This window comes from Scyliorhinus canicula, chromosome 18, assembly GCF_902713615.1.
Source record: "Scyliorhinus canicula chromosome 18, sScyCan1.1, whole genome shotgun sequence".
Lineage (NCBI taxonomy): Eukaryota > Metazoa > Chordata > Chondrichthyes > Carcharhiniformes > Scyliorhinidae > Scyliorhinus > Scyliorhinus canicula.
Window position 1 is genome coordinate 66,018,556 of NC_052163.1, and position 144,179 is coordinate 66,162,734.

The following is a 144,179-nucleotide window of genomic DNA, read 5'->3' on the forward strand; positions in this document are numbered from 1 at the left end:
TAGGAGGGACCTAATAGTGTGGAGCGCGTCTGGGAGGACTTCCTGCCACTGGGAGACTTGGAGCTTTCTAGACCGGAGGGTCAGTAGGACGGTCTTCCAGACCGTCGCGTTCTCCCTCTCCACCTGCCCGTTCCCCCTGGGGTTGTAGCTGGTAGTCCTGCTCGAGGCAATGCCCTTGTCGAGCAGGTACTGACGCAGCTCGTCGCTCATGAAGGACGAACCCTGGTTGCTGTGTACGTAGCTGGGGACACCAAACAGGGTGAAGATGCTATGCAGGGCCCTAATGACTGTGTGGGAGGTCATGTCGGGGCACGGGATAGCAAATGGGAAACGGGGAGAACTCATCTACGACGTTTAGAAAGTAAACGTTCTTGTTAGTTGAGGGGAGTGGCCCTTTGAAATCAATCGCGAGGCGTTCAAAGGGCCTAGAAGCCTTGACCAGGTGGGCCCTGTCTGGTCTATAGAAGTGCGGTTTGCACTCCGCACAGATCGGGCAGTCCTTGGTGATCGCTTTTACCTCCTCGTTGGAGAAAGGCAGGTTTCGGGCTCTGATGTAGTGGGTGAGCCGAGTGACCCCCGGGTGGCAGAGGTCGTTGTGGATGACTTTCAGTCGGTCAATCTGCGCGATGGCGCATGTTCCGCGGGATAGGACATCCGGAGGCTCTTAGAGCTACCCGGGTCGATACTTAATATCGTAATTATAGGTGGAGAGTTCGATCCTCCACCGAAGAATCTTATCATTTTTTATTTTGCCCCTTTGCGAGTTCTGAAACATAAAGGCAACCGATCGTTGGTCGGTGATGAGGGTGAACCTCCGACCTGCGAGGTAGTGCCTCCAGTAACGAATAGCCTCCACAATGGCTTGTGCTTCATTCTCGACTGAGGAGTGTCGGAATTCTGAAGCGGAGAGGGTACGGGAGAAAAATGCGACTGGTCTCCCTGCCTGATTTAGTATGGCTGCTAGAGCTACCTCTGAGGCGTCGCTCTCAACCTGGAATGGAGTGGATTCATCCACCGCCCGCATGGCCGCTTTGGCGATGTCCTCCTTGATGCCGTCGAAGGCCTGGCGCGCCTCAGCTGACAGGGGAAATCGTGTGGCCTTAAAGAGTGGGCGGGCTTTGTCCGCATATTGAGGAACCCACTGGGCGTAGTAGGAGAAGACGCCCAAGCACCGTTTGAGGGCCTTGGGGCAATGGGGGAGGGGGATTCTCAGAGGGGGCGCATACGGTCCGGGTCTGGGCCCAGGACTCCGTTTTCCACGACGTAGCTGAGGATGGCCAGTCTGTTTGTGCGGAAAACGCATTTCTCTTTGTTGTAGGTGATGTTTAATTTCTGTGCCGTCTGGAAAAAACAGAGGAGGTTGGCGTCGTGGTCCTGCTGGTCATAGCCGCAGATGGTGACATTGTCCAAGTACGGAAACGTGGCCCGCAGCCCGTACTGGTCCACCATTCTGTCCATTGCTCGTTGGAACACCGAATCCCCATTAGTGACGCCGAAGGGGACCCGGAGGAAATGGAAGAGGCGGCCATCGGCCTCGAATGCCTTGTAGTGGCGGTCCTCCGGGCGGATTGGGAGCTGGTGGTATGCAGACTTCAGATCCACCGTGGAAAAGAGCCGATACTGGGCGATCTGATTTACCACATCTGCAATCCTGGGGAGGGGATGTGCGTCGAGGAGCGTGAATCTATTTATGGTCTGACTATAGTCGACAACCATGCGGAATTTTCCCCCGGTTTTAACGACCACCACCTGAGCTCTCCAGGGACTATTGCTGGCCTCTATAATCCCCTCACTGAGAAGCCTTTGGACCTCTGATCAGATAAATACCCTATCCTGCAGGCTATACCGCATGCTACGAGTGGCTACAGTCCTTTGTGAGATTGGCGAAGAGAGGAGGGGGGGAGATTCGCAGCGTAGCAAGGCTGCAGATAGTGAGTGGGGGCAGGGGCCCTCCGAAGCTGAGGGCGAGGCTCTTAAGATTACATTGAAAATCTAGGCCTAATAAGAGTGGCGCGCAGAGTTCGGGCAAGACGTAGACGTCATGGTGGGGTACACGGTCATGGTGGGGTACACGGACATGGTGGGGTACACGGTCATGGTGGGGTACACGGTCATAGTGGGGTACACAGTCATGAAAATCACTTTTTGTCACAAGTAGGCTTCAAATGAAGTTACTGTGAAAAGCCCACATTCCGGCCCCTGTTTGGGGAGGCTGGTACGGGAATTGAACTGTGCTGCTGGCCTGCCTGGGTCTGCTTTAAAAGCCAGTTATTTAGCCCAGCTAAACCAGCCCACAGACATGGTGGGGAGTGTCGGCCCCTGAAAGCACATATTGGTAAATTGTGCTCAGTGAGAAAAAGGTAATGGATTTGAGTACAAAACAGAAACTTGGATCCAGGCAGATTATCCAGTAAAGAGGCATTTCAGAATTGAGGACTAAATTGTCCTCTCAAGTGGATGCATAAATTTAGAGTATCCAATTTTTTTTTCACTTAAGGGGCAATTTAGCATGGCCAATCCACCTACCCAGCACATCTTTGGGTTGTGGGGGTGAAACCCACTCAAGTACGGGAAGAGACACATTGATGAAGGTTGGGCAGTGGATGTGGTGTATATGGATTTCAGTAAGCCATTTGATAAGGTTTCTCATGGTAGGCTCATTCAGAAAGTCAGGGGCATGGGATACAGGGAAATCTGGCTGTCTGGATACAGAATTGGTTGGCCGAAGGAAGACAGCGAGTGGCAGTGGATCCAGCAGAGGGCAGCAGAGCGGAGCCGCTGATTGGCTGTTGCGGGGAAAATTTGCATCAGTGCATTGCGGTCACTGTATCCAGAAGGTGTACCTGAGCAAGATACCCACTGTGTTCAAGTGAAGGCAAGCATCTAGCAGAGCAGAGCTGCTGACTGGCTGTTGTGGGGAAAATTTGCATCAGTGCATTGCGGTCACTGTATCCAGAAGGTGTACCTGAGCAAAACACCCTCCGTGTTCAAGTGAAGGCAAGCATCCAGCAGAGGGAAGCAGAGCGGAGCCGCTGATTGTCTGTTGCGGGGAAAATTTGCATCAGTGCATTGCGGTCACTGTATCCGGAAGGTGGTTTGTGGAGGAGCTGTTGTCAAGTAACAGTTTGATATTATAGTTGGACTAAGTTAAGGTCAAGATTAAAATTGGCAGGAGATATCAGACCTGTGTTATGCTCCTCTTGCTAAATGTGGGAGCCCAGGGATGTGGCTAATGTCCCTGGCTCCTTCACATGCGGGAAGTGTGTACAGCTGCAGCTCTTGTTAGACCACATGACAGCTCTGGAGCTGCGGATGGACTCACTTTGGAGCATCCACGATGCTGAGGAGGTCGTGAATGGCACGTTTAGCGAATTGGTCACACCACAGATTAGGATTGCTGAGGGAGAAAGGGACTGGGTGACCAAAAGACAGAAAAAGCATGAAGGCAGTGCTGGTATCCACTGCGGTCATCTCCCTCCAAAACAGGTATACCGTTTTGGATACTGTTGGGGGAGATGGCTCACCAGGGGAAGGTAGCAGTAGCCAGGTTCATGGCACCGTGGCTGGCTCTGCTGTACACAAGGGCGGGAAAAAGAGTTGAAGGGCTATAGTCATAGGGGATTCAATTGTAAGGGGAGTAGATAGTCGGTTCTGTGGTCGAAAACGAGACTCCCGAATGGTATGTTGCCTCCCGGGTGCACGGGTCAGGGATGTCTCAGATCGGCTGCAGGATGTGGTCCTACAAGCAGAATTTAGGGAGTTAGGAGCCAAGTTAAAAAGTCGGACCTCAGAGGTAGTAATCTCAGGATTGCTACCAGTGCCACGTGGTTGTCAGAATAGGAATGAAATGATAGGCAGGATGAATGCGTGGCTTGAGAGATGGTGCAGGAGGGAGGGGTTCAGATTTTTGGGACATTGGGACCAGTTCTGGGGGAGATGGGACTACTACAAATTGGACAGTCTACACCTGGGCCGGACTGGAACCAATGTCCTTGGGGGTGTTTTTGCTAATGCTGTTGGGGAGGGTTTAAACTAATGTGGCAGGGGGATGGGAACCAAATGAGGAGGTTAGTGGACAGTAAGGAGGTAGTAACTAAAGCCTGTAAGGAACTAGATCATGAAGTCAGCGTCACTAAGGGGAAGAGTAGGCAGGGAGCAGATGATAAACACAAAGGGACTGATGGTCTGAGGTGCATTTGTTTTAATGCAAGAAGTGTAGTAGGTAAGGCAGATGAACTTAGGGCTTGGATTAGTACCTGGGAGTATGATGTTGTTGCTGTTACTGAGACTTGGTTGTGGGAAGGGCATGATTGGCAACTAAATATCCCAGGATATTGATGCTTCAGGCGGGATAGAGAGGGAGGTAAAAGGGGTGGAGGAGTTGCATTACTGGTCAGAGAGGATATCACAGCGTGCTGAAGGAGGTCACTATGGAGGACTCGAGCAGTGAGACGATATGGGCAGAGCTCAGAAATAGGAAGTGTGCAGTAACAAAGTTGGGGCTGTACTGCAGACCTCCCAACAGCTAGCGTGAGATAGAGGTACAAATATGTAAACAGATTATGGAAATATGTAGGAGCAACAGGTTGGTGGTGATAGGAGATTTTAATTTTCCCAACATTGACTGGGATACACTTAGTGTCAGAGGTCTAGATGGAGCAGAATTTGTAAGGAGCATCCAGGAGGGTTTTCTAGAGCAGTATGTAAATCGACCAACTCGGGAAGGGGCCATACTGGACCTGGTGTTGGGGAATGAGCCCGGCCAGGTGGTTGAAGTTTCAGTCGAGGATTACTTTGGGAATAGTGATCACAATTCCGTAAGTTTTAGAATACGCATGGACAAAGACGAGAGTGGTCCTAAAGGAAGAGTGCTAAATTGGGGGAAGGCCTACTATACCAAAATTGGGCAGGAGCTGGGGAATGTGGATTGGGAGCAGCTGTTTGAAGGTAAATCCACATTTGATATGTGGGAGGCTTTTAAAGAGAGGTTGATTGGAGTGCAGGACAGACATGTCCCTTTGAAAATGAGGGATAGAAATGGCAAGATTAGGGAACCGGGATGACAGGTGAAATTGTGAGACTGGCTAAGAGGAAAAAGGAAGCATGCATAAGGTCTAGGCGAATGAAGACAGACAAAGCTTTGGAAGAATATCGGGAATGTAGGGCCAATCGGAAATGAGGAACCCAAAAGATGTGCAGGATAGGTTGATTGGCCACACTAAATTGCCCCCAATTGGAAAAAATAATTGGGTATACTGAATTTATAAAAAAAAAAACAGGGGGATTGAGTTTAAGAGCCGCGAGGTTTTGCTGCAGCTATTTAGAGCCCTGCTTAGACCACACTTGGAATATTGTGCCCAGTTCTGGTCACCTCATTATCGGAAGGATGTGGATGCTTTGGAGAGGGTGCAGAGGAGATTTACCAGGATGCTGCCTGGACTGGAGGGCATGTCTTATGAAGAAAGGTTGAGGGAGCTAGGGCTTTTTTCATTGGAGAGAAGGAAGAGAGGTGACTTGATAGATGTCTACAAGGTGATGAGAGGCATGGATAGAGTGGATAGCCAGAGCTTTTTCCCCAGGGCGGAAATGGCTATCACGAGGGGACATAATTATAAGGTGATTGGAGAAAGGTCTCGGGGAGATGACAGAGGTTGGTTCTTTACGCGGGGTCGTGGGTGTGTGGAATGCACTGCCAGCAGAGGTGGTGAAGCCAGAGTCATTAGGGACATTTAAGTGACTCTTGGACAGGTACATGGACAGCAGTAAATTGAAGGGGAGTAGGGTAGGTTGATCTAAGATTAGGATAAGTGGTCGGCACAACATCGTGGGCTGAAGGGCCTGTACTGTGCTGTGTTCTATGTAGTTTCCCTACCACTGATGATAGACTCATTGACTTGTAATTACCTGTCTTTTCTCTGGTTCCCATCTTGAATAATGGTACCATATTAGCTGTCCCCTACCCTCTGGCAGCTCTCCTGTTGCTTCACAGGGCCAGGGTCCTGGGTTCGATTCCCGCTTGGTCACTGTGCGGAATCTGCACGTTCTCCCCATGTCTGTGTGGGTTTCCCCTGCGTGCTCCTGTTTCCTCCCCCAATTCCCGAAAGACATGCTTGTTAGATGAATTGGAGATTCTGAATTCTCCCTCTGTGGACCCGAACAAGAGTGTGGCGACTAGGGGATTTTCACAGCAACTTCATTGCAGTGTTAAGGTAAGCCTACTTGTGACAATAATAAAGATTATTATTATTTAGTCTGGAAATGATTTTTCATGTAACATGTTTGATGCAAAATCTGATTCATGATTCTCAATAGTTCTCAAAAGTCCAGCACCCTTCCTTCATTAAGGTAAAGGTTGGAAGATGAGATAGGTTAATGAGATTTCACAAAAGGTGATGGACCATTGAAACTGCGCTCCAAGGGCAGCATGGTGGCCTAGTGGTTAGCACAACCGCCTCACGGCGCTGAGGTCCCAGGTTCGATCCCGGCTCTGGGTCACTGTCCGTGTGGAGTTTGCACGTTCTCCCCGTGTCTGCGTGGGTTTCGCCCCCACAACCCAAAAATGTGCAGAGTAGGTGGATTGGCCACGCTAAATTGCCCCTTAATTGGAAAAAATAATTGGCTAATCTAAATTTAAAAAAAAAAAAGAAGAAAAAAAAAGAAACTGCGCTCCATATCGATAAGACCATGGAGAAGTTAAAAGCACAAGAAATAGTGGCTGGGGAAGATTACACTTCCTATTGAGCCTGGTACACCATTCGATATAATCATAGCTGCTGTTTGGTTTCAGTAACTTTCCTGTGTTTTCCATGACCTCCAATTCCCTGTGAGATCAAACGTCTGTCTGTCTCTGCATTGAATGTATTCAATAATGGAACACTCACAAGCTTTTGGAGTAGAGAATTGTGTAATGCTGAGTGAAGAGGTTTTTCAGTGGCTCAAGTCTGGGTCAAATGTGACAGCAAAGTTGAGAAGAGTCTGGATCAGATTCTGGTGGTTGGCTGGGAGAGGGATGGAGTCGATGGATGATGAACTGAATGTCAGGAGGACTAAAGAAATGACTTCAGTCTTCTGATACCTCATCATACAAAATGTGAAGATTTTATCATGAATTTTTCTGTCTAGAGGTAATTACATCTGTGGAAAATATGAAATGGCAAAATATGACAGAGCCACATAAGGAGATATTAGAAAAGGTGATGGAAAGCTTGGTCAAAGGGATGGGATTTAAGGACTGTCTTAAAAAAGTAATAGAGGTCTTTAAGTAGAAAGGCAGAGAGGTGGAAGGAGAGGATTCTAGATCTTAGGGTTCAGGCACAGTGGTTAGCACTGCCGCCTCACAGCACCAGGGACCTGGGTTCATTCCAGCCTCGGGTGACTGTGGAGTTTACACATTCTCCGTTTCTCTGTAGGTTTCCTCCGGGCGCTCCGGTTTCCCGCCAATTGTCCAAAGAATTGCAGGTTTGGTGGATAGGCCATGCGAAATTGCACCTTAGTCTCCAAAGATGTGTAGCTTAGGTGATGTTATGGTGGGGGGAATGGACCTAGCTAGGGTGCTTTCAGCGGGTTGGTACAGATTTGATGGGCCAAATGGCCTCCTTCTGCACTGTATGGATTATATGGCTGCTGAAGGCACAGCCAACAATTGTGCATCAATTAAAATTGAAGATGCTCAACAGGTCACAACTAGATGAGGACAAATATCTGAGGGGCTGTGGGACTTGAGGAGATTTCGGATATAGGGAGGGTTGAGGCTATAGAAGAAAGATGTGTTTTACTGTTCTAACTAAGAATTTACAATTACCTTTTACATCATCCATGATTTTGAAATACATGGCCTAGTCTATAATTCCAAATGTGGTTTCCATTGTGGCCACTCCATTGTGTTATTCACTTCTGAACTCTGCTCTTATTTACTTTGGTGAATAACCCCTTATTTGACTGGTCAGTCTTTCACGTGGTTTGGTATTATGCATAACCTAACCCGATTACCATCATATGACCTTTTGGTCACCTTTTTGCTTAACATCATATGATCCCTCACAAAAGCTCCATGTGAGGCACTCTAGTTCCTCTCAAATCATTCTATTACTACTTCTAAGTTTCATTCATTGATGTCTCAGCAATTTCCTCCTTCCCAGCAGTGCCCTCCACTTCTTATTACTCACCACTGTCCACTCATGGGGCTCATTCCACATTCATCATTTTTCTCCAGTGTTCATATGGTCAGTGCTTTGTTATAGGGCTGAATATAACTTCATCTCCTCCATGCTCTTCAAACAGACAAGGAAGATTTGTTTCTTCAAAGTCTTACGGCACAATTTATTCATGTGTCTAACAAGTTGAACCACTAACTTTTATGAGATTTTAAAATAAATTTAGAGTACCCAATTCATTTTCTTTCCAATTAAGGGACAATTTAGTGAGGCCAATCCCCCTATCCTGCACATCTTTGGGTTGTGGGGGTAAAACCCTCGCAAAAATGGAGAGACTGTGCAAACTCCACACGGAGAGTGACCCAGAGCCGGGATCGAACCTGGGACCGTGGCGCCGTGAGGCTGCAATGCTAACCACTGCACCACCGTGCTGCCCTAACATTTACTAGCTTATCGGTGCCGAGGTCCCAGGTTCAATCACGGCTCTGGGTCACTGTCCGTGTGGAGTTCACACATTCTCCCCGTGTTTGCATGGGTTTTAACATAGAACATTACAGCACAGAACAGGCCCTTCAGCCCTCTATGTTGTGCCGAGCTTTGTCCGAAACCAAGATCAAGCTATCCCCAGTCCATTCCACACCCTAACCACTCTGAGTAAAGAACCTACCTCGGACATCCCTCCTAAATCTCCCACCCCGAACCTTATAGTTATGCCCCCTTGTAACAGCTACATCCACCCGAGGAAATAGTCTCTGAACGTCCACTCTATCTATCCCCCTCGTCATCTTATAAACCTCTATTAAGTCGCCTCTCATCCTCCTCCGCTCCAAAGAGAAAAGCCCTAGCTCCCTCCACCTTTCCTCGTAAGACCTACCCTCCAATCCAGGCAGCATCCTGGTAAATCTCCTTTGCACCCTTTCCAATGCTTCCACATCCTTCCAATAAAGAGGCGACCAGAACTGCACACAATACTCCAAATGTGGTCTCACCAGGGTCCTGTACAGTTGCAGCATTGTTTTGCCCCCACAACCCAAAGATGTGCAGGGTAGATAGATTGGTCACACTAAATTGCCACTCAATTGGAAAAAATGAATTGGATACACTAAATTTATATTTTAAAAAAACTTTTATTCGCTTAATCATCATTCAACTTTCCTGATCTCATAAGTTTTTTCTAATCTCAGGTGGAACTCCCATTTACATCTCTTCCATTATTGCCTTCATGCTCAGTTTCAACATTCAACCTTCATTGTCGGGTATTGTGGCAATGTGCACAGCAGAGAATGACCAACTGGAGCAGGTACCACAGGTTTGCCATTGTTTATGGAAACAGACCCCACCATCATCACCATGATGAGCAAGAATCAAAGCAAATGGGAAAACAATTGTTATGCTCCTATTTGTGATTGAAGCTCTTCCCCAGAGAGCAGTGGAGGCAGGGTTATTGAATATTTCTATGGCAGAAATAGATTGTTGGCTAACAAGGCATGGTGGCACAGTGGTTAGCACTGCTGCCTCACATTACCAGGAACTTGGGTTCAATTCCAACCTTGGGTCAGTCTGTGTGGAGTTTGCACGTTCTCCCCGTGTCTGCGGGGTTTCCTCCGGGTACTCTGGTTTCCTCCCACAGTCCAAAGATGTGCAGGTTAGGTGGTAATCGGATATGATAAATCCTTTAGTGTCCAAAGGTTGTGTGGGGTTACGGGGATGGGGCCAGGGTGTGGGCCTAGGTATGGTGCCCTTTTAGAGAGGGTCGGTGCTGGCCCGATGGGCAGAATGACCTCCTTCAGAATTGTACGGATTCTATGATTAGAAGGGAGTCAAAGGATATCAGTGCGGGGGGCAGAAACATGGAGTTGAGGCCAATCAGATCAGCCATGATCTTATTCAATGCTGGAGCAGGGACGGGGGCTGAATGGTCTGATTCATATGGTTGCATGTTCAATATGGCAGGGAGAAAAATAGCCGAGCTGCCAGGTCCCAGTAAATCTTGGTCAAGTTATTGAAATACAAAACAAGCTCTACCAATAATTAATTGATTCTACTAAAGCATTCGGTAAAATCCAACACAATCAGCTCAATAAAATGCTGGAAGACATCACGTATGTTCCATACTTTGATCAGGTTTATTGATTTATTTATTTTTACATTTTCTTTTCATTAACTATTTTTTTCCCAATAAAGGGGTAATTTAGCGTGGCCAATCCACCTACCTTGCACATCTTTGGGTTGTTGGGGGTGAGGCCCACGCAGACACAGGGTGAATGTGCAAACTCCACACGGTCAATGACCCAGGCTCGGATCGAACCTGGGTTCTCAACGCCGTGGGCAGCAGTGCTAATCACTGTGCCCCCATGGCACCCCAGCAGCGGTCAGATTTGAGAACAAACTTGCTGATTGGCAAACAATCAGAAGAGGGGTTAGACAAGTCTCTCACCAGAGTATTTCTCCCTATACAGCGGCTGCATTCTTAGGAGGAACTGATGGGATAGATCGTAGAAAGGTAGGAAGGAGGAAGAGTCATTAACAACATCTGTGTAATGAACGCCAATTGGCTTTATTGGTTGGCCAATTGGAGTATGAGCTCCCTCAATGATAATTCATTGAGGGGGCCCATATAATCACATGTGTAGGCTTTGTGAGCCAGTCTTAAGTTGACTGGACTGCTAGCAGCACTGTTTGTAGCTGCTCCTGTAATATCGTTATTGTAAATAAATATTGGTGTGGTGACGGAACTCCTGCCTCCCGTGGATTACTACAGTGGCGACGAGGTAAACTACGAATTTTGCGGAGACCAGCTGCCGCACTCGGAGGGTAAGCCTTGCCATTTTAAAAATGCCGTTTTTTGGAAGGTTAGTGGCATTCGATCCGGCTATTGAGGACTGGTCCCAGTATGTGGAGAGAATGTGTTACTTCTTCCGGGCAAATGATATACTGACGGACGAAAGGAGATGGCTTATCCTGCTGTCGGCGTGCGGACCCTCAGCTTTTGCCATTATACGTAGTCTGACTTATCCCGGTGCGCCGGACACGAAAACTTTCCAAGAAGTAACGGAATTGGTGAAAGAGCACTACGACCCAAAACCACCCCTCATTTTGCGTAGGTACAGATTCTACACAGCGAAGCGGGAAGACAGGGAGTCAGTCACGAATTTCTTGACCCGCCTGGGAAGGCTGGCGGAAAAATGTGAGTTTGGCCCGACGCTAAATGAAATGCTTCGGGACCGGTTAGTGTGTGGTATAAACAACCTCACAATACAGAAACGCCTGTTGGCGGAAACAGAGCTAGACTGCAGGCAGGCGTTACAGCTCGCACTGTCCTTGAAAAGGCAGCAAGTGGGGCGCAGGAACTACAGGGCACGTCAATGGAGGTAGATACCTGTGAGAGGGACTACCACAACGGGTCCTGCTACCAGATAGCCGCTCTCAGGAAAAACCTGAGGAATAGAGGGAAAAAGGAAAACCCCAGAACTGCCCCCAAGTCGGCCAGGACTAACTGGAGACAGAGGGAAGTACCGGCTGAAGCTCCCCCATCAGAGAAGGACCGTTTCTGGCACCAGACAGAGTGGGGTAACAACGACAGAAACCCTAGAAGGAGGTGGCAAAAGAGGAATAGCAGGTGGGGACACAGGGAAGTACACAACCTAGACGCCCCATCCTCCTCCGAAGGGGAACAATTATATAATATTGCAACAAAGAAAGCAGAACCCATCAGGATTACCCCACGGGTGAACGGGCGGCCGACTATAATAGAAATAGACATGGGTGCGGCCGCATCAGTAATGGGAGTGGCAGCATTTAGAAAAATCAAAGATGGACTCCAGCCACTAACCCTAACAAAAACATTGATGAAACTTAAAACCTACACGGGGGAACCCCTGGAAGTTCTAGGCACGACTCATGTACCCGTGGAATATGAGAAACAATTGCTCAGATTACCGTTGACTATAGTAGAGGACTCCGGACCGAGCTTAATTGGACGGAACTAGCTGAAAGACCTAAAATTAGATTGGATGAAAATTTTCCAGAGTGGAAGCGGGCAGTTGAATGGAGTACTCCAAAAATACGCGGAGGTCTTCCAGGAAGGTTTGGGGGAAATCATAGGTGCCAAAGCAACTTTGCACGTGGACCCAGAAGCCCTTCCGAAATTTTGTAAGGCCAGGCCGGTACCTTTTGCGTTAAGGAAGAAAGTAGATGACGCATTCTCAGACCAGTACAGTTCTTGGAATGGGCAGCGCCGGTGGTACCAATTTTGAAGCCAGACGGCTCGATACGTCTCTGTGGAGATTTCAAACAGACAGTAAACAAATACGCACTGCTGGACAAATACCCAATCCCAAAAATAGACGACCTATATGCCAAATTGGCAGGTGGGCTTTTGTTCACGAAACTGGACATGAGCCACGCCTACCTGCAGTTAAAACTGGACAAAGGCTTCAAGAAGTTCGCTACGATCAACACCCTGAAGGGCCTTTTTTGTTATACTAGGCTACCTTTCGGAGTGTCATCAGCCTGCGCTATATTCCAGCGTACGATGGAAAATATTCTGCAGGGACTACCGCAGGTGGTGATTTATTTGGACGATGTCTTAATCACGGGTAGGACAAACAGGGAACACTTAAGGAACCTGGAGGAAGTGCTCAGGCGTTTCGCAAAGGCAGGCGTACGGCTAAAAAGGGAAAAATGTGTTTTTCTGGCCCCACAAGTGACGTACCTGGGATATAAAGTAGACTAGTCAGGCTTACATCCATTAGAAGACAGAATAAGGGCAATAAAAGAAGCCCCAGCTCCCACCACGATCCAGGAGTTACGATCATTTCTAGGGTTGGTAACCTATTATGGAAAATTTATTGAAAATAGGGCATCCATCCTTGAACCCCTCCACCAGCTACTAAAAAAGGGGCAAGAATGGAAATGATCCACCCGCCAAAACCGAGCATTTAGGGACATTAAGGAACAGCTGTCATCCGAAAATGTCCTAGAGCATTATGACCCAAGGAAGGAATTGGTGGTCACTTGTGATGCATCTCCTTACGGGGTAGGAGCCGTCTTAGCCCATAGAGGAAGGAATGGGGGAGAACGGCCAATAGCCTATGCTTCGAGGACCATGGCGATGGCTGAGAGGAAGTACGCCCAAATTGAGAAGGAAGGACTGGCGGTGATATTCGCAGTAAAAAAATTTCACCAGTATCTGTACGAGCAGAAATTCACCATAGTGACGGACCATAAGCCGTTATGAGGGTTATTAAAAGACGACAAAATACCCCCGATTGCATCAGCTAGAATCCAACGCTGGGCGTTGCTACTGGCGGCGTATAGATACGTTCTGGAGCACAGACCGGGAACGCGAGTAGCAAATGCAGATGCTTGAGCAGACTTCCCCTCCCGGACACTCCGCCGCAAATACCGAAAGTAGAGGAGACAGTAATGACTCTAGATTTTTTGGACACCCTACCAGTAGACGCACAACATATTCGGTTGTGGACGCAAAAAGACCCAGTTTTAGCCAAGATGAAGCATTTACTGCTAACAGGGGAACTGGAAAGACCAGTGGAGCCCCAAATGCACCCATACTGGAGCAGAAGGGACCAAATAACCGTAGAAGACGGTATCCTATTATGGGGAGCCCGGGTAATCGTCCCAGCTCAGGGCCGTCAGGCAATCTTAACTGAGTTACATCACGGACACCCAGGGGTGTCTAAAATGAAGATGCTAGCTCGAAGCTACGTTGGTGGCCAGGTTTGGACACAGACATAGCAGCCTTGGTACGTCGGTGCCAGGAGCCCAACAGGGGCAAAGAGTGTCACCAGCGGCGCCATTGCACCCGTGGGAATGGCCAGGCAGACCGTGGACCCGCCTGCATGTTGACCACGCTGGCCCTTTCATGGGCTCAATGTTTTTGGTGATAGTGGACGCCCACTCCAAATGGTTGGACGTCCACCGGGTAAACACGGCAAGCACAGCATCGACAATTGAAAAGCTCAGGGCCTCGTTTGCAACACATGGACTTCCGGAGGTACTGGTGTCGGATAACGGAACGGCATTCACAAGTGGGGAATTTGGAAAATTCCTGAAGGAAAACGGAGTCCGTCACATCAAAACGGCCCCTTACCATCCAGCGACTAACAGCCTGGCAGAGAGAGCGGTCCAGACACTTAAAGCGGGACTCAAGAAGCAGCCGGCAGCGTCAATAGACACAAAGCTCTCCCGCTGGCTGTTTGATTACAGGACCACACAGGGCATACCGCCAGGTGAACTCTTAATGGGAAGGCGTCTGCGAACGAGGCTGAGTCTCCTTTTCCCAAATTTAACGGGCAAAGTGGAGAAACAACAGGAGGCCCAAAGCAGGGGACATGATAATAGTCGGCAGCAGAGACAATTCCAGGTGGGGGCACCGGTTTGGGTCAAGAATTATGGGAATGGACCAACGTGGGTCAAAGGCACGGTAGAGTCCCAAACAGGGCCCATATCCTATGAGGTTTCAATAGGAGGCAAGGTGCTGAAGAAACACCTAGACCAAATAAGGGCAGCGGAACCACACCTGGAGGCAGGCGAAGCAGGACCGCCTCAAGCTGGGATAGCCCAGATGGAAAGGATACCCACACCTCAGCCCCGAGCAATTTCTCCAGACCCCGCCATCAGAGTCGGAGATGGACACGCTCGACGAGGCCGCCGCGACACCTCTCCCCAAGGAGGAGGAACAACTTCCAAGGAGGTCGTCAAGGAAAAGACGGGCACCTATAAGGTACACCCCGCCCACTTCAGAGAACGACCCGGCGGACGACACAGAGGTGACAGACCCAGACATGAGCAGGAAGAAGCTCAGAGGAATGCCAGCTGGCAGGAATTCCTTGGACCTTGGGGGGAGGGGTGTAATGAACTCCAATTGGCTTTATTGGTTGGCCAATTGGAGTATGAGCTCCCTCAATGATAGCTCATTGAGGGGGCCCATATAATCACGTGTATAGGCTTTGTGAGCCAGTCTTAAGTTGACTGGACTGCTAGCAGCACTGTTTGTAGCTGCTCCTGTAGTATCGTTATTGTAAATAAATATTGGTGTGGTGACGGAACGCCTGCCTCCCGTGGATTACTACAATCTGCTATGCCAACGACACTCTACGTATAGTAACAAATGAAGACAACTTGCAAAAATTAATCAATAGTCGTAAGGGAGTGCCAGATATGGTCTCACACTCAACTGGAAGCAAACGGACGCTATGGTAAAGATCAAGAGAAAGGACATTCCAGTACACAACATAAACGGAAGGAAGTTAAATAAAAAGCAACATTCTAACATCGGCTTGAATCTTAAAATGAGAATCCATGGAGGAGGCATTCATAGTATTACTGAAGCACATTCTTCAGAGCACATGGTTAAGGTATTTGACCTAACTGATCCATGCCAGAGTTTTGCTCCATGTGAGCCCCTTCCCACCTTACTTTGACTAACTCCATCAGCATATCCTTTTATTCCATTCTCCCTCATATACCCACCCAATTTCCCCTTAGATTCATCTGTACTATTCACCTAAATTACTCTGTGGTAGAAAGTTTCAAATTCTAGATTATGCAGACAGGGAGAGGCAAGGCTAAGCAGAGATTTGAATTACTATAAAATACACCTATATATTGGTTGATTGGGACAGCACTTGCATAAGCAAGTAAGAAGAGCAGAGTCAGTTTTGAGTGGGCACCCTGCACTCAAACCCAGGAAGATGTTTCATAATTACATAAGCAAATGGAAAATGAATGTAAAGTTAGTGAAAATTTTGCATCCATTAAGTGTCTCATAATGAAAGCGGAATGCACAGCTAGAACTGGAAAATGCTGGGGGTACACCATTGGGCAAATCCACAACTAAGAGCGGGCAGCAGGCTGATGTGTCAGACTCCCATCTCTAACATCAACACATTCCCTCTCTTTTCAGATGCTATTTTTCCATCAATTTCAGTTCATGGCTTCAGATTACCAACATCTTTGGGAGGGCAGCTCCAATGAAACAGTAACATAAATGTACATGGAAGCGTTCATCCAGTACTGTGACTCTGGGTTGCAGCATTGCTAAATTCCTTTGATATTGGTACTATATTGTATCTTTAATGTCTCACCCATAGGTCGGGCAAGGTAGATTGCAAAACTTCACTGCAGGGAATAACTACGTAGTTTCAGTTGCACACCCACATTTAATCAGTAAGGTATCGATATCACAGCTATCCACAAACTCCTTTTAGTGGTGTTAGTTCAGGGAGAAATGTTGGCCAGCTCTCCAATGGGGGAGCTTGCTAGCACTTCAATCAGTGCCATGGGACCTTTTACACCCATCTGAGGGGACAGACAGGACCTCGTTCAAAAGACAGTGCAGTGCTCCCTCAGTACTGTATTGAAATATCAGCCTGGACTTTATGCTGAAGTCTCTGGAGTGTGACTTGAACCCACACCTTCTGGAGCAGAGGTGAGTATGTTGCCGATTGAGGCAGGACTGACACATGCGGGGATATGTAGGCAGGGGTTCACACTGCAGATGTGAATTTCAGTAACAAGAAGGCAACATTCCTGTCAACATTCCTTCATTTAAAAAACTCCAAAGTGGGTGTGGTTCAAGAACAGCTCATGCAACACTTGGTATCGTGCCCCGTAATAGAAAGAAAACCACAGGACCCATCCCTAAAGTTGAGCAACTTTAAAAAGGAACTGCAACAAATATTTAGCAACCCTATCGATTTAACCTTTAAATCTTCAAAATGAGGCCAGCTCCAACATATGCAGGTTTTTAATAGCATGATTCATAGGATGTGGGTATCGCTGGTGAGACCAGCATTCATTGCCCATTTCTAATTGCCCCGGAAAAGACGAAAAAACAAAATAATGATGAGACTATTCCCAAGGACACCTGACTTTCATTTATATTGGGCAGCATGGTAGCATAGCGGTTAGCACTGTTGGTTGCTTCACAGCACCAGGATCCCAGGTTTGATTCCCGGCTTGGGTCACTGTGTGGAGTCTGCACATTCTCCCCGTGTCTGCATGCGGGTGCTCCGGTTTCCTCCCACAAGTGCCGAAAGACGTGCTGTTAGGTAATTTGGACATTCTAAATTCTCCCTCCGTGTCCCCGAACAGGCGATGAGGGGCTTTTCACAGTAACTTCATTGCAGTGTGAATGTAAGCCTACTTATGACAATAAAGATTATTATATATTTTGTCTTTCACAAGTCAACCCAAAGCACTTTACAGCCAAATGAACTTTTTTTTCAAAGTTTAGTCAGTGTTGTAATGTAGTAGCTCGCCACACCTTCTGAAGGACAACTCAGGATGGGCAATAAATGCTGACCTAACTGGCGACGCCCACTTCCCATAAATTAATAAAGAAACGTAAGCTCCTGCACAGAGCAATAAAATAATGACCAGAAAATATGCTTTTAGAGATATTTTCGGGATAAATTTGGGTCATAATACTGGGGAGAACTTAGATCATAGATTTTACAATGCAGAAGGAGGCCATTCGGTCCATCGAGTCTGCACAGGCCCAGGAAAGATCGCCTTATCTAAGACCACACCTCCATCTTATCCCCGTAACCCCATCTAACCTTTTTGGACTCTAACGGCAATTTAGCATGGCCAATCCACCTAACCTGCACGTCTTTGGACTGTGGGAGGAAACCGGAGCACCCGGAGGAAACCCACGCAGACATAGGGAGAAACGGCGAACGGCGATTCTCCGACCCGGATGGGCCGAGCGGCCTGTCGTTCGCGATGGCAGCAACCACACCTGGTCGCTGCCGTCGTGAAACAGGTGAGATATGCCCGTTTGGGGATGTGGGGGGGGGGGGGGGGGGGGAGTACAGGGGAAAGAGCACTACGACTGTGCTCGGGAGGGACAGGCCCGCGATCGGTGCCCACCGATCGTTGGGCCGGCGTCTCAATCGGTCGCACTATTTCCCCTCCGCCGCCGCCAAGATCAAGCCGCCACGTCTTGCAGGGCGGCTGAGGGGAAAGACGGCCACCGCGCTTGCACGGGTTCGAACTGTCAGCATCGTGACGTCAGCCGCGCATGCGCGGGTTGGAGTCGGCCAACCTGCGCCTGCGTGGCTGACGTCATTAGGCGTGCCGGCCGCGTCATTCTCGGCGCGACGCCCCCACGGCCGAGATTTATGGAGCGCCGCTCCTAGCCCCGCCGGGAGGGGAGAATAGGGGGCGAGGAGCGGCCTCCGAGGCCGTCGTGAAACTCGGCCGAGTTCACGACGGCCCTCCCGGTTTCCCGGGAGTGGAGAATTTTGCCCCGGAACTATGAAGCAACTGTGCTAACCACTGTGCTACCGTGTCGCCCACTAATAGCACTTGTTCTGGTATTTTTCGAATAGTGGCATGAGGTTCTTTATAACCAGCCCAGACAGCGATTGCCTGACAGATAAAGGCCAACATGGCGAGGGCAACAGTAGAGATTTTCATGTATTTAGTATGCTTCTAAAGCAGGATGAAACCTTTGTACTTCTGCCCTTACAGAACCTCGCATAAGACAACTAGCGCCACACACAACTGCCAGGCAATTTCCGTGTCCAACTTGATTTGACACCCCACCCACCATCTTCAACCCCTCCCACCACCGACGTGGCAGCCAGCAACGCCCACATTCCATGAACGGATAAAAAAAACTGGACTTTGATTATCGATAGGAACAAGCCCATCTGTACAATAGCAAACTATTAGCTTTACTTTGTGTATTATACAGGACTTCACTCAACAGAAGCAAAAAACATTTTAAAACAATATTCGGGTCCACAGGTCCAATTGGCTCAAATGCTGGCATTTATGCGATACATGAGCCACCTCCCATCAACATATTCTTTTATTCCTTTCTCCCTCGAGTGCTTGTTTTTAAGCTCCCTAAAATACACCCATGTCCTCCTGAATTCCCTATTTATTAGCGACTGTCACGTAATTCTGGACATTGGTGGACCAGATGAGTTTTTATGGCAATGGTTTCATGGTCACCATTAGACTTTGCCATGGTGGGATTTGAGCCCAGATCTTGCCCTGATCTCTGGATTACTAGTCCAATGACAATACCACTACGCTACTGCCTCCTAACATAGTGTAGAGGTATCATAATCAAAGACCCCTCCCACCCGGGTTATTCTCTCTTCCATCAGGCAGAAGATACAAAAGTCTGAGCACATGCACTAACAGATTCAAAAACAATTTCTTCCATGCTGTTACGACTCCTGAATAATCCTTTTATGGACTGAACTGATCTCTCTACACATCGTTTCTGTTATGTAGCACTACACTCTGTATGCTTCACCTGATGTTTATATCTATGTATTTATATTGTGCATTTATTGTGTCCTATATTTTTTCATGAATGGAACAATCTGCCTGGACTCTAAGTAAAACAATACTTTTCACTGTACCTCAGTATACGTGACAATAAAAACAAATCTAAAAACATCCTTGTGAATTGTTCCTTTTCAATCTGCCCCCTGCCTCTGTATATCTTTTTATAATTATGATTAAGAAAACTCCAGATTCTAAATAATCAAGACAATGGTAACTGGAGCTGGAAAAGGCTAAGCTGGCGGCATGTGGCACAGTGGTTAGCACTGGGACTGTGCCGCTGAGGACCCGGGTTCGAATCCCGGACCTGAGTCACTGTCCGTGTGTAGTTCACATTCTCCCCATGTCTGCGTGGGGTTCACCCCCACAACCCAAAGGTGTGCAGGTTAGGTGGATTGGCTATGCTAAATTGCCCCTTAATTGGAGAAAAAATAATTGGGTACTCTAAATTTAAAAAAAAAAGGAAAAGGCTAAGTTATTGGAGAGAGGTTGCATTCTACTGAACACAGTAAAAATTAAGGAGTGATTGAATTGAGGTTGTTAGGATGATTAAAGGATAAATAGAGAAAACTTATTTTCCCTGCGAGGGGAGTGCAGGACAAGGGGACATTCACTTAAAATTAGAGGTAAGAAGTTCAGGGGTGATGTCAGGAGGCACTTCCTCACACAAGGAGTGAAAATCTGGAACTTTCTTCCTGCCAAAATGCTGTTGTGGCTGGCGATCAACTGAAAATCTCAAAACTATGATGGATAGATTTTCACAAGGTAGGAACGTAAAGGTATTCCGAACCAAGTTGGATAGATGTAGTTGGGTACAATTACTTATAATCTAAATGAATGACAGAAATTGAATGGCTCCTCCTGTTATGTAGTTATTTCTACCCCTGTCATTGCAGGGAATGGTTTTCATTATTTTCCAAATGTCTGTCGAAACAATCAAAATAAACAGGTACAACAAGAAATTACAATTACACAGCTTCTTTAATGCTGTGAAACATCAACTTGCCAAGGTTCCTAAGGCAGCACCTTCCTAACCCATGACCACTACTACCTGGGAAAACAAGAACAGCAGATACATGGGAACACCATCACTTGAGGTTCTCCTCCAAGTCACTCACCACCCAGACGTGGAAATATATTGCCCTTCCTTCACTGTTGCTGGGTCAAAATCCTGGAACCTCTTCCTAACAGCACAGTGGGTGTACCTACATTTTGGGCAGCTCACCACCTCCACCTGAAGGGCAACTACGGATGGGCAATAAATGCTGGCCTAACCAGCGACGCTCATGTCCTGTAAATTAATGTAAAAGAAAATCCAAGGTGCTTCACAGGAGCGCAAGGTAGCACAGTAGTTTGAGGACCCGGGTTCGATGCTGGCCCCAGGTCACTGTCCGTGTGGAGTTTGCACATTCTCCCTGTTTCTGTATGGGTCTCACCCCAATCCAAAGATGTGCAACACCATCTAACAGCACGTTTTTCAGGACTTGTGGGGGGGGGGGGAAACCCGCGCAGATACAGGGAGAACGTGCAGACTCCACACAGGCAGTGACCCGAGCCAGGTATCGAATCTGGGTCCCTGGTGCTGTGAAGCAATAATGCTAATCACTGTGTTACCATGCAGCCCTGTGTAAGCCTACATGTGACAATAAAGATTATGTTCCAATTAAGGGGCAATTTGGCATGGTAATTTCACCAACCCTGCACATCTTTATGGGTAGTGGGGGTGAGACCCATGCACGCATGGAGAGAATGTGCAAACTCCACATGGACAGTGACCCGGGCTGGGATCGAACCCGGGTCCTCAGCGCCGTGAGGCAGCAGTGCTAATCACTGCGCCACTGTGCTGTGCCCCCAAATGCGCAAAACCTAACTTTGCCCAGTTCACCAACTATCTGCCATACATCCATTGGTTTTGGCTATGTTTTTGAGCCTGTGGATACCTGTGAAGGAAATCCATCTAACAAGAGCAGTGACTGAAGCACAATGTTCACTACAGGATAGTCTTTATTTCAGGGCCATTAAAACAAAAAATAAACTTTCCATTTTCATCCAATCATAAGAGTCTTCTGTCCAAGACCACGCACAAAACAACAAAGATGGCTCAATTTTCATCAACTTGAATCTTGGGAGATTTTAATTCCAGTTCATTCAGAGTGTGGGAGTTTTCGCAATGTAGTTCTGTAGAACGCTTAAAAATAAAAAGATCTTTACCTGTGGAATGTCTCCAGGTTGCACTGGTTTTAACGAAGACAACAGACTTCAAATAACGTGCTCTTTTAGCTTTAAATATATGGCAAGATCTTCAACTGTTGAGTCAGCGACGATAAAAGAGTTGAGGAGCTTTTGTATCAGTACACAGCAGACTGAACTGATTCTGGCATCAGACTTGTTTCCTGTGCTGTTTTCCAGCAGCAGTCACGGACCATTTAAAGAATCAGGCAGCTGGTGTTGAACTGGTGGATTTTAATTATAAACAAACTCTTCACTTCTGCAAATGTCTGTCTATAGGCAGCAGCAGCAAGAGAGAGGAGACAGGCACTTGTGGGGGTTGCAGGCTGGTGTGTGGCTGTGTGTCACGTTAGTTATAGAATTGCGGCAGGTGTACAATGTGTTGCTTCGGAGCTCTCCAGTGACCTTTCATCATAGGCCTTGCTTGAGAACACATGAAACTAGGATGGTTGGCTTCTGCCCAGGACCCCAAAAGGGATGAGGCTATTCGAACAGAAGTGTTCACCCTTCATACTTAGCAGGAGATCACCCCCGACTCCAGTTTGGCTGGTTCAAAACCAGGCAGTCGGCAACAAACTAACAAATAAGCTTGTGAAACAAAAATTAACCACATGGTCCTTGCAAAAAGGTCTACACCCTCAACATATAAAACAAGACTGTCTCAAAAACTAATGCTTAAACTCAAAGGAAGAAGGACTTGCCTTGCAATATATATTAAACAGTTCCCCTGAATGGACTTCTATCTGGATGATTTGTCACTTAATCACCTTTGTGGCATTTTTTTAAAAAAATCATAAAAGGTGAGGTTACACCAGTTTACAAAAATGCATCTTGAATTTATGATGCTCCTGCCAACAGCCAGAATCATAAGAGAAGCAAAATATTATCGACACTGCTTTATTGATTTCCTATTATTGGGTTTATATGAAGTAGAATTGCTTCTAACTGGCATAGTTCGCAAGGAAAAGCAAGCTGAAAGACCAATCTTATTTTTACATTTGAGGGTATATTCACGAGTTAATTTTACTTTCTCCAATTCTTGCGAGAGATTGAGCCTATCCTTTGACGGGTAAGTTTGTGAAGCACGGGCCAGTCAGTGCTGTAATTGGGAGGACTGGGTCGAATGGATAGCAAAATCATTGTAGAAATAAGTAAGGATCTTAAGGCTGGTGTCACTGTTCAGTTCAATCTGCTATGCACCCCAAGGTTTCTGATTATATTTGAAGCATTAAACTCCTTTCAGAAATGCAAGAGTAGGACATGGACTGTTACATTAGACAAATTGTTTTAATTCCTTCCAGATACTCCAAACATCAGCCACGGAAGCCAAAGAAACCTTTGATGTAACCAGTGAGGCCTCCTTTCCCTTTCTGTTCCACTTTTTCCTCCAAGTCTGGGAATGCTGCATGGTTCAGAGCCAAGTCAAAGAACAGAGGCTTACAGGGGATCGGCTGGAATTCTGGTGGGAACCGCACGAGATTGGCATGTTTAGTAACCAGAGAGGGGTCGATGCGGAACACGTCCAAACACTCCCGGAGAGGCTGCAAAAGAGGAGTCACAAAGTTGCAGCCATAGCTCCGATATACATAGACACAGTTTAACAGTGAACACTGAAGGTACCATTACAATGTACAAGTCGTGAGATCATGGTCCTAGTAGGTGGATTGCATACCAAACGTTACAAGAATGAGAGCCATCCAAAATCACATATAACTTTCCATAAAATTGTTCCAATTTATCTCCCTTTTTTGAAGGCAGTATCACATTCAGAGGTAAAGTTTCATAGTCTCCCATCAGTGGAAACAACTCAAGTGACTGCTCTTTGTGTACCAACCTGACCACGGGAAAAGCTCAACGCTGCTCTTGTTCTGTTCACACAGAAGTGAGTCGGGTGTTGGCTTACACTTTATTGCCCATATCCTGTTCAGGACAGTGAAGGCAATGACAAGTCACAAATGCCATCACCACTGACCACTAACTGTGATCTGCATGGCTCCACACACCAGATTTTACCCTCTCAAGGGTGTAATAAACCACATTACAGCAGTGTGCAACATCGCTGACAGAGGAACCTGGGAGAGTGAGAACCTTTATGTACCTCAAATTATGATCTGGATTGTAGTGCTTCTGACGGTGGCCAAAGCAGATTCAATATTATCAAAAAGGGAATTGAATAAACTCCTCAGAAGGAAACAATTGCAGGACAGTAGGGAAAGGATTGGTGTGTGGGGGAGAAGAGTAATCGAATAGATTTTTTTTCAAAGAGCTGGCAGTCACACATTTGGCCAAATGTGCCCCACCTCCCGCATGCTGCTTGATTCCAATGAATGTGATTGATGAACGGCAGCAAGAATATGGGAGGAGTGCAGGAAGAAGTGAAAGACATGCTCTCAACTTCAGCAAGGCTTTTGATAAGGTCCCACATGAGAGACTGATAGCCAAGAAAATTTGCAAATTGGATCCAGAATTGGCTGAGTGGCAGGAAGCAGCGGGTGATGGTCGAGGGGTATTTTTCTGACTGGAAGCCTGTGTTCAGTGGTGTCCTGTAGGGATCAGTGTTGGGCCTTTACTGTTTGTGGTTCATCATTTTGACTTCAATGTAGGAGTATGTTTGTGGATGAATGTGGTAAATAGTGAGGAGGATAGCCTTTGATTACAGGAGGATATGGACAGGCTGGTCATATGGGCTTATCGGTGGCAAATGGAATTCAATCCGGATAAGGGGCATCACGGTAGCATGGTGGTTAGCATAAATGCTTCACAGTTCCAGGGTCCCAGGTTCGATTCCCGGCTTGGGTTACTGTCTGTGCGGAGTCTGCACGTCCTCCCCGTGTGTGCGTGGGTTTCCTCTGGGTGCTCCGGTTTCCTCCCACAGTCCAAAGATGTGCGGGTTAGGTGGATTGGCTATGCTAAATTGCCCTTAGTGTCCTAAAAAATAAGGGGGGGGGGGTTACTGGTATGGGGTGGATACGCTGACTTGAGTAGGGTGATCATTGCTCGGCACAACATCAAGGGCCGAAGGGCCTGTTCTGTGCTGTACTGTTTTATAAGTGTGAGGTGATACACTTAGACAGAACAAGGCAAGGAAATACATGATAAAAGGCAGGGCCCTGGGAAGCATCAATAATCAGAGGGATCTTGGTATGCATGCAGTTTGATTAGTTTGGTGTTCAAGATCCCATTTAAAAGTATCAAATCTTACTGCGCATTAGCCCATTCAAACTTTCCAGTGAGTTTTATATCTCCTGGATTGGATTTACGCTCCTGTAAAAATGCAACATTCACATCCTGAATGCCACAAGATATTTTACGGAAGACCATAGAATCCATACAGCGCAGAAAGAGGCCACTTGACCCATTGGGTTTACATGGACCCTACCTTGCCCAATCCCTGTAACCCCACCTAATCTGCATATCTTTTGAAACTAAGGGGCAATTTAGCATGGCCAACCCATTTAACCTGCACATCTATGGACTGTGAGAGGAAACATGGGGAGAATGTGCAAACTCCACACAGACACTCACCCAAGGCCAGAATTGAACCGGGGTCCCTGGTGCTGTGAGGCAGCAACGCTAACCGCTGTGCCAGTGACAAACATAAGCACAAAATAAAACCAGCTCACTGAGACACTCAAAGCTAGAATAATAATTCAGGCCCATCTTCTGTTCAAAATTAAAACAAGGTTTGGTCCCCATAGGATGGAACGTTTCAAATAACCTTCTAAATAAAGTAAGAAATCTGACAACACCAGGTTAAAGTCCAACTGGTTTGTTTCGAACAACTAGCTTTCGGAGCACTGCTCCTTCCTCAGGTGACTCGAAACAAACCTGTTGAACTTTAACCTGGTATTATAAGACTTCTTACTGTGCTCACCCCAGTCCAACGCTGGCATCTCCACATCATGGCTCTAAATAAAGGTTAGGTGGCACACAGATTGACTCTCCATCATTCAAGTTAGTACTGGTATATTTCACTGCAACTGCTCTCTTGTTCATCCTGTATGTTCTTTAAGAACATAAGAACTAGGAGCAGGAGTAGGCCATCTGGCCCCTCGAGCCTGCTCCGCCATTCAATTAGATCATGGCTGATCTTTTGTGGACTCAGCTCCACTTTCCGGCCCGAACACCATAACCCTTAATCCCTTTATTCTTCAAAAAACTATCTATCTTTACCTTAAAAACATGTAATGAAGGAGCCTCAACTGCTTCACTGGGAAAGGAATTCCATAGATTCACAACCCTTTGGGTGAAGAAGTTCCTCCTAAACTCGGTCCTAAATCTACTTCCCCTTATTTTGAGGCTATGTCCCCTAGTTCTGCTGTCACCCGCCAGTGGAAACAACCTGCCCGCATCTATCCTATCTATTCCCTTCATAATTTTAAATGTTTCTATAAGATCCCCCCTCATCCTTCTAAATTCCAACAGTACAGTCCCCGTCTACTCAACCTCTCCTCATAATCCAACCCCTTCAGCTCTTGGATTAACCTAGTGAATCTCCTCTGCACACCCTTCAGCGCCAGTACGTCCTTTCTCAAGTAAGGAGACCAAAACTGAACACAATACTCCAGGTGTGGCCGCACTAACACCTTATACAATTGCAACATAACCTCCCTAGTCTTAAACTCCATCCCTCTAGCAATGAAGGACAAAATTCCATTTGCCTTCTTAATCACCTGTTGCACTTGTAAACCAACCTTCTGTGACTCATGCACTAGCACACCCAAGTCTCTCTGAATAGCGGCATGCTTTAATATTTTATCGTTTAAATAATAATTTAACAAACATCCTAAGATTTATGGAATCTGCTTCAACCACAAAATCCCAAATGATAGGCATTCCTCTCCAAAGACATTTCTCACTCACTCTCCCACAACCACCAACCTCCCACTATTCCCCTCTAATTCTTATGATTATCTTAAATCCTATGCCTCCCTCTCAACCAGTGAAAACAACTGCTCCCTCGCCAGCTCTTTTAATCTTGAAGATCTCACAACAGAAATCCTATGGGTAGTTGTTTAAAATTGACAGAAATGCTTGCCTGTGGCCATCACAACTTGATTGGTCTTAAGTTGGTGCCATCCTCTGACATTGTTAATTTTATTGAAATATGGCAGAGTATTATTTCTAACAATCACCTTACGTTTGAAGGCAGGAAGCAATTCCCTCGAACGAATGCTGCCATGTGTGACTGAGAATTCCTTACCTCGTTGTCTTTGACTTGAAGCTGTGACACCATCTCAGAGACGTCTTCAGTGTCTATGAAAAAAATGATTGAATACGATTAGGCAGTGACAATGTTTCCAATGTGCAAAAGGATAGTAAAAGTTACCTACCCCCTAAAAATACAGAGTGGCATTATTACTGCCAGTGAATCAGAGGAGTTACAGCACAGGAGACCATTCGGTCCTCATGTCTACGTTAGCCCGCTGAAGGTGTGATTCACTTTGTGCCACTCCTTGTCCTTTCCTCAGTCCTGAAAACGTTCCCATTTCACATAATGATACAATTGAAAGCCTCAGTTGACTCTGACACATTGAACTCTCAGGCAGCACATTCTAGATCCTAACCACTCGTCACCTTGTTTCTCCTTTTGCTAATTAGTTTAAACTTGCGCCGGCTGGCTCTCAATCATTCCACCAATGGGGATATCCCCATCTACTCTGTCCAAACTCCTCGTGATTTTGAACACCATAACAAAATCTGCTCCCAACCTTCTCTTCTCCAAGGGAAACTGTCACAACGTCCCAATCTTTCTAGGCAATTGAAGTTCCTCATCCCTGGAACCACTCTCATGAATCTTTTCTGCACTTGGGACACAATACTCCAGTTGGGGCCAAAGTAATGTTTTATACAGGTTCAAAATAACCTCTTAAAAATAAAGCAAGATACTGCAGATGCTGGAAATCGGTCTGAAATTAAAAATAAAGTGTTGGAAAAACTGAGCAAGTCTGTCAGCATCTGTGGAAAGAGAAGTTGAGTTAATATTTTGAGTCCAATGCAACTTCATTGTTTCCTGTCACTCAGCTAATTTCATATTCATGTCCTTTTATTCCATGAACTAAGTTTGTTCACAAATGCACTCCATAAAATATGCAAGGGGTCGTTCGCCAGCCATGCCATTTTAGGTGCTGACAGTAATAAAATAGCTATTACCCAACAATATAGAGAAGGGAAATAATGCCATTCTTGCCAATGCAAAGCAAATAACTCCATGACTGTCTCCAATATATACAGCATAAATAATTCTAACACACTATTACATAAAAACTGAAAAAACCTACTCCTTCAGAACACCACTGAAGTAACAAGATGCCTCAAAAGTAATTCACAGGAAGCAATTAATAACCAAAATTTGATACTAAGCCACACAAGAGGATATTAGGACAGATAATGAAAGACTTTGTGAAAAATAATTTGTAGAACTGTGTTAGAGGAAAGAAGGGAAGAAGAGTTTTAGGGAGGGAATTCCAGCGCTTGGGGCCGAGATACTGATGGCATGGCCACCAATGGTAAATTAAGAAAATTGTGGATGTGCAAGGGGCCAGGATTGGGAGAGTGCAGAAATCCCAGATGATTTTAGGACTAAAAGAGGTTACAGAGATAGGGAGGGGTTGAAAAACAATGAAAATCTTTAATTTGAGGCGATGTTGGACTGGGAGTCAACATAGATCAGCAAGCACATTTGATGCATGAACAGAACTTGATGAAAATTAGACCAGCAGCAGCAGTTTTAGATGAGATCATTGGAATACTTGTGTCTGGACGGAACACAAACAGGTAAACTGTGACAGGCGTGGTATCTGTAAATGTTATGGAGGTGGAAAAAGGCAATCTGGGTGACAGAGATCAGGGACAAAAGGACACCACAGTTGTAAACTGTCTGATTCAGCGACAGACAATGGCTCGGGGGAGGGATGGTATTGGTGGCTAGGAAATGAATTGAGCTGGGACCAAGGACCATTGGTCTTCCCAGTATTCAATTAGATGAAATTTCTATTCATTCAGCACTGGATGGCATAGAATTGAAAGGCTGGATGACGTAGAAGTGAGACAAGTAGAGGGATCAAGAGAGGTAGAGGAGAAGTAAAAAATCTTCATTCTCCAATGTGAATATTTCTGTTTTTAACTATAATGACCAAACAGCCATTCAGCCAGGTTAGTGCACTCACCTAGAATGGCAGCTGCCTGTACAGAGTATTTCTCAGCATTGACTCGGGCAGCTAGTTCCTTCACATCAGGGAGATCCTGCACAGAAGCAGCACACTGTTACTCCAATGTTTCTGTAATGTTCAGAGTTAAATCTGGACGTTTTATTGAATATTTTATGAACTGTTTTACACCAATTCGTGAAAATATCTTTAGGCCCGAAATTAAAAAGTCTAATTCGAAGGACAAGTTCTGGGTTCCTGACGAAGTCAGAGCCACTTAATCAAGCAGCAGGTTCAGAAAAGTGCATCACATGTCTAAACCCAACGTGATAAGTTATTCAGTTGTCTCTGACTAAACGGGCAATATTCATGTACAAGACTTGAGTGAACTTCAGGCGCCTATTCAATCATGGGAGACATCATAGAGGAGCCTGTTCCTATCTGCAAACACCTACACAGTCGACAAGTGATCACTAGATAGTCATCAGGAATAAAAAAAACTGGTTAATCTACCTGTCTCTTCCCAATCTCAGGCTTCGTGACAGACTGAAACTTCCCCAAACAGCTGTGTGCGAGCAGAAGTCAGTGAACTCAGATGCAGCAGGGACTGAACTCATGCCATCCTAATCGGAGGCATCTGGGGAGCACCACTCTGCACTTCCAAGCAATTTCTTGGCACTTTTATTTTATTCATTCATGGGTGTGCACATCCTGGCTTGGCCAAAATTTTTACCCATTTCTAATTGCACAGGAGCGATGGTGAGCCATCTTCTTGAACTGCTGCAGTCCACGTGGTGTACACCTGTAGTGTTGGTAGGAAGGGAGCTCCACAATTTTGACCCAGTGACAGTGAATGGATAGTGATATAATTCCAAGTCAGAACATTGTGGCTTCGAAGTGTGGTGGTGTTCCCATGCATTTGCTGCCCCTTGTCCTCGGTGGTAAAGGTCACTGGGTGGTAAGTACTGTTCAAGGAGCCTTGGTGAGTTGCTGCACTGCATCTTGTAGATGCCACAGACTGCTGCAAGTGCAAGTAACATTCGTGAGGGCAGCACGGTGGCGCAGTGGTTAGCATTGCTGCCTCGCGGCGCTGAGGACCCGGGTTCTATCCCAGCCCCGGGTCACTGTCCGTGAGGACAGTGAGGATGCGTGCTGGTGGTGGAGGGAGTGAATGTAGAAGGGGTGCCAATTAAGCGCGATGCTCTGTCCTAGATGATGTCAAGCTTCTCGAGTGTTGTTAGAGCTGCACTCATCCAGGCAAGTGGGAAGCATTCTATTACACTCCTAACTTGTTCCTTGATGTTGATGGACATGCTTTGGGGAGTCTGATGTTGAGTTACTTGCCACAGGATTCCTAGCCTCTGACCTGTTCTTGTAGCCACAGTACTTTTGTATGGCTAGTCCAGTTCAGCCACTAGTCAATGGTGTTACAGTGGAGGATTAGCAATGCCACTGAATGCCAAGGACGATGGCCAGGTTCTCTTTGGTTGGAGATGGTTATTCCCTGGCACTGGTGGTACAAATGTTTTGAAAAAAATAAATTTAGTGTACCCAATTCTTTTTTTTCCCAATTAAGGGGCAATTTTTAACGTGGCCAATCTACCTACCCTGCACATCTTTGGGCTAGTGGGGGGCGAGACCCACGCTGACACGGGGAGAATGTGCAAACGCCTCACGGACAGTGACCCGGGGCTGGGATAGAACCCGGGTCCTCAGCGCCGCGAGGCAGCAATGCTAACCACTGCGCCACCGTGCTGCCCTCACGAATGTTACTTGCACTTATCAGCCCAAGCCTGATGTTTCCCAGGTCTTGCTGCATATGGACATGGACTGCTTCATTGTCTGAGGAGTCACGAATAGTGAACAATGTGTAATCACCAGCGAACTGACTTTATGATAGAAGTAAGGTCAGTGATGAAACAGCTGAAAGTGGTTGGGTCTAGTCTACTATACTACTCTGAGGAACCCAACACTGAGGTCCTGCAGCTGAGGTGATTGGCCGCCATCAACCACTTTATGCTGAGTGAAAGTCACCGAAGTCCCAGAGAACCATAGGCTGCTCTCCCCTTTGAGATACAGCTGACTAGTGGTGATTTAACCCGAGGGTCACCACACCTTAGGCAAAATGCAAGGTTGAGAAGGCCATTAGCCATTACGGAATTTGAACCAGTCAATGTTGCCATCATTCCGCTTCACAATCATCTGTCCAGCCAACTGAGCTAACCAACACCCTATGTGCGAAGTATGTCTCCAACCAGTGGAGACCCCCTCAGCCATTGACTTCAGTTTTGCTCAGGCTGAATCACTGAATAAGATGCCTGCGTTGAATTTCCTTTACTGCTTCTCACTCTCAATATATTTAATAGTGAAACACAAGAAAAAAAAAGGAATTCTAAATATTGGAAACTGTTAACCAAAGGTTTTGTTTGGAATGGATATTAGCATTATCAATTAGTGGACAGCAGGAAGGGATTATTCAATTGAAGGAGAGTGTAAAGTAATAAATGACTAAACCAATTAAGGGTGATGCTAGATGGACCAAGTTTAGGAGGAATGCAAATGGGTAAGAACAAGGGAAAACTTTCATATCCTTAGGATTCACTAAAGTGATTCCCAACCAGTTACCGTTGAAGAATAATCATTATTGTTTTGCAGACAAATGCAACACTGATATGTGTCTATGGTCCCAGTAAAGTAAATGAGAGAGGACAGAAGTAGTGATTTGACGGATTAAGTGGCATTTTCCGAAAGATGACATCCTGCATGGAATTGGATCTGTGTTTGAAAATTCATGTGGTGCAGCAAATAAAACGGAGGGACAGGAAAAATATCAAGGGGCAGAGTATGAGCTGCTTGTCTGGTTTAGCCAGCTGATCACTCAGATGTGTTGAATCACTCAGTGGAAGGAGGGCACCATAGAATGGAATTATTTACTGTCCCTTCTGCCATTGTTTATAAACTGGAAACATTCAAATGACAAAATGTGGCATTTAAAATGCTGTACCTGTAAATGATTTGTAAATTTCGTGGTCTGTGTCTGTGCCTCAGAGGTGTATTTAAGGACCCGTTCATACAGGACCAGAGCTTCACTCCACTTTTTTACAAGTACATAGGACTGAGCAATGAAAAAGCACCTGGAAAAGAGAGGACACTAAGACCAATGCAGACACGACCCCTTTTCCACAACACACTGCACAGCTCTGAAGTACTAGAGCAAGCAAACAGTCAGGGACAAACCGCAGAGTCTATGGCTTCTGATCATCTCAAACGGCCTAAGTTTCTATCACACCAGTATCTGGGCAGTCACTTCAGTGAAAAAATGAATCTGAATTTATATAGCACCCTTCATGCCTTTCAAAGCTACACAATTAATTATTTTGAAGTGTGGTGACTTGTGCAGGCAAATGGGTCAGCCAATGAGCACAGCAAGATCCCACAGGCACCAATCAGATTGATGACCAGTTAATAAGCTGTTTTGGTAATATTAGTTGAGAGATGAACTTTGGCTAGGCCTCTACGAGAATTCTCCTGCCCCTTTTGCGAAATGGTACCACAGGATCTTCAACATAATGTGGCCATGGTTTAATGCTTCGTCCAAAAGTTGGCACAAAAAATGATGCAGCACTTTCTCGGTACTACAATATAGTATCATGCTGGGCTAGGTGCCAGTCCAGGAGTGGTCTAGAACTCTCAACCTGCAGACTTGCACGACCAGCTGAGCCAAGCAGATACCGGAAGGTTCTGGGTCTAGGATTACTATGATCGCAGTGCAAGCCGGCTGGACTGGCCAGAATTTCAGGTGAGGCTCAGTTCCACTGGCTGTTTCTCTTTCTGCTGTCTCCATATACTGTTGGAATTGAGGCATTCATCACCCTGGCAGAGAACAAACTACCAGAAGTTTCCCATTTCCTAAAGGCAACTTTAAAAATTCTTACTTTATTTTGAATTCATTGTGTTCTTCGGACCACCCTCCCTTGCCACTGGGAAATTCCTGGCCCTGTGTGACAGGTACCTGGGGAGTGCTGGAAATGGTGCAGATGCACATTTCCTCCACAGATGTGATCCCACTCAAGAGATCTGGGGTGAGGTTAGAGCTGCCATGAGATGGAAGCCCAATTCCACCCTCTTGCACAGTGGCAGACCAGAAGCTCAGGAACTTCAGGGCCATATTCATCTTTATTTGCTAATAACCTAGGGTGTTTATACTGTGGATGGGGTTTCCAAGAAATAATAATAATCTTTATTGGTGTCAAAAGGCTTACAATGAAGTTACTGTGAAAAGGGGCAGCACGCGCGTAGTGGTTAGCACTGGGACTGCGGCGCTGAGGACCTGGGTTCGAAACCTGGCTCTGGGTCACTGTCCGTGTGGAGTTTGCACATTCTCCCCATGCCTGCACAATCCAAAGATGTGCAGGCTAGGTAGATTGGCCACGCTAAATTGCCCTTTAATTGGGAAAAAAATAATAATTGGGTACTCTAAATTTATATATAAAAAAAGTTACTGTGAAAAGCCCCTAGTCGCCAGACTCCGGCCCCTGTTGGGGTATACTGAGGGAGAATTCAGAATGTCCAATTCACACAACAAGCATGTATTTCGGGACTTTATGGGAGGAAACCAGAGTACCCGGTGGAAACCCACGCAGACATGGGGAGAACCTGCAGACTCTGCACAGACAGTGACCAAGGCAGGAATCAAACCCAGGTTCCTGGCGCAGTGAAGCAACCGTGCTAACCACTATGCTAAGGGAGATATAGCACTTGCATCTGTTTGTTTAATTTAAATCCACCATTGCTCCAGGATACATTTTTAAGCATGATTTTTAATATATTCTATTTCCATTAATTTGAATTTGGGCTCAATATATCACAACGCATAGACAAGACTAAAGAGTTAACACGTGGCTACACTCTGGATTATATTCTACAGCCTGGTCTATAATGGATTCAATTACTTTCTAAAAATAAATTTAGCGTGCCCAATTTTATTTTTCCCAATTAAGGGGCAATTTAGCATGACCAATCCACCTAACCTGCACATCTTTGGATTGTGGGGGTGAGACCCACGCAGACACAGGGGGGGAATGTGCAACGGATTCAATTACCTCACCAAACAATGAGGCACATATGGACATCCACTGTCCATGGAACATGCCCCAAGAGGGGAACAAGGTGGTGGGGGAACCCGACCGAAAAAGAATTGAGGGAAAGATAAGCATTGGAGACTCTGTAACGGAGAAAACGATTGAGCTGTTTCAATGGACAGTACATTCAACTGAGGTGCATTGTCCAATGATGATTAGGCCCTGATGATTAGGTGCTCATTACCTGAACTGTGAAGAACACCTGAAACATTGACAATCTAAGTGGCCATGACCCATTGAATCTTAATCAACAGTAATGATTTAATCCGGTACATTCCATTGGATGTTCAAATATTCAAAATCCGAAATAAAATCAGAAAATGCTGGGATTATAATTAATGGTCCAAGTATGAACGTCACTCAAAATGTCATCAAGGCAGCATGGGGGTTGCACTGCTGCCTCACAGTGCCAGGGACCTGGGTTTATTTCTGACCTTGGGTCCACAAACTCTGTGGAGTTTGTACGTTTTCCCCATGTCTGCGTGGGTTTTCTCTGGTTTTCTCCCACAGTCCAAAGATGGGGCAGCACGGTAGCATGGTGGTTAGCATAAATGCTTCACAGCTCCAGGGTCCCAGGTTCGATTCCCGGCTGGGTCACTGTCTGTGCGGAGTCTGCACGTCCTCCCCGTGTGTGCGTGGGTTTCCTCCGGGTGCTCCGGTTTCCTCCCACAGTCCAAAGATGTGCGGGCTAGGTGGATTGGCCATGCTAAATTGCCCGTAGTGTGCTAAAAAGTAAGGTTAAGGGGAGGGGTTGTTGGGTTACGGGTATAGGGTGGATACGTGGGTTTGAGTAGGGTGATCATGGCTCGGCACAACATCGAGGGCCGAAGGGCCTGTTCTGTGCTGTACTGTTCTATGTTCTATGTGCGGGTTAGGTGGATTGGTCATGATAAATTGCCTTAGTGTCCAAAAGTTAGGTGGGGTTGCAGGGGTGGGGTGCTCCTTCAGAGGGTCAGTGTCGACTCGACGGGCCAAATGGCCTACTTCTGCATTCTCTAGGGATTCTATGAATCTGGAAAATTAACTAATCACTTGTTTTGTTTACTCACTTGGCTGCGGTGCAAATATTTTGTTTGTTAGTGAAGGAACGCCTGAAACTGCGCTCCCAAGATCAGTGTGGCAGAAACAGGGTGTTTCAGTTTTGAGCTTCACCTCTTAGAAGCACAGGCCCATTTAAAATTCCACTCATAAAATGGAAAGCTTGGAATTTAACTTCCGCTTCTGTCTCTGAGTGAACCACAGCAACGCCAGTGTGGTTTATTACCAACAGATAGCGTGCCTGGGTAAACAAATCACCAAACACACAAGTGCTAGAAACAATTAACGTCCATTATCGAGTTACTGTGCAACAATATAATCTAATTAAGAGTTGGAGGCTGGCTGGGACTTGGGGCAGGGCTTACAGCAAATATGCAAAGCAAACAAAATCTATTTACAATATCAAGAACTTGTATTTATATAGTGCATTCAACATAACAAAACATTCCAAGACACATCACAGGAACATTTTACAGCAAACTCTGACACTGAGCACAATTTTTTAGGGCAGCACGGTAGCACAAGTGGATAGCACTGTGGCTTCACAGCGCCAGGGTCCCAGGTTCGATTCCCCGCTGGGTTACTGTCTGCGGAGTCTGCACGTTCTCCCAGTGTCTGCGTGGGTTTCCTCCGAGTGCTCCGGTTTCCTAGCACAGCCCAAAGGCGTGCAGGTTAGCTGGATTGGCCATGCTAAATTGCCCTTAGTGTCCAGAAAAAAGGTTAGATGGGGTTATTGGGTTCGGGGGATAGGGTGGAAGTGAGGGCTTAGTTGGTGCAGACTCGATGGGCCGAATGGCCTCCTTCTGCATTGTATGTTTTATTTTGAACCACATAGGGCAGATGGCCAGAAGCTTGAGCAGAGTGTCAGGACAGGAGCACAGTGGGGGCAGCAAGGTAGCACAGTTGCTTCACAACTCCAGGGTCCCAGGTTCGATTCCCGGCTTCGACGTTCTCCCCGTGCCTGCGTGGGTTTCCTCCAGGTGCTCCGGTTTCCTCCCACAGTCCAAAGATGTGCAGATTAGGTGTAGTTACTGGGTTATCGGGATAGAGTGGAGGCGTGGGTTTAAGTAGGGTGCTCTTTCCAAAGGCCAGTGCAGACTCAATGGGCCGAAGGCCTCCTTCTGCACTGTAAATTCTATATCTATGTTGGAGGAGGGGGAGGTAGAAAGCAGAGACATTTAGGGAGGGGATTCCAGAACTTAGGGCCTAAGCAATAGAAAGTACGGTCACTAACGGAGGAGTAACTTCTGGGACTCTACGGCTGGAATTAAATGAACTGGGGTATCTTGGAGGATATTGGGGCTGAAGGAGATTACAGAGGTAGAGCAGGGCGAGGCCATGAAGCGATTTGGATCAGCAAACAAGTGCACAATGCAAATTAATTATTTCAACAGAAAATTGCAGTGAGTGGAGGGTATTGACATTGAAAGTCATAGCCAACCAATCTGTAACTTGTGCAGGGCAGTCTCCTTGAGTGATTGATTGGGACTTCTGGCCAGAAATAGTGGTCTCACTAAATGCAGCCAATCAGAATAGTGCTAACATAAGGGGTATTAGACAGACACGGCAGGCAGCTATCACCATGCTTCTGTGCAATTTATAGAACTGGGTGCTTATTGTTCACATAAGTGTCTCTGTCTCAAAGATCAACGGCTAAAATGGTTATTAGTTTATGGATTAAAAACTTTGATTTACAAGTTAGTTATGGTTCTGATTCACTGATTTTTGATTTGATTTATTATTGTCACATGTATTAGTATACAGTGAAAAGTATTGTTTCTTGCATGCTGTACAAACAATGCATACCGTACATAGGGAAGGAAGGAGAGACTGCAGAATATAATGTTAGTTATAGCAAGGTGTAGAGGAAAGATCAACTGAATACAAGGTAGGTCCATTCAAAAGTCTGATGGCAGGGACTTCCGGTTGCGGCTATGACCAGCTAAGTCGCACATTTGGCAGCTCCTGCGACAAAGGTGTTTAAGGGCCGATTGGAGGGCCCCGACGGTACTGTAAAGACGAATCCCGGTGGGGGAAGGCTCCCTGAGGAGAGTGAGACCAACTTTATGGTCGGTACTCGGAGTGGGGCGACAAAAAAAGCGGCAGCAGCTCCCCGAAAAAAGCGGGGGAAGAGGACCAAAATGGCGGCCGGTGGCGCACTAGAAGATTGGAGAAAATGGGCGGAGGAGCAGCAGGCCGCTCTCCTCCGGTGTTTTACGGAGCTGAAAGTGGAACTCTTAGAGTCTATGAACGCGACGACCACAAGGCTGATGGGGGCCCAGGCGACCCAAGAGGCGTCGATAAGAGAGCTGCAGCAGGAGATGACTGCAAGGGAGGAGGAGGCCACGGTCCTCGTGGGAAAGGTGGAGGTGCACGAGGCACTCCACCTGAAATGGCAGAGCCGCTTTGAGGAGCTGGACACTCGAATGAGGCGGAAGAACTTGAGGATCCTGGGCCTAGCAGAAGGCCTGGAGGGGCCTGATCTCCTGAAATATGTAGTGGAGATGCTGAGCTCCCTGATGGGAGAGGGGGCCGGTCCATCGCCCCTGGAGCTGGAAGAAGCATATCGGGTCATGGCTAGGCGGCCTAGGGCGAACGAGCCCCCGAGGGCGGTGCTGGTGCGATTCCAGCGTTTCTGTGATCGGGAGAAAGTGCTGAGGTGGGCCAAGAGGGAGAAAAGCAGCAAATGGGAGAATTCGACGGTGCGGATATATCAGGACTGGAGTGCGGAGGTGGCAAAGCGGCGGGCCCGGTTTAACCGGACGAAGGCGGTGCTGCACGCAAAGAGGATCAAGTTCGGAATGCTGCAGCCAGCGCGCTTGTGGGTCACCTACAAGGACCAGCACCATTACTTTGAGACCCCAGAGGAGGCATGGACTTTTGTTCGGGAGGAAAAGCTGGACCTGAACTAGAACTTGGGAACGCCGGCGGTCGAGGCCGCCCGAGTACCCTTGACTGATCAAGTGGCCCATGTCTTTCTTAGGCCAGGTCGGAACTTGGTTAAAGTTGATGGATCGTTTGGTTTCTTTGAAATTTGTGTTATGGGGGGTTTCTTTGTTCCTTTTTGTGTGTCTCTTCCCGTTGCCAACTTCCCTTAATTATTGTTGTTGTAGGGGGGGCTTTTTTACTGTTTTTTGATCTGTTCTTTAAGGGTTATGGTTACTGTTCTGTTCGGTGGAGGGTGATGGTTAAATATGTTATTATTGGGTAGTTATTTAGTTATGCAGGCATAGTTATGTATTTATTTGAGATTTGTTATTTATATTGTTATATTGTTAAGTTGGGGAGGCGGGACGGGGGGGGGTGCAAGTTGGTTATGCGTGTTTTCTTTTTCTCTTTTTTCTTCCTCTCGTTTTAAGGGGGCTTTTTTATGGGCTTGGATGGGGACGGGGGTGGAATTGAAGATGGCGGGGTAGGGTGTGGCCGGGCGAAAGCGCGGGCTTTCCCCTGTTTCCCGCGCGCGGGACGGAGGAAGGGGGGGGAGAGAAGAGTGGGGTGTGGCCAGCAATGGCGGCTTTTCCCGCGCTGAAGCGGGGTCAGAGAGGGATGGCAAGGGGGGGGGGGGGAGGCCCCTCCCCCCCCCACATCGGGAGGAGTCGGAGTGTGGCAGGGGCAGCCGGGTCAGCGAAAACCAGCTGACTCTCGGGAGTACGATGGTGGATACACCGCGGCTAGGAGGGGTCCTAGCCAGAGGGGGGGGGGGGGGGGGGGGGGGGGGGGGGGGTAAGGGGGGGATACCGGGTTGCTGCTGGAAAGGCCGAGGACGGGAAGGGAAGAACGGGAGGAGAGAGGGGGGGGGGGGGGCCATCGCCATGGGGAACGGGTCAGAAGGGGAGGGTCGACCCGGGGCGAACAGGGGACAGGACATGGCTAATAGACAGGGGAAAGGGACGGGTCGCTCCGCGACCCGGTTGATTACTTGGAACGTGAGGGGGCTGAATGGGCCGGTCAAGAGATCAAGGGTTTTTTCACACCTAAAGGGACTGCAGGCGGATGTGGCAATGTTGCAGGAGACTCACTTGAGAGTAGTAGACCAGGTACGCCTGAGAAGGGGGTGGGTGGGACAGGTGTTCCACTCAGGCTTGGACGCAAAGAACCGGGGGGTGGCGATTTTGGTGGGAAAGAGGGTGTCGTTCGTGGCGGCGCAGGTGGTAGCAGATAAGGAGGGTAGGTACGTGATGGTGAAGGGTAGGCTGCAGGGGGAGAATGTGGTGCTGGTGAATGTGTATGCCCCGAATTGGGATGACGCGGGTTTTATGAGGCGCCTGTTGGGCCTCATTCCGGGTCTGGAGGCAGGGGGCCTGATCATGGGGGGGGACTTCAATACAGTGCTCGACCCTGGGCTGGACAGATCGAGTTCCAGGACGAATAGGAGGCCGGCAGCGGCAGAGGTGCTAAGGGGGTTCATGGAGCAGATGGGGGGGGTAGACCCTTGGAGATTTGGCAGGCCAAGGGCGAGGGAGTATTCTTTTTTCTCCCACGTCCACAGGGTGTACTCCAGAATAGACTTTTTTGTACTGAGCAGGGGGCTGATTTCGAGAGTGCAGGACACGGAGTACTCGGCCATTGCGATTTCGGACCATGCACCACACTGGGTAGAGGTAGAACTGGGGGAAGCACGGGACCAGCGCCCGTTGTGGCGCCTGGATGTGGGGCTGCTGGCGGACGATGAGGTGTGCGGAAGGGTCCGGAAGGGCATTGAGAGATATCTGGGCACGAACGACACGGGCGAGGTGAAGGTGGGGGTAGTCTGGGAGGCCCTGAAAGCAGTGATCAGAGGAGAGCTGATCTCCATAAGGGCACACAGAGAAAGGAAGGAGAGGCAGGAGAGGGAGAGACTGGTGGGGGAACTTATAGAAGTGGACAGGAGATATGCGGAGATACCAGAGGAGGGGCTGTTGAGGGAGCGGCGCAGTTTACAGGCCCAGTTTGACCTACTGACCACTAGGAAGGCGGAGACGCAATGGAGAAGGGCACAGGGCGCGGTCTATGAGTACGGGGAAAAGGCGAGCAGGATGCTAGCACACCAGCTGCGCAAGCGAGATGCAGCCAGAGAGATTGGGGGAGTGAGAGAGAAGGGAGGGAACGTAGTGCAGAAGGGGCAAGAGGTGAACGGGGTCTTCAGGGATTTCTACAGGGAATTGTACCGGTCTGAGCCGCCCAGGAGGAGGGGGGGAATGGAGAACTTCCTCGATAGATTGAGGTTCCCAAAGGTCCAGGAGGAACGGGTGGAGGGGCTGGGGGCGCCGATAGAGCTGCAGGAGCTAGTTAAAGGGATAGGCCAGATGCAGGCGGGGAAGGCGCCGGGGCCGGATGGGTTCCCGGTGGAATTTTATAAGAAGTATGTGGACTTGGTGGGTCCAGTGCTGGTGCGAGCCTTCAATGAGGCGCGAGAGGGGGGGGTTCTGCCCCCGACAATGTCACAGGCCCTGATCTCCTTGATCCTGAAGCGGGACAAAGACCCTGTACAGTGCGGGTCCTACAGGCCTATCTCCCTCTTGAATGTAGATGCCAAACTGTTGGCAAAGGTCCTGGCAACCAGAATAGAGGATTGTGTGCCAGGGGTAATCCATGAGGACCAGACGGGGTTCGTAAAGGGACGACAACTTAACACAAATGTCCGGAGACTGTTGAATGTGATTATGATGCCAGCAGTGGAGGGGGAGGCTGAGATAGTGGTAGCACTGGATGCGGAGAAGGCATTCGATAGGGTGGAGTGGGAATACCTGTGGGAGACGCTGGAACGGTTTGGGTTTGGGGAGGGATTTATCAAGTGGGTGAAGCTGCTGTATTCGGCCCCGATGGCGAGTGTGGTTACAAACGGGAGGAGGTCAGAGTATTTTGGGCTCCATCGAGGTACCAGGCAGGGATGCCCCCTATCCCCCTTACTATTTGCATTAGCGATCGAACCGTTGGCGATGGCACTGAGGGGTTCAGGGGGGTGGAGAGGACTGACAAGGGGAGGGGAGGAACATCGGGTATCACTCTATGCGGATGATTTGTTGTTATATGTGGCGGACCCGGAAGGGGGAATGCCGGAGGTAATGGAAATACTAGCGGAGTTTGGGGACTTTTCGGGATATAAATTAAATGTGGGTAAAAGTGAGGTCTTTGTGATACACCCGGGAGATCAGGGGGAGGGAATTGGGCGGCTCCCCTTTAAGAGAGCTTCAGGTACTTGGGGGTGCAGGTGGCAAGGAACTGGGGGACCCTCCACAAGCTGAACTTTTCAAGGCTGGTGGAGCAGATGGAGGAGGAGTTCAAGAGGTGGGACATGGTACCGCTGTCGCTAGCAGGGAGGGTGCAGTCAGTCAAAATGACGGTCCTCCCGAGGTTCTTGTTTCTGTTCCAGTGCTTGCCCATCTTTCTCCCCAGGGCCTTCTTCAAGAAGGTAACTAGCAGCATTATGGGCTATGTGTGGGCACATGGCACCCCTAGAGTGAGAAGGATTTTCTTGGAACGGAGTAGGGACAGTGGAGGATTAGCGCTACCCAATCTTTCCGGATACTACTGGGCGGCGAACGCATCGATGGTGCGCAAGTGGGTGATGGAGGGGGAGGGGGCAGCTTGGAAACGTATGGAGAGGGCGTCCTGCGGCAATACAAGCCTGGGGGCGCTAGTAACGGCACCATGGCCGCTCCCCCCCACAAGGTATACCACGAGTCCGGTAGTGGTGGCCACCCTTAAAATCTGGGGGCAGTGGAGGCGACACAGGGGGGAAGTGGGGGGTCTGATGGCGGCGCCACTGAGAGGGAACCACAGATTTGTCCCGGGGAACACTGGCGGGGGATTCCAGAGCTGGCACAGGGCGGGCATCAGGCAACTGAGGGACATGTTCATAGAGGGGAGGTTTGCGAGCCTGGGAGAGCTGGAGGAGAAATTTGAGCTCCCCCCGGGGAACACGTTTAGATACCTGCAGGTGAAGGCATTTGCCAGACGACAGGTGGAAGGATTTCCCTTGCTTCCCGATAGAGGGGTGAGTGATAGGGTGCTGTCAGGGGTCTGGGTCGGAGAAGGGAAGGTCTCGGACATCTACAAAATAATGCAGGAGGTGGAGGAGGTATCGATAGAGGAGCTGAAAGACAAGTGGGAAGCGGAGCTGGGAGAGCAGATAGAAGATGGGACATGGGCGGATGCCTTAGAGAGGGTCAATTCGTCGTCGTCGTGCGCAAGGTTGGGCCTCATCCAATTTAAGGTGCTGCACAGAGCCCATATGACGGGGACTAGGATGAGTCGGTTCTTCGGGGGTGAGGACAGGTGTGTTAGGTGTTCGGGAAGCCCTGCGAACCATGTACATATGTTCTGGATGTGCCCGGCACTGGAAGAGTTCTGGGAGGGGGTGGCGGGGACGGTATCGAGAGTGGTGGGAACCAGGGTCAAACCAGGGTGGGGGCTAGCGATTTTTGGGGTTGGGGTGGAGCCAGGAGTACAGGAGGCAGGGGAGGCCGGAATATTGGCCTTTGCGTCCTTGGTAGCTCGGAGAAGGATCTTGATTCAGTGGAGGGACACAAGGCCACCAAGTGTTAACACCTGGTTAAACGACATGGCAAGCTTCATCCAATTGGAAAGAATCAAATTCGCCCTGAGAGGGTCGGTACAGGGGTTCTTCCGGCAGTGGCAGCCCTTCCTTGACTTTCTGGATCAGAGATAGGAACTGGAGGCCGAAACAGCAGCAACCCGGGGAGAAGGGGGGGGGGGGGGGGGGGGGGGGGGGGGGGGGGGGGGGGGGGATAGCAACGAAGGGAGCACGTCAGCGGGGGGTCGCGGGCAATGACTGCCCGAGGCCATCGGCAGAAAGGGAGAAACGGTTTGGTTGCTAGACTGGTAGCGCGGGGGGGGGGAGGGTGGGGGGGTGCGCGCGGGGGAGGGCGTGGGGAGGATTTTCCAGGGGGATTTGTTGTGTTATAATTTAAAATGTAGTAGGGGTAAATGTTTGTATCGAAAAATTTCAATAAAAATTATAAAAAAAAAAAAAAAGTCTGATGGCAGTAGGGAAGAAACTGTTCTTGAGTCGGTTGGTATGTGACCTCAAACTTTGGTATCTTTTTCCTGACGGAAGAAGGTGGAAAAGAGTACGTCCGGGCTGCGTGGGGTCCTTAATTAAGCTGGTTACCTTTCCGAGGCAGCGGGAATTGTAGACAGATGGGAGGCTGGTTTGCGTGATGGACTGGGCTACATTCACGACCTTTTGTAATTTCCTGCGGTCTTGGGCAGAGCAGGATCCATACCAAGCTGTGATACAACCAGAAAGAATGCTTTCTATGGTGCATCCGTAGAAGTTGGAGAGAGTCGTAGGTGACATGCCAAATTTCCTTAGTCTTCTGAGAAAGTAGAGTCGTCGGTGAGCTTTCTTCACTGTAGTGTCGGCATGGGGGGACCAGGACAGGCTGTTGGTGATCTGTACACCTAAAAACTTGAAACTCTCGACCCTTTCTACTTTGTTCCCATTGATGTAGACAGGGGCATGTTCTCCACTACGCTTCCTGAAGTCGATGACAATCTCCTTTTTGTTGACATTGAGGGAGAGATTATGAGTTGCAGCTCCCTCGGCAGGAACACGTATCTAATCCTAAGAATTTACTCTCTTACCCATAAAAATGTTTACGTTTTGCTCACACAATGTGTAAGGAAAGCCAAAGAAACTCAATTAACCGAACCAATTCATTAATGGCGTGAATAGATCCAGGTGAAGTATTATTGTGAATAACTTGGAGCTATCCATACATCAGCTTGTTTTATAGTTTAGTTTGCTAACTGGCAGAACTTGATATCAATCATTCCCTGAAGTGATAGGGTTTTATTTAGGGAAAATGCCAAGGGGAACACTGGGTATCTTGCGTTACCCATTCTACTGTAAAAGATAGTTTGTAAACAAGGCCTTGTGTCAGCTCACAAGAAACCCAGTTTTGGCCTAGGAAGTGGATTTTTGTATTGGGTGCGAGTTATTTGGAGAAGCCTGTAAAAAAAACAGTACAAACTAATTCACTGGACTGCACTGTTCTGTTTGGCACAGGTTATCCATATATACAGTGCCTCGTGCAGTTAGCTGGATTAGAATGTGGACGAACTAAGTGCGTATCCCCTGTTGGACCAATGCTACCATCCTGCAAGTGGTTCAACCGATGATCAGTTCAAATATTCAGCCAATATGCTCCCCCCGCCCCCGGCCTGCTTTCCTGAAGGTGTTGGCCAAAACATTCTAGGTCACCTTTCCATAAAGGTCAGCCTTCACCTGGTACGTTGCCCAAGTTATGGAAAGTATCCACATTTTGGGAGGATGGTATCAGACTGGACACCAAAACATCATTGCCTTGGTTCTCAGGTGAATGATTACTTGAATTGAAGACTGACAAGAACCATCATCGTCTTCAGTTGAGCACATAGAGGAAATTGTGGAACTATAGCAACAATTGTTTAACGGAGGAGACTGAGAATTAACTCATACTCCTCCATGCCTACCTGTAGGCCTTGTAAACCAATGTCTTCAGCTCCACCTCTGCCTGGAAGGTTTTATCATCTTCCAACCCTGATAGTTGGGGCAGCTCCGACAGATTCTGTGCATTAACACAATGTCCAGTGTTAGAAACTCAGATACAACATTCACACCTTACCTGGTTTCAGCCCGTGGGTGGTCAGAACCCTCCAGCCCAAGAGTGTCGAGCACAGTCCTAAGGGCAAGTGTTGGCCTCAGGGACGCTGCTATTCTTTGGTTAGTTTCCAAGACCAACACTCCATCTAATCGTGTTGGATTGCACGGACGATTTGTGTCCCTTTAAACTTTTTCGTGCAGTCACAAGTGTGCGACAATTTAAAAGGGCTAACTAGTGCCTGGCCAGTGAGGGACTTTTGGATTGTTGTGAGGTTGTACAGCTTAAAAGAATATTGTCCATGAACCACATTTATAGCAGAGCAAGACAAGCTGTCCCAATATCCAGACATGTGGGATGCCTCAGAATGCTTCCTGCACTGTGAATGCAATTCCCATCCTAGACTGTGTACTGGATCTTTGAAGCTGCATATAGAACATAGAACAGTACAGCACAGAACAGGCCCTTCGGCCCTCAATGTTGTGCCGAGCCATGATCACCCTACTCAAACCCACATATCCACCCTATACCCGTAACCCAACAAACCCCCCCCCCACCTTACTTTTATTAGGACACTACGGGCAATTTAGCATGGCCAATCCACCTAACCCGCACATCTTTGGACTGTGGGAGGAAACCGGAGCACCCGGAGGAAACCCACGCACACAGGGGGAGGACGTGCAGACTCCACACAGACAGTGACCCAGCCGGGAATCGAACCAGGGACCCTGGAGCTGTGAAGCATTTATGCTAACCACCATGCTACCCTGCTGCCCCTACACTAGGAAAAGGAAAGGGTGTGTAAGTGCTTAAGGCAAGTGCCAGCAATCTGGATTTGGTACTGCCAATTTGCTAAAAGCAAGCACCATTCAAAACAGTTGGGCCGTATATCAGCTGATCTCATTTAGTTACCTACAGACAAAAATAAGTATTTCTGACTTGCTCAGTCTGACTTCTTTCCCCCGCCCTTCCCACTCTCCAGACCTCTTTCTTTGTGCTGTCTCTTCTGTATGCTTCCCATTCTGTATGGCTCTCAAATTTTTATTCGTCTTTCACTCTCCCTATGTCCCTTCAACTCCCACTAATTCTGTGGAGCCTCTTAAAGAAATACAAACCTCTTCTTTTGGTGGAAGTGTATTCCCTACATGCCATTCGGGAGGATACAGACACCACAGAAACATCCTGGAGTATAGGCCCAGAGATTGTGCTGGTCAGAATGCTGGGTAAGTCCCATGGGTAAGTCCATTTTAAAAATATTTTCTGGGCAAATTTGGTGGCAGGTTGCATGAGGATGAGGAACAGTTGCTACCTACCCCAGTATTTTTGTTGCTGAACTGAGACACAGTATTGGGCCAGGGTCTGGGGAATGAAGCTCCCGTCAGTGTTGGAACTGTATCCAGAATTACAGCCGTAAGTGCCACTCCCAACGAAGGGGAAAATTGGCGCAACATACACAGGGTGGGGAAGGAAGAGTGAATGAGAATCAGGTGTGCGGCAGGTGGTAAAAAGCCACCATCAGGGCAGAGCAGGAAACAAGGGTTACAACTAGGATATACCTCTACCCATACACGCACTAACTACATTTACAATACATGGTGAAAGAACTGTTAGAACTCTGTGGTCTAGTCAACTGTGGTGAACTATTTCCCTCCACTCAGTCATGAAGCCTGACATGGTTGCTTTTATTAGTCCAGCATGTGACTCACAATGCTGCTCTGGTACACGGGACAGCAAAATGTTATACTTGTCCCAGAGACACCCACACCATATAGAGTGGAGTGTGGAGTCTCTGTTGAAACAGATATAGTACCTTTGGTATATATTATAATGAATTCAGAACATGAAGACAAGGTTGTTGAACCCAAACAGCCCATGTTACTTATTCTCCACCAGCAGGCATGCCCCAATCTCATGCCCACCCTATTTGCATTTCCTGTTGTAGTAGAACATTTCTGACTAAGTTATTTCAGCGCAGACTTCAGCAACTCAAGGAATAGCCAATACACTGGTTACAGCATGGTTCTACAAGAAAACAAACCACTGCCGCAGATCTCTTAGCAATCGAGTAGCTTACCTGCAGGATAATGTCATACAGCCGGATCAGGTCTTGTGGTCGCAGTACACGTTTCCCCTCATCTTGCAATGGTTCACTCAGCTGCTTCTGCAAAGCCTCGGCCATGGCAACGTTACGTTTTATCGCCGTAGAAAGCTTAATGTATGTAAGGTAACTGTATGGGTCCAAGCAATAATGAGAATATGATCTATAGCCTAACAAAACCTCTTTTAAACATTTAGTAAAGAATGTGCTTAAGATGTTAAAAGCATTCAACAGAATTTATACAGAGAAACTGTTTCCTCTGGTGGGACAATTGGAAGTTTTAAGACAGGTGGGTTAGAATTGAATTGGTAAGGACAAAGATGGGTAAATAGAACTAAGATATAGATCAGCTGTGATCTAATTGAATGGTGGAGGCTCGAGGGTCTCCTGTTCTGTTAAATCTCACTGCAAATCGGCTCTCCAGCCTGTACCTGCCCCTACAATCACTCATTATGGTAGATGGCCGTTTATCATTTCCAGATTACCAAAGTGACCCCAGTTTCAGGATTCAGCACACTAATACCAACGGGAATCCTGCAGCGAGCTTCATTTTGGGATTGGTTACTCATTTTCATCACCTGCTGCCATTCTGAAGACCTCTCCACATTGTTTTTTTAAATTTTTTTTTAAAAACAGTACAGCACAGAACAGGCCCTTCGGCCCTCGATGTTGTGCCGAGCAATGATCACCCTACTCAAACCCACGTATCCACCCTATACCCGTAACCCAACAACCCCCTCCCCCCCCAACCTTACTTTTTTTTAGGACACTACGGGAAATTTATCATGGCCAATCCACCTAACCCGCACATCTTTGGACTGTGGGAGGAAACCGGAGCACCCGGAGGAAACCCACGCACACACGGGGAGGACGTGCAGACTCCACACAGACAGTGACCCAGCCGGGAATCGAACCTGGGACCCTGGAGCTGTGAAGCATTTATGCTAACCACCATGCTACCGTGCTGCCATGTTTTGCCCTCTCACCTCCCCAGCCTTTCAATAAAGGCGCTGACACGGGAGGCGCAGACTGTTTAACCTGGAAAGTAGCCATCAAGAACAGGTGACCTGAGAGGAAGATATGATTGCGAATAGTATGGGAAAGGGTAGTTTTAAATTAATCTGCAAGAGCAACATGAGGACACAGGTTCAAACTAATAAAAGGAAACACAAGAGTGATTTTTTTCTTCACACAGGAATCAGCCCTGGAACAAACTTTGTTATTGTGGTGCAGAGAAAAGTCCCAAAGTCATCTAAAAAGCAACAGATTCATCAGTGGGCTGGGTGATTTAAGTTCAGTTGAATTGGCTTCCTCATTTGCAAGTAATCTTGCCAGCTGCACTCTGGAATTGGGCAATTTTCATGAAGTCATGGTGTCTTTGGAAGGCAATACCTGCATCATAAACCATGCAGGATCCCTGGCTTGGAGGCATTTAACAGGTGTACGCTCAAAAAGTCTAGCCATTTTTACATGGCATGATGAAATGCTTTGTGATACAGTGTATGTACTTATAATATAGTATTGATGATGGGGCTCTGTTTTGTAAAACTTCATAGGCATTAGAGCACGTTGTCCATGGGATAAAATGCATTCCACAATACTGTAGTGAAATTCTGATTTGCCTGTGCCAATTGTTCACTTCACATTCATTAGGGGCAGCACAGTAGCATCGTGGTTAGCCATGTGGCTTCACAGCGCCAGGGTCCCAGGTTCGATTCCCTGCTGGGTCACTGTCTGTGTGGACTCTGCACGTTCTCCCCGTGTCTGCGTGTGTTTCCTCCAGGTGCTCCGGTTTCCCCCCACAGTCCGAAGACATGCATGTTAGGTGGATTGGCCACGCTAAATTACCCTTAGTGTCCAAAAAGTAGGTGTAGGCAAGCTACTGAGGTACTGGGGCATGACAAGGCCAAGCTGATCCTTCTTTCAAACACACAAAAGCCTTGCTGAGCTTCTCCCATCCATGGGTACCATCAGCTAGCTCTGTATGAAAGGTCCTAGACAATGTGACTTAGCTGCTCATTGCTTGAACCAGATAAACTTTTTGGAAAGTTTCCTTTTGCATTAAGATCAAAACACATACCTGTGGAGATACTGCAGAGTGGACACCTTTCCCGAGTCAGGCTCCACAGATCGCTCCCGCTGCTTCTGTGCCTGAACAAACAGCAAATGAACAGGCAGCAATGTTGACTAGTGTGTCCTTCTGCATGCCTACTAAATCATTTATTTGGACATCTAAGACACTACCACATCTAATTTGACGATTCCCTTCAGGCACTGAATCCTTGTTAGAGATGGTTTTATACCATACAGCCTCCAGCATCTTCTCCAGCTGACCATTATTCAAAGTGAATTCTAATAATTATATTTTTATTGTCACAAGTAGGCTTACATTAACATTGCAATGAGGTTACTGTGAAAAGCCCCTCGTCGCCACATTCCTGTTTGGGTACACTGAGAAAGAATTCAGACATATTCTATGTCTATGTCTAATTCTCAGCCTGTATGGGAATTGAACTCGTGATGCTGGCCTTGTTCTTCATTACAAATCAGCTGTCTAGCCCACTGAGCTAATCCAGGGGCAATTCCACTGCAGCATGCATCATAAAACATGTTTCACCCAATGTCCATAGAAATGAATTTTTATAATGAGCGGGAATTCCACCGATTTCCCTCTCCCTGATCGAGGTGCTCCAAGGTCCATTGTAGTACTCGTATGAAGACTACACCAATTCATAACGCCTACAAGTTAATGGAAAGGTGATTTACTCTTTGCACACTGACCTACAAGCCCCATGGGGCACAAATCCATGTGATCAGCAAACCTCATAAATTCCTGCCCTACTAGCTTCACGTCACAGCCGAGATCAGCACTTACACTTTGAGAGTTTATACTCTAAGCCTACAGCATCAATTTTGTATACAGTCTTGGTTAGATTCCATCTGGAGCACTGTGTTTCATTTTGGATACTGTTATGGGCCAGGGTTTAGAGAACCCCAAAGTGTATCACGGAGTTCACCTGACCCACAACTTTTAATAGATTGTGGTATGGGGAGCACACGGGCCACTCTACAGGAGTGGTGCAGCAGAAATGGAAAAGTAATTTTTAAAGCAAATAATGTTTCTTCTATAAACTCAAGTTAACCTTTTTAAAACTAACAGTGAACATCTTAGCAACCATTAATTCAAATATAACCCCCAAAGAATACAACACTAAGTAATCCTTTAAGCTTTCCTTTTAACATCATAAGACTTCTTTTAATGGAAGCACATCAGGTTAAAGTCACTACTGAGAGCAGTTATTAGTTTTAAATCACCAAAGGATCGATTTACAGTTTTTAGATTACAGAGAGAGATTCATACACCTTCTGGCTGTGATTGCAGCGATCCAGTTCTGAAAACGAAACTAAAGCACACCTTGCAGCCTGCTCAAAAACGGAAGTAAAAAGCTGACCGACAGCCCAGCTCCACTCACTCTCTGACATCACTGCAGTAGTAAACACCTATTTCTTAAAGGTACTCTCTCTATAGATATTTATATACACAACCATTTATAAACACCCATTTAAAGTATAAGAAATAAAGTAATGTCCAGAGTATATTTAACATTTATGGTAAGGCAGCTCGGCCACCTTGAACATGGGAAGTCAGGGACACTAGTGTCCAGGGTGACCACGTGTGCAGGAAGTGTTTCCAGTTGCAGCTACTTTAAATCCGCATTTCAGATCTGGAGGAGTGACTGGAATCTTGAAGGCTGAGAGCTTTGTGGATAGTGTTTAGAGTGAGGTGGCCACACCGCAGGTAAAGAGTGCACAGGCAAGACACCAAGCATCATTCAAGGTTGAGATACACAGATTTTTAAACAGTAAGGGAATCAAGGATTATGGGATTAAGGTGAGAAATGGAGTTGAGGCTTATCAAATCAGATATGATCTCATTGAATGGCAGAACAGACTTGATGGGCTGAATGGCTGGAGCAACAGGGGGATAAGAGCAGGGAGACACATGAAAGGGAAACAAAGAAAGAATTGAAAGATAGAAAAGTAAAAAGAAAAAGTGTCAGGTATCGAAAACAAGGACTAGTAGCAAACAGGGCCATAGTACAAAATAAACGTGCAAAAATGTTAAAAAGACAAATATAAATGTATCGGAATGCATGGAGCATTCATAATAAAGTTTAGGCAGGCGAATTAACAGAGCATGTAGCTGTAAATGGGTACAATATGATTGTGACTACGTCGATATGGCTGCAGCGTGACCAAGGATTGGACTAAATATCCAAGAATATTCAATACAGGAAGGAGAGAATGGAAAGGAGATGGGGTAATGTTGTTAGTAGAAGAATGAAATCAGTGCAATAATGAGAAAGGATATCGGTTCAGAACAAATGTAGAATCAGTCTTGGTGGAGCTAAGATGCAACAAGAGATCTCGAGGTCTCCAAACAGTTTTGGTAAATTCAGGGACTGTATAAAACAGGAGTTTAGACATGCATGTAACAAGGGTGCACCAGTAATCATGGGTGACTTTAATTTGCATATGGACTAGGTTCACCAAATTAGCAATAATACTGTGGCGGATCAAATCCTGGAGTGTATACAGGATGATTCTTTGGACCAGTATGTTGAGGTACCAGCTAGGGACAGGCTATCCTAGCTTCTGGTATTGTGCAATGAGTTAATTGGGGCAGCACAGTGGTGCAGTGAGTAGCACTGCTGCCTCACGGCGCCCTGGTCCCAGGTTCGATCCCGGCTCTGGGTCACAGTCCGTGTGGAGTTTGCACATTCTCCCCGTGTTTGCGTGGGCTTCGCCCCCGCAACCCAAAGCTGTGCAGACTAGGTGGATCGACCACGCTAAATTGCCCCTTAATTGGAAAAAATGAATTGGGTACTCTAAATATATAAACAAAAAAAACTAGGCGTTAATTAACAATCGTGTTGTGCAGGGTCTTTTAGGGAAGAGTGATCTTAACTAAAAAAGTTAAGGAGAAACGAATGAGACTGAAAGTTGATAAATCCCTCGGGCCTGATAATCTACATCCCACTGTTCTAAAGGATGTGGGACATTCCCACTGACTCATCTGGATCAGTCTCAAACACTGTAACTCAGCATGGCGTTACTCTAATCCATACTTCTGTTCTGAGCCTGACCCCATCACTCAAACACCACAGACAAAATCTCACGTCTAGAGTGAGATATTAATCTGTTTCATCGGAGCGGACCCTCGTACTATCTGTGCAATAAATAGTGGATAGGACGGCACGGTGACACAGTGGTTAGCACTGCTGGCTCATGGCTTCGAGGACACTGGTTCAATCCTGGCCCCGGGTCATTGTCCGTGTGGGGTTTGCACATTCTCCTCGTGTCTGTATGGACCTTACCCCCACAACGCAAAAATGTGCTGGGTAGGTGGATTGGCCATGCTAAATTGCCCCTTACTTTGGAAAAAATAATTGGGTACCCTAAATTTATTAATAAAGAGAAATAGTGGATCAACTGGTTATTAACTTCTAAAACTCTGTACATTCTAGAGCAGTCTCAGCAGATTGGAGAATGGCAAATGTAACCCCACTATTTCAAAAGGAGGGAGGTATAAACAGGGAATTACAGATCAGTTAGTCTAACAATAGTAGTAGGGGAAAATGCTACAGTCTATTATAAAGGATCTGATAACAGGACACATAGAAAGTATCAAGTCACCACGGATTTATGAAAGGGAAATCATGTGGACAAACTTATTGAGAGGTTTTTTTTTTGAGGACCTACTTAGTGAAACAGATAAGGGAGAGCCAGTGGACGTGGTGTATTTGTATTTTCAAAAAGCTTTTGATGAAGTCTCACCCAAGAGGTTAGCGTGCAAAATTAAACAAATGGAATTGGGGTAACATATTGGCATGAATTGAGAATTGGATAGCAGACAGGAAACAGAGTAGGAATAAATGAGTCATTTTGAAGTGGCAGGCAGTGACTAGTGGGTCCCACAAGGATCATTGCTTGGGCCCCGGCTATTCTTTGGATGAAAGAATCAAATGTAATATTTCCAAGTCTGCCATCGACACAAAACTAGGTGGAATTGAGAAGTGAAGAGGAAGAGGCTTCAAAGCATTTTAGACGGGTTGAGTGAAAGGGTAAATACATGGCAGATGCTGTATACCGTGGATAAGTGTGAAGTTATTCAGTTCTGAAAGAAACAGAATGGCAGAGTATTATTTAAATGTGATTGACTGGGGAATGCTGATGTACAAAGGGACCTGGGTGTCCTTGTACACAAGTCACTAAAGCATGCATGCCGGTCCAGCAAGCAATTAGGAAAAGACATGGTACGTTGGCCTTCACTGCAAGAGGATTTGAGTACAGGAGCAAGGATGTCTTACTGTAGTTGTCCATGGTGAGACCACACCTGGAGTACTGTATGCAGTTTTGGTCTCCTTATCCAAGAAAAGATATACTTGTCGTTGAGGGAGTTCAACAAAGGTTCACTGCACTGATTTCTGGGATGGCAGGATTGTTGTACGAGGGGAGATTGGGTCGACTAGGCCCTTGTTCATTGGAGTTAAGAAGAATGAAAGGGAAGTTCACTGAAATGTATAAAGTTCTGATAGGGCTGAACAGACTACTGGATGCAGGGATGTGGTTTCCTCTGGGGGGGGGCCCTCGAACACAGGAAACAGGGTAGGCTATTTAGGAGGGGGAAAAGATTCTTCACTCAGAATGTGGGTGGACCTGTGGAATTGTCTACCATAGAAGGCTGAAGAGGTCACGTCTCCGAATACATTTAAGAAATAAATAGATTTCTAGGCACTAAAGTGGTCTGTGGAGAGAACGGGAGTGTGGTGTTGAGATATAGGATCTGGCATAATCACATTGAATAGCATAACAGGCCCAATCAGACACATGGCCGACTCCTGCTCCTATTTTCAAAGTTTCTGCCTTTGGAAGCAAGCTTTGAAGTGGGCGCAACACATATTCACGAGAACAATACCTGAGCTTAGAGGGTTAATGGGATAAGTTACTTAAACATGGCGTCCCTTCAGTATCTGTGACTGAAAGGTGAACTGATCGAGGCACTTAAGACTATTAAAGTATTTAAGGGGGTAGTAGACACAGGGAAACCATTTCCTCTGGTGAAGAAATCACGAAAAAGGGGACATAATCTTAAATTAGAACTAGGAACAAAGTTTCAGAAGTAGAATCAGGAAACACCTTTTCACACAAGGGGGAGTCCCCCCCCTTCCCTGAGGGCTGAATGTGCTAGGGGTGGGGGTGGTGGGGGGGTAACTGGGGGTTTTCAAGACAGAGCTCGATGGAATTTTGTTACACATGGGTATGAAGGGATATGGGGTAAATGTGGAAAAAAGGAATTGAAGTACAGATCAGCCATGATCTAGTTAATAGCTGAGCAGCCTCGAGGGGCTGAATGACCTAATATCATGCCACAACTGAAAGCTATGCAAATACATCATTTAAAAAAAATCACTAACAGGAGATTCTCATCAGATTTACTACATTTCTCCCATCGCTTCACTCTCACTCTTACCGGATCTACTCTCAGCTCCTCGCGGACAGCCTGGATGGCATCACGACACTCACTCAACAGACTCTCATACAGTCGTTCCTTGGCCTCGTCAGTTGTAGTCTGCAACACAAAACACTGAACAGTTAGAATACAAACTGGGGCTACCTCCAAGGAATAGTATACAGAATCACACAAGCAGAACTTTATTTCATACTTGGTTGGGTTCTCCCATTTTTTGTAACCTTTTATATGCAACAGATGCTTGACAGAGAGAACATAGAACAGTACAGCACAGAACAGGCCCTTCGGCCCTCGATGTTGTGCCGAGCAATGATCACCCTACTCAAACCCATGTATCCATCCTATACCCGTAACCCAACAACCCCCCCCCCCCCCCCCCCCCCCTAACCTTACTTTTAGGACACAACGGGCAATTTAGCATGGCCAATCCACCTAACCCGCACATCTTTGGACTGTGGGAGGAAACCGGAGCACCCGGAGGAAACCCACACACACACGGGGAGGACGTGCAGACTCCGCACAGACAGTGACCCAGCCGGGAACTGAACCTGGGACCCTGGAGCTGTGAAGCATTTATGCTAACCGCCATGCTACCGTGCTGCCTTAGATGAGGGAGTAAAACCCACTCCAGTCGCATGCTGGTACTCACCACCCAATTTTGTGCATGAACAAGCACATGGGGCAAAGTTGCAAGCTCAAGTAGCATTGGTAGTAATTAGTCAGAATGACGGGGAGAGGAGAGGTATGTTAAGGGGAAAGGCACCAACATATGGAGTTAGTCCCAGTGTGACAGACACAATCGTGGAGCAGGTATTGGACGGAGTTGCTGAACAAAGCTCATTACAACAAATCACCGAAGGGACTTCACGCAGGGAAACCAAGCCTTCACTTTAGTCCAGAACAGGGTTTTTCAAGGTCAGGGTCGTGACCTGGGGTGGAACGATCGGATGTGCCGTTCCTGTGGTGGTCCCGATTGAGAGAGGAGCGCCCATCTTTTACTTTGAGAATAGTGGCCAAGTTTGAAAATGTCCACGGTTCCAGCGGGAGGGCGATTCAGCAATGGTGGCTGGTCAGCGGGGTGGAGAGAGAAACTTAAATGTCCACAGCACGAGGTTCACCCCCAGTTTGTGTGGAGACACCAGAGTGTTGGCTAGTGTCCAGAGGTTTTGTGTTGGGCACTCGGGGTGTGAGAGACCTGGCAATTGAGGGGGATGAGGCCACTCCATCCCCATGGTTTAGAGGAAAATCCACCGCATGCGAGTATTTTAACCTGATTACTGGTGCACCTCCGCCCGAGGCTCGGTGTGCTGCCCTCTCGATGATTTATCCGGGGAAATGGGCTTGTATGAGCCCCGAGAGTTCACCTGCGAAGAGAAGCCCGGGTGACTGAGCCCAGCCACATCCCTCTTGGGATGAGACCCAGCCCCTGGTTTCTGGTTTGGTTTGGGGGGGCGGGAGGTTACTGGGCACTGAGTTTTATTTTTTTGGGGGGCTGTATTTGATTAACTGCATTGAGCGCCGGGCTAGGAAATGACAGTGGTAATCCTCAGGAGTTAAGTCCATTTAACATTTTATTTTAGCAATCTGAAAAATGAATCCCCGTCTCTACTGATAGTGATAAAAATCAAACTTTGGTGTAAAAATTACATGAACCCTGGAAAGTGTATAGCTTATTTTGGTATTCGTGCAAGAGAGCATAATGCATGGAGAATGCAGACTTCAGTGTTGTACCTTCTTGAGAATTAAACTGTGTCATGACTCGAAATTGCTATCTTGAAGAAATTTACCATTTTTGCGTTTGCCATGACTTATAATGAAATTAAATTCTGGAAAAATAATGGATTAGAAAAAAAATAAATTTAGTGTATCCAATTATTCTTTTCCAATTAATGGGCAATTTAGCACGGCCAATCCACCTACCCTGCAAAGCTTTGGGTTGAGGGGGTGAAACCCATGCAGATATGGGGAGAATGTGCAAACTCCACATGGATAGTGACCTAGGGCGGGGATTTGAACCAGAGTCCTCAGTGCCATAGTCCAAGTGCTAACCACTGCGCCACCATGTTGCCCTCAAAATAATGGATTTTTAAAGCTAAATTGTGATACCAGTTGAAACAATGCTCTTTACTATTGGTTATGTTCTGATCTCTGGTATCTACCCGTCTAAAATAAAACATTTATTGCTAACAAACAAAAAAAATGGAGGCTGCTGCTGCCTTTTAAAAATGGAAATAAATTAGGTTGTATGCAACTTTCCAGAAAGAAGTGGCAGCAGAGAGCAGGTCGCGCAACCTGCAAGAGAGCCCTCTCCAGTTGTGCGCTTTTGGCGCCAAATCACAGAGCAGTGTTGCTTCCATTTTCAGTTTCTGGCAAGCAAGGCAAGTGAACTGTGATGATGAATGGTTTTCTTAAAAGTAACAGACGGCCAGAGACTCAAATAGGTAGTTTACCTATTGGACAGAATCTAACAGAGTTTGCTGGACAGAGCTGCCCAGGAAAGTCCAGTACAGGACTTTCGCAGAGGTGACATGGTGATTAGCATTGTTGCCTCACAGCATCAGGGACCTGGGTTCAATTCTGGACTTGGGTCACTCTCTGTGGGAGTCTGCACTTTCTCCCAGTGCCTGCGTGGGTTCCTCTGGTTTCCTCCCAGTCCAAAGATATGCAGATTAGGTGGATGACTATGCTAAATTGCACCTGAGTATCCAAAAAAGAGGTGTAGATTAGGTTAGGGGGTTAATGGGATAGGGCGGGGGAGTGAGCTTGAGTGAAGTACTCTTTCAGAAGGTCGGTGCAGACTCGATGGGCTGAATGGCTTCCTTCTGTAATGTAGGGGTTCTATGATTCTATGACACAGCAGTGCAAGTGTTGCTCTGCGCACAGCTCCAGGGCCCCTGGTTAAGTCTACAAACAAGAAACGTAACTCGGGAACAAAGCAGTAAAAAGATGATTCCTTGAGGTATAGTTTTGTTAATTGTGACAATGCAAATAAGCATGCAAAGCCCACGTATGTTATATGCAGCCCTATAATTTTTCAATTCTGGTTTTCTCTTCATTCTCCTTTGTTCCAGTTATCATTGCCCCTTACTTTTAACGCTGTACCTATCCCTCACTCACCTCCTTCAAAAAGATTTGTCGCCTAGCTCTGTAATCTGAACTTTCAACCCTAACACTTCCTCCATCGTTGCTGATGTTCTGTTATTTTCACTTCTGTGAAGTACTTTGGCATGTTTTTAATACATTATAAAAGAGGCAAAACCGGGTTTGCAAATCATTATCCATCTATCTCACATTGTTAATGGCCCCACAACAAATTCTCAAATGTCTCCAGTTGGCTGGACCAAATTAGCTACAGAAGTAAAATCTACAGCTTTGAGTACATGACTATGAGAATTACACAGTGGAGTCACTGCCTCAGCCAGGGGCCCGGGTTCGATTCCAGCCTTGGGTGCGCCTGTGTGAAATTTGCACGCTCTCCCAGTGTCTCCATGGGTTTCTTCCTCTAGTTTCCTCCCACAGCCCAAAGGTGTGCAGGTTAGGTGGATTGGCCAAGCTAAAATTGCCTCACAATGTCCGAAGAGGTGCTGGTTAGGTGGGGTTACGGGGATAGGGGGGAGGAATGGGCCTAGGCTCTTTCAAAGGGTTGTTGGACTCGATGGGCAGAATGACATCCTTCTGCAATGCAGGGATCCTATGATCAGGATCAACGATCCAAAAGCCATGGAATCAAACAATCCTCCAATTACACAGAAAATCAAGGAATGTGCTACATATTACACAACAAATCTTATCAATTGAGAATATTTGCACTTCTCAGAATAGTGGTTATAAAAACAGCCACTGATTGTTATGTGCAAAGAAAATGGAGCCAGGCAAGGGCAATTGTGATGCAGGATTGTTTGCTGCGCAGTTCAGTCGGTAAGCAACCAAGCGCCCAACCCAAAGAAGGTGTGTTGGGCTTGTAACTGAATGCTGAATTGCCTGTTGCACTGGTTAAGATCTTGTCTGACAGGTGTTGGCTGTTGCAGCTCAACTTGGATCAGTCTGTTAAGAGGTGTGTGCCAATATCCCCAGCCCTACCACCCATTCCACATGTACACTAAATATTGATCAACGCGACAAAGGATGGCAGATTATCCTGGAAGACATAGGTCTGCTTTCATGAAGAAAACCATGAGACTGCAAAATTAGATAGTTAGGTTAAAGAAATTACAAAACAAATCAAGCAATCCTGGTGGATACATTTTGGGAATCAATGGAAAGTGGGATGGGATCAGAGTACTAAATAAGGACAAATTTAGCACCAACTTACAAAAAGAAAAAGACACGCTTGGAAAGTACAGGTGTATATGCCCAATGTCTGTTTCAGTAAGAGTTACAGGGAAACCTACAGAAGAAAATAATGAAGCAACCAGAGAAATATGAACCAGGGATATTATGAGCAAGATTGGTCACATCTGATTAACTCACTGGGTTTCCTCAATGAAATAACAGACCTGACAGACAAGGGAAATTCAAGGTATTCAAGAGGAAATTAGAATGTTATGGGGTAAGTGGCAAACAGCAGATGGCTCAAATGACACACGTTGGCAGTATTAGAGATGGTGCGATAGGAAAGATTGTTCAAGATCAGAAATCAGTTGCGACTCAGGATAATAAATTGAGCAGTACACAGAGCAGCACCAACATGTAAGGAAGCGACAGATGGGGTCATTCAGGATTAGTGGTGAGGACAAAGATAAGCAGAATCCAAGCTGTTTACTCAAAAGTACCAGGGATACCAGGAAGGGGCGGCACGGTGGCATAGTGGTTAGCACTGTTGCCTCACAGCACCAGGCACCTCAGTTCAATTCTGACCGTGGATGCCCGTCTGTAGAGTTTGCACGTTCTCCCTGTGTCTACGTGGGTTTCTTCCGGGTGCTCTGGTTTCTTACCATAGTCCAAAGATGTGCAGGTTAGATGGATTAACCGTGCTAAATTGCCCCTAGTGCCCAAAGGGTAGGTGGAATTACTGGGTTATTGGGACAGGGTGAGGGCTCTTTCAGAGGGTTGGTGCAGACTTGATGGGCCAAATGGCCTCCTTCTGCACTGTAGTGCTTCGCTTATATCTCCCAGCATGAGATCAACACTTAACCCTCAAAAAGCACCTCACACAAAAATTGGTTAGTTCTCTTACAGTTGTTTGTGCGATTCTGTTGTGCAAAGAAAAAAATCAGTTGCCACATTTGCCAATGAAACAAATGACTCCAATTTAAACTTTTGGGCCACCGAGGATGTGAAAGATATTATAAAAAGTGCAAATTCTTTCCAACAGTCGCTGCGCAACATCAATTTTCTATTTTATTAGAGCTTGGACAAATCTCACAAAAGTGAAATACGTAGAAATCTAAACTAAAAACAAAAAATGCCAGAAATACTCAGCAGATCAGCCTCTCTGGAGAGAGAAAACAGGGATAATGTCTCAAAGAACAATACAGCACAGGAACAGGCCCTCCGGCCCTCCAAGCCTGTACCGGTCATGATACCAACCGTGGCCAAAACCCATAGCACCTCCTAGTGGGGTATCCCTCTATACCCATCCTATCCATGTGTTTGTCAAGATACCTTTTGAACGCCGTTAATGTATCTGTTTCCACAACCTCCCCTGGCAATGCATTCCAGGCACTCACCACCCTCTGTCTAAAATACCTGCATCGCACACCTACTCTAAACTTTGCCCCAAGGATCTTAAACCTGTGCCCCCTGGTGAATGACCCCTCCACCCTGGGAAAGAATGCCTACCCATCCACTCTATCCATGCCCCTCATAATCATGTAGACCTCGATCAGGTCACCCCTCAACCTGTTATTCTAATGAAAACAGTTAGAGTCTATTCAGCCTCTCCACAAGCTAACATCCTCCAGACCAGGCGACATCCTGGTAAACCTCCTCTGCACCCTCTCCAAAGCCTCAATTTCCTTCTGGTAGTGGGGCGACCAGAATTGTGCGCAATATTCCAAGTGCGGCCGTACCAAGGTTCCATACAACCTTGCCAGTTTTTATACTCGATGCCCCGTCCAATGAAGGTAAGCATTCCATATGCTTTCTTGACTACCTTGTCCACTTGTGTTGCCACCTTCAAAGATCTGTGGACCTGCACGCCCAGATCTCTCTGACTTTTCATACTCCTAAGAGTTTTGCCATTTACGATATATTTCCCCTCCATGTTAGACCTATCAAAATGCATTACCTCACATTTATCCGGATTAAACTCCATTTGCCTTTCTATGCCCAAGTCTCCTATCTATGTCCTGCTGTATCCTCTGACAATCCTCAACACTATCTGCCACTCCACCAACTTGGTGTCACCAGGAACTTACTAATCAGACCATACATTTTCCTCCAAATTGTTTATGTGGACCACAAACAACAGAGGGCCAAGCACAAATCCCTATGGAACACCACTCGTCACAACCTTCCATTCAGAAAAACAACCTTCCACTGCTACCCTTTGCCTTCTGTGACCGAGCCAGTTTTGTATCCATCTTACCACCTCATCTCGGATTGCGGGTGACTTCACTTTTGTACCAGTCTGTCATGAGGCACCTTGTCAAAGGTTTTACTGAAATCCATGTAAATAATATCCACCGCCCTCCCCTCATCAATCATCTTTGTTATCTCCTCAAAAAACTCGATTATATTCGTGACAAACAACCTCCCCATCACAAAACTATGCTGTCTATCGCTAATTAGTCCATCTGTTTCCAAATGGGTATAAATCCTATCCCTGAGAATTCTCTCCAATAATTTACCTACTACCGACGTGAGGCTCACTGGCCTATAGTTTCCTGGACTTTCCCTGCTACTTTTCTTAAACAACGGAATCATATTAGCTATTCTTCAGTCCTCTGGTATCTCACCTCTAGCCAATGAGGATACAACGATGTCAGTTAAGGCCCCAGCAATTTCCTCCCTTGCTTCCTTCAGTATTCTGGGGTAAATCCCACCTGGTCCAGGAGACTTGTCTACCTTAATATCTTTTAAAAGACCCAATACCTCCTCCTTTGCGATGTCAAAAAGACCCAGACTGTCCACACACCTCAACCACCTGTCCAGGCTCATCGCCCAAAACCAGATCCAGTACTGCCCCTTCCCTAGCTGAACTATCGCCATATTGTATCAAGAAGCCTTCCTGGATACACCTTACAAACTCTGTCCGATCCAAGCCCCCAGCATTAAGTGAGTCCCAGTCAAGATAGGGGAAATTAAAATTCCCTACCACGACAACCCAGTTACTTTTGCACCTATACAAAATTTCTCTACCCATCTGCTCCTCTATCTCTCGCTGGCAGTTGGGGGGCCTGTAATAAACGTCCAACATTGTGAAAGCCCCCTTCCTGTTCATGAGCTCTATCCAGATTGCCTCATTATATGAGCCCTCCGACGTATCCTCCCTGGCTATAATATTCTCAATTAGTAATGCTACCCCCCATCCCTTTTACATCTTCCTCCAACTCTTCTGGAGCATCTATATCATCCAATGTTCAGTTGCCAATCCTGCCCTTCCTTCAGCCACGTTTCTGTGATAGCCACAACATCATAGGTCCGAGTACTCATTTAAAAAAAATATAAATTTAGGATACCCAATTCATTTTTTCCAATTAAGCGGCAATTTAGTGTGGCCAATCCACCTACCCTGCACACCTTTGGGTTGTGGGGGTGAAACCCATGCAAACACAGGGAGAATGTGCTCTCCAGACGGACAGTGACCCAGAGCTGGGATCGAACCCGGGACCTCGGCACCAACGTGCTGCCCGTAGTTCCAAGTACTAATAAGTGCTCAAAGTTAATCTGCCTTCCCTGCTATACTTCTGACGTTGAGACAAATACACTTCAAACCACTACGTTTGAGCAGACAGGGTGATGTTGTTCTCTTATTTGTTACTATTTTCCCGTCAGTTATGACACCTTCTAAGCTAACGCTCTGGTTCCCACCCCCCTGCCATACTAGTTTAAATTCTCCCGAGTGATTCTCGCAAACCTCCCAGCCAGGATATTGGTGCCCCTCCAGTTTAGATGCAACACGTCCTTCTTGTACAGGTCCCACCTGCCCCGGAAGAGATCCCAGTGGTCCAGAAACCTGAAACCCTCCCTCCTACACCACCAGTTTAGCCACGTATTTAGCTGCACTATCCTCCTATTTCTTGGCACACGGCACAGGGAGTAATCCTGATATTACAACCGCAGAGGTCCTTATTTTTAGCTTACTGACCAACTCCCTGAACTCCTTCTGCAGGACCTCATCACTCTTCCTGCCTATGTCATTAGTACCCATGTGTACTATGACCTCTGGCTGTTCGCCCTCCCCTTCAGGATGTCCTGTGTTCGTTCAGAGACACCACTGACCCTGGCACCAAGGAGGCAACATACCATCCTGGAGTCTCTGTCACGTCCACAGAAGCACCTATTTGTGCCCCTTGCTATAGAATCCCCTATAAGTATCGCTCTCCAGCACTTTTCCCTCCCCTGCTGAACAACAGAGCCAGTTGTGGTGCCTCTGTTCTAGCTGTTGTTATTTTCCTGTCCCACAAACAGCACCCAAAGCAGTATACTTGTGTATAACTCTCTATAACTCCTATCTATGACGCTTTCCGCCACCTGCATGCTCCTAAGTGCATCAAACTGCTGCTCCAACCGAACCACATGCTCTGTGAGGAGCTGCCATTGGTTACACTTCCTGCAGACATAGTCAACCGGAATGCTGGAAGTGCCACAGATCTGCCACATGTCATAGTTAGAGCACTGCACCCTGCTGAGTGATATTTAAGCACTAGTGAATCAATTTGAAATAAAGGTAGATGACCTCTCGTCCAACGTTAATTGCCACCTGCAGTGGCATAGCAAGGGTAACCAACGATGGTCAATAACTGTCAGCTTCACCAATGCTGCCCATTTCCTGATAATTTGTTTTTAAAGTTTAGGGTAACGTCCATTGAAATAGAACAGGATCAGACATGAATACTGCAGAAACAGCTTAAAAAAAAATTTTTTTTTTTTAGAGTACCCAATTCACTTTTTTTCCAATTAAGGGGCGGGTTTTTTTCCTTCTTTTTTAAAATAAATTTAGAGTACCCAATTATTTTTTCTAATTAAGGGGCAATTCTAGCGTGGCCAATCCACCTACCCTGCACATCTTTGGGTTGTGGGGGTGAAACCCACACAGACACGGGGAGAATGTGCAAACTCCACACGGACAGTGACCCAGGGCCGGGATTCGAACCCGGATCCTCAGCGCCGTGAGGCAGCAATGCTAACCACTGTGCCACCGTGCTGTCCCTTAGAAGCAACTTCTAACAATGGGTGACAGCTCAACACTTTCAAAGACTTCACCAGTAACATATTCTAGAGTTGTCTGAGAAGGGTCCGTAGGCCTTCCTCGAAATATCATGCTTGCGCTCCCTAGGTTTTGACAGTGGTGAACAGACAACATTGCCAGCTTATTTCATATAAACACCCACTTGTCATCTTTATATAGAGCACTTAACATCCAAAGGCACTTCACAGGATTGTTAGACAAAATTTGACTCCAAACTAGAGTTGAGCTATCTTTTGGTCTACATCACTTGGTTTTAATTAAGACTGGTTTGTTCACATAGCCAGAGGGTTTCTACGCTTTGTAAAGATTGAGTTTGTAAATCAGAAAGACTTGCATCAATATAGTGCCGTTTGCAACCATAGCACAGATCAAAGCTTTATAGCCAATGGGCAGCACGGTAGCATTGTGGATAGCACAATTGCTTCACAGCTCCAGGGTCCCAGGTTCGATTCCGGCTTGGGTCACTGTCTGTGCGGCGTCTGCACATCCTCCCCGTGTGTGCGTGGGTTTCCTCCGGGTGCTCCGGTTTCCTCCCACAGTCCAAAGATGTGCAGGTTAGGTGGATTGGCCATGATAAATTGCCCTTAGTGTCCAAAATTGCCCTTAGTGTTGGGTGGGGTTACTGAGTTATGGGGATAGGGTGGAGGTGTTGACCTTGGGTAGGGTGCTCTTTCCAGGAGCCGGTGCAGACTCGATGGGCCGAATGGCCTCCTTCTGCACTGTAAATTCTATGAAGTGATTCTGAAGTGCGGTCACTGTTATAATGTGGGAAAAGGCAGCAACTAATTTGTGCACAGCAAGCTCGCACAAACAGCAATATGATGATCTGCGAAAACATCTGCGGTACTGCGCTGAGAGTGTCAGCACAAATTGCAAAAGACTGGAGATGAATTCCCACTTGCATTTCAGTGCAGTAGCCCCAAGGAAGTGCAACATTGTTGGAGGCGCATCTTTCAGATGAGAATTGTGGCTCTGCCTACACTCTCAGGTAGATGCAAAAGATTCCACGGCACCATCCAAAGAGCAGGGGTTTTAACCCTCGATCCTGGCCAACATTTATCCTTCACATCAACACGAAAGACAAACTAACTGGTCATTTATCTCACTGTTGTTTGTGGTATCTTCTTGTGTGCAGATTGACTGCTGCATTGCTTACATTTCATGGGAGATTAAACTCCAAAGTACTCGATCAGCCGAGAAACATTTTGAGATGTCCCAAGATTGTGGAAGTGCAGTACAAGTTCTTTATATTTTGTTAGATGTAGTGTGCTTATTCAAAAGCTAGTATTCGGCTCTGGAAAGTGCAAAGCTGAAGATTTCATCCTTGCTTCCAGGCGTTGCGCTCTACAGAGGCTGTGATAATGGACACACCATTAACCTGCTCGGGGACACAGCACATTCTTGTGCCCCACGTAAAAATGTGCACTCTGGACACTTTACAGCTTGATCGGAGTGAGTATTCATACTGGGCTATCTGAACAAAGTCACAATTGGTGCAGCATAGGTGTCGCACAAACACACCACACCCTCGTGTGACTGTCAGCAGGGTTGCAATGAGTCATTGGAACCCTCCCAAGAAAGCACAGGAACCTAGAAACACGCAAACAACAAATTGAGGATCAGTCAATCTAAACAAAGGGAATGTTGCTCCTTATTCTGACAAATTCTCCTGTCCCTGTTAGGGTCTACCACTCACATAATAGCATTGGTATCTGAAGGTTCATGAACATGCTATTCCTCTATATGAACAACTCACCCGTGTTACATAGCGGCTTTTGGAATCCGACAAATGGAATCTGACAAATTGGAGAGACAGATTTGTATTTAAATCACATCTTTCATGACTTCAGGACATTCCAAAGTGCTTTATAGTTAAAGATCTCTGCAGATTTTTGTTGTAAGATAGGACATTGCAACCTCCCATACACAGCAATGTGACAACAACCAAGTCCTCTGCTTTTGATGTTGATTTCGGGATTGATATTGGCCAGGGTGCCTGTAATCTGTCCCCAAGTCGCCGATACCTTGAAAGCAGCCTTAGGAAACATCATTCTTCAAAGCTCTCCTCCCTGCGAGGAAGGACCTCAACTACACAGCACATTCATATCATGCCTCAGCTTATACTGGCACGCAGTACAATGGTAGCAGTAGAGTTGTGTCAGCAAACCAGTGCTGCAAAGGGTGGTACCAGCAGACACAGCATCTTGCTCTTGTGGCGGGCAGTTTGAGTCCGAGGAGGTTTGGAAGGAAGTGACATTGAGATAACATCTTACACATTCTCAGGTCATGCAAGGACCTTTACAGTTAATCACTTCTGAAGCATAGTCGCTGCTGGAATGTAGGTTAGTTTGAGAGGGAACTGAGCCAATACAACCTTGCACACACAGAAGTCAATAGGCAGCATAGGAGGCAGCATGGTAGCATAGTGGTTAGCACTATGTCACCACAGCGCCAGGGTCCCTGTCTGTGCGAAGTCTGCATGTTCTCCCCGTATCTGTGAGTTTCCTCCAGGTGCTCCGGTGTCCTCCCACAAGTCCCGAAAGATGTGCTGTTAGGTAATTTGGACATTCTGAATTCTCCCTCGGTGTACCTGAACAGCCGCCAGAACGTGGCGACTAGGGACTTTTCACAGTAACTTCATTGCAGTGTCTGTAAGCCTACTTGTGACAATAAAGATTATTATAAATAAAATGGTAACTCCACAAAACGGAATTACCTGTAGCAAGATGGAATTCATGGGAAAAGAAACAAAGAGTTAAGTTTCAGTCTTGCGGGTTTATGAGATTATTCAAAGCCAGCGATTAGATGACAATTCCAGGTTTCTGTTAACTCGATATACTCGGAGGCTGGGTTGCCCTCATCTTTGGCAGTGTAGCCTTGGGACAGCTATTTGCAGACATGCAGCTCAATTTCTCTCATCAAGTGAGTGCAGCTGATGTGACAAAGAAGCAAGTGAGATTTACCACTTGTGGCAGAAGATATCCCTGCAGAAGGTGAAGAGTTTACTCGAAACAAAAAACTTATCACCATATCATCTTTTAAATTTGAACCAACATTCCTTTGGCCATATCACATCATACAGCACGGGGAAGTAGATAAACTGCATAGTCAGGCAATGGACTCATACCAACTCCTCCTGGGCTGGAGGGCAGTTTCCCTCTCAACTGTTTTCAAAATAACCTAGAAACCAGTTTCATTTCAATACTGCAGTTGCCAGCATTTTGTCATTGATAACAAATTTGAACTGACATTTCAACACTGAGCATTTAAACACTGAGCGCATTGACAGCTTTAGCTCACAACAACTAGGTTTACTACCACACCTGGGTAGTTCAGCTGGTACGTTGTTGTAATAACTCATCTGGTGCACATCCCAGCTCCAGAGTTAGGTGGATTTCAGGATTGTGGGCAGGGCCAGCAAAGCCAGAATGACTTTCCATCTCTAGTTGCCTTGAAACGCTGGCAGTGTGCTGCCTTGTGCAACCTGTAATGCTGGCAGATGGCAAATTCATTAATGTGGATACAATGACGATGAAGGCAAGGCGAGACATGCCTAAGCAGGCACGGAAGTTTTCTCCAAGTTGCGTTCTATTTCAAATACAGATTCCTACCTTCTTTCTGATCTCCATGCAATCTCACAGGATTACATAGAACATAGAACAGTACAGCACAGAACAGGCCTTTCGGCCCTCGATGTTGTGCCGAGCTTTGGCCGAAACCAAGATCAAGCTATCCCACTCCATGTCATTGTGGTGTGCTCCATGTGCCTATCCAATAACCGCTTGAAAGTTCCTAAAGTGTCCGACTCCACTATCACTGCAGGCAGTCCATTCCACACCCTAACCATTCTGAGTAAAGAACCTACCTCGGACATCCCTCCAATATCTCCCACCCTGAAACTTATAGTTATGCCCCCTTGTAGCAGCTACATCCACCCGAGGAAAGTGCCTGAACGTCCACTCTATCTAGCCCCCTCATCATCGTATAAACCTCTATTAAGTCGCCTCTCATCCTCCTCCGCTCCAAAGAGAAAAGCTGTAGCTCCCTCAACCTTTCCTCATCAGACCTACCCTCCAGGCAGCATCTGGAGGCAGCATCCTGGTAAATCTCCTTTGCACCCTTTCCAATGTTTCCACATCCTTCCTATAGTAGGTGACCAGAATTGCACACAATATTCAAAGTGTGGTCTCACCAGGGTCATGTACAGTTGCAGCATAACCCCATAGCTCTTAAACTCAAGCCCCCTGTCAATAGACGCTAACACACTATAGGCCTTCTTCACGGCTCTATCCACTTGAGTGGCAATCTTCAGAGATCTGTGGACATGAAGCCCAAGATCTCTCTGTTCCTCCACATTCCTCAGAACCCTGCCGTTGACCTGTAATCCACATTCAAATTTTTCCTACCAAAATGAATCACCTCGCACTTATCAGGGTTAAACGCCATCTGCCATTTTTCGGCCCAGCTCTGCATCCGATCAATGTCTCTTTGCAGCCTACAACAGCCCTCCACCTCATCCACTACTTCACCAATCTTGGTGTCATCAGCAGATTTACTGACCCACCCTTCAGCCCCCTCCTCCAAATCATTGATAAAAATCGCAAATGGCAGTGGACCCAGCTCTGATCCCTGTGGTACACTGCTGGGAACTGGTCTCCAGTCTGAAAACTTTCCATCCACCACACTTTGTTTTCTATGTGATCGCCAGTTACTTATCCAATTGGCAAAATTTCCCTCTGTCCCACACCTCCTTACTTTCTTCATGAGCCGACCATGGGGAACCTTATCAAATGCCTTCCTAAAATCCACGTATACGACTTCAACTGCTCTACCTTCATCGAGACACTTAGCTACCTCCTCAAAGAATTCAATCAAATTTGTGAGGCAAGACTTAACCTTCACAAATCTGTGTTGGCTATCCCCGATTAAGCTGCATCTTTCCAAATGGTCATAAATCATATCCTTCAGGACTTTTTCCATTAACTTACCGACCACCGAAGTAAGACTAACCGGCCTGTAATTACCAGGGTCATTCCTATTCCCTTTCTTGAAAAGAGGAACAACATTCGCCATTCTCCAATCCTCTGGCACTATCCCATGGACAGTGAGAACCCAAAGATCAAAGCCAAAGGCTCTGCAATTTCATCCCTTGCCTCCTAAAGAATCCTAGGATATATCCCTTCTGGCCCAGGGGACTTGTCGACCCTAAGGTTTTCAAAATTGCTAATACATCCTCCCTCAGAACATCTACCTCCTCCAGCCTAGCCGCCTGTTTCACACTCTCATCCTCAAAAACATGGCCCCTCGCCTTGGTGAACACTGAAGAAAAGTATTCATTCAACGCCTCTCCTATCTCTTCTGACTCCATGCACAAGTTCCCACTACTGTCCTTGACCGGCCCTAACCTGACCCTGATCATTCTTTTATTTCTCACATAAGAGTAAAAAGCCTGGGGTTTTCCTTGATCCGACCCGCCAAGGATTTCTCAGGCCCCCTCCTAGCTCTCCTAAGCCCTTTTTATTTTAAGCTCATTCCTTGCTACCTTGTAACCCTCAAGTGACCCAACTGAACCTTGTTTTCTCATCCTTACATACGCATCCTTTTTTCTCTTGACAAGACATTCAACCACTTTGATGAACCATGGGCGAGATTCTCCGCAAATGCGGAGAGTCATAAAGGCTGCCGTGAAACTGGCCATGTTTCACGGCAGCCTTCACTCCCGTTCCCGGGATCCAATTCTTCCCCCCCCCCATCGGGGCTAGGAGCGGGACCCCGGGAATCACGGCGTCGCGGCCTCAATGTCGTCAGCCGCTCATGCGCAGGTTGGAGCCGGCTCCAACCTGTGCATGCGCGGGTGACGTCATCACGCCATTGACGGAACCCGCGCATGCGCGGTTCCGCATTTCTCCACCGCCGCCCGACAAGATGTGGCGGCTTGATCTTGTCGGGCGGCGGAGGGGAAATAGTGCGTCCCTTTTGGACGCAGGCCCGACGATCGGTGGGCACCGATCGCGGGCCTGTCCCCTCCCGAGCACAACGGTGGTGCTCCCGCCCCAAACGGGCCTCTGTTTTTACGACGGCAGCAAGCAGGTGTGTTTGCTGCCGTGACAAAACGGGCATAAAGGCCCGGCCGCTCGGCCACGGAGAATCGCCGCCCGTCGTAAAAAACGGTGAGCGCCAATTCGTGACGTGGGTCGGGCGTGAATAGCGGGAGGGCGCAAAAAATGTCAGGAGGCCCTCCCGCTATTCTCCCAACCGGCGTGGGCAGCGGAGAATCGCGCCCCATGGTTCCCTCACACGGCCATTTCCTCCCTGCCTGACAGGGACATACCTATCAAGGACACGCAGTATTTGTTCCTTGAACAAGCTCCACTTTTCATTTCTGCCTTTCCCTGACAATTTCTGTTCCCATCTTATGCTCCCTAATCGCATCATAATTACCCCACCCCCATTATAAACCTTGCCCTGCCACATGGCCCTATCCCTCTCCATTGCAATAGTGAAAGATACCAAATTGTGGTCACTATCTCCAAAGTGCTCTCCCATATATTTATATAAAATATATAAAATAGGGCAGCACGGTGGCCCAGTAGTTAGCACTGCTGCCTACGGCGCTCAGGACCCGGGTTCGATTCCTGACTTGGGACACTGTCTGGAGTTTGCTCATTCTCCCCATGTCTGCGTGGGTTTCACCCCCACAACCCAAAGATGTGCAGTGTAGGTGGATTGGCCACACTAAATTGCCCCTTAATTGGAAAAAAAATGGGTTATGCTAAATTTATTTAAAAAAAATATTAAAAACACTGTAGAAGGGTCATTTAGATCTGAAACGGTAACGGTTTCTCGCTCCACAGATGCTGCCAGTCCAGCATTTTCTGTTTTTATTTCATATTTCCAGCATTCGCAGTATTTTGCGTTTTAGTTCAATGAAATGAAATGAAAATGAAAATCGCTTATTGTCATGAGTAGGCTTCAATGAAGTTACTGTGAAAAGCCCCCAGTAGCCACATTCCGGCGCCTGTTCGGAGAGGCTGTTACGGAAATCGAACCGTGTTGCTGGCCTGCTTGGTCTGCTTTCAAAGCCAGCGATTTAGTCCTGAGCTAAACAGCCCCCATTACCTCAAAACTCTCAGTTTTCCACTTCGCTACACCTTACCGTCCAAACAACAATACAGCACAGGAACAGGCCCTTCGGCCCTCCAAGACTGTGCCGGTCATGGTACCAACTTTGGCCAAAACCCTCAGCATTTCCTTGTGCCATATTCCTCTATACCCATCCTATCCATGTGTTTGTCAAAATGCCTTTTGATCGCGGTTAATGTATCTGCTTCCACAACCTCCCCAGCAACGCGGTCCAGGCACTCACCACCGTCCGCGTAAAAAATCTGCCTTGCATTTTTCCTCTATATTTTGCCCCACAGAGCTTAAACCTATGCCCCCTGGTAACTTACCCCTCCATCCTGGGAAAGACTGCCTGCCCATCCACTCGCTCCATGCCCCTCTTAATCTTGTAGACCTCTATCAGTCCACCCCTAAACCTCCGTCTTTCTAATGAAAATAGTCCGAGTCTAGTTAGCCTCTCCACATAGTTAACACCCTCCACTTCAGTTTACTGGCTTGAAAGCTCTAAACTTGGTGTAACCTACTGTTCTTCTTTCCTATTGTTCTCATTCCTGGCTTTGCCTTGCTCTACTGGCCAGAGCGCATGTTAGAGAGAAAAATAGCACCTTCTACTGCCAGGAAACAATATTGCAGATTCCAATACCAAGAAAACAATCAGTTGACTTTATAGTATCTCCACAGCAGAGGCACCACAAAGGCATTACTGAATGAAATTCTCACAAATAAGAATGACTCTTTCCACAAGTAAATTTGCAACGTGCTCTAATTTCAGCACCACTATTGTATGTTTGAACAAAATATGGTAGAAGAATGGGGAATGGAAAATTAAAAAATTTAAACTTAATTCTGAGGTTGCATGTTTCACTGAAGACAAGAAGTCGGTGCCAGTCCATAGGTACACTCAGCCACACTGGTCTGGGATCAGAGTCACATACAGGCCTGACAGAAAAAGGAAAGCATTTTTTCTTCCATAAAGCACATATTTAAAAAAAAATTTCTTCTTTTTTTTTTAAAGAGTACTCAATTATTTTTTCCAATTAAATTTTCCAATTTAGCGTGGCCAATCCACCTAAACCAGGGGTGGGCAAACTACGGCCCGCCAAAGGTCTTTATGCGGCCCACCAAGTCATTAAAAAAAAATTAAAAAAAATTTTTTTTTTAAGGTTAATGTTAATGGGGGGGGGGGGGGGGGGGGGGGGGGGGGCTGTTGGGTTACTTACTGGTATAGGGTGGATACGTTGACTTGAGTAGGGTGATCATTGCTCGGCACAACATCGAGGGCCGAAGGGCCTGTTCTGTGCTGTACTGTTCTATGTTCTGTGTTCTATATGAGGCGCCCAGAATCATAACCGGGTGAAGTAATTATTTTACTTAATATACTATGCGGCCCTTTAAAATTGTGAATTTCTGAATGTGGCCCTTGCACGGAAAAGTTTGCCCACCCCTGACCTAAACTGTATATTTTTGGGTTGTGGGGCATGTAGACACGGGAAGAATGTGCAAATTCCACAGACAGTGACCCGGGGCTAGGATCCAACCAGAGTCCTCAGCACCGCAGGCAGAAGTGTTAACCAATGCGCCACCATGTCGCTCAAGCACATAGGCTTTTTATGGCAATTCAACAATTTCACAGTCATGTTGACTGATACCAGGTCTCTATTTGCAGACTTTGTGAATTGAATTTGGGCAGCACGGTAGCATTGTGGATAGCACAATCGCTTCACAGCTCCAGGGTCCCAGGTTCGATTCCGGCTTGGGTCACTGTCTGTGCGGAGTCTGCACATCCTCCCTGTGTGTGTGTGGGTTTCCTCCGGGTGCTCCGGTTTCCTCCCACAGTCCAAAGATGTGCAAGGTAGGTGGATTGGACATGACAAATTGCCCTTAGTGTCCAAAATTACCCTTAGTGTTGGGTGGGGTTACTGGGTTATGGGGATAGGGTGGAGGTGTTAACCTTGGGTAGGGTGCTCTTTCCAGGAGCCGGTGCAGACTCGATGGGCCGAATGGCCTCCTTCTGCATTGTAAATTCTATGAATTCAAATTCTAAAACTGCCATGGGGGAGGTGAATTACTCGCCCAGTAAAATATCCAATACACTACAAAATTCTGTACTTGCATTTCTGTACCCCTTTTCAAAACATCAGGAGGTTTCAAGGTTGCTCACAGCCATTGAAATACTGACGTATAGTCGCTGTTGTAATGCACAAAACAGCTGATTTGAACTTAAAAAGCTCCCACAAACATATGATACAAAGCTACATTTTCTGATTAAGTGCCATTGGTTGAAGGATATATTGGAAATGTTGGAACATCTCTGCAATCAATTTTCTCCTCTGAGAGGCCATACCTGTGCAATCGCTGCCTCGTTGTCTGCCAGTCCAAGGAGGAAGATCCGCACTTTATCAATTTTCACAGGAATGACCCTTCCCCTCCATTTCACTTCGCTCATCGTGGCAGCGTGCTTCGCTCTGGTCTGAGTTAGCAGACTCTTAGGGAATTACAGTCAGAATGAATAAAGGCTCAGAAAATAGCTGTAGTACAACATACATCAACGCATCTTTGCTCGTGTTTGAATCAGTGAGTCAGTGACTGCAAAGAGGCTCCAGCAGTAAATTAGTAGCAAAAACATGTGCTATGAACCTCTACAGATAGATGACTACAGAGCAGTGTGAAGGTTGATCAGCACCCACAGGATATGGGACGTCAGGGCCTCAATAGCATTATCCCAGGTAACGCTCAAGCAGGGAAGGTAAAATGAGCAGTCATCCAATGTGTTGCTCAAGGGTTAACGAGCCAAGTCTTTACCCCACATCTGGATGGGAAACAATTCATACAGAAGCTAAAGCTGAGGCTTAAAGTAAGCTGTGATCAGGGGTTATGGGGAGAAAGCAGGAGAATGGGGATTATAAAAATATCAGCCATGACCGAATGGCGGAGTAGACTCGATGGGCCGAGTTGCCTAATTCTGCTCCTATGTCTTATGGTAACGTGGAGCCAGTTTGTTGAAAGAAAATTCCTAAACATATGCTTTAAATGACACTCAGCACAGCAAAGGTTCACAGGGTTGGCATTGGTGCTGGCTGGAAATGCAGTTCCTTAAATCAAGTCTGAAGCTTGTGGCAGCCCCAGGTTTTCATTGTAACATTGCAAGTTTGATTTCTCAGCTGTATTATCCTTAGGAGCATATCATGCATTTAAAAGGTGATTTATCACAAGTCCAGCCCCTTCAAGTCTGCGGTGAGGAGGATCTCTGGCGTACTGCCTCATGTTCAAATCTGTTCCACCCCTTTGAGCAATTCCACATGCTCTCGCCCCCTTACCCGAAACAATTGACAAACGACTTTTCGACAACATGATTGACCCATGAACCTCTACAGATTTAATGATTGATGACTACAGAGCACAACCAATCAGGGTCAACCATTTCGGACAGAGATGAGGAGACATTTCTTCACACAAAGAGTGGTGAGCCTGTGGAATTCATTACCACAGGAAGTAGTTGATGCTAAAACATTCAATATATTCAAGAGGCGCCTAGATATAGCACTTGGGTCGAGTTGGCTGATCAGCCATGATCGTGATGAATGGCAAAGTTCGGAAAAGATGGAATCACTTAACGAAAGCAATATGACAGAGTCAATTACAAACAGATTATAAACAGTGCTCTTACATCCAGCAATCCTCCGGTCTCTCCTGATTTCATTCGCATCTGAATCAGTTCCTTCATTGCAGACTGGTCACCTGTCAGAGAGGTAGAGAATAGTAATGTTTCCTCCATAACGTGGGCTTAACACTAACAATGTCACCGTAGCTACATTCGCGGACAGGTGCCCATGGAAAGAGAGCATGAAGGGTCCACTGGCACCCCCGAGTTCTTCCGTGCCCATTGGGTGCCGCAGCAGCTGGGATGCCTTATTGACCTTTAAACATCGAACCAAAATGTCTTTAAAGTCTCATTTGTGATTCGCTTTTTGCTCAAAGCAGGTTTCCTTTAAGGGACTGTCCCTTTAATATGTCCCTCAGTTCATTTGATTTAGTTTACTTGGTTATTTAAGTTGATCAAAATAGTTGGAATGAAACCCTGATGACCATTGATATTCTCAGGTATGTTATTTTGTAAGGCAGGCTGAACATTCTGAAACGACACTTCAATTCCAGATTGCTCCACACAGATACCAGTTTTAGGCTTCAACATGTAACCTCTAAAGTTATAGTTTGCTGGAAAACTGCCCATTGGCCCGAAATATTAACTCTGGCGCTACGCATGTTCCTGACCTGCCCAGTATTTCAACTAAAGGAACTCCAGGAATAGCCAGGTGTGACTGGCTGAACTCCTTTGACATGATTTGAATTCTGGATCTATACCTCATGATCTTACCTATATTATAATCACAGTAACGGATATTGGGCGAGATCTCCTCCACGCGCTGGTGGTACAGCACCGCCTGCTCATCTGTGAACGCACTGGCTAACTTCTCGTAGATTGTCCTGCCAAAAATAATGGGAAATTAAGGTCGAAGCTGCCAAACTGCACATAGCTGGGCACTTTCACAATGGAAAATACTGAGCACATTTACTCACGAATATTTAAACTGTCCCCATTCTAATGGGGGGACAAAAAGGACTATCATTTGGGTGACTTATTAATACCCAAATCCCGACACTTTACAGCTTTTCAACAACTTGCATTTACACAATGCCTTTAACATATTACAACGTGCCTGGATGCTCCAATGGAGCACAATGAGACAAAAACTACTGATACTGAATCACATTAGGACAGATGACCAAACATTTGGTTAAACAGAAAGGAAAGAATTTCTATTTATATTACCCAATTATTTTTTCCAATTAAGGGGCAATTTAGCGTGGCCAATCCACCTACTCTGCACATTTTTGGGTTGTGGGGGCGAAACCCACGCAGACACGGGGAGAATGTGCAAACTCCACACGGACAGTGACCCAGAGCCGGGATCGAACCTGGGACCTCAGCGCCGTGAGGCAGTTGTGCTAACCACTAGGCCACCGTGCTGCCCGTGAATTTCTATTTATAAAGTGCATTTTTACAGCCTCAGAACTTCTCAATAAAATGGTAGGCTTTTACGCAATCTCTTAAAGAAGAGAGAGGTACAGAGGCAAAGAGATTTGGAGAGGGATTCCTAAGGCACAGCCACCAATGGTTGGGTGAATGATGCATAAAGAGTTCATAGTCGGGACACAATTAGATTCCATTCCAGTTTAACTCAATGGTTTGTTATCCGCACTGCATTTGCAAATTGAACTAAGCAGAGAGCAAGAGAAAGAAAATTAAAAGTACGGAAAGCTAAGGGGACAGTGAAATGGTACAACATGGTTTCAACACACAACAGTAAGTCCAAGTCAAATCAACCTGTAGATGTTAGCAATAATGCCTGTGTTCAGTTTGGTGCTGGTAATTAGACCGAGACCCATAAAAACAACTGTAAGAAGTTATTCAAAACTACGGCTATCCAATTCCTCGCTGTTTCCCCAATACATTTGACCACTCTTTTTAAATTCAAACTTAAGGTGACTAGCGTTTGAATCACTGGAACAATAAAGCTTGTACTACAAAGCCAGTACTTCCACAGGAAGCAGTATTTTCAGTAATGGGCACAAATACGGTGTAAGAAAGGAGTGCACGTCGCATTCCCATTCACACCAGCACTCGTGCAACAACCTAACAGGCCTTAAAGTCCAACAGCTATGGCCCATATTCCTCATATAAGATTGGACACAGTAGATAGGGCGAAGCTGTTCCTATTGGTGAAAGGATTGAGAACCAGAGGGCACAAAATTAAGGTAATTGGCAAAAGATGGTGACACCAGGAAAAACTTTGTCGCGCAACTTGTTAAGATCTGGAACGCACTGCCTGAGTGTGTGGTGGAGGTAGAGTCAATTGCAGCTGTCAAAGTGGTACAGTGAAACATCATGGGAGTGGCAACCGGTAAACTGCTTCTTCAGAGGGCCAGCACAGACACAATGGGCCAAATGGCTTCCCCTGTGCGCTAACCATTCGATGGTTCTAAGGTGAGAAATTATTCAAGGATTGTTTCCCTAGTAACATCTCAATTGCTCTCATCAAATAGTTCGGACAGTGAATGCCCTCTAACTGTTCCAATGAGTCCATGGTTTCCCATCAGATAGAGAAGGTATCCTTGAGAATCCCTCCCTCTGTAGTTTTACAAAAAGCCTGGAAGGAAAAAGTGCAAAACAATGACCACTAAAGACAACAGGTCCTGGTCTCGGGTAGAATCAAATGGGATAAATTGAGAACATAGGTCTTCCAGGAAAATATCCTCAGCAGATAATCCCTTTGCCAAAGTCTCAAATGGGGTAATTTACTGATTATTCCAGTGTTCAGCCCCATTCACAACTCCCCCAGAACAAGGCGGGCAATGCCAACCTGCAGATTAGATTGGTTATCACCCAGGTTTGGTCTGCCAAGTGCTGGGTAACAAACATCTCAAACAAGAATAATGCCAGTCACTTGCCCAACCTTTTGCAAATGCCAAGTCCCTGCAGTCATTAATATCACGCAGACTGTCACTGACCAGCCAAACCACACTGCAACTACAATACACAGGACTGGGACTCTGCAACGAGTGGTTCACCAACTGACCTCACAAAGTCCTCCACCATCTGAACGATTGAAATCAGAACGATACACAATCGGTGCAAGATGATCAACACCATTCGATTGCCGTTTCTGCTATGGACTCAGTGCCCACCCGTTTCACCACTGGAACTCACTGACTGCAGCATGTACAAGGGTGTGCTGCGGCATCTTGCTAAGCTTACATTGACAGTACCAACTTGTCCTGCAACCTCCATCACCGAGAACAAGACAAGCAATGGCATGAAAAATTAATTTTTCCAAAATTGCGGGCAATTCTATTTGGGCGCTTATTATCATTCCGTTATCGAATTCCCTACCGAGTCCTGTTGTGAGTGTCAGCATCAGTATGGCTGAAGTGATTCACGGTGGCATTGCATTATCACCTCCTCAGGGGATTGGGGGTCTGAACATAGAAATGAATGCCATAGTGCTAGTGTTGTCCACATCCCCAGAACAAAAGAAAAAACTTATATACCCACAGTTTAAGGGGAACAAAGCCATGGCAACATATAAATGGGAGAGAGTGGGCAGATGGTGGTAGGTATAGAAGTTGGCACACACTGAGAAGGCAAGAGTGAATATAACGGAACACTACTGCAACAGAAATCACTCACTTGCATTTGTGCAAAGCCTGCATAGCACCTTTCCACTCTTGTAGCTCGAAGCTCAGCATGCCCTTAAGATAGGCAGTGTACGCCTGAAAGAAATGCAAAGCAGTCAGCAGGGAAATCATCTGCAATCATATAAAAAGCAGCAACAGAGAGTCCCACCCCATTTTAGCCAATCAAACTGAATAACAAAAGTGTTCACAGGAGAAATGTGCTGAGCCTGCTGATTCCCACTCTGACTTCATGCTCCTGAGTGATAATCATGAAACAGTACAGAATCAACAGCGGAGATGGACCGCTCAGCACAAACGGTCTCTTCCACACAACCTCCTGTCCCTTCCCACCATGCACCGATATCTTTCCAGTCCCTTCTCCTTCATGTACGCATTAAGCACAAAACCTGCACTTTAGCACACCATTTGAGAGCAATGGGCAACCTATCCCTCCATCTGCTGTAGAATGATCCACACTAGCAGTAATCTACAATCATTGCACACTCACAAATGTTTTGCTGAGATAAAGCCTCCTGTGAGTAAAGCAAATCAGAGAGGGGGGGGGCGTATTAATAGCAGAACTCAAGCAGTAATAAATGGATAAGGCTTCTAGGAGCAGGATGATGATGCAAATCACAAATTGGATCTAAAGCTCCTAAAATATAAAAGCACAGTGTGAGATGCAAGTTCTACTCCCTGACCCACAGCACCCTCATGAGGCAAGTTGCTAAAGTCTTGAATCCTTTTGGATGTTTGCTCTCATCCTGATTACCTGGGCTTCCAATTTTGTTTTTGCATCAACACGGTTGCTCTCACACAGGCTTTCCAGCTCTTCTGCATGTTTGACAGCTTTCCTGAGTCGAGAGAACAGGTGGAAGCGTTTGCGTGGTTCGGTGTTCGCTTCCTGTTTCAGCTGCATTGCGTAACTCCAGGCTCGTTCAGCATCCATTAAAACCAGCAGCAAATACCTAAACCATAGGACAGAATTACACATGGCACTGCTCATCTATCAACAGAACCAGCATTGTCAACATCCACAACACGCATCGCTACGAATCTTAGCGACGCACTCATCTCTCAAACCATCGCCCACAACTTAAGTGTTGAAATGGGAAATTTGGGCTGCGAGATTCATACAAATTCTCCTTTCTCCACTCCTATTAAAACATCTACGCCCCTGAAATTAGAAAGATGGATCCCACAAGCAAGAAATCCTCAAACAGGTTTGTGCTGTCTGGGTTTGGAGGGTCAGATCTCCAGGGACAATGTATTTAAGGGTCTCAGGTTGAACACCTGCTTCCCCTGTGTTTTACTTAAAATGGTTCTTGAGATCTGGATATAGGGATACACGGTGGCACAGTAGTTACCACTGCTGCCTCACAGCGCCAGGGAACCGGGTTCGATTCCCATCTTGGGTGACTGTGTGGAGTTTGCACATTCTCCCCGTGTCTGCGTGGGTTTCCTCCGGGTGCTCCGATTTCCTCCCACTATTCAAAGATGCACAGGTTAGGTGGATTGGTCATCCTAAATTTCCCCTAAGTGTCCAACGATTGGGTTGGGTTACAGGGATAAGGTGGGGGACTGGGCCTAGGTAGGGTGCTCTTTCAAAGGATCAGTGCAGATTTAATGGGCCGAATGTCCTCCTTCTGGATTGTGGGGATTCTATGATTTGGAAAGGACTTTTGTTTATAATCTCAGTGCTTCTGCTTTACTAATGGAAAAATTCTACATCAAAGTATCAAGATCAGTCTCCACTAGGTTACTCGACCCATTGAGGTTACTGAAGAGAAAGTTTGGGCAAATTCTGGGAATGATTTCTGATCAGAATTATTTTCATCAGTGACTCACAGGTTGTCATCAACAGACAGGGTGGAGATAGGCAGGTATAGAGTTAGTTAAATAATAGGAAATCTAGCCGTTTCTAGAAATCAACTGGTGGCATTAGTTGAATGACGGTTCTGCCACGCTGTATCAAGCAACAGCACCAACTAGCACAGAACAGATGCACTTTCAATACAGTTTTCAATCAAATATATTTTGTTTATCTGGTTTAGCTCAGTTGGCTAGACAACTGGTTTGTGATGCGGAGTGAGGACTTGCAGCGTGGGTTCAATTCTTGTACCGGCTGAGATTATTCATGCGGATCTTGCCTTCTCAACCTTGCACCTTACCAGAGGTGTGGTTATCCTCAGGTTAAAACACCACCAGTCAGCTCTCCCCCTCAATGGGAAAGCAGCCTATGGTCATCTGAGACTGCGGCAACCTGACTTTTCAATTTGTTGCAATCAAATATATCTTTGTAGGAGAACTGGTGCCTTCGAAGCACAAAATATTAGAACATAGAACACTACAGCGCAGTACGGGCCCTTCGGCCCTCGATGTTGCGCCGACCTTGAAACCATCTGAAGCCTATCTGACCTACACTATTCCATTTTCATCCATATGTCTATCCAGTGACCACTTAAATGCCCTTAAAGTTGGCGAGTCTACTACTATTGCAGGCAGGGCGTTCCACACCCCTACTACTCTCTGAGTAAAGAAACTGCCTCTGACATCTGTCCTATATCTATCACCCATCAATTTAAAGCTATGTCCCCTCGTGTTTGTCATCACCATCCGAGGAAAAAGACTCTCACTGTCCACCCTATCTAACCCTCTGACTATCTTATATGTCTCTATTAAGTCACCTCTCAGCCTTCTCCTCTCTAACGAAAACAACCTCAATTTCCTGAGCCTTTCCTCGTAAGACCGTCCCTCCATACCAGGCAACATCCTAGTAAATCTCCTCTGAACCCTTTCCAAAACTTCCACATCCTTCCTATAATGTGGTGACCAGAACTGCACGCAGTACTCCAGGTGTGGCCGCACCAGAGTTATGTACAGCTGCAGCATGACCTTGTGGTTCCGAAACTCAATCCCCCTGCTTATAAAGGCTAGCACACCATATGCCTTCTTAACAGCCCTATTAACCTGGGTGGCAACTTTCAGGGATTTATGTACCTGGATGCCGAGATCTCTCTGTTCATCTACACTACCAAGAATCTTGCCATTAGCCCAGTACTCTGCATTCCTGTTACTCCTTCCAAAGTGAACCACCTCACACTTTTCCGCATTAAACTCCATCTGCCACCTCTCAGCCCAGCTCTGCAGCTTATCTATGTCCCTCTGTATCCTATAACATCCTTCAGCACTATCCACAACTCCACCGACCTTCGTGTCATCTGCAAATTTACTAACCCATCCTTCTACACCCTCTTCCAGGTCATTTATAAAAATGACAAACAGCAGTGGCCCCAAAACAGATCCTTGCGATACACCACTAGTAACTGAACTCCAGGATGAACATTTGCCATCAACCACCACCCTCTGTCTTCTTTCAGCTAGCCAATTACTGATCCAAACCGCTAAATCACCTTCAATTCCATACTTCCTTATTTTCTGCAATAGCCTACCGTGGGGAACCTTATCAAACGCCTTACTGAAATCCATATACACCACATCAACAGCTTTACCCTGATCCACCTCTTTGGTCACCTTCTCAAAAAACTCAATAAGGTTTGTGAGACATGACCTACCCTTCACAAAACCGTGTTGAGTATCGCTAATCAACTTGTTCTTTTCAAGATGATTATAAACCCTATCTCTTATAACCTTTTCCAACATTTTACCCACAACCGAAGTAAGGCTCACAGGTCTATAATTACCAGGGTTGTCTCTACTCCCCTTCTTGAACAAGGGGACAACATTTGCTATCCTCCAGTCTTCCGGCACTATTCCTGTCGACAAAGACGACATAAAGATCAAGGACAAAGGCTCTGCAATCTCCTCCCTGGCTTCCCAGAGAATCCTAGGATAAATCCCATCTGGCCCAGGGGACTTATCTATTTTGACATTTTCTAAAATTGCTAACACCGCCTCCTTTTGAACCTCAATTCCATCTAGCCTGGTCGACTGAACCCGAGTGTTCTCCTCGACAACACTGTCTTTCTCCAGTGTAAACACTGACGAAAATTTAGTTCCATCCAATCTCAACAGAGTTGGTTCCTCTGCAGACCAAGCTGACCATGGTGGGCCACGTGAAGATCACTTGTCGACCAACAATGTGACTGGAAGCACCTGGAGTTATTTCATTGAGAACCATCGATAGTAACATCAAAGCAAATTACTGGTTGGCAAAGAGTCACCCAGACTCAAAAGGTTAGCGCCCTTCTCTCGCCACAGATGCTGTCAGATCTGCTGAGAGTATGCTCCGTTTTTGGTTTATAGTAACAGCTGTTTGTGTGGATAAAGGATCCCTCCAGTACTGGAGAAACTTTCACAGCAGCACAGCCAAAGTCAATGGAAATAAAAATCAGGATGACAGCATAGTTTTCCAGTCCTCCTACCTGTTATCTGACAAAATTTCCGTTGTGACCTTCTTGCCTGTGAACTTGTGTTTGTTCCCCATTTTAAAGCCAAGCGCCTTCCTGAGACGGCGAAGTCTGCGGGAACAGTAACCCCTACAACCAACCAAATAAACAGTTAGTGACAACACAGCCAATGCTAGTCCATCACTAGCAGGAAGCCACAGAGATACATGAGCAGCAACCAAAAAGCCACTTGTGTACTTCCGCAAACACACCATCCGTAAACTCACCCAATAATGGAGAATAACCACAGCACGTCTGGAGGGGAAAAAATAACTGAATCAACATAGTATGACACAGTCCATCCTAGTATCACACAGCCCAGAGGGTAGAGCTGCCGAGGGGAAGTGAGTTCAGGTATCTGCAGGTTAGGGACTTTGCGCAAAAGGACTGGATGGGGTTCCCTTGGTTGCTAGGTTACACCCTGCTGGACTGACTGCTGCTTCCGAATGTGGAAGGAGAGGGAAGAATTGGGGATATATACAAGTGGCTGGAGGAGCAGGGAGGCGAGCGGGCGATGAAGATCAAGGAGAAATGGGAAGCGGAGTTGGGAGGTGAGATCAATTAGGGAGTATGGAGTGAGGCACTGCGTAGGATAAACGGGACCTCCTCTTGTGCTAGGGTGAGCCTGATACAGTTTAAGGTGGTGCACAGGGTGCATATGACTTAGGCGAGATTGAGTGGTGGCAGTGTAGATGTGGGGGGGCGGGGGGGAAGAGAAGGGGGAAGCAAAGAGGAGAAAGGTAAAGTAAAGGTGGATAAGATTGGAGGGGGGGAAATTAAATGTATATTAAGAAAGAAAGAAATGGAGGACTTCCGGTGGCAGCGATGATCGAATGAGCCGCACATTCGGCGGGCTCTCACTCCGGCGGGGCTTTAGGGGCTGATTCCCCGCGATAGCGGGACTGAGGAGCGGCAAAAATGCGGCCGCGGAAGTGCAGGAGAGCGGGCTGCAGTACATGGAACCGCGGGAGTCCAGGAAGCAGAGGAAGAGAGAGAGAAAGGGACAGAGGCAAGGAGCAGAGGAAGCTGACCTGGAACCTAAGATGGCGGACACGCGGACCTCGGACTCAACAATCCAGCAGGCGCTGGATAACATGCTCCAGGTGATGAAGAGCAGTTTTGAGTCGCTGAAGCGGGACAACTTGGACCCACTTCAGAAGGCAGTTGGTCAGCTGAATCAGAGGCTGGATGCTCAAGATGTAAAAGTTAAGGAGCTGGGAGAGGCGGTGGAGGAACAGGCGGATGCGCAGACGATTGCGGCGTTAGAAATCGACGGGCTGAAGGAGTGGCAAACAAGACTGCTGGACAGAGTGGAGGAGTTGGAGAATAGAGCCCGCAGGAATAATCTGAGGATCATCGGCCTCCCAGAGGGGGCTGAGGGAGCTGATGCCGCAGCGTTTGTGGCAGACCTGTTGATGCAGCTGATGGGGGCTGAAGCCTTTCCGCGACCGCCGGAGCTGGAGGGGGCATACAGAGTGCAGGCGAGGCAGGGGCGGCCGGGGGGACCCCCCGTCCGATGGTGATTAGGTTCCACAGGTTCGTGGACAAGGAGCGGGTGCTGCGGTGGGCGAAGAGCGCTAGGAGCAGCACGTGGAACAAGTGTTCTCCGTATATACCAGGACCTAAGCCAGGAGGTGGCTCGTCGGCGAGCAGCCTTTAAACAAGTCAAGGAGGTGCTGTTCAAGAAGCACGTGAAGTTTGGTCTGCTGTTCCCGTCCCGTCTTTGGGTCACGCATCAGGGTCAACACCACTACTTCTCCGAGCCCGAAGAAGCGATGGACTTTGCGAGGGATCAGGGGCTAGTCCCGAAAAGAGGTCCCACAGGCGCGAATTAAGGCCCGAGAACTACCGTATGAAGGGACGCCGAATGTGCCTGGACTGCTGTTCAATGGTTTGCTGGGTTAAAGGCACCAAGCGGGACATTTGGGACTCTTCCCTTGTTTTGGTTACTGGTTTTTTTTCTTTTGTTTTCTTCCTCTTTTTTCTGTTTTTTCCTTTTCGTGTGGATTTTTACTTTTTGTGGGGCTCGCTGAGTGCACTGGAGCCGGTATTGTAACTAAGGGTGGCCGGTCAGTGAGGGGGGTTAAGGACGTGGGTTGGGGGTTTTTTGTTTTACTGAGGGGCCTCACGGTAGCATGGTGGTTAGCATCAATGCTTCACAGCTCCAGGGTCCCAGGTTCGATTCCCGGCTGGGTCACTGTCTGTGTGGAGTCTGCACGTCCTCCCCGTGTGTGCGTGGGTTTCCTCCGGGTGCTCCGGTTTCCTCCCACAGTCCAAAGATGTGCGGGTTAGGTGGATTGGCCATGCTAAATTGCCCGTAGTGTAAGGTTAATGGGGGGATTGTTGGGATACGGGTTACGTGGGTTTAAGTGGGGTGATCATTGTTCGGCACAACATTGAGGGCCGAAGGGCCTGTTCTGTGCTGTACTGTTCTATGTTCTATGATGTTCATGCCTTCCTGTGCCAGTGAGTTTGCTCCAGTGGGTTGGACAGGGGGATGGGGCACCGGAGTGAGGAGTCACCGGGCGGGGGGGGGGGGATACAGCCAATGGGTGGTGGGGGTGGGGTTACCGGGGTATGTTGCTGGGGGTGGGGGGGGGGTTGTTCTGCTGACGTGGGAGGGATTTGAAGTAGGCAGTGGGAAGGAGGTCGAGGGTGGAGACAGCCAAGAGGCGGCCCAAGAACGGCGTGATGCATGGGCCGGTGCCCGCACAAGAAAGGCTATGGCTGACCGGCGTGTGTGCGTGGGGTGGGGGAGGGGGGGGGGGGGGGGGGGGGGGGAGTTGTGCCACCCAACCAGGCTGATCACCTGGAATGTCAGGGGACTAAATGGGCCGGTTAAGAGGGCACGGGTGTTCGCGCATTTGCGGGCTCTGAGGGCAGACGTAATTATGTTGCAGGAGACACATCTGAAAGTATCCGACCAGACTAGGCTAAGGAAGGGCTGGATTAGACAGGTCTTCCACTCGGACTTGGACTCGAAGTCTAGGGGGCTGGCAATCATGATCAACAAGCGGGTGCAATTTGAGGCGGAGGGTATAGCCGCAGACAGTGGGGGGCAGATACCTGATGGTAAGGGGCAGACTGGAAGGGAGAAGAGTGGTGCTGGTGAATATATATGCCCCGAACTGGGACGACGTGGACTTTATTAAAAGAGTGCTGGGGCGGGCAGCACGGTGGCCTAGTGGTTAGCACAACCGCCTCACGGCGCTGAGGTCCCAGGTTCGATCCCGGCTCTGGGTCACTGTCCGTGTGGAGTTTGTACATTCTCCCCGTGTCTGCGTGGGTTTCGCCCCCACAACCCAAAAATGTGCAGAGTAGGTGAATTGGCCACGCTAAATTGCCCCTTAATTGGAAAAAATAATTGGGTAATCTAAATTTATAAAAAAAAAAGAGTGCTGGGGAAGATCCTGGACCTGGACTCTCGTAGGCTAATAATGGGGAGGGACTTTAACATGGTTCTTGACCCGGCGCTGGATCGGTCGTGTCCCAGAACGGGTAGACTCCCAGCAATGGCAAGGGAGCTGAAAGGGTTTATGGAGCAAATGGGGGCAGTGGACCCCTGGAGAGCCAGACAGCCGACGGGAAGGGGCTACTCGTTTTACTCGCACGTCCATAAAGTATATTCTAGGATAGACTTCTTTGTCCTAAGCAGGGACTGTACAGGGGAGGTAAAGAACACGGAATATTCTGCAATCACTATCTCGGACCATGCCCCGCACTGGGTAGACCTGCAGGTCGGAGGGGCGAATCACCAACGCCCACAATGGAGGCTAGACGTGGGACTGTTGTCGGAGGAGAGGATCTGTGAGAAGCTTCGGAGGTGTATCCAAAACTGCTTGCAGGTGAATGATAAGGGGGAGGTCTCAGCGGCCACACTGTGGGAGGCGCTAAAGGCAGTAATGCGGGGAGAGTTGATCTCAATTGGGGCACACAGGGCCAAGGCGAACAGGGCAGAGATGGACAGATTGGTTAGGGAAATGGGTCGGATAGACGAGGAACACGCGGAGTCCCCGGGGGAGGATTTACTCAGGGAGAGGCAGAGACTACAGGCGGAACTGGGGGCACTATCCACGAGTAGGGCCGTGGAACAGCTTAGGAAGGCGAGGAGTGTGGTGTACGAGCATGGGGAAAAGGCTAGCAGATTGTTAGCGCAGCAACTCAGGAAGAGGGAGGCGGCCAGGGAAATAAGTAGAGTGATGGATGGGGAGGGGTGCAGAATGGAGGACCCGGCAGGATTGAATAAGGTATTCCGGGACTTCTATAGCAAGCTGTATACTTCGGAGCCCCCAGAAGAACCGGAGGAGATGAAAAGGTTTCTGGACGGGTTAACATTTCCAACAGTAGGTGGGGGCGAGTGGATAGGCTGGGGGCCCCGATTAGAGTGGAGGAAGTATCGGGGGGCCTAAAGGCCATGCAGTCGGGGAAAGCCCCTTGGCCGGATGGATACCCAGTAGAGTTTTATAAGAAGTTCTCTGATAGTGGGTCCGGTCTTGGTGAGGGTTTTTAATGAGGCAAGGGACAGAGGGACCCTGCCGCCGCCGATGTCGCAAGCCACCATATCACTGATATTGAAGCAGGGTAAGGACCCGGAAGCGTGCGGGTCATACAGGCCAATCTCCCTGATCAATGTAGATGCCAAGCTCCTGGCAAAGGTACTGGCGATTGGAATTGAGGACTGCGTACCGGAGGTGATTGGGGATGACCAAACTGGGTTCGTGAAAGGCAGGCAGCTGTCGGCCAACTTGAGAAGATTACTCAATGTGATAATGATGCCCCCGACAGGCAAGGAGGTGGAGGTAGTGGTGGCGATGGATGCCAAGAAGGCTTCGACCGGGTGGAGTGGGGCTATCTATGGGAGGTGCTCGGACGGTTTGGGTTCGAGGAGGGACTGGTGAATTGGATCAAGCTATTATATCAGGCCCCAAAGGCCAGCGTCAGGACAAACAGAGAAGTGTCAGAGTATTTTAGACTATACCGCGGGACCAGACAGGGCTGTCCGCTCTCCCCGCTGCTATTTGCGCTGGTCATAGAGCCGCTGGCGATTGCACTGAGAGCCGCAAAGGGATGGAAGGGGATGGTTAGGGGCAGGGTGCAACACAGGGTCTCTCTTTATGCGGACGACCTGCTCCTGTACGTGTCGGACCCATTGGCCGGGATGGGAAGTATACTGGAAACATTGAGGAAGTTCGGCCAGTTCTCAGGGTACAAATTAAATATGGCCAAGAGTGAAATTTGTGGTGCAGGCAAGGGGCCAGGAGAACAGAATGAGAGGGCCACCATTTAGGCTGGTTGAGGAAAATGTTCGGTACTTGGGGATCCAGGTGGCGCGAGACTGGGGCAGGCTGCACAAGTTAAATTTGGCCAGGGTGGTGGAACAAATGAAGGGAGAGTTTCGGAGATGGGACGCACTCCCGCTGTCGCTGGCAGAGATGATGCAGACTGTAAAGATGACGATCCTCCCTAGATTCCTGTTCATTTTTCAGTGCCTCCCAATCTTTACCCACAGTCCTTCTTCAAAAGGGTTAACAAGATAATCATGAGCTTCGTCTGGGCGGGAAAATCCCCACGGGTGAAGAAGGCGATGCTTGAGTGGAGCCGCAGCGAGGGACGGTTGGCATTGCCGAGTTTGATTAACTATTACTGGGCGGCTAATATCGCTATGATAAGGAAGTGGATGGTGGGTACGGGGTCTATCTGGGAGCGGGTGGATGCGGCTTCGTGCAGGGGCTCCAGCTTGGCAGCCCTGGTCACGGCTCCTCTACCGCTGCCGCCGGCCAGGTACTCCACCAGCCCGGTAGTGGTGGCAAAGCTGCGGATATGGGGCCAGTGGAGGAGGCATGTAGGGGAGGTGGGGACGTCTGTCTGGGCGCCAATCTGCGACAACCATCGGTTTGCCCCCGGGAGTTTGGATGGGGGGTTTCGAGCATGGCGCTGGGCAGGGGTGGGGAGGGTGGGCGATATGTTCCTGGAAGGGAGCTTTGCGAGTTTGAGGAGCTTGGAGGAGAAATTTGGTCTGGTAAAGGGAAACGATTTCAGGTACCTACAGTTGCGGGACTTTGTCCGTAGACAGGTCCCATCCTTCCCACGCCTCCCGCCAATGGGGATCCAAGACAGAATAGTCTCTAGGGGGGAAGGAGGGGAGGGTAGAGTCTCTGATATTTATAAGGTGCTCATGAAGGGGAAAGGGTCCCAGACGGAGGAACTAAAACTCAAATGGGAGGAGGAGCTAGGCGGGGAAATGGAGGACGGGCTGTGGGCAGAAGCCCTGAGTAGGGTGAATTCGACCGCAACATGTCCCAGGCTCGACCTGATTCAATTTAAGGTCGTTCACCGGGCCCACATGACGGTGGCCCGGATGAGCAAATTCTTTGGGGTAGAGGACAAATGTGCTAGGTGCGCAGGAGGACCAACGAACCACGGACACATGTTTTGGACATGCCCGATGCTTAGGGGGTACTGGGAGGGATTTGCAGGGATCATGTCCCGGGTACTAAAAACAAGGGTGGTGATGGGTCCGGGGTGGCAATTTTTGGGGTTTCGGAAGACCCAGGAGTCCAGGGTGAGAAAGAGGCTGATGTTTTGGCCTTTGCTTCCCTGATAGCCCGGCGACGAATATTATTGGCATGGAGGGACTCAAAGCCCCCCGAAGACTGAGTTGTGGCTTTCGGACAGGTCGAGTTTTCTGGGGATGGAAAAAATTAAATTCGCCTTGAGAGGATCTGTACAGGGGTTCACCCGAAGGTGGCAACCATTCATTGACTTCTTTGCGGGAGAGTGAGCGTCAGAAGGGGGTGGGGGGCTGGGGAGAGGTTAGAGTAGAGTAGAGCAGGAGGGATAAATTGGCGGGTAGTGCCGATGGGAGAGGAGCGGGCTTGTGCAGTATGTTACGATTGTAGTATTGAATGTACGTGGATGTTTGCACATTTTTGCCTTCTTTGCTTTCTTTTTGTTGATGTCTGTAATTGTTTACAATGCCGAAAAACTACCTCAATAAAATTGTTTGTTAAAAAAAAAGAAAGAAAGAAATGGTAAAAGACGGTTCAAATGAAATGAAAACCAATGGGTCGAGGTGGGGTAGAGCGGATCATCTGAAGTGCAGAGTGGGTTCTTTCAGGGGGTAGCAGGTGAATGTGAAAGGTGTGGACGGGAGTCTGCGAACCCCACACACGTTATAGGGTTACGAAAAATTGGGAAGATTCTGGGCAAGAGTATTCGCGGTCTTAGCCAGGGTAATGGAGGAGGATGTGGACCCGGACCCTTTGGTGGCGATATTCGGGGTTTCAGAGAAGCCGGAGCTCATGAAGAGGAGGAAGGCCGATGTTGTGACCGTCGCCTCTCTAATTGCATGACAGCGAATTTTACTGGAGTGGCAGTTGGCATCGCCACCGGGGGTAGAAGCTTGGTTGGATGACCTGTGCGACTTCCTGCAGTTGAAGAGATAAAATATGAGTTAAGGGGCTCTACAAGGGGGTTTGAGAAAAGGGGATGTTTGTGACCATGTTTGAGGAGCTGTTCGTTGCAGGGAGGTGAAAAATGGAAAAAATCTGTACAGACTGTATAGTTGGTTGTTGGGAAGTATGCTTCCCGGGGTGTTTATTTGCTGTAGCCTGTTTTGATACATTTTTGTAATAAAATACATTTAGTATCACACAGCCCATCCTGAAGAGCTGTAAAATTAGTTCCACTTCACCACTACTCTGTAAAGATCAAGGAGAAATTTACACAGTTATTTTTGACTTGAACCCACCTCTCCACCCTTCATAACTTAGCTGTAAGCAAGAAAAACAAAGATTCATGTGCGTACGCTTGATAAATGATGGTATAGTCCAATTAATAAAAGGCCCATGAGTACTGCACTCAAACACATCCCAAACTGGTTAGAGGGCCCTCTGCTTGCTCACAGGCCAACACACAGCCAGTGAGATAGGATTGTATATGGGAAAATATGGAGTATTGTATGCACACTTTTGCAAAAAAGTGTGCGAGAAGGAGAAAACGGCGAGGGCTTGCAAGTGGCAAAGGGAAAGCACAGTGCAACCCAAAAGCCCAGGTGGACCAAAGGAGAAAGCAGGACTCCTCAAAGGGAGGAAGCTGATAAGACCCTCAAGGCTTCACTGTAGAGGGAATCCAGGTTGTGACTCTCAATTTGTTTCAAACAACCATTAAAATACACGCATAATAGTCTCCCAGCGTTTTGGTTTGCTCAGGGCCCAGAGAGGAACTGGCCACTTAGCCCTTCGAATCTGTTCCATCATTCAGTTAGAGCTTGCATCCACCTTTGGTCACATCCCTTCATATCCCAACCAGAAGATTTTTATCCAGAGGAATCAATGACTCCCAAGACCACAAGGATAACGCAAAGATCGCACTTTTATTTTTAAAAATGGCTGGTAGAAGTTCAGCTGCCAAACACAAAGTATACAGGTAAAGTGCAGATGCCAGACACTGGCACTTTCCTTATACTTCCCCAGTTTGAGTGCACATCTGGGCTGCTTATCGAACCAAATGAATTAACAAAGCCCTGAAATTCTGGGACTTGTTTGTTTATTGGAAGGAGGCAGGTGCATGTTGGTTTACGTGGGAAGACACAAGCCTGTGCCGTGAGTACTCATGGTATGTTCCCAATCTCACCTATGCCATTTGAGAAAGAGAGCGGCGGGGAACCCAGAACTCAGAGGTGGGGGGGGAGGGTAGAAATCTAGGAGCCTCACATTGAGTAAATGTGGATGTGTGTGTGTGTTTGTATGTGGGTGTGTGTGTGTGGGTGGTATTTCCAAGCATCGGAGGACAGGCTGTCTTGAACCAGTCTCCTTTATCCCAGTAACTAGCTAAGAACATGGTAAGAGTTTACTCTGCAAACTCCTGTCTGCAAGACAATACAGACTTCGTGGGGTTGAGTTGGTGCCATGCTGAATAAGTATTGCAGCATTTTCCCATATGATTTGCACACTATGGGAAAATGAGGTGGCTCCAAGGTTTCCAGACAATTTTATTTTTAGATCCCCACTATATAAATCAGTTACGTATGAAGCTATTCCGAGGACACGGTAGCACAGTGGTTAGCACTGCTGCTTCAACTGCAGGGACCCAGGCTTCATTCCAGCCTTGAGTGACTGGATGTGGTGTTTGCACATTCTCCCCGTGTCTGTGTGGGATACCTCCGGGTGCTCCAGTTTCCTCCCACAGTCCAAAGATGTGCAGGATTGGCATGATCAATTGCCCCTGAAAAGTGTTCAAAGATGTGCAGGTTAGTTTATGGGGTTAGGGCTGGCTGGGCAGGGGAGTGAAGCTGGGTAGGGGGCTCTTTCAGAGGGGTGGTTCAGACTCTATAGGTCAAGTTGCCTCCTTCTGCACTGCTGGGATCCTATTATTCTATTCAACCCAATATCTCGAATAGACCTCAATCGAGTTTGAATAGACCAAAACATTAGAGTATCACTACCAACCTGTATCTCTGGTAGTCTTCATGTCTTAAGCCATGTTGCTGCTGAGAGTCCTTGATGATCTGCAGGACTAGAATTCATACATTGAGGAAAACAAGATGCGAAGAAGGTTTTGGGCTGCATCACCCAAAAGACTGTGAAATGCAAAAAGTAATCTATGGTGCAAAGCGATGGATGCAATGCCTGCAAGCTCTCTAGTTCAAATCCCATTCCCTCTCAGTGTGTCAGCTGTTGAGAGCCTACATTGAGGGAATGGGAACAGATACGCTGGATTCTCACTTGATGTCTTCAGTACTGCCGTGGAACAGAGTCTTCTTGACATGCCAGCAGTAGCTCAGCACCTCTCAGCCAGGGCCTCACTCGCACAGAACAATCCGGGCTGACACCGCAGTGCAGTGTTCAGGGAGAATGGTTTCCCATGAGAGGTCAAGCCAAGGTCTTGCCTGACCTCTCAGGTGGATGTACAAAATCCCATGGCATGATTCTGAAGAGCAGCTGGGGAGCTATCGCTAATATTGTGGCCAAATTGTCCCTCAATCAACTCAGATATTCTGATCATTCTCACATCTGACCATTCTGTTTGTGGGAGCACAAATTAGCTGCCATTTTTCGTATATTACGACAGTGAACATATTTTGAAAATTGGCTGTAAAGCACTTTGCAAAATCCAATGGTTATTATTAAAAGCACTATAAAAATGCTTTCTGTTTTAACTGCGCAGTGAGACTGCAGCACTGTGGAGTACCTTTTTTGCCGAAATAAGTGCCAGGAAACCGAGGTGGGTTCAATTGTATTGTTAAATGTTAGAAATAAGGTAAGATGTAGTAAAGGATACAAGGCAGCACGGTAGCATTGTGGATAGCACAATGGCTTCACAGCTCCAGGGTCCCAGGTTCGATTCCGGCTTGGGTCACTGTCTGTGCGGAGGCTGCACATCCTCCCAGTGTGTGCGTGGGTTTCCTCCGGGTGCTCCGGTTTCCTCCCACAGTCCAAAGAAGTGCAGGTTAGGTGGATTGGCCATGATAAATTACCCTTAGTGTTGGGTGGGGTTACTGGGTTATGGGTATAGGCTGGAGGTGTTGACCTTGGGTAGGGTGCTCTTTCCAAGAGCCGGTGCAGACTCGATGGGCCGAATGGCCTCCTTCTGCACTGTAAATTCTATGAAAAAAGTCTATAACTCTAGTTGGCTAGGGAAAAGCCAGATATGTGAAGCAATCGTATGTTTAGTGCCCTTATGCATTTGTGAACAGTATTCAGTTGGGACTAAGTTAGTTGGGTTTTGGGTTGTCGTTTGGATGAACTAAGAACTAGGAGCAGGAGTAGGCCATCTGCCTGCTCCGCCATTCAATAAGTTAGGGGCAGCACGGTAGCATGGTGGTTAGCATAAATGCTTCACAGCTCCAGGGTCCCAGGTTCGGTTCCCAGCTGGGTCACTGTCTGTGCGGAGTCTGCACGTCCTCCCCGTGTGTGCGTGGGTTTCCTCCGGGTGCTCCGGTTTCCTCCCATAGTCCAAAGATGTGCGGGTTAGGTGGATTGGCCATGCTAAATTGCCCGTAGTGTCCTAAAAAGTAAGGTTAAGGGGGGGGGGGGTTGTTGTTGGGTTACGGGTATAGGGTGGATACGTGGGTTTGAGTAGGGTGATCATTGCTCGGCACAACATCGAGGGCCGAAGGGCCTGTTCTGTGCTGTACTGTTCTAAGTTCATGGCTGGTCTTTTTGTGGACTCAGCTCCATTTACCTGTACCTTTTATTCCTTTACTGTTCAAAAATCTATCCACCTTTTTAAAAAACATTTAACGAGGTAGCCTCAACTGCTTTACTGGGCAGGGAATTCCACAGATTCAAGACCCTTTGGATGGAGAATTTCCTCCTCAACTCAGTCCTAAATCTGCTCCCCCTTATTCTAAGATTATGCCCCCTAGTTCTAGTTTCACCTGCCAGTGGAAACAACCTCGCCGCTTCTATCCTTTTTTAAAATTTAGAGTATCCAATTCATTTTTTCCAATTAAGGTGCAATTTAGCGTGGCCAATCCACCTACCCTGCACATCTTTGGGTTGTGGTGGCGAAACCCACACAAACATGGGGAGAATGTGCAAACTCCACACGGACAGTGACCCAGAGCCAGGATCGAACCTGGGACCTCGGCGCCGTGAGGCCGCAGTGCTAACCACTGCACCACCGTGCTGCCCTCCCCACTTCTATCCTATCTATTTCCTTCATAATTTTATGTGTTTCTGGAAGATCCTCCCTCATTCTTCGAAATTCCAATGAGTATAATCCCAGTCTGCTTAGTCTCTCCTCGTAAGCCAATCCTCTCAACTCGGAATCAACCTAGTGAATCTCCTCTGCACCCCCCAACACAATTCAAGACAAAAGGAATACTGGGAGTTGGAAAGCCTTGAGGCAGATCCTTGCTAAAACTGAGAGAAAGCCTGGTTTAAAAGGATAGTTGGAAAAACTGAAGGTGGATCCTTGATGAAAACACAGAGTGAAAGCATTGTTTTGAAGATTTTAAAGCTGGCCTTTTTGAGCTTGGAGTTCGAAAACACCTGTGGGACAACTATCTGGGGAGAATTTGAGGAGAAATTCACTGCAGATTGATTGAATGGCATTTGTCACTTGGTTTCAGAGTAGGGTGTTGTCTGACCAGTTAGCCTTTTGGGTTACAGGCCTGCTTAAGATATATCGTGCAATCTGTGGTATCCTTGACATCTGTGAAGATTTGGGGGAGTGAAGGAGTATTGTATTATAGTCAAACCTTTCATGCTTAAATTTTCTCGTTGTTAAAACCTAATTGACAATCCTGTGACGCCTCCCTGCTTTTAAAAAAAAAGTAAAGGTTATGGTACTTTGAGCTAGAGTCTCATACTCAGATCTTCCCATCCAGTTATAACATCAACTGGAATCGTAACATAAGCAACATGGTGCTTCCCAAGAGGATTTCCAGTGACATCATGTGAGAGCAAGTTGCCCAAAAGGTAGCTCCCACCAGAGTCCTTTTTCGATCCTTTTTGCCAGGTGGATTTTTGTGGCCAAACCTGGCATGACGGGCAGCACGGTAGCATTGTGGCTAGCACAATCGCTTCACAGCTCCAGGGTGCCAGGTTCGATTCCGGCTTGGGTCACTGTCTGTGCGGAGTCTGCACATCCTCCCTGTGTGCGTGGGTTTCCTCCGGGTGCTCCGGTTTCCTCCCACAGTCCAAAGATGTGCAAAGTTAGGTGGATTGGCCATGATAAATTGCCCTTAGTGTCCAAAATTGCCCTTATTGTTGGGTGGGGTTACGGGGTTATGGGGATAGGGTGGAGGTGTTAACCTTGGGTAGGGTGCTCTTTCCAGGAGCCGGTGCAGACTCGATGGGTCAAATGGCCTCCTTCTGCACTGTAAATTCTATGATCTATGACCAACGGTGTGAAGAATTACTAGCAGAATTGCAGGGGGACGAGAGCTAGCCTGCTGGAAAGAAGTGTTAGGCTAAAAGTCCGCCAAGGGAGGTAAAATGGCAGATGCGCCCATTACAGTAAACACAGTAGACTGTGGTGATGGCACAGGAGCTTGAGAAGTTTAGGAAACAAATGGGCCAGCAGTTTGAATTTCATAGAATTTACAGTGCAGAAGGCCATCCGGCCCATCGAGTCTAACCAGTAACCCCACCCAACACTAAGGGCAATTTTGGACACTAAGGGCAATTTAGCATGACCATCTAACCTGCACATCTTTCGACTGTGGGAGGAAACCGGAGCACCCGGAGGAAACCCACGCACACACGGGGAGAATGTGCAGACTCCGCACAGACAGTGACCCAAGCCGGGAATCGAACCTGGGACCCTGGATTGTTCTATGAAGCAATTGTGCTAACCACAATACTACCGTGTTGCCGAGCACTGACAAGGCAAGGAGTTGAGCAAGTCTTTCAAAGCCACCATTGAGGAAGCATTGGGCCCAATCCAAGAAACGCTGAAGGTCACGGAGGAGGCCTTCTAGCTGCATGAAGGAGTGGAGGGCACGAGACCAACGAAGTACTTTTTGGATATATTCTCCATCCAGGTTGGTGGGAGAGGTGGGTGGGCGGGGGGGGGGAAGCTCCAACAGAATCCACGTCAACGAGCAACCACGGGCGGCAATAATCTGTTTCCACAGCCTTCGGGGGGGGGGGGGGGGGGGGGGGGCGAAAGAGAGGTGGCGAGAGCTAACTGTAACCAGGGAATTTTCTTTGTCTCATCCGTTGGAGGGAGATCGTGGTCATCTTAAGTGGGAATGGGACCCAGGAATTCGTAATGAGGATGATGGCGCAGTGGTGGAAATGGCTGATTTAGGGTGGAGGGGGTGTTGAGAGACCCTGAACTAGACTAGTTACCTGGAACGTGTGCTTCTTAAGGGGGGGGGGGGGGGGGGGGGGGCTGCGAAAAGGGGGAGTTTTTCTCACGTAAAGCATCTAGGAGACCCATTTGCAGGTGTGGTACCGGACCAGGCTTCGGAAGGGCTGGGTGAGCCAGATATTCCACTTGGCTTGATAGTCGGGTCCGGCCATCAATAAGAGGGTGTGCTTCCTAACGGGAAGGCTGACCAAGGGTTACAGACTGTATGATGGTCACGGGTACGTTGAAGGTTAAGTCGGTGGTAAATGTGTATGCCCGAATTGGGATGATGTGTCATTTATAAAAGTTATTGGCTCCAATACCGATCTAGATACTCATCAACTGATCTTGGGGGGAGATTTAAATTGTGTCCCAGATCTGCGACTACTCTGATCTGAACCAGTCGTTGGCCCCCTCAGACGTGGTGAAGGCGCTGTTGGTGTTTATGGAGGAGGCAGGGGAAGCTCCTTATGTACCCTGAGGGAAAGGAGTTCTTGTTTTCTCCCCAGTGCACAAGGTGTACTCTAGGATAAATTACTTTGTGATGGCAGGTCTCTTCTTCCCGAGGTGAGGAAGGCGGAATACTCGGTGATAGTCATCTCAGACCATGCTCCGCATTTTGTAGATTTAGTGCTGGAGGTGGCCCGACTCAGCACACAGGATGGAGGATGGACATGGGACTCTTGGAGGATGTGGGGTTTTGTGTGGGTGGGGGGGGGGGGGTCGCAAAGCTTATCTGAACAGGTGGAGTTCAATGGAAACGGGATTGATTCACCCTCTATTCTTTGGGAGGCGTTGAAGGCGGTGATTAGAGAAGAGATTATATCACACTAGGCAGGAGCGCCAGAATAGTTGATGACATTTTGGAAGTGAACTGTAGATACTCGACATATCCAACCCCAGAACTCCTAGCAAGCAGGAAAATGCCGCAAACAGTTTGACCTGCCTCGACTGATAGGGTAGAGTGACAGTTTGGCACCTGAGGGGAGTAGTTTCCCATGAACACTGGGAGAAAGACAGCCGCCTTGATGATGATGAGGGATAGATAGAGTGGATGTTCAGCGACTTTTTCCTCGGGTGGATGTAGCTGTTACAAGGGGGCATAACTAAGGCTCATGGTGGAAGATATAGGAGGGGGGTCAGAAGTAGGTTCTTTACTCAAGAGAGTGGTTGGGGCGTGGAACGCACTCCCAGCTATGGTAGTGGAGTCGAACACTTTAGCAACTTTCAAGCGGTTACTGGACAGGCATATGGAGTGCACTAGAATGATTGGGAGTAGGTTGATTTGATCTTAGTTTCAGACTAGTTCAGCACAACATTGTGGGCTAAAGGGCCTGTACTGTAGAGTTCTATGTTCTATGTCTTTTGCCTCACCGGTTAAGGCAGCAGGCAGCCTCTCAGGAGATTATCCAGATCAGGGACTTTGGAAGCAGGCTGGTTTCCACCCTGGGTAAGTGATCAGTGCATTTCGGACCTTTTTTGAGAGACTTTACAGGTCAGAGCCCCGAGAGAAAGAGTGGGAGGACGGAGTGTCCAGAGGGCTTGGAGTTCCCAGAGGTGGGGGTGAAAATGTGGGAAGGACTAGAGAGTCATTGGAAAGTGCCAGTGGACCCGGAAGAGGTCTAAACAGTGATAGGGCAGGTGCAAACATGGAAGCCTGATGAGATCCCGGTGGAATTTTACAAGTAGTTTGCGGACCAGCTGGTTCTGCTACTGATGGGGATGTTTAATGACTCTTTGTCCTGGTGTTCCCTTCCTGCGACGCTTCGGCAGGCAGCCATCTCCTTTCTCCTGATTAAGGATCCCCCAGAATGCGGGTCGTACAATCCCATTTAACTGCTTAACGTAGATGCTAAGCTATTAGCATTGAGGTTGGAATCTTGTCTCCGGAGGTAGTTGGGAGGACCAGACGGGATTTATAAAGGGCTGAAGACTGTCGTCCCATGTGCAGCGACTGCTCAATGTGGTTCTTACCCCAGCAGCCAGACCGGAGATGATTGTGACATTAGATGCAGAAAAGATGTTTGATAAGGTGGAGTGGACATACCTCCTTGCAGTTTTGGAGACATTTGGGTTGGGCCCCAGGTGTGTGTCGTGGGTACATAGAATCATAGAAAAGTTACAGCACAGAAGGAGGCCATTCAGACAACCTTGTCCATGCCTGCCCGAGGACACCCAGGTGCCCTTACTAATCCCATCTTCCCTGCACCCTGCCCTTAGTGCCTGTAGCTTAGAGCAATAAAGGTGTAGATCCAGGTACTTTAGGGTTTAGGGTCTCTGCCTCCACCAGCAACTCGGGCAACAACTTATAGACACTCTATCCTCTGCCTAAAAAAGTTCTTCCTTATGTCCCTTCTACCTCTTATCTTGAATCTATGTCCCTGGTTTTGGAATTCTCCATCAAGGGAAACAATTGTATCCTGTCCACTCCGCTATACAAAGTTCCCTTGGCCAAAGTTTGTACAAATACCAAAAGTTTGAGGGTTTTTTGATTGCACAGGGGACAAGGCAGGAGTGTCCCCTCCTGTTTGCGTAAGACTTTTTCCTCGGGTGGATGTAGCTGTTACAAGGGGGCATAACTAAGGCTCATGGTGGAAGATATAGGAGGGGGGTCAGAAGTAGGTTCTTTACTCAAGAGAGTGGTTGGGGCGTGGAACGCACTCCCAGCTATGGTAGTGGAGTCGAACACTTTAGCAACTTTCAAGCGGTTACTGGACAGGCATATGGAGTGCACTAGAATGATTGGGAGTAGGTTGATTTGATCTTAGTTTCAGACTAGTTCAGCACAACATTGTGGGCTAAAGGGCCTGTACTGTAGAGTTCTATGTCTTTTGCCTCACCGGTTAAGGCAGCAGGCAGCCTCTCAGGAGATTATCCAGATCAGGGACTTTGGAAGCAGGCTGGTTTCCACCCTGGGTAAGTGATCAGTGCATTTCGGACCTTTTTTGAGAGACTTTACAGGTCAGAGCCCCGAGAGAAAGAGTGGGAGGACGGAGTGTCCAGAGGGCTTGGAGTTCCCAGAGGTGGGGGTGAAAATGTGGGAAGGACTAGAGAGTCATTGGAAAGTGCCAGTGGACCCGGAAGAGGTCTAAACAGTGATAGGGCAGGTGCAAACATGGAAGCCTGATGAGATCCCGGTGGAATTTTACAAGTAGTTTGCGGACCAGCTGGTTCTGCTACTGATGGGGATGTTTAATGACTCTTTGTCCTGGTGTTCCCTTCCTGCGACGCTTCGGCAGGCAGCCATCTCCTTTCTCCTGATTAAGGATCCCCCAGAATGCGGGTCGTACAATCCCATTTAACTGCTTAACGTAGATGCTAAGCTATTAGCATTGAGGTTGGAATCTTGTCTCCGGAGGTAGTTGGGAGGACCAGACGGGATTTATAAAGGGCTGAAGACTGTCGTCCCATGTGCAGCGACTGCTCAATGTGGTTCTTACCCCAGCAGCCAGACCGGAGATGATTGTGACATTAGATGCAGAAAAGATGTTTGATAAGGTGGAGCGGACATACCTCCTTGCAGTTTTGGAGACATTTGGGTTGGGCCCCAGGTGTGTGTCGTGGGTACATAGAATCATAGAAAAGTTACAGCACAGAAGGAGGCCATTCAGACAACCTTGTCCATGCCTGCCCGAGGACACCCAGGTGCCCTTACTAATCCCATCTTCCCTGCACCCTGCCCTTAGTGCCTGTAGCTTAGAGCAATAAAGGTGTAGATCCAGGTACTTTAGGGTTTAGGGTCTCTGCCTCCACCAGCAACTCGGGCAACAACTTATAGACACTCTATCCTCTGCCTAAAAAAGTTCTTCCTTATGTCCCTTCTACCTCTTATCTTGAATCTATGTCCCTGGTTTTGGAATTCTCCATCAAGGGAAACAATTGTATCCTGTCCACTCCGCTATACAAAGTTCCCTTGGCCAAAGTTTGTACAAATACCAAAAGTTTGAGGGTTTTTTGATTGCACAGGGGACAAGGCAGGAGTGTCCCCTCCTGTTTGCGTAAGTCATTGAGCCATTGCCCCGAGGGCTTCGAATAAGTGGAGAGGGGTATTTAGGGATGGAGTGGAACATAGGGTGTCCCTGTACGCTGATGATCGTTTGTTATTTGTGAAGGACCCAGTGCCCGCCATGGGAGGCATAATGAGGATACAGAAGAGCTCAGGGTCCTTTTCCAGATACAAATTAAAACTGAAGACCGAGTGTTTTCCGGTCAACACCTTGGGGAATGGAGCCAGTCTGGGGAGAAAACCCATGCAGAAAAGGGGTGAACGTGCAGACTCTGCACAGTGACCCAAGCTGGAAATAAAACCCTAGTCCCTGTGAAGCAACAGTCCTAACCAATGTGCTACTGTGCCACCCACAGTTTGTTCTGCATTCACCCCCTGGTTGCACCCCTCCCCCCAGCTAGCTCCTTCACACTAACCCACTTCCTAAGGCACCTTCTACAGATGTGCCATCGACAGCATCTTATCCGACTGCATCACAGCTTGGTATGGAAACTGCTAGGTCCAAGATCACAAGAAACTGCAGAGTGTGGTGAAGTCAGTCCAATGCATCACGCACGCTTGCCACCCTCACATTGATTCAGTATACACTCAGGAAGGCAGAGAGCATTATGAGGGACCCCTTTCACCCACGCATTGCCTTCCTCCAAACTCTTTCATCAGGCAGACTGTACAGAAGTCTGAAGACCCCTCAGCTACAACTCCTCAACGACTCCCCTTGGACTGATCTGTCACCTGTTAAGAACACTATTCACAACACCCTATGCTGCTCTTGTATTTGCTTTGTTTGACCCCTTGTTCCGCACTGTAATCACTCACTGTTTGTCAATGTACCATTTGTCAATATTCTCTATTGATTATTCTTTTTGTCTACTTTGTACGTACTGTGTATGTTCCCTCAGCCGCTGATCAATACTTTTCACTGTACTTCGGTTACATGTGACAATAAATCAAATCCAAATCAAATCCTGCTCCAATGACCCTTCCTCCCCCCCCCCCCCCCTTACCATCTCCCCAGGGCAGCACGAACCCCTGCACTCCCCTTGACCAGCCCCAGCTCTCTCTCTCTCTCCCTTTCCACCACCCCGGGGCAGAGCCTCCCGCCCACTCCTGGGGTTGACACGTAATCCTTATGCCGTGAATCGCTCCGCACTGCGATCTGTTCCGACACCGACTCGAGAACGCGTGGGAAACCTTCACCTCGGGAAGCAGCTTTGTAAAGGATACTTTCCAGGCTCAGGGTGGCTCCGAGCTCCACGGCTTTATTTTCTTTATCTTCTCCCGCATCATCCCTCATTGCCGCCATGACCATCAACCCGCGAAGCACCACGGGATAACGGAGCGGTGTGACAGAACGCGCAGTACGCTGGGATGCTGGAGGAGTGCGACAAGAGCGGTACACTGGGATCCTGGAGGATTATGACAGGACGCACGGTGCACTGGGATACTGGAGGACTATGACAGGACGCGCGGTGCACTGGGATACTGGAGGACTATGACAGGACGCGCGGTGCACTGGGATACTGGAGGACTATGACAGGACGCGCGGTGCACTGGGATACTGGAGGACTATGACAGGACGCGCGGTGCACTGGGATACTGGAGGAGGTGTGGACTCCAAACCTCTCGAGTCGTTCTGGAGTATCAGGGTATGAAGGATTAACTTCTAAGAAAAGAGCTTTTCCAATTAACAGTTAAACAATCCTTAAAATATATGGGAACACTTGACGACTAATTTATATCTTCTCTAGCTCCAATTAAGCAAAGCTCATTACAGGTCAAGAGTCACTGGTAAACAAAGTTAGCAAACATAGGGATACTTGCTGTGCTGTTGTGTAAAGATTTCCTTTCACAAAAGTAGAGCGAGGCCCTTTCAGGCACAACCTGAAAATACTTCTGTTTTGAAAGAGAAAATGCTGGAAAATCTCAGCAGGTCTGGCAGCATCTGTAGGGAGAGAAAAGAGCTAACATTTAGAGTTCGACGACTCTTTGTCAAGGCTTTTCTCTACACCCTAGCTATGACTGTAACATTACATGCTGCAGTCTCTTCTTCCTTCCCTATGGTATGCATTGTCTGTGTAGCATGCAAGAAACAATATTTTTCACTGTACATGTGACAATAATAAATCAAATCAAAAATGTCTTTCGCCCCTTTTTAGTTATATCTAATTCCTTCTTGAAATTACACAATATTTTGGCCTCAATTACTTTCTGTGATAGTGAATTCCACAGATTCACCAAACTCTGAGTGGTGAAACTGAGAAATTTCTCTTCATCTCAGTCCTAAAAGGTTTGCCCCTTATCTCCAAACTATGACCCCAATTTCTGGACTCCCATACCATCGGAACATTCTTTTTGAATCTACCCCGTCTAATCCTGTTAGAATTTTATACGGTTCTATGAGATCTCACTCTTCTAAACACCAATGAATATAATCTTAACCGACTTAGTCTTTCCTTATATGACAGTCCCAACATCCCAGCAATCAGCCTGGTAAACCTTCACTGCGCTCCCTCCATAGCAAGAACATCCTTCCTCAGGTAAGGCACCAAAGCGCCACACAATACTCCAGGTGTGACCTCACCAATGCCCTACACAATTGCAGTAAAACAGCCCTATTCCTAAACTCAATCCTCTCGCAATGAATGCCAACACACTATTTTCCTTGGGCCTTCTGGTGGCAGCCATGGAGTGAGTGGTCGCACATAGGGCAGCTCCGGCTCGAAGATGTAGATCTGAGTGGTATTTACCCGAATATGGGAGAACTTTGACGTGAAAGTGTAGTTGAAGGTTCGGGAGAAGTGCCCCCCCCCCCCCCCCCCCCCCCCCCTCCTCCTCCCGCCCCGGGAGTGGCATGTCTGCTGGCTATCAGACCCGGCAGAAGAAGGTGAAAGACCTGGCCAAGGAACTGGAAGAGACCTGTGGTGCAGCAATAATTGGAAAGATGGCGGAGGAGGAAGGGTCATGAATGTCACACATACCTTTTAACCCAAAAAACATTACGGAACTCATGAATCGAACAAGAATTGCCCCTAACCAAATAGCTCTTCTCTCGAGGTATTTCAGTGGTCTCTGCACCACTGACTCGGGGTCAACTTCTGCGATAGTTGTTCCCAGGGTTTTTGCTCCTGAGATTTCGGCCTCCCTTATTTTTACACCAATTTCTACAGCTTACTCGAATGTTTGTGAGATATGTGCATGACCCTCATGTAGCTAAGGTCAATCTTCCAGAACACATCTGATCATTGTTCCCTTTGCAGTAACAGTCCTTTGCTCAGGGTCTAAATATGTTCCCCCTTCCTCTACCCTCCCCCCTTTCTTTTCTCTCCCCTCGGCTTCGGTCGTCTTTTTCCTGTGGCTGGGGGTGGTTTTGCCCCCTCCCTCTTGTGTTGTCTCTTTTGAGCTTCTCCAGCGCTTCCTCCTCTTCTTTCCCCCCCCCCCCCCCCCCACCCCCCCTCACCAACCCGCCGCCCGGGTTGCGCGTTCCTATGGTTCCCGCTTGTCTTTCTTTTCTCTTTTCTTTCTAATATTCAGTTTCCCTGTCTATTCATTGTTGCTGTCCTTGAACAGGTTCTGGAACATGCTGATAAACTCCTCCCATACATTTAGGAAGCCATTCCTTCAACCCTCGGATGGCATATTTACTCTTCTCCAGGTGGAGAAATTCCGAAAGGCAGCTAGCCAGTCTGCAGCTGTGGGTGTTGCTGCTGATCACCAGCAGAGCAGGATTCTTCAGCGAGCGGTTAGGTAAGCGAAAGCTAGGGCGACGGCCCTCTTCTCCATGTGGCTGCTCTGATACCCCAAAGATTGCCACATTTGGGCACAGCTTCACCCTCATCCCTACAACCTTGGACATTGCCTCAGAGAAGGCTGTCCAAAACCCAACAAGTTTGGGGAAAGCCCAGAACTTGCAGGTGTGGTTGGCAAATGGTTAAAATGAATAATGATCTCACATTTTACGACCTCTTAATTGCAGCTTTAGCAGACAGTGTCTGGATACAGTAACCGAGATTCTTCAATAATTTTACAGTAGCAAATATATACCTTAACCCAGGCTTTTACAAACGTTACTATAACAGATATAAAACACCAATTTCTTACATACGTCACACAGTCAGTGACCACAGTGATGAATGTAGGAATTTCTGATGTAGGTATTTGGTGCAGTAAGGGTTAAAAGCCTGGGTTAAAGTAATGTTTTAAAATAATCCTATTTCAAAAGGCAAGTATGTTTTGGAAGCCAGGGTGCAATTAAGGCAATATAAAAATTTGAACTAATGCAGTGTTGTTTGGATTAAGAGGGTTGGGGTTCTCAGCGGAGTTAATTAGATTTCAGCTTGATAAAATGGTGTAATTACTGGGAGGAGTCAAGGTATTAGACATTTTGAGGAAAAGCAATTCAGTCGAATGTTCGTTGGAGATGTGAGCAGAAGGCAAGCATCTCAGTTCAATTAAAAGATATGTCTGCAGATGGATTAACAGTTTATTTCCAAGTAGTTCAGAAGGGTGTGGTCAGAAGATGAGCTGAAACTAGCTGAAACAGGTCCTGAAGAAATACAACCATAGTTTCTGCATGGTTCTGACAGGATTCAGAACCTTTTTTTAATGCAGTGTCAAAATCTCTCTTTTTCAAAGTAGGGTATCCAGACATCTGTGTAAAGCAGGTATTCATGAGAACCAACTGTGTTTAACAGTGGATTGAGAGCTAAAGTGTTTTTTGTTGTTTGAATGGGAATAAAGATAAGGGTTACTGTATTCACTGTATTGGTTAGCATTGTTTAAGGGGTAATTGTAAGCTATTTTCTTGTTTGAAGTTAAATATATTTTAATACTACGTTAGTAATAAAGTTTGCTTTAATAAACCTTATCCCTGTTTTGTGTGAAATCACTCCTGGAGCAAGGTATCCTTTCCTCACAGTCTTACAAAATTAAAATAAAATATTGGGGGTACTGTCCAGTATCCTAGCCACTGTTGGGGTTTGGTCTGGGATCGTAATACAGTGCTGTACAATTCATCATCATCTGTCCACAGCAACCCTTACCTTGAGTAACCTGAAAACACACACAAATCACACACTGAGATGGGGAAAGATCTTTCAGCCAATGTACACGGAAGGCTTGGGAACTGTGTGCATAATGCTGACCATATCTAACTATATTGGGGTACCGCAGAGAGCAATCTGACGGATTTAAATAGTTTGAGCAGAATTGTAGTAGTCCCAGTAATAAAAATATTGAAATGTTTAACGTTCTCATTGCTGAATTGAAGCTCCTCAGAGTGCATCTTGACCTCTGGAGAAAATGTGATTGCACTTTCCTGTGATAACAATGCGAAACATTTTTGTAATGTATAAAGTATAAATTTGGAAAAAAACACCATTGCTACAGTCAGCCGAGCTGAGGGATGTTCTAAAGCTTGGAACAGCTTCTGCAGCGGCGCACTGGTTCAGGCATAGTGAACCGAGGGGCGGGGAATCGTATTGAACCCCCTGTGACCGTGTGACTCACATTGGATATATACGGTGAATATTACATGTATCACAATTGTAATGAGGCACCTCAGAGCACAAGTTGATCTATGTGGAAAACCTGAGTAATATTGCACTTTCTGTGATGACCATTTTGAAATGTTTATAATGATCTTTCAGGTATTCTAAGAATAAAGTATAATTTTGCAAAATAAAACAGTCAGTAGAGGGCACCATTCCTCCATTTTTGGATTCACCTGTGAAGCAGTGAGAGTTCAGAAAGAAATGTTGCATTTATTAAGTGGAACAACATTGTCAGTGAATTGGTTTAGGATTGACTTGTGTTTGAAGGATGAAAACTCCGTTTCATTTATTCAAATACCTCTGATCTCAGTAACAGGGAAATGTAGTGAAATAAGTTTGCAATCTTTTGAGTTGGATAGTTTATTTCAGAAAAAAACGTTTTGGAGGGTGGCACGTGGCACAGTGGTTAGCACTGCTGCCTCGAGGCGCCAAGGACCTGGGTTCAATCCCAGCCCTGGGTCACTGTCTGTGCGGAGTTTGCTCATTCTCCCTCTGTCTGCATGGGTCTCACCCCCACAACACAAAGATGTGCAGGATAGGTGGATTGTCCACGCTAAATTGCCCCTTGATTGGAAACAAAGAATTGGGTCCTCTAAATTTATAAGAAAGAAAGCTTTGGGATCCAAATGATTTAGAACATAGAACAGTACAGCACAGAACAGGCCCTTCAGCCCTCGATGTTGTGCCGAGCCATGATCACCCTACTCAAACCACGTATCCACCCTATACCCATAACCCAACAACCCCCCCCCCCCCCAACCTTACTTTTTAGAACACTACGGGCAATTTAGCATGGCCAATCCACCTAACCCGCACATAGAACATAGAACGATACAGCGCAGTACAGGCCCTTTGGCCCTCGATGTTGCACCAACATGGAAAAAATCTAAAGGCCATCTAACCTACACTATGCCCTTATCATCCATATGCTTATCCAATAAATTTTTAAATGCCCTCAATGTTGGCGAGTTCACTACTGTTGCAGGTAGGGCATTCCACGGCCTCACCACTCTTTGCGTAAAAAACCCACCTCTGACCTCTGTCCTATATCTATTACCCCTCAATTTAAGGCTATGTCCCCTCGTGCTAGCCACCTCCATCCGCGGGAGAAGGCTCTCGCTGTCCACCCTATCTAGCCCTCTGATCATTTTGTATGCCTCTATTAAGTCACCTCTTAACCTTCTTCTCTCTAACGAAAACAACCTCAAGTCCATCAGCCTTTCCTCATAAGATTTTCCCTCCATACCAGGCAACATCCTGGTAAATCTCCTCTGCACCCGTTCCAAAGCTTCCACGTCCTTCCTATAATGAGGCGACCAGAACTGTACGCAATACTCCAAATGCGGCCGTACCAGAGTTTTGTACAACTGCAACATGACCTCATGGCTCCGGAACTCAATCCCTCTACCAATAAAGGCCAACACACCATAGGCCTTCTTCACAACCCTATCAACCTGGGTGGCAACTTTCAGGGATCTATGTACATGGACACCGAGATCCCTCTGCTCATCCACACTACCAAGAATTTTACCATTAGCCAAATATTCCGCATTCCTGTTATTCTTTCCAAAGTGAATCACCTCACACTTCTCCACATTAAACTCCATTTGCCACCTCTCAGCCCAGCTCTGCAGCTTATCTATGTCCCTCTGTAACCTGCAACATCCTTCCGCACTGTCTACAACTCCACCGACTTTAGTGTCGTCTGCAAATTTACTCACCCATCCTTCTGTGCCCTCCTCTAGGTCATTTATAAAAATGACAAACAGCAACGGCCCCAGAACAGATCCTTGTGGTACGCCACTCGTAACTGAACTCCATTCTGAACATTTCCCATCAACTACCACTCTCTGTCTTCTTTCAACGAGCCAATTTCTGATCCACATCTCTAAATCACCCTCAATCCCCAGCCTCCGTATTTTCTGCAATAGCCGACCGTGGGGAACCTTATCAAACGCTTTACTGAAATCCATATACACCACATCAACTGCTCTACCCTCGTCTACCTGTTCAGTCACCTTCTCAAAGAACTCGATAAGGTTTGTGAGGCATGACCTACCCTTCACAAAACCATGCTGACTGTCCCTAATCATATTATTCCTATCTAGATGATTATAAATCGTATCTTTTATAATCCTCTCCAAGACTTTACCCACCACAGACGTTAGGCTCACCGGCCTATAGTTACCGGGGTTATCTCTACTCCCCTTCTTGAACAAAGGGACCACATTTGCTATCCTCCAGTCCTCTGGCACTATTCCTGTAGCCAATGATGACCTAAAAATCAAAGCCAAAGGCTCAGCAATCTCTTCCCTGGCTTCCCAGAGAATCCTAGGATAAATCCCATCCGGCCCCGGGGACTTATCTATTTTCACCTTGTCCAGAATTGCCAACACTTCTTCCCTACGCACCTCAATGCCATCTATTCTAATAGCCTGGGTCTCAGCATTCTCCTCCACAATATTATCTTTTTCTTGAGTGAATACTGACGAAAAGTATTCATTTAGTATCTCGCTTATCTCCTCAGCCTCCACACACAACTTCCCACCACTGTCCTTGACTGGCCCTACTCTTACCCTAGTCATTCTTTTATTCCTGACATATCTATAGAAAGCTTTTGGGTTTTCCTTGATCCTACCTGCCAAAGACTTCTCATGTCCCCTCCTTGCTCGTCTCAGCTCTCTCTTTAGATCCTTCCTTGCTTCCTTGTAACTATCAAGCGCCCCAACTGAAACTTCACGCCTGATCTTCAGATAGGCCTCCTTCTGCCTCTTAACAAAAGATTCCACCTCTTTGGTAAACCACGGTTCCCTCGCTCGACCCCTTCCTCCCTGCCTGACTGGTACGTACTTATCAAGAACATGCAATAGCTGTTCCTTGAACAAACTCCACATATCCAGTGTGCCCAACCCTTGCAGCCTACTTCTCCAACCAACACATCCTAAGTCATGTCTAATGGCATCATAATTGCCCTTCCCCCAGCTATAACTCTTGCCCTGCGGGGTATACTTATCCCTTTCCATCACTAACGTAAAGGTCACCGAATTGTGGTCACTGTTTCCAAAGTGATCACCTACCTCCAGATCTAACACCTGGCCTGGTTCATTACCCAAAACCAAATCCAATGTGGCCTCGCCTCTTGTTGGCCTGTCAACATATTGTGTCAGGAAACCCTCCTGCACACATTGTACAAAGAATGACCCATCTAATGTACTCGAACTATATCTTTTCCAGTCAATATTTGGAAAGTTAAAGTCTCCCATAACAACTACCCTGTTACTTTCGCTCTTTTCCAGAATCATCTTCGCCATCCTTTCCTCTACATCCCTAGAACTATTAGGTGGCCTATAGAAAACTCCCAACAGGGTGACCTCTCCTTTCCTGTTTCTAACCTCAGCCCATACTACCTCAGAAGAAGAGTCCCCATCTAGCATCCTTTCCGCCACCGTAATACTGTCCTTGACTAGCAGCGCCACACCTCCCCCTCTTTTGCCCCCTTCTCTGAGCTTACTAAAACACCTAAACCCCGGAACCTGCAACAACCATTCCTGTCCCTGCTCTATCCATGTCTCTGAAATGGCCACAACATCGAAGTCCCAGGTACCAACCCATGCTGCCAGTTCCCCTACCTTATTTCGTATACTCCTGGCATTGAAGTAGACACACTTCAAACCACCTACCTGAACACTGGCACCCTCCTGCAAAGTCAAATCTGTGCTCCTGACCTCTATACTCTCAATCTCCCGTACCCCAAAACTACAATCCAGGTTCCCATCAAAACTACAATCCAGGTTCCCATGCCCCTGCTGAATTAGTTTAAACCCCCCCAAAGAGTACTAACAAATCTCCCCCCCCAGGATATTGGTGCCCCTCAGGTTCAGATGTAGACCATCCTGTCTATAGAGGTCCCACCTTCCCCAGAAAGAGCCCCAGTTATCCAGAAATCTGAATCCCTCCCACCTGCACCATCCCTGTAGCCACGTGTTTAATTGCTCTCTCTCCCTATTCCTCATCTCACTATCACGTGGCACGGGCAATAACCCAGAGATAACAACTCTGTTTGTTCTCGCTCTGAGCTTCCATCCTAGCTCCCTGAAGGCCTGCCTGACATCCTTGTCCCCTTTCCTACCTATGTCGTTAGTGCCAATGTGGACTACGACTTGGGGCTGCTCCCCCTCCCCCTTAAGGACCCGGAAAACACGATCCGAGACATAACGTACCCTTGCACCTGGGAGGCAACATACCAAACGTGAGTCTCTCTCGCTCCCACAAAATCTCCTATCTGTGCCCCTGACTATTGAGTCCCCAATTACTAATGTTCTACTCCTTTCCCCCCTTCCCTTCTGAGCAACAGGGACAGACTCCGTGCCAGAGGCCCGTACCCCATGGCTTACCCCTGGTAAGTCGTCCCCCCACAAGTATCCAAAACGGTATACTTGTTACTCAGGGGAATGACCGCAGGGGGTCCCTGCACTGACTGCTTCTTCTCAGTCCCTCTTACGGTTACCCATCTATCTCCAGTCTTTGGTGTAACTACTTCCCTGAAGCTCCTATCTATGACCCCCTCTGCCTCCCGAATGATCCGAAGTTCTTCCAGCTCAAGCTCCAGGTCCCTAACACGGTTTTTGAGGAGCTGGAGTTGGGTGCACTTCCCACAGATGAAATCAGCAGGGACACTGACGGCGTCCCTCACCTCAAACATTCTGCAGGAGGAGCATTGTACTGCCTTCCCTGACATCACCTCTAGATTTAAAAAAAAACAAGGAAAAGAAAAAGAAAGGAAGAGCTTACCTGATATTACCTCAAACCGTGCTCCCGCTGAAAGGTAAGCAAATTTAAAGGCACTCACTCACCTTCACGACAGGCCCCTGCTCCCGCTTCCCAACCACCGTGGGGTGGGGGGGTTGGTTAGAGGAGGAGGTAGGGTGGGAAACACTCACAAAGTGTTTCGGGTTTAACTGTCACTTGCCAACAGCCCCTCCACAAACCACCTTCAACTTAGGCTGACCGCACTGCACGTACGCAAATTTCCCCAGAACAGCTGATCAGTAGCTCGGCTCTGCTGCCCTCTGCTGGATGATTGCCTTCACTCAAACTCCTTGGGTCTCCTTCGCAGGTTCACCTTCAACTTAGGCTGACAGCACTGCACGTACGCAAATTTCCCCAGAACAGCTGATCAGTAGCTCGGCTCTGCTGCCCTCTGCTGGATGATTGCCTTCACTCAAACTCCTTGGGTCTCCTTCGCAGGTTCACCTTCAACTTAGGCTGACCGCACTGCACGTACGCAAATTTCCCCAGAACAGCTGATCAGTAGCTCGGCTCTGCTGCCCTCTGCTGGATGATTGCCTTCACTCAAACTCCTTGGGTCTCCTTCGCAGGTTCACCTTCAACTTAGGCTGACCGCACTGCACGTACGCAAATTTCCCCAGAACAGCTGATCAGTAGCTCGGCTCTGCTGCCCTCTGCTGGATGATTGCCTTCACTCAAACTCCTTGGGTCTCCTTCGCAGGTTCACCTTCAACTTAGGCTGACCGCACTGCACGTACGCAAATTTCCCCAGAACAGCTGATCAGTAGCTCGGCTCTGCTGCCCTCTGCTGGATGATTGCCTTCACTCAAACTCCTTGGGTCTCCTTCGCAGGTTCACCTTCAACTTAGGCTGACCGCACTGCACGTACGCAAATTTCCCCAGAACAGCTGATCAGTAGCTCGGCTCTGCTGCCCTCTGCTGGATGATTGCCTTCACTCAAACTCCTTGGGTCTCCTTCGCAGGTTCACCTTCAACTTAGGCTGACCGCACTGCACGTACGCAAATTTCCCCAGAACAGCTGATCAGTAGCTCGGCTCTGCTGGATGATTGCCTTCACTCAAACTCCTTGGGTCTCCTTCGCAGGTTCACCTTCAACTTAGGCTGACCGCACTGCACGTACGCAAATTTCCCCAGAACAGCTGATCAGTAGCTCGGCTCTGCTGCCCTCTGCTGGATGATTGCCTTCACTCAAACTCCTTGGGTCTCCTTCGCATTGTCAGGAAAAATCCATCTGGTTCACTAATTTCCTTCAGGGAAGGAAATCTGCCATCCTTACCTGGTCTGGCCTACATGTGATTTCAGACCCACTGCAATGTGGTTGACTCTTAACTGCCCCCTCAACGGCAATTAGGGATGGACAACAAATACTGGCACAGCCAGTGATGCCAATGTCCCATGAATGAATAAAATAAAAGCTAAACGAGCAGTTGGAGAGAAGCACCAAGCTCCCTCCCAATTATACAGTCACCTGTGGTGGATCCGCTCTGAGATGGGACACAACATAGGCAGCGATGGTGATAGATGGGCCTGGGGCATGGGTTGTAAGGTATGATTCTGTGAGCATCAATCTGTCAGGCTAATGCTAGACTAGCCTGCTAGATAACTCTCCCAATTTTTGCACAAAATTGGCAAAAGTCCGCAGATGGTTGAGCCATATAACACCAGAAAATCTTTGGATCAATTTCCAAACATTGCCGAGTTAGAGAAGAAAAAAAATAAACACCATTTCTATTGCTAATTGTTATCCTTAGCTCATTTGGCGATAATATGATCCGAGGAACTTTAGATACAAGGAAAGAGTGGAGAGATTGGGCTTGTTCTCCCTGGAGCAGAGAAGATTAAGAGGTGGCCTCATTGAGGTGTTCAAAATGCTGAACAATTTTGGAAAGGTAAAGAAGGAAAGGTAAAGACTGTTTCCACCAGTTGGTATGTCAGTGACTAGGGGATCACAATTTCAAGATGGTCAGCAAGAGAGCTAGGAGTGAGATGAGGAGAAACGTCTTTACTCAGAGAGTTGTTGGGGTTTGGAATGCACAGACTGGGAGAGTGGTGGAGGTGGATTCCATAGGAGGTTTCAAAAGAGAGCTGGATATATATTTGAAAATGATGAATTTAGAGGGCCACGGAGATGGGGCTGGGGAATGGGACTCGCTAGGTAGCTCTTTTGGGAGTCATTGCAGACACGATGGACTGATTGGCCTGTGCTGTAAATAACAAACAAACAAAATAGCATTGGGCATGACTGATAACTCCTGCAGCCAAATAATTTGCTAACTCATTTTTAAGGCTGAATAATGCTCCTTGGAGCCTAATTCTCCAGGGGTAAAAGGCATTGGTTAGACCAAATATATCTTGTACCCATTGTTGCGGACAGGGGGGGGGGGGGGGGGGAGCCAAAGTTAATTTCAACAGCACAAAGTTCTCTCACCACCCATTTGTAAACAGAAAGATATTTTGGGTTTCTTCCTTCATTATAAGCGGTGGCATATTTCCCAAACCCTCAGTTTTGATGTAATCCAATTTTCTATTAATAACCCCACAACAAACTTAAAATAATAGCCAGGCAGAAATGTTCCCTTCCAGTCGGGGAACACCTCGGCAGTCAAGGGCATTCAGCCTCTGATCTTGGGGCAAACGTTCTCCAAGGCGGCTTCAGGACGCGCAACAACACAGAATGGCCGAGCAGAAACTGATAGCTAGTAATCAGTGATTTTCAGGCAAAGTGTTCTGCTAATAGATCTTGAGATTCATTTACTTGTTTACAGACAGCTAGATCATGGAATATTATTTACGTTTGAAGGACATTCATAATTTGAAGGGTATTGATAATTTATGAGGGGTATTGCGTTTGGTCCTGCCGAAGCAAGTCAAGGGGCATCTCATAAAAAGGTACAAAATAATGCCTTATGCTTTCAGTACAGAAGGTAGTTAATGGGAGGAGCCAGGTTTGTCTGAAAAATCAGTTGGTCCTAGAACTCTCACCTGAACAGAGGTGTTTTATTTTGTCCCTGAAAGTTTCTCATTCCAAAGATCCTGCACAGAGAACAGCAAGTAGAAACCTGGTTGTTAACTTGATTTGTGAATTGTGTTTGAAATATATTGGATTGCTTAATTGGAATACCGCGGCAGGTTTAGGAATAAGTTAAGGTTTTGTCTTACGAACTGTTGACTGCAAAGCTATTTCTTTGTTGATGAAGAGGTTAATTCTGTATTTAAATTAAAGTTTGTTTTAACATACAATGTATATTTTTTAAATTTAGAGTACCCAATTATTATTTTTTTCCAATTAAGGGGCAATTTAGCATGGCCAATCCACCTAACCTGCACCTCTTTGGGTTGTGGGGGTGAAACCCACGTAGACACAGGGAGAATGTGCAAACGTCACACGGACAGTGGCCCAGGGACAGGATTCGAACCTGGGTCCTCAGTGCCGTAGTCCCAGTGCTAACCACTGCGCCACATGCCGCCCGTTTTAACATAAAAGCTCACTATTGGTCAGTATTATCACTCCTGCGATGCAGTAACACTTCCTCACAGTTTTATAAATTGCAAATAGTTGGCTTCTTTCCAGGATCCTAACACTGGTGAAGGTGGATTTACAGGTAAATAGGTTAGTGTTTAAAAAAATATGAGGAGATAGATAGGGACTTGGCTTTTCAGCTGTTAAATTTCAAAGGGACTTTTATAACTTACAATAATTTCCAAAGTAAACAAGGAAAAATTATTACATTTTATTTGACCCGAAATGTGGAGGCAATAGGAAAACATGAAATAGCTTTACGTTTTGGAAAGATTGAGTTCAAAGAGGTACTTGAGGACAATGGAATCAGATGTAAAGAAAGATGCTGAACTGAGTTGCAGTGGCTGTGTGGGGGCACTGTCCTGAGACCAGATCTGTACTGAAATAAGGTACAAAATTTGAAACAGGCATTCAGTTTTCAGTCCAGAAAAGCTTTTGTTTCATAAAGCTGTGTGTTTCAAACTTTTCTTGAATTTGCACAACAGAATCATAGAATCCCTATGTGGTGATATGCATCACTGTAAATACACAAGGAGTTAATGTAAATACACTTGACTAGCTAGACACTAGAGGGAGCACAGAGACATGACACACAGAAATTCAACCAATAGGTCAGTAAGATAGGACACGACCAATGGGCATTCACGATACATACAGAGGTGACACTACCGCAGGAGGGCATTACACCAACCCATATATAAGGATACAGCACACATGATCTTCCTCTTTCCAGTGGAGAGACTCAGTGAGTACACAGGGTTGATTTGAAACACATCACCCCACCACCTGGATTGTAGCAGACTGGGTTGTCAGTCTGAGTAGCTGTAGCAGGATTAACAGGAGAGTCGAACCCGAGTAGGAGAATCATTAAAAGTTTAATAAATGTGTTAAAGCTATCTCCAAGTCTGAACCTTCCTTTGTCAGAGTGCACACCAAGGAAGCAGCTTATGCTACATCAAGAGCATAACAAAACATGGTACCCAGGAGTGACCTGTTTAAATCCATATAGTTACAACTCATCAGACAGTGACAACCAGCAACAGCAGCCAGGCAAAATGATGTTCGAGATTCTGGTTCCACAGCTGCTCAGGTACTAGGGCAATCTGAGTGAAAACTGGCATTGGTTCAGGCAGAGATTCAAGATCTACCTGGTAGCGTCTGACCTAGATGGCGTGGCGGATGCAGAGAAAATAAAGCTTCTACTTACCATCGCGGGTCCAGAAGCAGCTGAAATCTTCCAGACCTTCAAATACTCAAAGGGGCAAAATAAGAGTGACTTCCAGGCAGTCCTGGACAAATTCCAAGAATTCTGCAAGGAACATAGAAGAAAAAATGGTAAAAGAGGCACCAAAACTCACCACGAGATAGGCTTGCAGCAACAAACGGCAGTTTTAATTTGCAGCCAGCTTGAAAAAGGAGCTGCACATGCGCAGTTGCACAAAGAGCGCACAGAACGGGAAGGTCCCAAGTAAAGGCACAGACATATTGTAGAAGCCAGGTATTTTAAATGCACTTAATATAGGTAAAAAGCTGCTTAAAGCATAAATATTAATTCCAAGTTTTAAAATGAAAGAAACATATAATTTCCAAACTCAGTCATGTGTTTGCAAGTAACACAGAAGTCTGATAAGGTCATTACATTTTTCCAAGGACAAGGGTTGAATCCATGGCAACGAGGAATAAGAATGAAGGATTGCACGATTCTCACGCCGCTTGAGATTAGGTTGAATCATATCCCATGAAAAATATACAAGCTAAAAAAAAAATATCTTGAACTATATTGCCTTATTTTTAATAAATGGATAATTAAAACATCGAATCAAATATAATATATATATTTGATTCCAACATTCTCGTTATAACGATTTTATAAAAGACTGGATTGAAATAGACAGTTTTGAATTATATTTTCAAAGTTATGCCCAGCATGTTGCAGTAGTAAGGTCAGCATGAGGTCTCTATTGTGGCAATAGGTAGGTCAGCATTAGACCAGTTTTTGCTGGTTTTGATAAAGTACAATATTGCATTCTTTAACATACAAGCAGGCAACAATTGGAAGTAATGTTACATAGTGAAGATGGACAGCTTGCTATCAAATCAAATGTGTTTGAGTCTTAACTCAAACCAATTAGGATTATATTGGGGTGTGATCAGATCGCTTAAGACAGATATGAAATAGTATATCCATGGACGATTTGGCCACCATTTTAAAAGAGACAGACAGAGAGAGACAGAAAGGAAAGGAAGAGAGTTAGAAAAGAGTTCTGTATTCATATTTCATTTTCAGACTTTGACTTCAGACTTTGACTTTTAAAGTTGTGTTCGGGCTATTGTCTCAGAAGATAATTCCTGTGATTCTTTGAAGAAAATCAAATTGTCTACAAACTACCTTTTAAATGATTTTCAAGTTGTAACCAATGAACTCCAAATAAAACAATTCTTATTTGCACCTGACAAGTTGAATTTCTACTGAGTTTCAGCAATGCACAAGAACAACCGGTAACCTTGAATTGAATAAACTTTGTAATCCTAAGATCTTTCACATATGCGCATGCGCAATCGCTTCCTGCGACCTACGTCACACGCGTCATGACGTCAGAGGCCCCGGACCACACCCACTTAAAGGGGAAATGTCCCAAAACGCGGAAAAAAGTTTTAAAGCCGGAAAACCCAATTCTTTCACCTGGAACGACAGCACAATGCCTGAAATTCGACCAGTAGCTGAAAGTAACCTCCGCAGAACCCTGAAACAAGCAGTTAGCACCACCCAAAGAGATGATACAGTCCTTGAAGTCTATGACTCAGACCTTGAATTCTTCTTTGGACATCGCGAGCCCAATGCCAGCTCCGACACAAAACATGATATGGTCTTGGAAGACAACGACTCAGACAAAGATTTCACCTTGGGTGGTGGCTACCCCAGTACAAAATCCGAACCGCAACTAGTCGTGTTGTATATTGAAGACCCCGACGACGAGTTCTTCGGATTGGGGAATCTTCAGCCCAGCATATATGACATCCCGACTCATGAGTGCAGGATTATGCTGTGGCCTGGCACCAAGAGGCAGAGAGCAGTACAAGCCCACAGAGAGCGGCCTGCTGCCACACAGAGTGGTCCGTGCACCGCGAAGAGTCCCTGACTCCACACAGAAAACGATGAAAGATTCCACAGCGAGACAACTGCATGTCTCCACACAGAAAGTGACTCCAGTGACACAAGCCTCCACAGCGAACTCGTGGACAGACTCCACGATAGAAGCAATGCAAGACTCCAGAGCGCAGTCCTTGCCTAAACAAGACCATGAAGGTCTAGTAACCTCCTCTGAGCAGCCAGCAGCAGACAATGCAAGTCTGCCAAGCTCAAGTGAACAACAGAAAGACTATGACAGTCTGCCATGCGCAAGTGCACAGCAAGAAGACTATGACAGTCTACCGCGCTCCAGTGAACAAGAAGAAGTCTCTTGACAGTCTACCCAGCTCAAGTGAACGACAAGACAACACTGAGGCTCTACCCACTGTATGTGCGACAAGTGATGAAGGGCCTGTTCCTGTGCTGTAATTTTCTTTGTTCTTCGTTCATACCAGATGTGCAATGTGACACACCGTGGCTAGCGTGTACAGAGGCACTTGACAATTACAGTGAGAATACTGATGACTCCGGTGACACCACGTTACTTCAAACCTCATTCGTTCGAACCTCTCCACAAGCAAATGCATTCCTGTCCTGAATGTTTTGACTCCGGACGGGAGCATCACAAAACTTCAGAAGATTCAAGTGAACCTGCAATGACTCCAGGCGGGGAGCATCGACAAGCCAAAACTGACTCAGGTGAAACAGACCAGACTCCAGACGGGGAGCATCGACAAGCCAAAGCTGATTCAAGTAAGCCGGACATGACTCCAGACGGGGAGCGCCGCGAACTCAGTGACGGCATGTTTGATGCACAATCAATGGACACGAAACATAGATGAGATCCAAACGAATGGCTTTAATGCACAAGATGTGTGCCCGGCAGCAGACGTACAGAAGAAAGGCTGACTGCCGGGAAGCACGGGTTCTTATATCCCGCCTCGTAGGCGGAGCTACCTACCTCTCAGCCAATCGGCTGAGAGGCACATGACTTACCCGGGCCAATGGGCAGCGAGTCCTCTGCACCATTAGCAGCTCACTTCCAGGTACCGTATTATCCCTAGTCATACTACCACAACGCTCAAGGAAACAGCAGATGCCACAAAGGACGCTGACATGAGTAACTGTGTGAGGGACTCATATTATCCACAGAGTGTGGTCCTTGAGCGCAGCAAAGATGACAACAAAACCAACCAACATAACAACAACATCAAAGACAACATCCAGAAGCGTACCAGAGGCAAAAACGTCGACACAAGCACGTGAAACGCAACGCCACTGGAACTACGACTGGTACAACATGGTATAACTCTGGATATGCGGGACACTGTTACTGCTCAGCTCAGTACAATGACATACCATGGCAGGACGACACAGATTGCATACATCTCTACCACAAGCATCGGAAGAAAAAACGACTCCACATCAGACAACAAAGTGATTTGACCACTTCTTGGTTCCTTACGCACAGGGACACTGACGGCGTTTACAAAGCAATGCCATTATCAACATCACCAGCTCACCAACCAAACATGAAAGACATTCGACCATAATCGTTAATGAATTTTTGGACTCATGCATATGATTTGGACTTATTGTTTAATGATCACTGTTATCATAACTTGTACAGAGCTCCATGCAATTAGGTCCCTCCTGTGCACTGCCACTAACCAGACCCCTCACGAACGACTATTTGTTTTCCCTAGGGGCACTACCACGGGGGCTTCGCTCCCATCTTGGTTGAGGACACCGGGCCCGGTTCTCCTCCGGAAGCACGTCCGGACACACAAAACTGACCCACTAGTAGAGAGGCCACTACTGCTTCACTCAAACCCATACCACGCCTTTATTGAATACCCCGACGGCCGTCAGGACACCGTTTCCCTCCGGGACCTGGCGCCTGCAGGATCCACCACCACCACCGCCGAGGTACCCCACACACTACACCCCACCCAACCCCCCATGTCCTGCGCCCCCAAGCCTATAGGTTTCCTGCACCCCCCCCCCCCTGCGCCTGTCACACCGGTCAGGAATGGAGCTCGGACCGAAACACCCCCAGAGTCCACCCCCATATCCACACCGACCGTCGCCACCCGAAGAGGCTGCAACCCCGGTGCTCCACCGATCCCAAAGGACGACTTGGCCACCGGACCGGCTCAACTTGTAGACCCGTCACCCCCGCCGGACTTGATTTTTTTACAGGGGTGAATGTGGTTAATGTAATTCACACTGTGTTGTATTGTGTCCTAGTGGGCTCTGTATTCACACTATTGTATTGTGTCCTTGTGGGCTCTGTCTGTGAGCCGTTACGTGGCTCTGCCCACAGGGGGAGATGAGGAGCTTGTACAGGCTCCACCCTCGGCTCCGCCCATGCCCTGCCCATGGCCCCTCCCACTACTGGAAGTATAAAGTGCTGCAGCCGTGTGAGCCTGCCCTCAGTTCTTCTGGTCACAGGCAGGCTCAGTTGGAAGTCTATTAAAACCACAGTTTACTTCCAGTCGTGTTCCGAGTGAATTGATGGTCACATCACCCTTAATACCCCGGAGTAGACACCATCGAGCCCTGATGACTGGCCAATTGTCAATACAATTCGTTCATCCATCACTTTTTAAAAACACTTTCATGGAATCAAAGAGCAAAGAAAAGTACAGCACAGGAACAGGCACTTCGGACCTCCAAGCCCGTGCTGACCATGCTGCCCGTCTAAACTAAAATCTTCTGCACTTCTGGGGTCCATATCTCTCTATTCCCATCCACACCAGGCAACATCCTGGTAAATCTCTTCTGCACCCTCGCTAAAGCCTCCACATCCTTCTGGTAGTGTGGCGACCAGAATTGATCACTATACTCCAAGTGTGGCCCAGCAAAGGTTCTATACAGCTGCAACATGATTTGCCAATTTTTATACTCAATGCCCCGGCCGTATGCCTTCTTGACTACCTTCTCCACCTGTGTTGCCCCTTTCAGTGATCTGTGGACCTGTACACCTAGATCTCTCTGACTGTCAATACTCTTGAGGGTTCTACCATTCACTGTCTTCCCTACCTGTATTAGACCTTCCAAAATGCATTACCTAGCTAGTTAATTTTACTGGTATGTTTCGTTTTCCTTGTATTGCTGGTATGCTCTACTCTGCAGACTGATAGATAATAACATTGAGTAGATCTGCCATTTCCTGATTTCCAATTACAAAGTCACCTGCATCTGCTCCTTAAGGATCCACACCCACATTACGCTTAACCATCCTCTTCCTTTCCGTATATTCTTTAAAACTTTCAATGTTGTCTCAATATCCCTCATAAGCTTTATCTCATATTCCCTTTTACCTTGGCTCTTACCATTTTCTTTCTGTTCCTTTGCAGCTCTTTACATGTCTCCCAGTCTGCAGGCCTTTGTAAGGGGCAGGTAGGAGTAGAGGAGAAAGTTGCAAGGCAAAAAGAAAATGACAGTTAGTTCTCACAGAATAATGATTATGTCAGACATCTGTTAAGCTTTCTGTACCAATTTTCACATACAGATAAAAGCTCAAAACTATACCTTCGCCTCATCCACACACATAATTTCTCACACCCACGCCAGACATGATTGGCTGTTATATAATCTCCTTTTATACCTTCCTGTTTCTTTTACCGACAGTATAATTTTCATGGTATTTATCATCTAATTTCATATGATTTATGGTGTACGTGACATTAGAATGAGTATCGCAAACTCTACTCTGAACATGCCCTGCTATGTGCCTGGACTGGGACAGTGAGGACTGAACTCTTCTGTGTCGAACCTATGCTGTATCTCTCCTGAGAGTGTTAGATGAGGAAGTTCAGAGGGAGCTTTATTCAATGTCTAACTCATGCTGTACCTGCCCTGGGTGTGCTCGATAGGGTAGTTGTTAGAATTAGGGGTTTCAGAGTCAATTAATCCTTATTCTCAAATCCTGAATTTATTCACTGTGATAACTCTTCCCAGAGGCAGCAGTTGTAATCAGTACAAACAAGACCCATATATCAGTGTCTGAGACACAATATCAAAGCTCAACAACCTCACCATTATGCACTGCATATTGGATATCTACATGTGAAAACCCCTTGATCCTCCCCCAGGTAGCATTGCATCGTCAATGCAAAACATAAAGGGGGGGATTCTCCGCCACCCATAGCTGGTAGCAGAGTTCCTGATACAGCAGAGAATCTAATGTCGTGGACAAAAACGGCACATCAGTTTCCGATGCTCTGGTCCCCTGTTGGCAATGGCATCAGGTTTCGTGCCTTGCGCCAGTGGATCATTTTGACCCATTTGCATCCTATTATCAGGCTAGACACTGGATTCTCCACATCTCTGTGATGCTCTCAGCCAGGATTCACATGGGTGTGGCATGGTGGTGGAAGTATTTGCCAGCCTGGCCCTGACGCGGTGGATTTTGTGGTGGGCCAAGGAGGTAAGTGCTGCCAAAATCCATCAGAGGGCCCCTTTCCCCACCATGCAAATTCTGCCCACCCCACTCCCTCGTCAGGCCACTCCACCAGACCCCCCCCCCCCCCCCCTATTAGAGACATCCATCAGAGACCCTCCACCATCTAGCTATGACTGACAGGTCCTGAATGCATCAAAAGCGGTGAAATACTTTCTTAAGTGAAACAAGAACTAGGAGCAGGAGTAGGCCATCTGGCCCCTCGAGCCTGCTCCGCCATTCAATTAGATCATGGCTGATCTTTTGTGGACTCAGCTCCACTTTCCGGCCCGAACATCATAACCCTTAATCCCTTTATTCTTCAAAAAACTATCTATCTTTACCTTAAAAACATGTAATGAAGGAGCCTCAACTGCTTCACTGGGCAAGGAATTCCATAGATTCACAACCCTTTGGGTGAAGAAGTTCCTCCTAAACTCAGTCCTAAATCTACTTCCCCTTATTTTGAGGCTATGCCCCCTAGTTCTGCTGTCACCCGCCAGTGGAAACAACCTGCCCGCATCTATCCTATCTATTCCCTTCATAATTTTAAATGTTTCTATAAGATCCCCCCTCATCCTTCTAAATTCCAACGAGTACAGTCCTAGTCTACTCAACCGCTCCTCATAATCCAACCCCTTCAGCTCTGGGATTAACCTAGTGAATCTCCTCTGCACACCCTCCAGCGCCAGTACGTCCTTTCTCAAGTAAGGAGACCAAAACTGAACACAATACTCCAGGTGTGGCCGCACTAACACCTTATACAATTGCAACATAACCTCCCTAGTCTTAAACTCCATCCCTCTAGCAATGAAGAACAAAATTCCATTTGCCTTCTTAATCACCTGTTGCACTTGTAAACCAACCTTCTGTGACTCATGCACTAGCACACCCAAGTCTCTCTGAACAGCGGCATGCTTTAATATTTTATCGTTTAAATAATAATCCCGTTTGCTGTTATTCCTACCAAAATGGATAACCTCACATTTGTTAAACACTTAACTCCGAAATGTTTGTAAACATTCCAGTTTCAGTAGGTTACATGAGATACATTTAAGCATGAAGGGAAGTGAAAATAAACAATCTGGACATCAGGTTGTCTGAAAGCTATCCATTGCAGCCTACTAAAAGCTTGATCTCTTTGAAAGGAAATGCAAAGGGGGTGTAAAGCCTTGTGATGTGGTTTTGGCTTTCTCGGAGGTAACAGTTGCTGCTGTCTAGACATCTGTCTAAGGCAGCAGGTGTAAGGGTCAGGTGAAAGAAAAAGCAGTGAGTTTTTTCACTGTTTCTGCCTGCACTGCTCTTTAGCTTCCAGGTGGGTGACTGATGGGGTGGGGGGGGGCTGGTACCTGTTATTGGTTGGGTCCCTGTTATTGGGGGGGGGGTGATGGATCTCTGTGTCTATTCGGAACCCTAGATATCCGTTATCCCTTCTCAAATAACAGAGGTCAAGTCTGTTTTTTGGCAAAGTCCACTAGAACTTTATTAGTCAGCTGTAGTGCCCAATGGTAACTTTATTTTCAATACAACATTTAGAGAGTTCTGACTCGCCCTTTAGCAAGCTAGTCAAAGAACAAAGAAAAGTACAGCACAGGAACAGGCCCTTTGGCCCTCCAAGCCTGTGTCCTTGCTTCCACCACCTCCTCCGGCATCGAGTTCCAGGCACCCACTACCCTCTGTGTAAAACACTTGCCTCGTACGTCTCCTCTAAACCTTGCCCCTCGCACCTTAAACCTATGCCCCTAGTAATTGACCCCTCTACCCTGGGGAAAAGCCTCTGACTATCCACTCTGTCTATGCCGCTCATAATTTTGTAGACCTCTATCAGGTCACCGCTCAACCTCCGTCGTTCCAGTGAGAACAAACCGAGTTTATTCAACCGCTCCTCATAGCTAATGCCCTCCATACCAGGCAACATCCTGGTAAATCTCTTCTGCACCATCTCTAAAGTCTCCACATCCTTCTGAGAATGTGGCGCCCAGAATTGAACACTATACTCCAAGTGTGGCCTAACTAAGGTTCTATACAGCTCCAACATGACTTGCCAATTCTTATACTCAATGCCCCGGCCAATGAAGGCAAGCATGCCGTATGCCTTCTTGACTACCTTCTCCACCTGTGTTGCCCCTTTCAGTGACCTGTGGACCTGTACACCTAGATCTCTCTGACTTTCAATACACTTGAGGATTCTACCATTCACTGTATATTCCCTACCTGCATTAGACCTTCCAAAATGCATTACCTCGCATTTGTCCAGATTAAACTCCCATCTGCCATCTCTCCACCCAAGTCTCCAAACAATCTCAATCCTGCTGTATCCTCTGACAGTCCTCATCGCTATCCGCAATTCCACCAACTTTTGAGTCATCTGCAAACTTACTAATCAGACCAGTTACATTTTCCTCCAAATCATTTATATGTACTACTATATGCAAAGGTCCCAGTACTGATCCCTGCGGAACACCACTAGTCACAGCCCTCCAATTAGAAAAGCACCCTTCCATTGCTACTCTCTGCCTTCTATGACCTGGCCAGTTCTGCATCCACCTTGCCAGCTCACCCCTGATCCCGTGTGACTTCACCTTTTGTACCACTCTACCATTAGGGACCTTGTCAAAGGCCTTACTGAAGTTCGTATAGACAACATCCACTGCCCTACCTGCATCAATCATCTTTGTGACCTCTTCGAAAAACTCTGTCAAGTTAGTGAGGCACGATCTCCCCTTCACAAACCCATGCTGCCTCTCGCTAATACTTCCATTTGCTTCCACATGGAAGTAGATCCTGTCTCGAAGAATTCTCTCCAGTAATTTCCCTACCACTGACGTAAGGCTCACCGGCCTGTAGTTCCCTGGATTACCCTTGCTACCCTTCTTAAACAAAGGAACAACATTGGCTATTCTGCAGTCCTCCGGGACACCACCTGAAGACAGTGAGGATCCAAAGATTTCTGTCAAGGCCTCAGCAATTTCCTCTCTAGCCTCCTTCAGTATTCTGGGGTAGATCCCATCAGGCCCTGGGACTTATAGAACATAGAACACTACAGCGCAGTACGGGCCCTTCGGCCCTCGATGTTGCGCCGACCTGTGAAACCTTATCTACCTTAATATTTTTTAAGACGCCCAACACCTCGTCTTTCTGGATCTCAATATGACTACACACCCTTTTCCAGATTCAACATCCACCAATTCCTTCTCTTTGGTGAATACTGATGCAAAGTATTAATTTAATACCTCACCCATTTCCTCTGGCTCCACACATAGATTCCCTTGCCTATCCTTCAGTGGACCAACCCTTTCCCTGGCTATCCTCTTGCTTTTTATGTACGGGTAGAAAGCCTTGGGATTTTCCTTAACCCTATCTGCCAATGACTTTTCGTGACCCCTTCTAGCCCTCCTGACTCCTTGCTTAAGTTCCTTCCTTCTATCCTTATATTCCACACAGGCTTCGTCTGTTCCCAGCCTTTTAGCCCTGACAAATGCCTCCTTTTTCTTTTTGACGAGGCCTACAATATCTCTTGTTATCCAAGGTTCCTGAAATTTACCGTATTTATCCTTCTTCCGCACAGGAACATGCGGTCCTGAATTCCTTTCAACTGACATTTGAAAGCCTCCCACATGTCAGATGTTGATTTACCCTCAAACATCCGCCCCCAATCTAGGTTTTTCAGTTCCCGCCTAATATTGGTATAATTAGCCTTCCCCCAATTTAGCACATTCACCCTAGGACCACTCTTATTCTTGTCCACCAGCACTTTAAAACTTACTGAATTGTGATCACTGTTCCCGAAATGCTCCCCTACTGAAACTGCTACCACCTGGCCGGGCTCATTCCCCAATACCAGGTCCAGTACAGCCCCTTCCCTAGTTGGACTATCTACATATTGTTTTAAGAAGCCCTCCTGGATGCTCCTTACAAATTTTGCCCCATCTAAGCCCCTAGCACTAAGTGAGTCCCAGTCAATATTAGGGAAGTTGAAGTCTCCCATCACAACAACCCTGTTTTTACTTGTTTCCAAAATCTGTCTACCTATCTGCTCCTCTATCTCCTGCTGGCTGTTGGGAGGCCTGTAGTAAACCCCCAATGTTGTGACTGCATCCTTCTTATTCCTGATCTCTACCCATATAGCCTTGCTGCCCTCTGAGGTGTCCTCCCGTCATACAGCTGTGATATTCTCCCTAACCAGTAGCGCAACTCCGCCACCCCTTTTACATCCCCCTCTATCCCGCCTGAAACATCTAAATCCTGGAACGTTTAGCTGCCAATCCTGTCCTTTCCTGAACCAGGTCTCTGTAATGGCAAGAACATCATAGTTCCAAGTACTAATCCAAGCTCTAAGTTCATCTGCTTTACCCGTAATACTTCTTGCATTAAAGCATTTGCACTTCAGGCCACCAGACCTGCTGTTCTCAACAACATCTCCCTGTCTGCTCTTCCTCAGAGCCATACTGGCCCTATTCCCTAGTTCTCCCTCAATGCTTTCACCTTCTGACCTATTGCTCCGGTACCCACTCCCCTGCCATACTAATTTAAACCCTCCCATGTGATTCTTCAAATCATAATACACAGTATAAATGACTGAGTGAATTAACCAAAAGAAAGATGGCGATTTAGCAAAGACAGCAAGGAAATAGGTTTTAGAAAAAGATAGATTGATTCCGGAATGAGCTTTTCCATCCTGGGTAAGTTATTAGAACATAGAACAGTACAGCACAGAACAGGCCCTTTGGCCCTCGATGTTGTGCCGAGCCATGATCACCCTACTCAAACCCACGTATCCACCCTATACCCGTAACCCAACAACGGGCAATTTATCATGGCCAATCCACCTAACCCGCACATCTTTGGACTGTGGGAGGAAACCGGAGCACCCGGAGGAAACCCACGCACACACGGGGAGGACGTGCAGACTCCGCACAGACAGTGACCCAGCCGGGAACCGAACCTGGGACCCTGGAGCTGTGTAGCATTTATGCTAACCACCATGCTACCGTGCTGCCCCTAAAGGAGATTATTAAGGAGATTATTACCTCAATTACATTGTCAAGGTATCTTATTGATTATTGGACAAATTTGCAATTCTCTCTCTTGACGCAGTGTGGGCGCGATTGAGCGACCCCATTGTGCCCGTCACGGGTGCAATGGGTGCATTGTGCGCGTGTCAGGCTGATCTCGAGTCACCTGACTCGCTCCGCCCAGCGCGATCTGGAGTTTGCCCTCACTGGGTGAGATCCAGATCTGTATATTTAAATGAGCCACATAAACATTCATCAGGCCTTACGGTACCTGGCGGTGTAGGGGGGTCTTCAAGGCCTTTGGAGTTGCCCGGGTGGTCGGGGGCCAGGGAAGGGTAGCATCCTAGCACTTTTGCACAGTCAGGGGTGCTAGGGTGTCCGGGAGTCAGGATGGCACTGCCAGGGATAAGAGGGTCTTGTCACTTGGAGGGGGAGTGAGGTAGGGGTCATGGAATTGTGAAGACCTGGGCAACCGGTCAAAATGACGTACCGATCTGCAAGGATCCCTTCCTGCTGGTGAGTTTCACTGAAGTGCCGTTGTATAGCAGGGTGTTTCTTGTCACTGCAGCCGCCAAGAAACACCCGGTGCAGGATTGTCTGTTAGCCGACTGCGAAATCGCGAAATGCGATTGGACGGAGAATAGGTTCCAACACTAAAATCGTGGCGGGAGCCAATTTGATGCCAAATCGCGATTCTCCATTACCTCGACAGCGGCGTTAATGCGTTCCAGAACGCACATACAGTAAAGATTGTTTGGATATCAGTAGCGGGCCCGACCCAGTGTTCTACAGGTCCTCCGCGATTCTCCTCCTCCGATGGGCCGAGTTCCCGATGGCACGGTTCACTTGTGGTTTCAAAAATCGTGAAACCGGCATCGTGGCTGCTGAGGGAGAGAGAGGAAGTGGGACACAGAGAGGAGTGACTGTGGCCTGCCGGGCCGGACATTGGCTGGACTGGCTGGGATCTGCCATGGCCGGGGGATCGGGGGGGTGGGGGGGGGGGGGGACATGCTGAGTGGATGGGTTGACCCCACATGGGACTGGGGCAGTGCCCAGGCACGGGCCGCATTACCGTGGCCAATGTGCTGCGCAGCCAATGACCACCCGTCTTGGCACCTGGTTCTTCAGCGACACTAGCCATATGGGTGTCCCCAGCCTCCACCACACTCACTCGCCCGGCCGCCACACACCGGCGGCCCACCCAGGACAACACCCACAGTAACCCCTATGGGGGCTGCGGTGCATACCAATGGCGAGGGCATTGCCAACCAACGGTATGGCTGGCATCAGGGACAGGACCCAGGGTGGGGCCAGGGGTGTGGGAATGCGCGGGAAGGATATGCGGGGGCAGAGTCCGCAGTGTGAACTGGGGCCACCATGTAGCCCGTTGGACCTGGTTGGGCATGGGGATCGGCACCATGCTAACATGTCGACCTTTCACCCGCTGCAGACAATAGATATTGACGTACAACCAGCAATGGTGGCCGTCCGTCTAGTGGCTGCAGCCCTGGGGAATGCCCTGTGGCTGTACGAGGTGATGCTGCTGGAAGAGGAGGAGCGTGTAGCAGCGGAACAGGTAGCAGCTGCCCTGGATGGAGAGTGAGCCGTCCAACAGACCGAGGAGGAGGAGGTGCCAAGGAGGCGCTGCACAAGGCCTCGTGTGTACCAGCTCCGCCTGTCATTCGAGGACCTGCCGTACCAGACATGTCGAAGACTCCGGCTGAGCAGAGAGACAGTGCGACATATCTGCCAGATGATGGCAGACCTAGCGCCGTGGAGGTATGGGGGAGGACACCCGATCCCGGTGGCCGTCAAGGTGTTGGTCGCCCTGAACTTTTAGGCCATGGGGTTCTTCTAGGCGCTGAGTAGGGACCAGTCCGGGACCTCACAGAACTCGGTGCACAGGTGCATCTGTGCCATCACGGAGGCCCTATATGTCCAGGTGGCTCAATACATCCATTTCAATTTGGACCGAGCCCACTGAGCAGCAGGGTTCACCGCCATCAGCAGGATGTCCCGGGTCCAGGGAGTAATCGATTGGATATATGTCCCCCAATTAGATATATGAACGGGTGGGGAACAGAGGGAAGTAGACCTTGGAAAATAGGAGACAGGTTTAGATAAAGGATCTGGATCGGCGCAGGCTGGGAGGGCCGAAGGGCCTGTTCCTGTGCTGTAATTTTGGAACTGGATTGGCGCAGGCTGGGAGGGCTGAAGGGCCTGTTCCTATGCTGTAATTTTCTTTGTTCTTTGTTGTTCTATGAGTACTGTGGCCATCTAAAATTTTTGGATAGAATAGCGTAGGACCTGAGCTGGCTGACAGGTGGCCGGCGCAAACAAGGTAGATATAGGCTTGAGTTTGTGATCCACCATGCTTCGCGTTCAGGATCAAGCGGGCGGATATGCGGCCATCTAAAATGGCCGCCTGCAAAGGGTAATGGGAATTGTGGTCAAGCTGGGACTCAGTGCACAGCCCCTGTGTATTGTGTAAAGGAAAAAGCAGACCAAATTGAAACCTGCACCTGTTCAAGGTCATTCACCGATTTCCCCAATAGACTCAAATCAAGGAATAGCAACAGTAGCAGACTCCCCGGCGCCGCTCCCCCTTATTTGGAAAGGCATATACACTTGGAAAAATAACGACTAAGACCCGCCCAGCCATCAAGGTACCTGCCCCTAATTGGCCGGTATCGATCAGAGTGATTGAGACTCTACATCGATCCATTGGACCCAGAGTTAACCCCGCCCAAAAGGATGCAAAAAAGAAGGATAAGAAGCCCTGCGCACTAAGGATCGGTGTCTTTTGGGATCGGCCTGTTCCCACACCAATTGCAGCATGACAACCAGCCAAGTTCAAGACCACAATCGCTACCTGAGAGAGACGAGCCGTAGCCGAGACACACCTGATGACTTCCAGCCGACACACGTGGGAACTCCGATAAAGGCCTTATCTACCCGTGTGGAAGTGGATTACATTTATTGTCTTGTTTTAACCTTGCTGTCTGTACGTAATATTAAGGTTCTGAAATATATCTGTGATCATCAAGTAAAAAGATGTTAAATGGTTGAGGGAATGGAATGAGAACAGATCTCTGTATCTGTTAGTGCAGAGACAGCAAAGATGAGTGTGTAAAACCTTGTCAACTGAGACAATGGGCACTGGAATGTGAAAGAGCTGACTCAGGAGCATGAGAGGGAAGGAGATAAGGAAGTTGGACCTGATGGACGGATAGGATAAGAAAACCGTTAGCAGCAGCAGTATTAGTGAACCGTGCTAATGATTATGTCATAGTAACCACCCTACCTCAGGATAATAATTCCATATAAGTACATGTTCTGGATCCCTGCCAAATCATTGGTGTATCTAGGAATTTAAGGGGACCACCTCTAAGCTGTGATTGTATAAAGGGACAGTCTGTACTCTGGGACTTTGGCACTTCTCGAAGGTGGTTCCCCGACTACTTAGAGATTTGTCCCGGCCGTGAATAAACGAATATTCGTTACTGACGTGTTCGAGTGTTTTACTTCTGGAATGACGGACGGCTATGTGAAAGCGCAATTCACATTTGGTGGCAGAGGTGTCTGCGCTACCCAACCGGCGTAATCGACTGAGCTCGTTCAAAGTAGAGGACGAATTTGGCCCCCAACGTGAGTAAAATTTTCTTTTCCACCTTGGTATTCGCCTACTACTAGTTTGATCGTTGCTCAGCCTTGCCGTTGGTTTGTCGAGAAGCCTCTGCGAGATCCAGGTCAGTCCAGCAAACCCGTTTTAAGGAGGGTAAGTGACCCCTGCAGTTATCGTCACTAGGGGCGGTCTGGGACTGCCGCCATAATTCCGGGCTGTGTTCTCTAGAATTTACAGGCGGGGTTCTCGGGACTGCTAGGAGACGATTCCGGGCTGTGTGCTCCAGACTATTAGGTAATTCTCGGGCAGTGTTCTCTAGACTACTAGGAAACGAGAGTGGAATTAGAATTCCACCATGGGTAATACCGTAGATACTTGTGATGACCCGGGCAGTGCTCTCCGGACTCTCTGTGAACAATACCCCAAACACTCAAAGCAACTCCGACAATTGTCGGGGGCCCTCCATAAAAACCTAGGCAAGGATAAATGGCCTCTGGGGGGACCTAAAGACTTGGGTCCTGTCCTAGAGGCCCAACAGGTGATCTGGAAAAACAATTGCGGTTCCACCGCAAATAAATTAATTGCTTTATGGAGGGAATACTGTCAGTCATTGAAAGATGCATCTACACTGGCTAGCTGGCCTCACGGTAGCATGGTGGTTAGCATCAATGCTTCACAGCTCCAGGGTCCCAGGTTCGATTCCCGGCTGGGTCACTGTCTGTGTGGAGTCTGCACATCCTCCCCGAGTGTGCGTGGGTTTCCTCCGGGTGCTCCGGTTTCCTCCCACAGTCCAAAGATGTGCGGGTTAGGTGGATTGGCCATGCTAAATTGCCCGTAGTGTAAGGTTAATGGGGGGATTGTTGGGTTATGGGTATGCGGGTTATGTGGAAGGGTGATCATTGTTCGGCACAACATCGAGGGCCGAAGGGCCTGTTCTGTGCTGTACTGTTCTATGTTCTATGTTCTAATGCCTCGAAATTGGGCATTGGCCTCACCGAAGGGGGAATTGTTAAAACAGTAGAGGTCTTAAAAAAGGAATGTAAAGAACGAAAGAATGCTACTCCTACCCCGGCGCCGGTCAGCAATGCGAAGCAAGGTTGGGAGGACGGGGACGATGGGGACGAGGAACATCTGTTCAATTATGGGGGACATCGAAAGCCACCACAGCCACCACAGCCTCTCCACGCCCTTGTTCCTAACCCTGCGCATATTCTAGCCCAGGTTCCTGCAGATGCACTATTTTTCTCCCTTGTAGACCTCCAACATGCCTTTTTCGCTCTGCCACTCGATCAATCATGCCAATATCTTTTTGCATTCACTTATAATGGCCAACAGTATACTTGGACACGTTTGCCTCAAGGTTTTATTCACTCTCCCACTCTTTTCTCCCGCTATCTCCAACACCAACTACAATCCCTCTCCTTCTCCCAAGGCTCCACTCTTGTTCAGTACGTCGACGATCTCTTGATCGCTAACCCTACTGAGGAGGGATGTCGGGCCGATACTCAACTTTTACTCAATTTTCTGGCCTCCCTTGGTTACATTGTCTCTCCCTCGAAAGTTATGATTGCTCAACTTACTGTTAAGTTCCTTGGTGTTAGGATATCTGCAACCTCTCGTTCCTTAGATCCAGACCGGATCCGCCCTATCTGCGATTTCCCACCCCCAACGACTGCCAAGCAGCTCCGTCAGTGGCTGGGCATGGTCAATTATTGCCGTCAGTGGATCCCGAATATTACTTTGGATTCCCGCCTCCTTACCCCCTACACCAATGAACCCGATACTTTGATCGATGATCAGTGTCACAGGGATGATAGTGTCACAGGGATGATAGTGTCACAGGGATGGTAGTGTCACAGCGATGATCAGTGTCACAGGGATGATAGTGTCACAGCGATGATCAGTGTCACAGGGATGATCAGTATCACAGGGATGATCAGTGTCACAGGGAAAATCAGTGTCACTGGGATGATAGTGTCACAGGGAAGATCAGTGTCACTGGGATGATAGTGTCACTGGGATGATCAGTGTCACAGGGATGACCAGTGTCACAGGGATGATCAGTGTCACTGGGATGATAGTGTCACAGGGATGATAGTGTCACTGGGATGATCAGTGTCACAGGGATGACCAGTGTCACAGGGATGATCAGTGTCACAGGGATGATCAGTGTCACATGGATGATAGTGTCACAGGGATGATTGTGTCACAGGGATGATCAGTGTCACAGGGATGATCAGTGTCACATGGATGATAGTGTCACAGGGATGATTGTGTCACAGGGATGATAGTGTCACAGGGATGATCAGTGTCACAGGGATGATAGTGTCACTGGGATGATAGTGTCACAGGGATGATCAGTGTCACAGGGATGATAGTGTCACAGGGATGATAGTGTCACAGGGATGATAGTGTCACAGGGATGATTGTGTCACAGGGATGATAGTGTCACAGGGATGATCAGTGTCACAGGGATGATAGTGTCACAGGGATGATAGTGTCACAGGGATGATCAGTGTCACAGCGATAATCAGTGTCACAGGGATGATCAGTGTCAGAGGGATGATAGTGTCACAGAGATCATTGTGTCACAGGGATGATAGTGTCACAGGGATGATCAGTGTCACAGGGATGATAGTGTCACAGGGATGATCAGTGTCACAACGATAATCAGTGTCACTGGGATGATAGTGTCACAGCGATGATCAGTGTCACAGCGATGATCAGTGTCACAGGGAATATCAGTGTCACAGGGAATATCAGTGTCACTGGGATGATAGTGTCACTGGGATGATAGTGTCACTGGGATGATAGTGTCACTGGGATGATAGTGTCACACCGATGATCAGTGTCACAGGGATGATCAGTGTCACAGGGATGATAGTGTCACAGCGATGATCAGTGTCACAGCGATGATCAGTGTCACTGGGATGATCAGTGTCACTGGGATGATAGTGTCACTGGGATGATCAGTGTCACAGGGAAGATAGTGTCACAGGGATGATCAGTGTCACAGGGAATATCAGTGTCACAGGGATGATCAGTGTCACAGGGATGATAGTGTCACAGGGATGATAGTGTCACAGCGATGATCAGTGTCACTGGGATGATCAGTGTCACTGGGATGATAGTGTCACTGGGATGATAGTGTCACAGGGATGATAGTGTCGCAGGGATGATTGTGTCACAGGGATGATCAGTGTCACAGGGAAGATCAGTGTCACTGGGATGATAGTGTCACAGGGATGATCAGTGTCACTGGGATGATCAGTGTCACAGGGATGATCAGTGTCACTGGGATGATCAGTGTCACTGGGATGATAGTGTCACAGGGATGATAGTGTCGCAGGGATGATTGTGTCACAGGGATGATAGTGTCACAGGGATGATAGTGTCACAGGGATGATCAGTGTCACAGCAATAATCAGTGTCACTGGGATGATAGTGTCACTGGGATGATAGTGTCACTGGGATGATAGTGTCACAGGGATGTTCAGTGTCACTGGGAGTACTGCCCAATGCTTCCACTGCACCTGTCTTGGTAAACTATGCAAATCAAAGACTTGGAACCTCACAGACATCCCAAAGGTCATCCACGAGGTTGACACCAGAGGCCCAGAAGACGCACTGCCATTCTTCTTGGGGACATCAGAGCACACACGACAAAGACGCGTATGAGTGATTCTTCCCAGAGGGGGAGGCTAGATGCAAGCGGTGTTTAAAGGACCAGAGAACCACACACACATATTCTGGTCAGTACGAAATTGGAGGGATTTTGGGAGACCGTTTTGGGGTTAATGTTGGAGATTTTAGGGGTGAAGGTGGCCCCGAACCCCTGGTGGCAATATTTGGGCATTGGGAGATCCGGGAAGGCAGGAGGGGAGGGAGGTGCCGTGTTGACCTTTGCTTTCTTGATAGCCCGGAAGAAGATTTTAGTAGGGTGATGGATTCCGGATCCAGCAAGGGCGACAGTGTGGGCCGGTGACCTGTCGGACTTTTTACGTTTGGAGAAGATAAAGTTTGCCATTAGGGGTTTGTCATGATATGCAAACATGCAACCAATGAACACTCAGAATAGGACACAACCAATGCGAAGTCAGGACACTCAGAGGTGGCATCATCACAAGGGAGCATGACATAAACACTATAAAAGGGATGAGACACACACACCCTGCCTCTTTCCACAGAGACATCTAGAGAGTTAGACAGGGTGGATCAGCAGCATCACATCCCAGCATGTGGCTTAGAGCAAGCTGGTACAGTTAGACTGAGTTACTACAGTTAGATTAGCAGAGAGTCGAACTCATTTGAGAACTGTGTTAATAGTTCAATAAACACGTTGAACTCATTTCAGAGTCTGGAGCATCTTTTAGTTAAGACTGCATCAAGTAGCAGCCTGTGTTATCCGAAGCAGCATAACACAACAGGGTTCGGAGGAGAGGTTCTACTCAAGGTTCTACTCGAGGTGGGGACTGTTCTTCACCTTCTTTAAGACTTGGTAATGGTCAGCAGCGAGGGGGGGGGGGGGGGAGGGGGTGGTGGGCCTGGGGGCAAGGTGGGTGAGGCTCTTTAGTTTTGTTTTATAGTTATAAAATGGGGCATGTGGGGTGTTATGGGGTTTTTAGAATGAGAAATGTAGGACGGTAAAGTAGTGTTTTATATATAAAATGAAAATGCCCTGAATAAAAATATTAAAATAAAAGAATAACATTGTTCTTATGGGGCTGGTTTAGCACACTGGGCTAAATCACTGGCTTTTAAAGCAGACTAAGGCAGGCCAGCAGCACGGTTCAATTCCCGTACCAGCCTCCCCGAACAGGCGCCGGAATGTGGCGACTAGGGTCTTTTCACACTAACTTCATTGAAGCCTACTCGTGACAATGAGCGATTTTCATTTTCATTTCACATCAACATCTGCATCAGCCACTTCATCCACTCCTTTGTAGCCACCTGGGTTGGCCACTTCCCGACTTTAAAATGGAGATCCGCTAAGAATGGAGGGAGAAATGGCCAAACGCAGGAAAACAAGCAGGTGCAAAATCTCCTGTATATTAGAACTTGCAGAAACCCAGACAGCACTGAAACTAACAACCATCTACATATTGATGAGCTATCCCCAGGAACAATTGGAAACATTTAAGATAATTGAGGCCAAGCCAGACTCCTCGGCGCCAGCAGGAGCCAAGACAAAGGAAGGCCAACGGACACTTAGGAACCGCCCAGCGATCAGGGAACAGCCCCAGTATTGGGGAAATCAAATCAATTGATTGGAGCATGGTCCAATCAATTGGAACCAGGTACGGGGTCCTTCCAAAAAGGCGCAAAGCCCCTGGGGACTATAAATTAGAGTCCCCAAGTTCAGTTTGTTCTTCTTGGCAGCTCTCAAAGAACTCGACCATGACTCTCAACTCAGAGAGACTTGCCTAGCAGCTGCACCAACCAAGTAAGTGTCCAGTCAACGCACGCTACGAGATAGGCGCTTCTAACCCTTAGTCCATACCAGCTGGAAGCCTGCAGACTCAGAATCGAACGAAAGGCCATTTGTTCCCCTAACCTGGTGGGCCAGTTTCCAAAGCTAAGTATTGGCCTTTTATTGTTAGAGATAGTCTAGTGAGTAGTATTTTATGCATGAGTAGCGATTGACTGTGCATATAATAAATGTGTTTTGATTTGAACCTTACTAACTGGTGTATTGAGTTATTGATCAGCACTTGAACTTGAACCTCGTGGTGGTATCATAAAGATACCTGGCGACTCTAGAGCAAGGTGATTAAACGAACAACACCTTCCACCTCATTCTCACTCTCTGTGCGGAGTCTGCACGCTATCCCCGTGTCTGCATTGGTTCCTCCGAGTGCTCGTTTTCTCCCACAATTGGACATTCTGAATTCTCCCTCAGTGAACCCGAACTGGCGCCGTACTGTGGCGACTAGGGGATTTTCACAGTAACTTAATTGCAGCTGAAATGTGAGAGTACCATTAAGAAATAATGTTTGTAAACGGGTGTGTATATAAATATCTGTAGTGAAGAGTACCTTTAAGAAATGGGAGTTTACTACTGTAGTGATGTCAGAGAGTGGGTGGAGTTGGGCTGCCTGTCAGCTTTTTATTTTTGTTTTAGGCTGTTTGCTGCAGGGTGTGTTTTAGTTTAGTTTTCAGTGTTGGAGCTGAAGCCAGAAGAGCAGGTGTACTGTTGATCTCTCTGCCATGAAAAGACTATCTCTTGATCATTTGGTGAATTCAGAATTATAAGTGTTCTCAGTAGTGAATGTAAACCTAATGTGCTTCTGTTAAAAGGTGTTTCTTCTGTCTTCTGGATGTTGTTTGGGAAGTTATTAAGAATTACTTAGTGTTGTATTATTTGGGGGTTGTATTTGAATTAATGGTTGCTAAGATGTTCACTGTTTATTTTAAAAAGGTTAACTTCAGTTCATAGAATAAACGTTGTTTTGTTTTTAAAAATACTTCTCCATTACTGCTGTACCACACCTGTAGAGTGAGCCGTGTGCTCCCCATACCACAATCTATTAAAAGTTGTGGGTCAGGTGAACTACATGATACACTTTGGGGTTCTCCAAACCCGGGCCCATAACATAGCGTTAATGTAAGCCTACTTTTTAAAATTTGTTTATGGGATGTTGACATCACTGGCTGTGCCAGTGTTTATTGCCCATCCCTAATTGTCCTTGAGGGGCAGTTAAGAGTCATCCACGTTGCTGTGGGTCTGGAGTCAAATTTTGGTTAGATCGGGTAGGGATGGCAGATTTCCTTCCCTAAAGGACCTAAGTAAACCAGGTGGGGTTTTACAACAATCAACAGTGATTTCATGGTTATCATTAGACTTTTAATTAGATTTTTATTGAATTCAAATTTTGGTATCTGCAGTGGTGAAATTATTCTGGGTTTCTGGTTTCTGATTTACTAATCCAGTGACAATCCCACTGCACCACCGCCTCACCATACTTGTGACACAAATAAAGATTATTGTTATTAAGCATTGCACTGTAAGTGTGACTAATTTTATATTACTCGTTTTACTACTTTGTTAAAAAAATTCTCTTAAATTTATTTTAAAAACATGATTTTTGTTGCCCTGTTCCTTTACACATGTCAAAGTTTGGGACGGCTGGAACATATCAAACTACCTCTCATTTTAAAGTACTTTAGTTGTTTGCGATTTCACGCTTTGTGAGATTTCGCAGGAAGGTAACTCCCGGAAATTGTGGGATTTTACTGGAATTTTCAAAAAGGAGTTGGCTGGATGCTTGGAAAAAAAACCATTGCAGGGCTGTGGTGAAAGAATCATAGAAGAATCATGGAATCCCTACAGTGCAAAAGGAGGCTATTCACCCCATCTAGTCTGCACTGACCCTCTGAAAGAGCACCCCAACCAGACTCCCACCTAACCCCTTAACCCCACCTAACCTGCACATCTTTGGACTGTGGGAGGAAACCGGAGCACCCGGAGGAAGCCCATGCAGCCACGGGGAGAACATGCAAACTCATCACGAACAGTCACCCGAGGCTAGATTTGAACCCGGGTCCCTGGCACTGTGAGGCAGCAGTACTAACCATGCTACCCTGTGTTGGAATAGAGACTACATAGAAATTAGCAGCTGTGACTAATTACATATCTCTTTCAAAAAACCAGCACAGGCCTGATGGACCCTCCTTCGGCATTTTCATATTCTGTGATTCTTAATTTGGCAGAACTCATCAAATTAATCCTGCTGAGTGTTCCAATCCCGTACCAGCCTCCCCGGACAGGCGCCGGAATGTGGCGACTAGGGGCTTTTCACAGTAACTTAATTGAAGCCTACTCGTGACAATAAGCGATTTTCATTTCATTTCATTTCATTTTCAATTGGTGCAGGCTCAGTCAAACTAACATCAGAAATCTTGACATTGCATGACCTCAGGACACCCAAAAATGTATTACAGCCAGTGATCTGTAGTCTTTGTTGTCATGTAAGGAATACTGAGGCTAATTTACACACAGCAAGCCCCTACAAACAGCACCAAGGTCATCCTATCGATGATGTTGATGGAGGGATAAAGATTGACCAGTACACCAGCGGACACCCTGCTCATCTTCAAAACATTGCCATGGGTTTGTTTCGATCTACCAGAGAGGAAAGCCACAGTTCAGCATTTCAAATGGTGCAGTGCTTCTCCCGCACTGCAATAACGTGCCAGCCGAGATTTTGTGCTCAGGTGCCCAGAATGGGACTTAACCCCCGACTTTCTAATTGAGGGGCATGTACACACACACATGGTACATACACACACACAGTGGCTTGTATATACTGTATACACAACCACCCAGAGTGACATGGTATATATACACACACAGTGTATGCATACACACACCCACACACACTGACATGGTATATACACACACAGTGTATGCATACACACACCCACACACACTGACATGGTATATACACACACAGTGGCATGTATATATACACAATACACATACACCCAGAGTGACATGGTATATATACACAGTGGCATGCACATATACACACACACAGACGTGGTATACACATATACACACACACAGTGGCATAAGACCATAAGACCATAAGACATAGGAGTGGAAGTAAGGCCATTCGGCCCATCGAGTCCACTCCGCCATTCAATCATGGCTGATGGGCATTTCAACTCCACCTACCAGCATTCACCCCGTAGCCCTTAATTCCTCGCGACATCAAGAATTTATCTATCTCTGCCTTGAAGCCATTTAGCGTCCCGGCCTCCACTGCACTCTGCGGCAATGAATTCCACAGGCCCATCACTCTCTGGCTGAAGAAATGTCTCCGCATTTCTGTTCTGAATTTACCCCCTCTAATTCTAAGGTTGTGCCCACGGGTCCTCGTCTCCTCGCCTAACGGAAACAGTTTCTTTGCGTCCACCCTTTCTAAGCCATGTATTATCTTGTAAGTTTCTATTAGATCTCCCCTTAACCTTCTAAACTCCAATGAATACAATCCCAGGATCCTCAGCCGTTCATCATATGTTAGACCCGCCATTCCAGGGATCATCCGTGTGAATCTCCGCTGGACACGCTCCAGTGCCAGTATGTCCCTCCTGAGATGGGGGCCCAAAACTGGACACAGTACTCCAAATGGGGCCTAACCAGAGCCTTATAAAGGCTCAGTAGCACATCGCTGCTTTTATATTCCAACCCTCTTGAGATAAATGACAACATTGCATTCGCTTTCTTAATCACAGATTCAACCTGCATGTTTACCTTTAGGGAATCCTCGACTAGCACTCCCAGATCCCTTTGTACTTTGGCATTATGAATTTTCTCACCGTTTAGAAAGTAGTCTATGCTTGGATTCTTTTTTCCAAAGTGCAAGACCTCACATTTACTCACGTTGAATTGCATCAGCCATTTCCTGCACCACTCTCCCAAACTGTCTAGATCCTTCTGCAGCCTCCCCACTTCCTCAGCACTACCTGCCTGACCACCTAACTTTGTATCATCGGCAAACTTCGCTAGAATGCCCCCAGTCCCTTCATCCAGATCATTAATATATATGGTGAACAGCTGCGGCCCCAACACTGAACCCTGTGGGACACCGCTGGTCACCGGCTGCCATTCCGAAAAAGAACCTTTTATCCCAACTCTCTGCCTTCTGTCAGATAGCCAATCCTCAACCCATGCCAGTAGCTCACCTCGAACACCATGGGCCCTCACCTTACTCAGCAGCCTCCTGTGTGGCACCTTATCAAAGGCCTTTTGGAAATCCAGATAGACCACATCCACTGGGTTTCCCTGGTCTAACCTACTTGTCACCTCCTCAAAGAATTCTAACAGGTTCGTCAGGCATGACCTCCCCTTACTAAATCCATGTTGACTTGTTCTAATCCGACCCTGCTCTTCCAAGAATTTAGAAATCTCATCCTTAACGATCGATTCTAGAATTTTACCAACAACCGAGGTTAGGCTAATTGGCCTATAATTTTCCATCTTTTGTCTTGATCCTTTCTTGAACAAGGGGGTTACAACAGCGATCTTCTAATCGTTCGGGACTTTCCCTGACTCCAGTGATTTTTGAAAGATCTCAACCAACGCTTCCGCTATTTCTTCAGCCACCTCCCTCAGAACTCTAGGGTGTAGCCCATCGGGGCCAGGAGATTTGTCAATTTTAAGACCTTTTAGCTTTTTTAGCACCATCTCTTTTGTAATGGCAACCATACTCAACTCAGCCCCCTGACCCTCTATAATTTTTGGGATATTACTCATGTCTTCCACTGTGAAGACAGACGCAAAGTACTTATTAAGTTCTCCAGCCATTTCCTCGTCTCCCATCACTAGCCTTCCGGAATAAGTTTGAAATGGCCCAATGTCTACTTTGGCCTGTCATTTGTTTCTTATGTATTGAAAGAAACTTTTTCTATCATTTCTTATATTACTGGCTAGCCTGCCTTCATATTTGATCCTCTCCTTCCTTATTTGTCTCTTTGTTAACCTCTGTTTGTTTTTGTAGCCTTCCCAATCTTCTGATTTCCCAGTGCTTTTGGCCACTTTATAGGATCTCTCTTTTTCTTTGATACATTTCCTGACCTCCTTTGTCAGCCATGGCTGTCTAATCCCTCCCCGGATAATCTTTCTTTTCTTGGGGATGAACCTCTGTACAGTGTCCTCAATTATGCATACAAACTCCTGCCATTTTTGCTCTGCTGTCTTCCCCACTAGGGTCTGCTTCCAGTCGATTTTCGCCAGTTCCTCTCTGATGCCCTCGTAATTACCTTTATTTGACTGTAACACCATTACATCCGATTTTGCCTTCTCTCTTTCAAACTGCAGACTGAACTCAACCATATTATGATCGCTGCTTCCTAAATGTTCCCTTACTTTAAGATCTTTTATAAAGTCTGGTTCATTACATAGCACTAGGTCCAGAATAGCCTGCTCCCTTGTGGGCTCCATGACAAGCTGTTCCAAAAAGCCATCTTGTAAGCATTCCATGAATTCCTTTTCTTTGGATCCACTGGCTACGTTATTTACCCAATCCACCTGCATATTGAAGTCCCCCATGATCTCCGTGACCTTGCCTTTCTGACATGCCTTTTCTATTTCCCGGTACATGTTGCGCCCCTGGTCCTGACCACTGTTAGGAGGTCTGTACATAACTCCCATTATGGTTTTTTTGCCTTTGTGGTTCCTCAATTCTACCCACACAGACTCCACATCATCCGACCCTATGTCGTTTAGTGCCATAGATTTAATTTTGTTCTTAACTAACAAGGCAACCCCACCCCCTCAGCCCACCTCCCTGTCTTTTCGATAGGTTGTATATCCTTGGATGTTTAACTGCCAGTCCTGAACCCCCTGCAGCCATGTCTCTGTAATGCCTACCACATCATAATCATTCACGATGATCTGTGCCATTAGTTCGTCTACTTTGTTACAAATGCTACGAGCATTCAGGTAAAGTGCCTTAATGCTAACTTTCTTATCATTACAGATATTGGAAGTCCTAAGATGTCCAAAGTTATCCTTCCTTTTTGTTGAATTCCTAGTCTGCATCAAGCTTAAATCCACCTGCCTACATGTTATCCTCCTGCGTATCTTGCCATTTAACTCCATGCTCCCTGTCGCTTTCACTTTCCCTTCCCCCCAACTCAGAAGTTTAAAGTCCTACTGACCACCCTATTTATCCTCTTCGCTAGAACACTGGTTCCAGATCGGTTCAGGTGGAGACCGTCCCAACGGTACAGATCCCCCCCGGTTCCAAAACTGATGCCAATGTCCCATGAAGTGGAATCCCTCTTTCCCACACCAATCCCTTAGCCATGTGTTTACTTCCCTAATTTTCTTGTCCCTATGCCAATTAGCACGTGGCTCGGGCAATAATCCGGAGATTATGACCCTTGAGGACCTGTATTTCAATTTTCTTCCTAGTGCTTGATAGTCCCCGAACAGGTCCTCCACCCTAGCTTTACCTATGTTGTTAGTCCCAACGTGGACCACAACAACTGGATCCTCCCCCTCCCGCTCCACTATCCTTTCAAGGCGGTCAGAGATGTCCCGCATCCTGGCACCGGGCAGGCAACACACCATGCAAGACTCCCGATCCGGCTTGCATAGGATACTATCTGTCCCCCTAATTATAGAATCCCCTATAACAACTACTTGTCTTTTTACTCCCCCCTCTTGAATGGCCTTCTGCACCATGGTACCGTGGTCAGCTGGCTCATCCTGTCCAGAGCCTTTTTCCTCATCCATACAGGGAACAAGAGTCTCATACCTGTTGGACAAGGTCAAGGGCTGAGGCTCCTGCACTCCTGAACTCAGGATCCCCCTGCCTGCCTCACTAACAGTCACACTCTGAAGTCCCTGATCACTTACTGAATGTGAATTACTTAATCTCCCAGGTGTGACTGCCTCCTGAAACAAAGTGTCCAGGTAACTCTCCCCCTCCCGGATGTGCCGCAGTGTTTGAAGCTCAGATTCCAGATCATCAACTCTGAGCCGGAGTTCTTCCAGCAACCAACACTTGCTGCAGATGTGGTCATTGCCATTCACAAGGGGAACAGCCAGCTCCCACATCATACTGCTACAGCACATCACCTGCCCAGCCATCTCTGATTAGTTAATTAATTTATTACTTTGTATAAATTTCAGTTTAAAAAAAAGAAACTTGGATACCTCTGCTATAGTCTTTTTCAACGTAGTTCTGGTTAACAAATAAGAAAAAGTAAAATAATAATGTAATAAGGCACTCACCTGCTCACCCCAATGGGTCTTATTAGGTTAGAGGAGGCGGGCGGGTGGGAGACACTACACGTATAGCGTCTCGGGTGCTTGACTTCCGTCGAACACCTTGGGTCACTGATGCAGATGCACCTTCAACTTACGCTGACCGCACTGCACGTATGCAAATCTCCCCAGAACAGCCAATCAGAAGCTCTGCTCTGCTGCCCCCTGCTGGATGCGTGACTTCCGTCGAACACCTTGGGTCACTGATGCAGGTGCACCTTCAACTTACGCTGACCGCACTGCACGTATGCAAATCTCCCCGGAACTGCCAATCAGAAGCTCTGCTCTGCTGCCCCCTGCTGGATGCTTGACTTCCGTCGAACACCTTGGTTCACTGATGCAGGTGCACCTTCAACTTACGCTGACCGCACTGCACGTATGCAAATCTCCCCGGAACTGCCAATCAGAAGCTCTGCTCTGCTCTGCTGCCCCCTGCTGGATGCTTGACTTCCGTTGAACACCTTGGGTCACTGATGCAGGTGCACCTTCAACTTACGCTGACCGCACTGCACGTATGCAAATCTCCCCGGAACAGCCAATCAGAAGCTCTGCTCTGCTGCCCCCTGCTGGATGCTTGACTTCCGTCGAACACCTTGGGTCACTGATGCAGGTGCACCTTCAACTTACGCTGACCGCACTGCACGTATGCAAATCTCCCCGGAACTGCCAATCAGAAGCTCTGCTCTGCTGCCCCCTGCTGGATGCTTGACTTCCGTCGAACACCTTGGTTCACTGATGCAGGTGCACCTTCAACTTACGCTGACCGCACTGCACGTATGCAAATCTCCCCGGAACTGCCAATCAGAAGCTCTGCTCTGCTCTGCTGCCCCCTGCTGGATGCTTGACTTCCGTTGAACACCTTGGGTCACTGATGCAGGTGCACCTTCAACTTACGCTGACCGCACTGCACGTATGCAAATCTCCCCGGAACAGCCAATCAGAAGCTCTGCTCTGCTGCCCCCTGCTGGATGCTTGACTTCCGTCGAACAGCTTGGTTCACTGATGCAGGTGCACCTTCAACTTACGCTGACCGCACTGCACGTATGCAAATCTCCCCGGAACAGCCAATCAGAAGCTCTGCTCTGCTGCCCCCTGCTGGATGCTTGACTTCCGTCA

The 144,179-nt window shown here is 47.3% G+C and overlaps 1 protein-coding gene across 1 annotated transcript; it reads right to left on the bottom strand.

The window, feature by feature from the left end:
* Window positions 1–21,470: 21,470 nt before the first annotated feature.
* Window positions 21,471–101,601, bottom strand: srp68 (signal recognition particle 68). The gene is made up of 16 exons (XM_038777251.1): window positions 101,415–101,601; window positions 91,831–91,897; window positions 82,358–82,471; window positions 78,745–78,940; window positions 77,986–78,068; window positions 75,112–75,221; window positions 74,404–74,474; window positions 73,081–73,221; window positions 54,260–54,358; window positions 48,806–48,876; window positions 46,702–46,855; window positions 44,500–44,594; window positions 31,866–31,995; window positions 28,883–28,958; window positions 26,917–26,969; window positions 21,471–23,254 (listed from the first exon to the last, which is right to left on the bottom strand). The coding sequence occupies exons 1-16, from the start codon at window positions 101,497–101,499 to the stop codon at window positions 23,027–23,029; spliced, it is 1,773 nt and encodes a 590-aa protein (XP_038633179.1). The 5' UTR covers window positions 101,500–101,601; the 3' UTR covers window positions 21,471–23,026.
* Window positions 101,602–144,179: the final 42,578 nt, after the last annotated feature.

Bases quoted from the DNA above. Each gene is read 5' to 3' on its own strand.
- srp68 (XM_038777251.1), bottom strand. From the start codon at position 101,499: ATGGTCATGGCGGCAATGAGGGATGATGCGGGAGAAGATAAAGAAAAT. The intron at 78,069-78,744 runs GTAATCAGGATG...CATTTCTTTCAG, and splicing joins AAACAAAATTGGAAGCCCAG to GCGTACACTGCCTATCTTAA. The intron at 48,877-54,259 runs GTAAGAGTGAGA...CTGTTTGTTCAG, and splicing joins AGGAGCTGAGAGTAGATCCG to GCACAGAAGCAGCGGGAGCG.